Below are 136,661 nucleotides of genomic sequence, written 5' to 3'. Positions count from 1 at the left end.
CCACCCATCCCTGTGAGATCAGCATTTATTGAGTACAATTGAGCAGTCCACATTCGTAACACAAGTCTTAGAATTTCTGCTGTCTTTACGAAGTGACTTTGAGATGTAGAAATAATCTAATGAGCCTGAATTATGACTCAGACCTCTAACGAAGCCTGGAATGATAAAATCTTCAATGCAGTGTGGCTGTCGGGCTCATTATTGGGTGGCAGAGGAGGAGGCACCAGCACCTTGCAAGTCCCTGGACCTTGTGTTTTACTGCTCTTTGTGACCCCGTTTGTGAGGTGGCTGCAAGCCCTGAGCTACTCCATCTCTCCCGAGCAGAGATGTGATTAAAACGCCTTCTCCAAAAGGCTCTCAGTGTAAATACTGAGCTGCAGTGTCCTGCAGAGGTGCGGGATGCCCGGGGATGCTCCGCGGCAGGCTCCGCTCGCCCTTCCCCTCGCTCATTTCCATCCCTCGCCGCCGGCCATAAAAGCGGCGCTCCCCGCAGGGCCGGGGCCGGGGCCAGGCCAAGGGCAAGCGAGATAATTGCTCCTGAAATACACGTGCCGACCGCGCAGGGCGACCCGCTGGACAAATAGGATTTTTGCTAAATTAGGACAATTGCCGAGCACGCTCCATCCCCTCGGCAGGGCTCTATAGATAGATGAAAGGCACACCCAGTTGTGCAATCTGTTGCAATGGCACACCTGGCGCTGTCTGCAAGTCTATTCACAACCGTCAGCAGGTGCGACGTGGCCTTTGTGGCCATAAAAGTCTGTCTGGGCCGCCCCTGCTGAGCTCCCCGCGCTCGGGCAGGGGAGGCTGTCACACATTAATGCGGTTGTTTGAAGCCTGCAGAGGTTGCAGGGGGATCAGAGCGAGGCCTGGGCACACAGGGTGGATTTGCAGCTTCTGTCTTGGTGGCTGTGCCGGGGTGGAGGTAACAGGCAGGGCAGGGCTGCTGCCTGAGCAGGGGCAGGGGTGAGGGCAGCCCGGTCGGATGGGAGGTGGGTTGGAATCAGATGATCTTTAAGGTCTCTTCCAACACAGTGATGCTATTCCTGTTTCTGCAGCTCCAGGGATGCTGCCTGGTGGCTCTGGCATCAGGTACCAATGATTTGCAATGAGCCCTGTTTGGGCTCAGCCTCTCCAAAAAAAGTTTTGCTTGCTTTGCTTTGGGATGCCACATCTCACACAGCACAGCATTAAGGTGGAGCTCTGAGACCTCAGCCCCAACCCAGACTCGTCTTTCATTTAAGGAAGGATGCCATGGATTTTGAAGTAGGTTTGCAGCAGGAGTTTTCATTCCCATTGGGTCATGCAGGATTTTGCTTGATACAAATGAAAAAAAGGGATGCTCAAATCCCACCCTGCTGCAAAAGGTACTTCTCAATTTGTCTAATCCTTCAGAGCCACTCTCACATTTTAATTGGCAATGCATTTTTGCAAGGACTTAAATGCTCTCGAGATGAATCATGAGGGAAGAGAGGAAGAATTCATAGAGGCTAAATGGCCCAGATTTGTGGTGCTTGGAGCTCTCTGGCCTGCCTCAGGACTGGCTTCAGTGCATTTCTCGTAATTGGAAATACAATCAGATACATATTAAACCCTGCCAGCCACGCTCTGTATTGCTCTGCTGCTGAATTGCTCAATATCCTGTACTGGCTTCAGTCCCTAATAAAACATTCAAGAGCAGTGACGCTCAGTGAAACCCCTTTTGGACCCTTGGCTATGAGGAAAATGGGCTGGGAATGGGAAATGTGGGAATGTCTGTCAACCATCATCATTAACAGAGGCCCTCATGCCCCAGCCTCGTTAACAGAAAAATCCCTGGGCTCCTCCTGAGCCCACCTGTGCACAGTTCTCAGGGTACGGGTGGATGGGCAGAACATTCAACAGTAAGAAAAGTGTGATTTGATCCTTTTATGACAGCGAAATGTTGCTGTGTGTGGGAAGCCCCTGGGGTTTAAGCCACACGTGTGAGAGGCTGACCCCTCCCAGTGCTGCCATCCGAGTGTGTGTCCATCACACTGTGAACACAGACTGGTTTTAACCCTGTGCCCTGGGGCCTGTGGAGAGGCGTTTGAAAAAAAAAAAAAAAATCAGTGTGTTAATTCCCTGACAATAAGGCCAGAAGGACATCTCACCTGGCCCTAGGTGCCATGGAAACCTGTGCCATGAGCCTTGCCCCTCTGCTTTGGGGTGTCTGGCCCAGCACTGGGCCCCTCCTCAGCCCTTTCCCAGCAGGTGATGGTGGCACAGATGATGCCGTGCTCTGTCTGTGGCACAGCCCAGCCACCTCCTCGGGGCTGTGGGCAGGGGCTGGGGCTGAGAATCGCTGTGCTCCAGCCTGCTGGTCCCCTCCAGAGCTGCAGCTGCCCCTGTGGGGCTGGGGCTGGGGCCAGGCTTTGGGACCAGGGTCACTCATTGCGTTTCCAAGGTGTCTGGCTGGGCTGGTGAGTAAAAGGTGCCTCCATCCCCTGACCAGCGCGTGGGTCCCTCCGGAGCCCTGCCCTGTTTTGTGAGGAAGGGGTGTTGGGGTAACACTTGCTCGTGCAGCAATCGCTAAAGTAACTGTTCAAGGCACAACCACGCTCTTGAGAGTGCTAGAAACAATTTAAGAAATGTTCCCGGGCCGAGCGGCGGGCGCTGTGCAAACAGCTCCCCGCGGTCTGTGCGAGGGGCCCCGGCCGCCCCGCAGGAATGCGCTCGCACCGATAACCCACACGCTCCTTTTGTAACCTCCTTCCTCTGGTCCTCCAGGCTCCCCCCGCTCTCACCATGGCATTCAGAGGTCCTCCTTTTGCAATAAAATTGGGAAAACAAAGCCAGAGCTATCACAAGTCCATGCCACACTTTCTCCAGCACCCCTTTTCTAGTCACTGTTAAAGCGGGGGACTTTGGGAGGACTTCAGCACTCCCCATGGGTCTCCCCAGAGGCAGAACTTGGGTTTTGCTGCTGCACAGAGTCCCAGTTTCAGCAGGCTCTCAGTGGACACTCGGTGGCCAGGCTGAGTTTGTGCTGCTGACCCAGGGCTGGTGCTGCAGCAGGGATGTGAAGGCTTGAGTTACAGCAATCCATCAGCTGCCCATCCAGCCAGCCCCTCTGCTCTCCTGCTATCAGCCTGTGCGAGCCCCAGGGCGGGTTTGCAGCCCGGCTGCTCCTACTGTGGCAGCTTAGCAGGGTGTCAGCACCACAGTCTGAATGCAGCCACCCAAGCTGGGACCTCCTATGTCCACAGCAAATCTCTTTGGTCTTTGGGACTGGCGTCAGGATCTGTCCCGTCTCTTCCTGTCATGACTGGGGTAGTTGGTGGGGCAACATCAGGGCAAAGCAGCCAAGATCATGTTCAAGGTTTGTGCTTAGTCATGGAAGTTCTTCAGAAAATCCCATTTGCTGGAGTGAGCAACCTTTTGTCTGATGTTTATGCAGTACCTGTAAAGAGCAGGGAGAGGGCTTTGCAACAGACTGCCAAGGAAAAAAGGGAACAGGGTTAGTCTGGTGGAGGATGTCTATGAAAATTGCACAGCCTCAGGCTGGCCTCCAAAGCAGCCACAATCCTTTACATCCCCAGCCATCTGATTTTGTAAGGGTGCAGACTGTCCCTTCTGCAGCAGCAGCATCATGCTGAGCAGCTTTTGGGCTGCCCAGAGCTGGAGCAGGACATGCCCAAGCCAGGTATCAGCTTTGTACCCAATGTTCTTGCCTGCTGCATCTTCACAGTCATTCTGCCCAGCTTCATTTTTCCAAATGGCTTTGTTTTACCTCTAATGTTCAGGGTAATTTTTTCACTACTATTTTTTCTTTGTTTTATTACAACCTGATCCCAGCCTCTCAGACGAGCACAGTCAAAATCACACCAATACATCACCATAATCAGATCTGATTGCAGGGGCTCTCTGGGAGCCAAGGCACTGAGCAAAGGCTAACAGGCTCATTGATCACAGCAGAGTGACAGCTCTCTCTAGCACAGGATTTAGCTCCTGGGTGGACTCTAATATGTGCATTTGTGTTTTCTCACTGGCAAAAGCAATGAGTAAATATTCTGCTGTTAATGACACTGGTCTGTTGCTGGTTAAATGGGGAAACAAAAAGATCGAAGTGAATGTCTTGCCTTCAAAAGCCTCATGACTGATCCTAATGCCCTGTCCTTTTTCTATCAATCAAGGCTGATTGGCAAAGCTTTTTAATTCAAGTCTCTAAGCAGGATGATCAGCATTTACTTAGCTAGTGTTGATTTCCACTTGACCAGGCTGCTCTGGAGAAAGGTATCACCTTATAGTGCAAACCTTCTTATAAGGGATAGAGAAACTGAGACCACCTCAGTCCTCCTCATTAACAACCCTCCGGATCAGCTCTTGCTGGGGGTCAGGGAATGGGGGTCCCACAGGAGCTGGGCAGGCTCCCAGTGAGGCCTGTGGCTCCCAGGGCAGGGCACAGGGCCCCTCCTGTGGCCCCAGCCCAGCTGTGGTGCTGGCTCGTGGCAGCCCAGCCTGGCCCTCCCTTCCCCAGCCGTGGTTCCAGGCACGGTGCTGGCCTGGGACTGACTCCCAGAGCTGCTGCAATATAAAACAAACCTGGCAGCGGGAGCCTGCAGCCCGTGGCACATCCCCACTGGCTATTTTTAGCTGCTTTTCCAGAGAAACAAGGCTTATGCAACCTGACTGCAAGTGCAGGGGCTCTGGCTAATGCTCACCATGGCACCTCCACCTCTTGGATGGGGTAGTTGCTCCAGGAGTTTAACAATGCTACTGGAGAGGGCAAGCCCGTGGAATTGCAACACAAGCATCCCACAGAGCTGGACCACGAGCTCTGCCACTTGCAAGGGTGATGAATTTCTCCCAGTGTTTCTTCTGTCACCTGTACCTGAGCACCCACCCTGGGCTGCCTGGCAAGGAGAGAGGGGAGATGGAAACATGAAATGCAACTAGGCTAACATTTAACAAAATGACTGATTTTTGTGGAGTGAAGTTGTTTGCTTACAAAACAACTGGTTTTGTTCTGCAAGGTTCTGTTTCTGGACAAGATGGGAGAGGGCTGGAGCTGAGAGTGGTGGTTTGGCACTGCAGGGCTGGTGCTCCCAGGGCTAGTTTTGCCTCACTGGCTTCACAAAGCACATCCAGGACATGCACTGAGCACTGCAGAACTTACACAGAACATTTACACTTGATACAAAAAACAGGAACCTTTTTTTCCTGAGCTACTATATTTAGATTTTTTATGTGGAATAAGAGTTTGTGTTATCTCTTCAAGAAAAGTAGAGACTGCTGAGTCCCTGGGAGCAGGGGAGTCTGGAGCTAGGCAGGACCACTCTAAATGTTTCAGGAGACTCTGGACTCATCTCCGGCCAAAACTTCCATGGCAGGAGGAAGCCTTCATTGCTTGGGAAAAGCCTACAAGGCTGTTGGGGCAGTAGTCTGATGACTTTTGATGTACCCTACTGCTACAGCCATGCTCCAGCTGCAAATATCCATACTATTTGTAGTTCAAAACAAAAGCAAAGCTCTTGTCTGCAGGACAGCAATCAAAGGCAGCCTGGGTGATTCCAGAGCCCCTCTTGTTTTGGCAGCATACAGCACACACTGCATGAAAACTCCAGACTGAGCCTTAGGGGTGACACAGGGGAGTTAATGGGAACCATCTGTGCAGGTCAGGAACTGTTTCCTTCTCTTTAACCAGTTTTGGGCCAGCTGGGTCATTCTGAGGTACAAGAGTGCCTGCCTCTTTGTGCCACTGGAGATGTCAGATCCCATGCAGCAGCATCCAATACAGAGCAGCTCAACACTATTCCAGGTCATTATGCAGTGCTCAGCCCTCCCACCAGACACTTGTATGCAGATCATGGGTGCTCTAGACCAAATCAATTCTTCTAACATTTTGGAAAAGTGAATGCTGAACAGTGAAAATATTAGACAACTATTCTAAGCCTGTGTGTACACTGATATTCCTCATAGGATACAAAACACATTATTAAGCACAGAGAGAGTCTTGCACTAATGCTATAAAAGCTATAAAACCAGCCTGAGTTTGAGTACTCAGAAAGCTGCTTATCTGCTCCTTTGGACTAAGAAGACTCAATGCCTTTCAGTTATTAAAAGGGCTGAATTATGTCTCAGTCTAAACTTGGAAGTCAGAGAAGCCACAGACCTCTCCAAGACCTTTGAAGGAAGTAAAGCTCTTTAAACAGCAGCTCAGCTTTTCAGAAGGAGCATTCGCCTCCAGGAGGGATTCCTTGTTTGTTTGCTTGTTTGCTTGTTTGTCTCCAACCAAGCTTATTCTCAAGCAATCTGCATTGACACCCTTTATGGGCTTGGGCTTCTCCAGAGCTTCAAGGAAGAGCCCATTCCAAAGGATTGTGCCATCCCAGGTGAGAACAGATGGATGTGCAGGGAGGAACTCAGCACCATCCACATGCTTGTATCCATTGACTCCCTCCCATCATCAAACCACCAAACAGCCTTTTTAAAAGGACAGAAAATTTGTAGGCTGGGAGGCTGACTCTCCAACCTAGTGACCAACCTAATGCAGCCCTGTAATCTTAGAGGTCCCTGCATCAAAGGCAATCCTTCCACTGGCAAGCTGCAAAGGCTTTGTAAATCAAGTGTGTGTTTGTGGAACACCAGCCCTGGGTAACAGCCAAGGTCCTGAAGGTTAAGGGATGATATGGAAACGCAGCAGATCTCAAGGATACTGGATATATTTTGTATTTGCAGATTTATGTGCCTGTCCTGGCATGTGTTTTTTGTCATGCATACAGCATGAGCCCTGTATTTGACACTTTAAATCGAGGAACAAAGGACTGTAACTGTAGAGGGGGCTAAACTGAATTGAATTAATTTGTTTATCCTGTAAATCAACATCTGCTCAGACCTATTTCTTTCAACTCTGAAGTTGTCATAACGGAATATTTTGCCTTCTGCTCAGTCTAATTATAGATGCACGAGCCAAAAGCTTTTAATTTTGCTCACAGCCATCAGTGGGAGTTTTTCTGCCACATAGCTAAACGAAGGCTTTTTCTCAGGAAGGTTTTCCCCAGTGAGTTGTGGGTTGGTATCCATCTAAGGGGATGTTTTTGCACTGAATTCATTGAAAAGCTTCTTGCTGAAAACCATTACAGAAGAAGACACAGCATCCCAATGGGTCAGGTCTGCTCAAGCAGGGATGGGAGGAAAGTGCTCAGAGGCAGACAGCTCTGTCACTGTCACTCTGCAGTGCCCAGGAGATGGACTTGTGCCACAGCACAGAGCATTCCCCACCCCTGAGGGCCCCAGAAAGGATCATACCTCCATAAGTATCCAGCACAAAAACCTTTCCTCCATCCTCTTATCATCACAGAATCCTAGCATGGTTTGTGTTGGAAGGGCCCTTCATGATCAACCAGTGCCAACCTCCCTGCCATGGACAGGGACACCTTCCACTGGATCAGATTGCTCCCAGCCCTGTCCAACCTGGCCTCCAACACTTACAGGGATGTGGCATCCACAGATTTCTTGGCAGCCTGTGCCAATGCCTCACCACTCCCACAGTGAAGAATATTCCAGGGTGGCTCCTGCAGCATGGAGGTGCCCAGGCTGGGCAACCATGGGGCTGGTGAATCCCCCCAGCCCAGCACATGCACGGCCACAGGCTCAGTGGCATCAGCCTGAGGAGCCTCAGTCAGGTGCAGACTTGTCTCCACACCTTTGATGCAGAAAGTGAAACCTTACCAACCACAGTCACATTTCTGATCACCTCAAACTATATATAACCTTCTTCTACCACCTCCTAAAGAAGTTCAGGTATCCCACACTGTAATGATAGAGAACTGTGGTTTAATCTTTCAGGTTTCACCAATTTTCTGAGAAAAATGAGGCATCCCCACTTCAAAAGGTCTCTGAAAGCAGAGGGGAATTTTCAGCTGCTTGCTGATGGAAATTACATGTTTTTATTTGCCAAATCAAGGCCAAACCAGGTTGGATGCAAATAAATACAGCCCTGTTGTTTCCAGAGAAGGGTCTCTGTTGACTTACCCTACACAGAAAGAATGACTTTTCTTTGCCTTGATTGTTTTGGCAGAGCTCTGGGTGCAACAGCTTACTGAGAACTGTCAACACCAAAATCCAGATCTGCTATTGAGAAAATGAGCACTTGCTGCACTTTCAAGCCTTCTGACCACAGGCCCTACCAGAAAAAGAGCATATAGACAGAAATGAGAAGAGAAACGACTCTTCCCTCCCTCCAGAGCCATACCTGCCTCTGACCTCCCTACAGGACTTTTTTTTTGGTCAGGAAAAGGCCTACAGCATCTGTCAGTGGCTGCTCCCAGTGCAGTCCTGCCCTCAGGCTCCTCAAGATGTTGTCTGCCTGCCTACTGCTGCTGCTGCTTATCAGCAGCTCTGGCTTGAGGCTACCCCAGCAGTGCATGGCCATTATTTCCTCTGTAGAGCTGCAGAGTTGGGTGAAACAAGAAGCTTTGTCCAGTGTTTGATATTCACAGCTCGGGATTGCAAAGTAATTAGCTCCCCTATCTGAAGTCATCTTCAGCACACCAACACGGGCTTCTTTAGTCAGGCTCATTTTAAAAGAGCATCATTACCAACACTGGGCCTCACACCCTTTAGAGTTTTTTCAGAGAGGCTTGAGGAGGTGAAGAGTTTTTGCCCTTAGTCACAGATTTGAGTGCTTTTCTCTCCTTTAGAAAAATGGCCTGGAAAACACAGCTGCCAAAAGCAGTCCCAATGCAGGGTCTGTACTGGCTTACACAGAGGAGGGGGCAGGATGGATGTTTAACTTCTCTCCATGTGCCTACAGCACCTTCCTTGTCTGCTGTCTCTGGATCCTCTGTCAGAGTGGTTGCCTCAGAGGTTTCATCCTTGGATATGAGACATTGGAGCAGAACTTATGGCAAAAGTTTGATACCTTCATTTAAATATAAAGATAATATTTAAAAAAAAAATCTCCTGAAAACCACTCCACCCATTCATACCAGGTAGCTCAACTGCAGGTTCATCCTCCAGAACCCTTGGAAAGGCACAAGACTCTGAGTGAGAGCAAATGCAGGAGTGGTCTAGATCCTGTAAAATGTGGAATAAGCAGCCGGAGGGCAGTTAGTGCTGCAGTTAACAATACAACAGATTCTTCCTGGTAAATGGGCACAAGAGACACAGGACAAAGGGACATGGCAAACCTCTTTGTCCCTCCAGACACTGGAGAATGCATTTCTCTGACCAGTGCCTGGGTGGTCTGTTAGTTGGATTTTAAGTTCTAATGAACAAGGATAAAAGGTATGAAGTTGAGCAGGAACGTGTCTGGTGAAACCCTGGCCTGTGCCAGAAAATCCACAAGTTTTTGTAGGGCCAGGATTTGACACTCTGCCAGCTGGCCTGTGTCTGTACTCCTGTGTTAGGAGAGTGGCAGTGCCTGGACATAACTGCTGTGCCCCAAATATCTGCAGGACCTTCTCTGCAAGTGGCACAGGCTTTCTCCAAGATGAAAGGCTGAGGAAACAAAGGTAGCACTGAATCAGTATCCTCTCCCAGAGACTGAGCAGGAATTTGGAGCACTTGAATAGTCCATCCCCAAAGAATCTTTTCCAGGTCTGACTGTGATCCTGGTGCATGCTGAGACAGGACTCTCTGAATTCGTAATCAGTGCTGTAGACATGATTTAAGGCCCTATAATATGTATCTCATTAGCACATCACAATGCTTTGAATTCAGAAGCTCCAAGTATTGTGTTTTCATGCATATAGCTGCATCTCAGATAACTCACACCACTGTAAAAGAACTGTCCTTTTAAACAAGTCCTTAGCTAATCTGCATCCTCAGATAACCCAGGGGTCATCCCAGAGTATCAGTTATGTGTGTGGAACCATGGGGACAGGGTGGAAAGTATCCAGTCCCTTCCTTCCCCAAAGCCTCCACCATCCCTTCTTGCTCCCACCTCCTTCCCACAAAATGCCAAGTTTTCTGCAGCCCCCATCTCCCTTCCCATGTGCAGCAGATGTGAGATGGGACAGCAGAGCCAAGAGCATCTCAAGCTGCTCACAGCTATCTTCTGGTCCAGTTTTGTTTCTACATGTAACTGGTGCTGAGCATGAACCATTCCAGGGGCTCCAAGGGACAGTCTGTGTGGTGGCAGCCTGCAGCTGCCAGCAGCTCATATAAGGAGGGTGGAAAGATGGGGAAAATAACAAGCTGGGGCCTAAATTTGTGGTGGAAAACAAAATAACTAAATCTTTCTCTATTGCTTGTGTTGCCCTCTCAGAGATAACTCTGTCCAGATGATCTTCCTGAGTATTGTTTTATTTCAGAGTGCAGACAGTGAAGCCTTCTTGATACAAATTTCCACTCCAGTCTACAGAAGCTTGGCAGAGAATCTGAGCATTTACAGGGATGCTTGCTGCAGCCAGGAGCCTAAAATTAGACTTTTAATGCCATGCCAGCACCTGAGAGGCGACCTGGTTTTTAGAAGTGGGGGGAAATGTCAAAGCCTGGTCCATGTATGGCTCAATGCTCCATGACAGCAGCTGAGTCTGCAGCTGCTCCAGATCAGCTGCTGAAAGCCTGGTCTGTGGCAGTCACACAGGTCTGCAGCACAGAAAACCCAACGGCCCTCTCCTTAGGGGACCCACCTGCAGACCTGTGTCATCTGTGACAAATTTACTCACCCACTCTGCCTCCTCCAATCCCTTCTCATTCACAAAAATGTCTCGTCATCCCTTTTAAGTTCTGCTGTTGAACAATATGGCGCATAGGTTTATTCTGCTGACTAGAGAATGGCATCATGTATTTGCAAACATCAGCCCATGGGCATTTCCCAGGCTATGGGGTCTGTTTAAAACCATAAAATGTATTTCAGGACTTCCAAATGAGCCAAAGGAATAGCTCCCTGCCCAGCAGCAGTGATGCTGCTGGGTGCACACAAGGCCAGCCAGCTTTGGCAAGACAGTGACACATAAAACCTCTTTTATAACAAAACCTGTGAGTCTATCAACCCCCTTGCACATGCTGCACCTTGGGGCCTGTGTTTGTTTTTGACCAAGGTCATCACATGAATTATATCCTCATTGCAGGGTTTGTTAGAAAGGTCTTTGAAAGCAGATGGGATTGTGAAACACTCCTTTACTACACCTAATGCATTGCAAATAGCAGTGAAAAAACTGACAGCAGGCTGGAATGCTGAGAAAATTGCTTTGCTAAACTAAAGTGTTTAAAATAAACTTTAATGTTATTGATTTTAACCCATGACGGGAAGCTGAAGCAAGAAACATTCTTTCTAGTGTAAATGAGTTCAGCTTCAAGTCTCTGTAAAATTGAAAAAAGCCACAACACAGGGAGTAAGAATTAATCTGTGAAAAACTGGAGATGTGTGAGCACGTCAGGATAAAATAAACACAGGCAGGGCATCCCTTACCACTTGCTCTGGTTTTATTATTTTCTTTCACCAAGAAATATGAGCATCCTGGCTAATGCTATGTGCTCCAGCTGGATGAGGGATGCAGGCAGCCAAAGCCCCCTGTCCACTGTCCTTTGGGCAGGGAGAGCTCATGTAAAGCTTGTGCCAGGCAGAACTAAAGGGCTGTTGCCTGTCCTGGAACTGAGCCAGGAGCCTTCCAGAAAACGTTTTAGGAGACATCTCCTTTGGTTTCCATTACAAAGCCACCTCCACATCTTTGGAAGCTTCTGTGAGTGCCACAGGGAGGTGACGTCCCATGGTTCCGTCACTGAATCTGAGCTGGCACAAGCACATTCATCACTGGGGAAGAGGGGATGCTGAGATCACATTAAACTTTCTATTCACACTGTGGAATGAGAAATCAGTACTTTCTGGGGCAATGCCTGCAGACAGCTGCTGAGCCTCTGGCCTTCATCTCCTCCCATCTCATCCCCATCTTGTTGGGCATATGGGACTTGTTTTTGCACCACTGCAGAGAGGGAGGATCAACAGTGACAATCTCAGGCAGTGGCTGAGGCAAGTGTGGGGTTGAGGGTAACACCAGGCTGTACCTGCAGTTCTCCATCCCTAGGACAGCCCTGGCAGGTCCAGCAGAGAACCAGGAGAGGAGGGGCAGCACCAGGAGCACCCGAGGGGAGCAGCAAACGGACAGATGGGCAAAAATGGACAAAAAATGGGCAAACGGCTAACGGGTAAATGGGCAAGAAATGGGCTAATGGGCAAACGGGCAAGAAATGCATTAATTGGCAAAGAGGCAAGAAATGCACCAATGGCCAGCAGGTGTGGTGTGTGGCCCAGCAGCTCACCCTGCCGTTGGCCCAGCAGTTTGTAGGACAGTTTGCAGGGCAGATTGCAGGACAATTTGTAGGGCACTTTGCAGGACAGTTCACCTGGCAGTTTGAGAAGGGCTCCTCTCTGACCCTCCCAGAGCAGCCTAGAGATGCAGCTAACAGACTCCTGGTCTGGAAGGATGAGCATGAAGAGCTCCTTTCAGCCCATCCCTAACATTCCCAGTGTAAGCTAGCACAGGGTGGCTGTCCCACGGATGCATGGCTGATGGCTGTGCCACAGTGGCATGAGAAATGTGTCTGGTGGGTCAGGCCCACTGAACACCAGTCCTTCTAAGCAGAGTGGAAGGGCAGCCAGACCCATCCCTGGGCACGGGGATGCTCCCTGTGCTAGCTCTCTGTGTCCTCTGGATCATCCCTCCTGCCCCAGAGATGGAAACTGCCAGGGTTTATCCAGTCGTGGCTGTTTCTTACATAAGCAGCTAGGGGTGAGAATGGAACATACTACACTCTTCCAGGAGCTTTTCTGCTTTCCAGCCTCCTCTAATCCCATACCCTGTTTCTGGCTGGGCAAGTTCCATTTCTGCTCAGGGCTTATGTTGTGTCCATCCACCTCCATCCGATGGTGACCCAAGCTAAACACATAATGTTTAAAGAGCCAAAGAAGCTCCATCAAAATGAGAGCTGGGAAATGCAGCCTCCTGCCCTGGCCATGTCACAGAGCTGGGCTGGGAATGAGGTCTTTGAACTGACCTCTCATTTGAGGTTTTAATGCCCCATCTGGCCTCATGTCCCAGTCTCCTTGCAGGGGCCCTGAACTGAGAGAGGGTCAGATTTGAAAAGACTGCTTGCTTGCTTCTTTTTCCTGGAAATTTCCCAGCCAGCTGCTGCTGCGGCCTTGTCTTGTTTGGCTCACAAGGTCTGATAGGATCAGAGCCTGAGATAGTACCCAGATAGGCCAAAATGACTGGTGTCACCTGCTCCTTGCTTGTAGGAACAAGCTCCCTAAGATCTGATGGTGACAGGTCTGTAAGGTCCCTCTTTGGGGCCCTTCTGGCTGCAACACCCTTCTCTGCAGAGGATGTTTTCAACACATCTTCTAGGTCCCTCCTTTCAAAAGAACAGAGAATAACCCTGCATTTATCTCTGGGTTTTAATAGACACTGTAATGCAAAGCAGCTGCTCAGCCCCTGAGGGATCTGTGCTCTCCTTTTGGCTCAGTCTAGGGATGTGAAAGCAAGATAAAACCAAAATCTCCTGATGAAACAGCCCTGCTGGACTGAGGAACTGGGGACCCATGATGGGAGTGCAGGACACCCAGCCCCAGCCCCAGTCCCATCCTGGGTTGGACAGCACAGTGGTGTCATCCCCTGTTGTGACTTGATCTCTGCCATAAGTCCACTTCACTTTCCTGCAGCAGCTGAAGCTTTGGTGCCTTGATTTTTGCACATACCAATACAATGGGTATACATGGTATACAATGATATACCACACTGGCTCTTAGATTCTACCTCAGGTCTGAGTTTTTAAAAATACATAACAGTGTGCATCATTTCTGAGAGCCTGTTTGTATCAGCAAAGCCCCTGGTGTTGGATTACAGGGATATTTGAGGGGGAAATAATAATAATAATAATAATAATAATAATAATAAACAACTTGTTCAGGATAATGACTAGTCTGTGGTTGGTCACTGCAGTCAGAGCCCCACATGACAACATCCCCCCATCCTGTCCCATCCTAGAGTGCACTTGTGGCTGTAGGACTACCTCCATTTGGAATCAAAGTGCCAATTGTAGGCCAAAAATGGCAGAGCACAGCATAAAAAAGGGGGTGAGATTTGGCCCTGGAGATCTATTTTTAGGCTTTCTATTTTGGACTACTCATCTCTAGCTAACATCTGTTGGATCATTTTATAGCTGTGATTGTTTACTGGTGACCGGCTGCCACTGACACCGCAGGGATTTGATAATAGTAGTTTTTCTGTGTATCTGTGGGTACATGTTACTGGAAGGCAGTGGAGACAGGTGAATGAGCTGTATGTAAACACCACAGCAAAGGGAGTAAATTTTTAAATCAATCATTTTCTTGCTACTTGTAAGATTGTCTTGTCTGCAAAAGGAAAAAGAAGTAATCTCTACGCTTATGTTTTCTGTTCAGAGATTACCTTGAATTTGACCCTTCTGCTCAGTTTAATTTGTTGAAGCTGCTGAAATTGTCATCTCCTAATGCCACAGAGTCAATTAATCCCAACTTCTCAGCTGCAACTCTGGCCAGGGACTCCATGGTTTCTGCACTATCAGTTCCTGTGAAAGCCTTATCTGCAGGGCATATCAGAGAAAGGAGAGTGAGAAGGTTTTAAATTATAAAATTGTGGTTTATTACAACAAAACAGGAGAGATAGAGAGGGAGAAAGGAAGAGAGGATGGGCAGTTTCCATGAGAGGAGAATCAATCCGGGCAGAATTTCCAGCAAGGCACATTTAGAGGCAGTGTGTAATTGAGATTACATTGATTTTCCTCCATTTACTGTAAGGTAACTGCGAATCAAACTGTAACAGGAAACTTAGAAATGCTCTTCACAGAAGCTATATTTAGGCAGACACACTGACATGATACCACTGAGTAAAATAAACATGCAGGAGACAACCAGTCCTGAGAGACTTTCAGCTCCATCCGCCTGACATGAGCAAGGGGAATGCATTATTCCCAAGCCATTTATGTGACCTTTACAGTAGGAACCTATAGAAGCCAGCAGGCTGCTGGGCACCTCGGGTAAACTGGGAGGCATCTCCTTTAAACACAAGGGTTTTGCCCTTCCCTGCTAAAACAAAATGCCTGGTAGCTGTTTGAGCACATCTCCTCTGGCTGCTGTTCCCTTTTACAACAGGGTAATTTATGGCTTGTTGTCAACAGAAAGAGCAACAATTTGTTTGCTGTGCAGGCTGAGAGAGATGAGTTTTCTCAGAAGTCTGTGTGATTTTTGGAATTAGGGGGCAGCTGCTTCTTTAAAGTCTCTGGCATGGTCTCCTGTGTGAAATTAAGCCGTGCATGAGGTCCAGCCGTCCAGTCTCACTGATGCTATCACAGTGCACACAAGGGCCTGAGTTTTTGATGGGGCACCCAAAGCTTTATCCAACTGCCTATGCCAAATCCCCTTTTGCTCCTTTACCCCTGGCAAGGGACACTATTTCCCAAAAGCACAGCTCTCAAAGTCCCAGGGAAAGAGAGCAACCCTGTGCCCCAAGAGCTCTGATGGAAATCAGGTCCTGTTAGGGTCCAGATCAAGCACAGAAAAGTCACTTAACTCCCCTTTAAGTGGCAGGGATGATACTTTCCCTCCTCCCCGACTACACGTGACACAAACTATGTAAATATTTAGTATTTGAGCGTACTAACGCTTGCCGGAGCAACACAAGTGAGTATCAGATCTGCAAACACTAAATCCAGGAATGCAGCTGAGAACATTGTTTATTTTTATCAGCTAAGTGCACACCTTCTCCCCTTGGCTGCAAAGACTGCTCTGTGATGGGAAGCGAAAACACAAAATATCGGAAAAAAATTCAAGTTATTTCTCCTTGCACAGTGTCCACACTGAAGTTACCTTCCATAGGCTTCTCAGCTAAATCAACTCTGAATCAATAGTCTGCTTCTGCATCTGGAAAAAATGTGCAGCAGCAAATCCCACTGCTGATACAGCAGCCCAGTCTCTGTATCCAGCATGCCCACTTAGGTGGCACCAAGACCCTGGCAAGGCCATAGGGTGACTGATGCAATAAAGGTAGAGAAATTCAGCAGAAATTAAACCCTCGTGAGTTGCAGCTCATCATGTGAGATAAGATGGGCAGGGTGCAATCAGGCTGAATTTCTGATTCGAACCAATTCAGCACAATAGGGCTGGTGGACTACAATAAGAACTTGCACAACCCAGATTCTTGAATACTATGTTTTATTGAGAAAACAGGAGGACAGGGATAAATAAACTAACTGTCCCTACTGAGCATATCTCCACCAGCTAGATAGCAACTTCTTATCAATTGGTGGGGGATAAGTGCACTATCTGCACTTTGCACAATATGCACTATCTGCATATTACCTACTTAAATATGAACTATTCCTAATATATATACAAAGTCCCTCATCAGGTGTGAGCCCCCACAAGCTCAGCTCTCTGTGCTGGGACTCATCTCCAGGACTTTCTTTGCCACAGCATTGTTTCCTTTATCATTTGCAGTCTCATCCATTTCTGCTGGAGTACTTCTCCTGGCCACTGCTCTTGGCTCAAGGCTCCTTTTCTGGAGGAGTAGACACAGAACCAAGAGCAGGACCAGGACTGCAGCAGTGGCCATTCTGGCACCCAGAGCATCATTCAGGCAGCCTGGAGTGTGACTCCTCAGGAGCTGCCACTCCACTCTCGGGTCACCTGCTCCAGCTCCCGCAGCAGCCGAATCCTTTGCCATTTCTGGCACTTGGCACACAGTTCCAGGCACAGACAAAAGATATGTCTCCTTCTCCAACCCATCCCTGAGCGCCTGCACGTGCTGGCTAAAGCTGTGCACAAGCCAGACCAGGAAGGTGATGGCTGCCATGGCCTACAGGACAAGGGACACAAGGGATAAGAGAGGCTCTGAAGGATATAGGAGGAGGGAAAGTGGGGATAGGGGACTCAGGGTAGTGGGGGCTCAAAGGAGAGGGAGCCAGGCAGCTGGCAGGCACCAAAGCCCAGCCGCTGCCACAGCAGCAGCAGCAGCAGCAGCAGCCATCCTGTGCTGTGCCCAAGAAGCTCCTGCGAGGGACTGGGCAGTGGGTGCAGGAGAGGAGTGTCTCTCTTGGATGTCCAAGTTTGTGCTCCAGCTCTTGTCCAGCACAGCCTCCAGCCTGTGTGTGCACTCAACATTTGCCCAGGCTGGTCTGGGGCAGCATTACCCCTTCTATTATTAGCTGCCTCTCATTTTGATGTCCCTTGTGATGGCAGAGGTACAAGGGACATCACAGGCAGGCCAGCCTTTGTCCCACCCCAGCTCAGCCCCTCACATTGGCCTGGAGCAACCACAGCTCTGATACCCACAAAATGCAGACCTGCCACTCCAGATTGGACACCCAAGGCTTTCCTTTCAAAACAGGATGAAGCCCCCATGAAACCCTGTCAAATATAAAGCTGTATAATGTGACTCAGGGGTGCTTTGCTCCTTGACAGCCCCTGCAATGAGATGGGATTGTTTTCCTTGGTGCTGACACCGGTGTTTGTGAGGGAGCTCTTGGGCCTTTGATACAAGGCCTGAAGTTTGATGCTAGGCCTGAAGTTTGAGACAAGGGCACCAAGTTTTACAGAAGGCTCCAAGTTTTGTAAAAGGCCCCAGGTTTGACACAAGGGCCCCAAATTTGACACAAGGGCCCCAAGTTTGACACAAAGCCCCAGATTTCATACAAGCCTCAGGAGGCCACTGGCAAAAGCAGAGACATCTTTGCCCCCTCTTTGGGAGAGCAGTGCTGTCTGCACAGCACCAGTGGTTTGCTGCAAGCAGAACCCCCCGATTGGGAGCTCACAGGCACTGGTGGCACCTGGATATCTTTAAACAGGAGAAAGGGTGTGCTCCAGCGGTAGCACTACCAGGACATGATGTGATGGGGCACGATGCTGCGGGAGGGAATTGGAGCCTGCAGAAGGGTGAGACGGGTGGAAGGAGTTGTGGACACCACACAAGCCGTCGAGTGCCATCTGCTGCTGTCTGGAGATGATGTGAGCTCTGCGAGGGGCACAACACTTAGGGGTCTACCTAATATGGAAGAAAAAGCAGGAATGAGCTCAGTGGTGCTGCATCTGCTCTCCCAGGCTAAGGACGAGGAAGGAAGGGGTCTGGCAATTGTATAGATCCACCAGCTGGCTCAGCACAGTCTCGGCGCAGACATCAGCTCTGCCCCAGCGCTGCATAGGAAGAACTTTCCCAGTGATATTTTTCTTGCCACCAGAGCTTAATAATGCTTTGTGAGGTTTTTGGACACAGGTGTCTGTTGCCCTTTCTCTGCTCACTGCAGAGCTGTGTGGTGACATTTCTTGCTGCTGCCTGGCTGGCTGGTTGTCTTGGTCCTCCCTGACACCCTGCAGGGCCTTTAGCAGTGCAGAGAGCAGAGCATGGCTGGCAAACAGCTTGCAGGAGCAAAGGGGGATCTGTAGTTCCCAAAATAAGAGGATTATGACATTTTGGTCCCTGTGGACCAAACCCAGATCCACAGAGTGATTCTGAAGCTGCTTCAGCAGCATTCACTGCTTGCACAATCCTTTTTTGCCTCCTCTATGTGGATGGAGCTGCTGCACCTGGATGTGACCTATGGGCCACCAAGGGAATCTCAATGGAAAAAGGGTGTTCAACACACAGGTGCCTTCTCTCCTCCAGAAGCCCACAGCTCCTCAAACCATGCCTTGAATCATGGCATGGCTTTGCCAGAAGACAGAGGAGACCTTCAGTATCAGCCAAGCAGTGAAAATCCTCTCACCCATGCCTGACTCAAGGAAATGCAACTCCTTACTTTGGCTTCCTTCCTGCTTGACCTTCCCATAAGTGCAAAGTGAGGTCCAGCTCTGGTGTCCATGCCTTGACTAGAGGCATGGTGAGCTCTAGCAACAGGGCTGAGGCTGCTGGATTACTTTACTCTCAGGCAATGCTTGAGCTGCAATTTTTGAACAAGTGCTCTGGTGATTTTTTCATTACAGCATTGTGTGAGTTGGCCCCTCCTGTCATTCCCTTAAGAAAGACTGACTCAGGAGGAGAGCAGGTTCGTTTGTCAGTGGTGTAACAGCTGCAGTTAAACACAGTTCTCATTCCCACTGTGCAGCTGACCAGCTTGTTCACAGGCCTGCCCTGATCATCCAGCCACGATGCCATCACTCGGTCTGTGCAGTACTTAGCACTGAAAACAGTGATTTCTGAAAAGTGGATTCATCACAGAAATGATGAGACAGTTTCTGGACAGAAAACGTTTTGATTTCTTACGTCAAAACCCACCTTGTGCACTGCAAACCCTTTTCTTCCTCATTAAGAGGGAAAGCAAAGAGGAAAATTGCTTTTTCCCCCCCACCTAGATGGGTCGTTGTGAACTACATCACAGTGTAATTTCCCTGAGCCCACCTGCAGCAGGACAGGTCTGGGCAGAATCCATCCCCAGTGCTGGGGATGGGGGATCCCAGAGGAGCAGTGCTGGGGCTTGGTGTGGGGGCAGGGGTGGAGGGACCGGCACGTGCCAGCAGCACCTGCTCACATGTGAGTCAACTGCGGGGTGGGAGGCTCTTGAGAGAACACAAGAAGGAGAGCAGATATTTAAAAAATTAGTCACAAACATAATGGCTTAATCAAGAGCCTGTTGGAGGCATTTGGGTTCCATTTCACCAGAGGCTGCTCCAGCCATCTGGGCCAAGATGTGGGGATGAGGGGTCTTGTTCAACAGTATGGCTGGTTCTCGACATTCCTGCATCTCTCCACTCCTCATCCTGTGCCAGCACTGGGGAAAATCCCTCCTGACACATACCTGCCTGTACAGCGTGTCTCTGAGCCAGCCTAGGAAACTGATCCAGCTGGAAAATAACACCGGGAAGGAGCAAAAAACCCCACATTTTTCCCACAGCCAACTCTGATCTCTGACATCGTCCTCACCAAACCCCCAGTATCCTTCCAGAAGCATGGCCAAGAGGATGGAAAAAGTTGCTGGGTGGGAGGAGTGGGAAGGGATCTTTTGGCTGAAACTTGTGGAGGCCAGTGTACCTCCTAAACCAGAGCACCTGAGGTTCCCTTGGTGGGATGTTCCCTAATCAGGACAAGTCCCTTCATGTTAGGAGGAGAAGCGGCTTCCTCCTCCCAGAGTTCTTTGGTTGTTATTCAAATGTACGCCAGTTCTGCTCTCCCAGTTGGCCCGTTGGCCTCCCCGCCCTTTTTCCCTTATTTGTCCTTTCCCTGGAATGTTCTCCCTTCCCCGAGAGCCCATTGGCCCTGGTTCGGTGCAATCCCAGCCCAGGCTCCACCCCTGTTCCCCCATTGGTTCTCCTTGTACATTGCCCTGCCTCTGCACCACTTTGTCCATCACCCATTGGCTGCTGTTCCCAATTCTGCCCCTATATAAACCCTGCTCACTCACTCATGACTCGGCCTTCATCCCTGGACCCCTTCACATGGAAGTGGAATGAAAACCTCTCCGTGGAACTCTGTATGAAGACCCTTCCCTTTCTTACTGCCGGGGATGTATCACAGCTATGCCGTGTGAGTGCTGAGTGATTGTGTTGGTGTTCCTTCCTGTGACTCCTGGTGGCCCTCCACTTAGGGACACTTCAGAAGGTTGTGGCACCTTTCTACCTCCACCCACCACCACATCAGCTCAGCGTGGCTAGAGCAAATGATCTCAGAGAGACAGGTTGTCACACCACCCTGCACCAAGCTGACACCTGGGTCACCCTGCTCATCCATGTGGGCATCACCTTGAGGCCTCCAAAGGCTCCAAAAGAGACAACACAGGGGTGGCCTCCCCTCCCTTGCACTGCCTGATGCTCATTTAGCCGCTGCTGTTTGTCACAACGTCAGGTCATATTTGTGTTTATAATGGCAACCTGGGTACCTTGACAAACCAAGGGAGCAGAGGGATGAGATGCTGAAAGGCATTTGATGTTCATACTGTTCATGTTTGGCAACTTCAGTGCAAAATGAACATTGAAGGTAAACCAGGTGCATGTACTGAGCAGGGAAGGAAGGATTATTGCATGAACAAAGAAAATTCAGAGGGAATCGTGAACATGAGAATTCAGAAGCTGAAAGGAGTTGTATTAATAGCTGTCTACTTCATTTCAAGTTCTGTCTGGATTGTATTCTAGTAATAGGAACAGAGGCACACTGCTATTAGTCAAATTAGTCGAAACAGTTCTGCTGAGACATTTTTGCTGTAAGAAACTGCAAATTTTACTATAAAAACATGTTTCTGTATTCTATAAGAGAAACTAGGTTTTCCTGAGGAAAGCTAAAATGCTTCACTGCAGCTAAAACTTCATTTTTTTGAAAAATATCTCAGTGGGAAAAGGGCAAGAAGAGATAAGGAGAGGATTTTCTCAGTCTGCACTAGCCATTAACCACTTTGTGTTGTGATATCTTGATTTCATGAACTCTAATAAAAAGTTAAGCTACAGGACGAGTCCCTGCATGATGAAATTGCTTTTTTCTCCCTCTACAAAATGCTTCAGATGATGTTTGGCACAATGCAAGAAGTTCTGATAAGAGATACTGTCAATAAACTTACTGTCAATAACTGGGCTTGTACCCAGTTGCATTAGGATATAAACATAAAAGACAAGTATTACCAAATTAAAAAAAAAAAAAAAAAAAAAAAAAAAAAAAAAAAAAAAAAAAAAAAAAAAAAGGGAGTAACAATTTATGTTAAGAGCATTCAGAAGAAAAAAAAAGTAGTGGATGTAAACAAAGCTAGAGGTTTGAATTAGATCTCTAGTTTGGCTAGTCCAGCTACTTTGATCTGGTTCAGGAACTGAAGGCAGAATCTGGCCTTTTAAGTGTACACCTACCATTTGATTATCAGGTCTATGAAAATGTGCTATCAAACTTAAATTGTTACTTCTTATCTCTTGCTTGAATGCAAACCCTTTGCACAAAGAAGTAAGACTATGTGGCTACATTTTCCTTAGAGTAAAACAAATGGGAACAAGGAGGGGATAAAAGCCACCAGCAAAACCCACTCCTTCTGTTTAAAATTATAGATGTAAGCAAAGAGCCCAGGGAGCAGCCCATATTAGGCAAAGTGCACTCTTTTCTTGTAAAAAGTTTGAAGAATTGAAGGTCTGCTCTCCCCACTTATGGCCGTCAGTGCACTTGTGTACTGGGAATGAAAACAAGAGGAGATGTGAGGATACGGGAGCGAAAGGAGGGGCTGGCTGCAGGGACTGAGGGGAGGATGGGGTGATGAGACCTGCACAGAAGGAAATCATGGGGCCACCTGGGCTCCAGGGTGGTCCCCACGGCCGAGCTGGGGTCACTGCTGCACCTGCTCTGCAACCAAGGGGGATGTTCTGGCCAGGGCAGCTGCAGGGAGAGCCCCACGCCAGGGGCTTGTCCAGGTTGCCCACCTCTGTGCTGCTGGTGTCAGTGATGGGCCACGCTCAGCCCCATGCCTGATGATGCTTTCCTTGGCAGCACTATCAGACAGACCCAAGGCAGAGAACTCTGCCTGTGATGACAAAAATCAAAGCTTGTTTTAGCTCTGAGAGCCTCACTGTACAGCACAGAACTGGGTAACCAAGCGAGGGCACGGCGAGTAATCCAACCTGTCCAAAGCACCATGTAACGCTGCACCTGGGTCAGGATCCCAGGTATGGCATCTGCCAGCTCTGCAGCTGAAAATGTGCTTTCTGGTATCTGGTCTCTGTCAAGCTTCAGGGATCAGATGGGTTTATGAACCTGCTTATATTAAGAGCAAACAATTTATCACTGTGGATTTTCCATGGAGTTGCCTCACTGCTCCTCTGGTTTCACAGCTACCTGCCCCTTAGAGCTCAAACCTCAACCCACGGCTTCTGGGAGCTGTGCAGCATGTGGTGACTGTGGGTACTTCTCCCTCCTTCTGACCTCAAGGCACAACTCAGATCTGGCATGTTAAACCTTACTTTTTAATTTTTCTGTCATGCAAGGTGCTTTCAATCACAAACATCACGTAAAGGGTTCTGGTGTATAATATGAGTGAGAGTGGTGCACTCTCTATGCTTTACATGATTTCCTTCTTTACCTGCCATGGCTTTTGGGTTGCTTACCCCATGATCAATAAGGTGTGTTTTTTTCCAGATAGACTCCACATACCATACTGTATGTTTAAAATGGCTGCATCAACAAATCAAAGTAAACAACCTTCTCTCCTCTGTGAGATGATGAAAAACATAAATTATGTAGTCTTTAAACAAATGGTAAAGAGTTTCCTTATTAGGCTTCAGGGTCCTGTGTGTGTATATGCCCATTGTAAAATCCTTGTCATTCCTGGGTCTGTAGGTCTGTATAATGTTCCTCACAGGTTCAATTGAGTGGTCAGCATACCAGTCTTGGACTGTGGGATTTGACATTGACACACACACATCCATGTAGTTTATATATCTATACTGCAGTGAAAAAGTTAAAATCTCTGCTGTTTCTTTTGCAAAAATTTTCTTGATGGTGAAAGCTTGCATTGCTTTCAGAATTTTCTTTTTCATTTCTCTTCTGTAGCATTTTCTCTATTTCTTGGCTTGCATGGCATTATCTCTTACATTCAACGTTTTGCTTCACCAGGTAAGAAAAACACATCATCCCTGGCTGCAGACACAACATTGTCCCTCCCATCCCTATGAGATCTACTCCTCCTCCACATCCCTCAGACAATGGACCCAGCCACATCCTCACCCACTGCCCTTCCCAGGCTGCCACCTTCTCCTGGCCACAGCCACCAAAGCACCTGGAAACCAGGAAGGACTTTGGCTGAAAACTGAAAAAGTACGCTGAAAACACTGATTAAAATTGTATCAGCAGCTTTGCTCAGTCTTGCCATGGCCAGCTGGGCTGTGGCAGACATCTGGGTGAGCTTCCCAGGGACCATGGATGGGAAGAGCCCTGAGGTGCTGTGCCCACTGCCCCAGGCTGGCCATGGCTGTGACCATCACCTACCCAAGAACACCTGCAAGTGTGAGAGTTACAGCACCAGCCATTCCCTTCATAAATAATTTTGCTTAAACAAATAGCACCAAGTTCATTGTACTTGTTATGGGAATTATCTTGAATAAGGCAAATACAGAGGTTATCAGAGAGATATGTCTTATCTAAGGCAAATGGCAATTTTTAGGGGGGTCATCACTGTTGACTCATTAAACATGTTCCTGAAGGGATGTCTGGCATGTACTTGTCCACAGAAAGCCTCACTTTTTCTGGGTAGCCTTTGAGAACCAAAGCATGTCCTGGTCTCTTGCCCAACTTCTGTTTCCCATGCAATTACCTGTTATCTCAAAGCAAATGTGCAATGGAGAAGGAGAACCAACAAGAACTCTCCAAACTGAGCTGCTGGACCACAGCTGGGCCTCCAAGTATTACAGCTACACAAATAAGAAGTGTGTGTAGCCAAATGGACTTAATTTCTCATCACCCTGGCCATTCTCCATCTCCTTTCTACAGGAGCTTTCAGCCCACCATTCTGCCATGTCTCATTTGAGATGTAACTGACATTAAAGACAGAAAATCTTTCTAGTTACTTTAACTGAGTCAATGAATAGGTATCCCAGGATCAAGCCACGAAACTGCAATCTGAGAATGATCTTTTCCCTTTTACTTTTCATGGACTAGTAAGGAACAATTTATATCTTTGAAAATTATATCTTTGAAAATTTATATCTTTGAAAATAATTAGGACTGGAAAACCAAGTTCTGCACAGGTAAATCAGCAGCATTAAGGATGTCTTCAACTACATCAACACCCCAGTTTGCATGACTCATTCAGACCAATTGCTCTTTGCAACAGCTGAGCAGGTTGCCAGCATTGAGGAGCCCACCTGCATGACTCCCTGAGAGACCTGGTGACATTAGCTCTTTTGGAAAGCTGAAAAAATGAGAAACTAGGATATTAAGGTCAAAACTGCTACATTACCAATTACTAAGAGTGCTCAGCTTGAGATTTTTCTGAATGTTCCATGTTTTAAAGCACCAAGCAGACTTCGTGGTTTGAACATAAAGACTTTGCCTCTGAGCACTCAGACATCAGAACATCTGAAATATTAATTGCAGAGCCTGTGCCCTTATATCCCTGCTGCAGGATAGCCAAGTCAGTGGGTATCTCCCACCTCTCCCCTCTCTTCCCACCCGAGGTGCACCTGTACACACCTTACACAGCTGTTCAGCAGATCCATGAAGGGACCAGAGAGACACAAGAGCCAAAAGCAAATGATCATTGCTCTCCAGGGACTTCACTCTGGCTCTTCATGTGGGAGGCACTCAGGTGCTGTAAAGTGTGGTGGCAATGTATCTCAGTAAAATAAATGAGTGTCTCATACTGTGCACAGAAAAACTGAGGTATACACCAAAAAACTGCATGTGAGTAGATTGCCACGTACTTTGTGCAGCTTGCCTGAGGGAGGTGCAGGGAAGAGATGATTTCTCCAGCCTGGTGTAGGAACACCCTCCTCAGACCATCTGTTCTCCCTCATCTAACCCACCACCTGCTTTCTTCAGCAGCCACTGAAAGAGCCCCCCAGAGCCCTGTGTGCTCCCAGTGAGCCTCCAGCCCCTCCTGGAGTGCAAAGACTGAGAGCTGGTGGGAAGCAGCACGCAGCACATGAGGAGTTCCCACCTTCTCCTACACCTGGATTCACGTTGTGTCCAGGAGCACAACAGAAGGAAATCACCTCTGGCACTGCCACAGGGCAGGGTTTGCCCCTTGCACCCTGTTTGTCTGCCCATCCCCAGGCTGTGGGAGAAAGCACGGAGTGCATGGCACATGGACAGCAAGTTGTTCACACGCTGCAGGAATACTGGCCATGTGGGAGACATCCCAACTGCTGAATACAGCCTTGGCCAGATGGAACAGGGGCTTGATGAAAACAAGTCTTTGAGTTTAGTTAAGGAGATGGTTTTCAATTTTCTAAGGTGATGAGTAATTTGAAGGTGATTTTTGGCTTTGATGTCTCAGCACATACTGAAGTTGACTTCTTTAACTCCCTGCTCTTTAAGCATATCAAGGTAAGACTATCTACAGTTTCTTCCCTGATTTTGGCACTATCAGTCTTTCCTGGTGCCTGGTTATTTTTATCTGATTACTGCTAATCAGATGTCCCTTCTCATGGTGGGGGGATGGAATAGGATGAACTTTTAGGTCCCTTCCAACCCAAACAGTTCCATTATTTGAAGATTCTAATTTTACCCGTCCCCCTGGAGTATCAGCCCTCACATCCTCACCCTTGGCTTTGAAGCAGAAAGGTAAATTATCTGGAAAAGTGAGAAAAACTTATTTGCTGTTCAAAAACAAACAAGGAAACAAAGCAGCTTATGCAAGGAAAGTTAGAGATAAGCATTTAAAAATCCTAAATACCTGACATTTTACCTGCATTGAAGTTTTTCTGCCTCAGCTAATTCAATGCAGTTTAACATAACATTAGGGACCTGACTCCTGTTCCATTTATCTCACTGAAATAAGAAAAAGAATAAATCCATTCTATTCTGAGAAATGAAACCATTTTTAAAAGGGCTGGAGGTCACCAGTAGGCGTATCAAATCTAGGCAAATTTACATGGTGTAGGAGTCCCCAGCTTTTGAGCCACAGTGTAGCTATTAAGTGAAGGATCAGGGGTTCATTATATTAATCTGGCACTCGGTACAAGGTAGCAGGTGACTGGGGAACACGTTTCAAGCAATCACTGTGAGTCAGATTTAACTCACGCTTTCTTCGAGGGCTGCTCACCATCATCTCCCACAGAGACCCTTTCAGGCTTCAGGGTTGGGGGAACATTCACCAAAACACTTCCCTCCCCATGGATGGAGGGATGGAGAGCGAGATGGAGCAGCAGGTCGATGCTGCACACCCACATCCAGCAGGACCCGGCTGTGCTCTGCAGGAAGCAGCCTCTCCACACAGCAGCAGAGCTTCAAAGCCCCATTTCAGCATTTCACCCCAGGGTGAGCACTGCTGCCCATCCCTGTCCTCCCAGGACTGCTGATGCTGGAACAAGACCAAGAAATAGATGCTGTTTACATCTCCACTTCCTCACTCTAAATCTCAGGAGGGTTAAGGGGTATATTTTGTTTTCATGTGCTGTGTTCCTGAGGTGCATCCTACATTTCCTGCTCTTGCTTTTGCCTGTGCATGCACTGGCTGTGTGGATGCTGCCTTAGCTTTATCCCAGCTGAGCTTTTTTATCTGGACTCTACTGTTTATTGCTTAATACATTCCCGAACAGTCATTTGGATGCTGAACACAAGCCTTGTGGAAGGAAGAAAAGAAGTGGAAGGGCACTTAAAGTAGAGTTAAAGACTTATTACAGTAACCAGCAGTTTGTGCCAGATACTATATAGCCAAAGCACTGAAAAGGATTTAAAAACCTACCATAGTCCAGATAGTTCAGGCAGTTTTTTTCTGTTCTTTCTCTAGTCACCATTATTAGCTCAAAATAGTGCTTTTGAGTGTATAGGCCTGTACCAGTGCTACTTTGCACATGGGTTAAAAGAAAGATCCCAAGATAAGTGCACAGGTCTCCAGTGGAGATGTGAATTTGCAGGTCTGTGCTTCCAAGCAGGTCCCTGGCAGTGCTGGTGACTGGAGGAAATGCTCAGGGAGGAGGAGCAGCACCCATGACCCAGCAGTCTGCCACAGAGAAGAGCTGCTAATGGCATTTCTTATCTCTTGGCAAAAGCTGCTGCTGTATTTTAATTTCCATTACCATCCGTTCCCACCTCCATTTTGTCCTCCTGTAACAAAGCAGAATAACATATTTGTGATACTGAAACACAGTCACCTTAGTGGCCAGCAGAGCAAGCCCTTCAGTGCAACTTAGAAAGTTATTGCCGTGATTTCGAGATATTCTAGTATTTTCTTTGCTTCTTCCTCACTCATCCTTCTCCATCCCTCTGTTTTTTACCACCAGGACTGCTGCCATAATCTCTGGTTTCCACCACAGGCAGAGGCACCTGCAGTGACCAGCTCTATCTTGTGTGTGGCTCAGCCTGAGCTGACATCTGCACAGCTTTAGGAGAAGGAACCTGCTCCATCAGGTCACAGTGCTTCCTCCACAGTCATGGGAGGACTTGGAAATGGTGTAACTATTGCTGTGTCCAGTATTCAGATCTGAGAACAGGGCTTACAGTCCCAAATCAGGCACAGTACCTCTCCAAAGTGCTTTCTGACCCCTCCCAGCTTGCAGACCCTTCCTTCCCAGGAGGTCCCCAGAGGGAAGCCAAGGGTTTGCATTGCTTGTGCTACAGATCCATGTCCATGTGGTTTGGTGGTTAAGCCAGGTGTGCCAGTTCAGTGGATGAATGGAATGATGAGAGCGTTAGGAAGAAGCCTTTGGGGTAATGATGACTCCTTCTGGTCACACTACTGTCACTTCTCCAGCCTGGGTGAGCCCCCGCTGTGAATCTTGCCATGTACCATGTTTTCTTTATCTCCCACAAGGTGTGTGCAAAATACAGCTCTCCTGGTGCAGCAGCCCTGCTCCTTGCTGTCTTTTCCTGGGACAAAAGGCTGGCAGATGGGGGTTGGCTGCAGAGCCAGGCTTGGAGCCCCTCAGAGGGCACTGGAGTTTAGATGTTCCTTCAGCCTGCAGTGAAGGCAGAGCCTGTTTGCAAATCTGGATTTCAGCAGGGCTCAAAAAGTCAAAAGTAAAGGCATCCTGTGGTTTAAATAAGGCATGTCTGATTTAAATGTTCTCTCAGAAAAGATTTAGCTTTTAGGCAAGGATCAGTCCCCTCCATTTCCCTTCTATCTTACAGCCCCCTCTGAAAGATCATCAGACCCTCAGGCATGTTTAGATACACTGGTGATGGGCACATCTTGAACTCCTCACAAAAATTAATCTGCTATGACTGTTATAAGTTAGTTGAGGTTTTATTTTCTGTACAGCCCAAAGCTCCACCTCTTTGGGATCTGTGTTGGTTTGACCATGACTGGGAGGCCCAATGTCAAACCTGGGTTTTGAATAGGATCCCACAAAGCATTTGCTTCGTTCAGACCCTCAATATGATGGCGAGTGCCCAACAAGTGAGTCAGTGAGATTCTGTGAATCTGTTTATCAGACAGCAACAATCATTTGTGGAAATGTCTTTGGTAGCAACAGAAGAGTCTATTTGATGGTAGCACTGACTAATGTAAATGAGGATTAATTAATGTTTTCCTGCAGTGATGTTGGCACTGATAGTGCCTTATTCATGTAATTTAATTTCTATTGACAGGCTGCTAATGGAAATGGGTAGCAATGGTTGTCTCTTCCATCAGGCACAAAATACTGCCATGCTCTGCCACAAAAATAATTCTCCAAACTGGCAGTTGGACTCATTCATTGCTGCAAATGTGATGCAGTAAAAGAGGATGAGTCAGGAATGGGAAACAAAGCAACTTATTGTCTACTTCACAGCAGTTGTCTCCCAGGTATTTGAACCAGATAGATTTGAGGCTTCAGGTCTGGTTTGGTCTTAGCTGGCCCTGAAGCCCAGCTTCAGTTTAGTCCCAAAACATGAACATGCAGCTTCACAGCAGGAAGAAACATATTCCAAGTGGGCAGGTGGATGTGCCCACAGTCCCACAGCTCAGGGCACAGGAGGGGAGAGGCTCAGCTCCTGATGTCTGGCAGCCCAGCACAGGGACCAAGGAGAAAGGGTCTAGCAGGTTTCACGTGGACCAAGTCACATCATTCCCTCCCCCTGGAGACATCCAAAGCTGTCCCTGCTGTGAACAGGGCCCCAGGAAAGCCACTGGTGTTATTCTAAAGCAGTAACCAGAAACAACTGCTGGTGTCCGAGGATGGTTTGAGTTCAGCAAAAGAATCAGGTTGGGACACCCCTATGGATTGAGAAAAAGAGTCTTCTAGTTTCTTTCCAGTGTTCAATTCCACAATGTCCTCAATTGCTCCCCTCAATGATTGGAAGTGCAGTTGAAAAATTGCTGCTCATAAGAAATCATAGAAGTTGGAAAGCAGAAAGAAATTCTCAGGTGGAAAAATATCTTCCCTCTTAGCTAAGTAAGTAATGTACAAAATCTAATTGTCCTGGGTTAAACCATGACACTTTTTTTTTTTCAGTTTTATGTCGTTAATTTTGCATATTGCTTATTTGTTGAGGAAAGATATAATTTCCAAGTCTCCTTTTGCCCATGGGGTGAATTTCTAAGGGACTGCAATTTTCCTCTCTATTGAGGAAGCTCCACACAAGGATGACTGAAAGGTCTCCTGGGAAACTGGGAAATTACCATTCCATCAGAGCCTGACACATGCCATCGCCCCTCTCCTGCAGAATGGCAGGGAACCATCTTTCAACACCTCTGTATCTTCAAGCTCCACCAAATGTCTGACACTGAAGAAATTTTAGCCATTGAAGGTCTTCCTATGATCACCCTGAAATATTCATGACCACATTTTGTCATACTCTTGTTTCTATCACAGTCAGTCAAAAAAATACTTTGAAATGTGAACTGTACCTGTTCATAGTAAGTGCTAGGGCTGGAACAAGAGCAACACATCAACCTGCCAGGAGCAGCCTGGAAACAAGGCAGCAGCAGCCCCAGGAAGAGCCCCGTGGCCAGCAGCTGCCCCACAGTTCTGCCTGTCCCCACATGCAAAGGCCTCCACCTCTCCCTCTAATCTGATCACCCATTTACCTGCTCACCATTAGCATTTGCTTAATCCTCATGCCTTCACTGCACTCCATCCTTGTCCTTTCAAAGCAGAGCCATAACCTCTCCCCTCCGGGCATGCTGCTGCTGCTATCCCCATTCTCTGTCCAAACTGCAGGCTTCAGTTTGATGCTTCTGCTGTGGTCTCATTGCAGCAGGAGCGAGGAGGGTCTGGCACCTCAGAAAATGAGATCTATGCCAGCTAAAATCGAGCATCCAGCAGCAGGGAATGCTGAAGCTGTGAGGGGCTGTGATGAACGAGTGAATCGCAGTGACACCCCCCACATCAGAGTCTGGGTCTGGGTGAGATCAGCAGGGCTCAGAGCTGTGCCCTGGGAGGTGACAGCAAAGCTGTGGTGGCCCAACCTGCACAAGCCTTCCCAATGTCCTGGTGGCTGAACCCATTGCTGCAGTGTCATTTATTCCCCACTGCCTTCTGGGCTCTCTCCTTGCTGCTTTGGACAGGGAGGAGGCAGCTGTGGGGATCAGAGTCCCTGGGTGCCACGGTGGCACACTCAGATGAGGAGCCAAACTCAGTGACTGTCCCCAGGAGGCCATCCACACCAGGCTGGGGTGCAGTGGTGTTCCCCATCCCTTCTCCCACTGATGCTGAAACAAAGATAACTCAGCCAAGAAGTGGAGAGAGGAAAGAACTCCACAGCCCCATGCTCTAGGCACCCCTAAGGAAATCCCTCTGCATTTAAAATTGAACAGATGTGGAAATATTTGGGGGAACAGAGACAAGAGCACAGGGCTTTCTTCTCCCTGCCAGTAAGCAAGGCCAGGGTTTTATGGAAGGGACTCTCATCAGACAAATTCACATGGTTAGAGAAAACAGGCAAGTTTAGAGCTCTAAAATCCCTTCTTTGGGTTTGGAAAAGAAGGAGCAGTTCCAGTCTAGGAATATCTGAGCACAACTTACAGACTTTAGTTTTGTTAATTACTCAAGGTAAGTGAAAAGAAGGGTTAGCACCTGCATGGAAGGCAGGACTGTTAACAAGGTGATAAGATTAGGGGGAAAAAAGGCAAAAATTAATGCCTAAGGAAGGGAGAAAGGTTAGTTCAAGGTAAGACCTGAGGAAAGGTGTTAATTACAGCGTGCAGAATCCTCAGCCTTTTGCAGTCAGCTGAGCTATGGGGCCTGGCTCCCAGGCTCACCTTTGTCTCAGAGGTATTTCTCCCCTTTGCCCTCCCCTCCTACAAGCCCCTGCCTGCACAAAGTCCTGAGCGTGCCAGCTGTGACCGGACACCTATTGTGCTCCTTAAGGGGCAGAGGGGATGGTGTTTGGACCTGTCCCTCTTCTGAAATGCTCTAATTAGGTGACTACAGAAAGTGACTTCAGTCCACCTCCTGCCCTCCCTGCCTGAGGCAGGGACCCGAGCAGCTGTCCTGGCCCCTTTTAAAGGGAATGCCAAATGAGGAGTGTGCACTAGGACTTCTCTTTCCTCTTTCACCATCTTACAGCCACGCCCTGCAGCTGCTGCCTGGACTGGGGTCCTCACTGCCAACAACATCCTAAACCTCAGTGGTGCTCTGGCAGCAGGCAGGGGCAAGCAGGAATTCTGTCCAGATTGGAGGCATGTAGGGGGTGTGTAGAAGAGTGATCAATGCATTCATGTGCTGGACAGAAACTCCAGCTGTGTGCCATGGGATGCTGGATGCTCAGTGCTCAATGCTTCAAGTCCATGCTCTGGCCATGTCTGCATGTGCTCCTTCTGAGTGGATTTGGCTGTCCTAAACTCATTAGTTGATTTTACAGGGCTTTCTGAAGTGGTTTCCACAGAACATCACAGCTTGGAGATCTTGTGCTGAGGCTGAGGCTGGTGGGTGCCCAGCAGCAGCCCTGTGAAGGTGTTGAAAGCCATCACCCCAACAGAGACACTGCTATGGAGGCTGGGCAGCTCTGTGGTGGGCAGAAAAGGTTCAGCTGCGGTGCTTCCTCCTATTTTTGCCACCAGTATCCCTTGCTGAAGAGCTGACAGCAGCTCTGCAGCAGGTGATGTCCCACTGGAAACTCAGGGCTGCCCAGAGGCTGGTAGATGGCACAGTCCTGGAAATGAAATGGTTGCACAGACGATGGGGTATGTTTTCTGAAAGTCACTTTTGCACCATTAGGTGGTTCTACATTTTAGGCATTGACAAACATCTTAAAGCCATTCCCACACTTTTGATCCCTGGGAGGCTGAGCACTGAGCCTCTATCTGCAAGCTTCAGCATTTTCTGTGGGGGTACCATTAATTTATTCCCCCATCCTGTGCATTTGCTGCTTGATAAGTCCATGCACTGACCTCTGTGAACACGGTCATTTAGATCATCTGTCGAGGGGATGTGACTCGGGACTCACTTTTTGCTGGACCCCCAGAGCACGTAGCAGTGTCTGACAAGCATGCTTGCTGATCTTCTGATAATAATACCATGTCACCCTGCATCTTCAACACTCCCACCCCACACAGGCTCTCCGTATCTGTTTCACTTACAGAACACAGTAATTACGTGTTCCACACGTGAAGTTACGATGGCAGCCCAGCATTGTTCAGCTGGCAGTGTTTCAGCTCTGGTTGTAGTCTACTCTCGCTGCCCGAGAAGTAAACAAACAGCCTATTTAACGAGTACCAAATTCTGTCAATGCTGGTAGTTGCTATGGTGAGAATTCCCAGCGTGACGCTGCAGCCCTTGGTCACTCCAGGCAGAGAAACGCGGGCGTTTCGCATCACAACACTCTTGTTTACCAAGGTAGGTCTGAAATGCATCAGAGGGCAGGGGTGGAGGCTGCTGGAACGGGGAGCCTGCTAAGGAAACTGCCAGAAACAAACACTCATGGATGGGAAGATTTAGGAATAATCAGAAAACCAGCTCAGGTCAGCAGCGCCGGATTCAGCTCTGGCTCAGGGCTGCTCAGTTGCTGTTGCATTGGTATTTTTCAGGGCAACCTGGAGCATGCAGGGATCCAGAGCACAAAATCCCTGGGCACAGCAGTCAGCAAAGGCACCAACTAGCAGCTGCAGATGGAGAAATATCTGCGCTTTCAGGCCTCGGGGAAGGCTGTGCAGAAGAGATGAGAGGGCTGATAGCACTTGGCTTGATCTGCCTGCTGCATCCTCGCTGCTCCAGGAAGATTGCAGGCTCCGGGGCTGTCAAGCCGTCAACTTTCACTTGGTTTGACAACAAACTCACTTCACATACATGGTTACACTTAAAGAAAATAAGAGGAAGAAAAAAAGAAAGCTGTTGGAGCAAGCAGTGCCCACAGATGCTTCCTAGAAGTAGAACGTTATTTTGCGATCTGGCACCAACATTTTAGCAGCCTATAAAAGGTAAAGTTGGTACTACAGCCAGCCATTTGTACTGTACAAATAAGAGCTGTGAATATATTCTGGAAGTAATGTCAAAGAGGACCAGATGGGAAATGAGCAGCATTCATTCTAATTTAACAAAGACAGCTAACCCAGAATCTGCATTAACATGTAGCATTTTTCATCTGCCTCCATTCAGAACAGATTCTCAGTATCATTTCCAAGGAAAGGAAATTGAAGGAACACTTACTCCTTGGTGAATTACTGTTCTCTCATAATTGGAGAAGTTTGGCATCCGAAGCTAGGTGTAATATGTTTTCCCTGGAAATGTATGCAAGGACACAATACACCCACAACCCCCTGCATTCGGGCGTGCAGCCAGCTCTGTGTTTTGGTCCATGCTGGATGGATCCAGGGTTTCAGAGGCCTTGGGCACATTGCTGGCCTGCAGAGGGAGGTTTCACGAGGCAGGGCAGTGAGGGGAGGCTGTGCCAGGTGTACAGAGGGTCTGATGCCACAGCTGGAGGGTCTCTCTCCAGCCCCAGGTCAGTTTGCCCATTTCAGTGACAGCAGGTCTGATTCCTCGTTTCTTTGCATAAGAGCAACATGGCTTGTGTGTGACATATGCTTTAGACACATGCTTTAAGGGCTGAACCCAAATTCGAAGGCTAAAAAATCCTAGATATAGATTTAAAAAAATGCAAGCTCATTTTTGACTCTTCCAGGATGCACTGAGTTCCCTGTTGGAGGGGAGGGATCCCAGGGTAAAATATGTTGAAGCATTTCTTCATGTGTTTAGTAGAACCTCTGATCCTGTTTTTAAACAAAGCACTATTTCCACTCCCTCTTTTTTTTCTTCCTTAAATATTTAGAAGGTATTAACCACAGAATACAAGCCACATCCTGAGCTTCTTTTTTTCCAGCATAAATTCAATCTTTTTATTCAAAATTGTTCATTACTGGAACCTCTCTCAACTTCCAAGTTCCTTTGTGTGACATTTCTCTTTTTGAAGTGCAGAATTGCTGCAGTTCCCCCAAGCCCACCATCCTGACACACCACAAAGCCAAAGTTTTATGTCATTCCACTCAGTGGAGCTCTGCATTTAAAACATGCATTAATTCACAATGAAAAAACAGGTATCAGCTCTGTTCCACAGCACTCTTCCCTTGTCTGGGGGAAATGCATAGACATAACCCATGCTGGATCCTGGAGCTTTCTGCTGCTCAGCAGTGTTTTCTCCATATTTTTGGCATCCCCTGGGCCACGAGCAGCCTGTCCGGATCAAATCCTGGGAAGCCATGCTGCAGAGCCTCTCTTTTAGTAACAGCAAACAGAATGAAAGCCTGAAAACCAGCTGAGGTCATACTAGATCACCACCAAGTTCCTGACTGACCTTGAAAACCTGATAAAAATGCACAGCTCTGGCTGCAAGTTGACACTGTACACAAAATGCTTTTTGTATGGCTGCAGTCCTGGTTTAAAGGATCCCTTCAGTCCCTCAGCTTTCTCTATGAAGAATCCCATTTGGAGAGTCTGCATGTAACCCCTGGCCAGTGATCTGCATCTGCACAAATCCTCTCCCTAGCTCTCTCAGTAATACTTATAGTATGCCCATTTGGTATGCAAAGAGGCCACTTTCAGAAGCAGAATAGGATCTCCAGCTTCCCTGGCTAAGGTTTGGCCCTCAGTCCCAGAGACAGCTGTGCTGACTTTGCTTGGTAGTGTGCACCACAAGCAGACCAAATCCAGCAGCAGTCCCTGGCTAAGGTGTGCAGCCAGCACTACATCATCCCCACAGAACCACCCCAATCTCTGCTCCTGCAGCCCCTGGGGTCACTGCACTGCCCTGTGTGTGCTGTGCACTTTGCTGTGAGCAGCACAGCAGAGGCTGCTGGAAGTGGTGGCAGCCTGTTTCACTCCCTGCTTCATCCCTGCTTTGTGTGCTGAGCAGGTGCAAACCTGGTTATCAGTGAGGGAAGCGAGGCACAGGCTTTGAGGCTGCCTTGTTCACGGCTCTGAGAGTTTTATAAAGCAACCCTGAACAATACGAGACTGCTGCTGTGTGAGCATTCTAGGGATCATCACCACCAGGAGCAAAAACTCCTGAAAACAAAATCTGAACCTATAATTAAGTGCAGTACAGTGCACCGAATCCTCTATAGCCCACAACCTTTTTTTCCTGTGCTTTCAGCCTCTGCAAAGCTAAAGTGCACCTTGTCCCTGTTCATTAGGGCTGGAGTAATGACTTACAATGGTTCCTGAAATCCCTGGCTAGGGCAAGGGAAGCAGCATGAATTTTATAGGCAAGAAAGACTAATAATCTTTCTCCCTTCCTCTAAAATCCTCCCTCTCCCCACTTCTCCCGGAACAAACACACTTTTTAAAAGGCTTTTAAATAATCTCGTGTTCCTTAACAAAATTACAGCAGCAGTTTCCTCCTTTAATAGCACTCTTCTTCTTAGTAATCTTGTTTTAGCTACAGTTTTTGATGGAGAGTGCTGGTAGATGAATCATCTCTCACCCCTCTTGGTTATTTTGCCTGGCTTTAGGAAGAAGAAATTCTGTTTTGGAGCAAAGTTTCCTGTTCAGAAGACGAAGCTCCACTTATGTATGCTTTTAACTAGGAGTGATAAAAAATTTTATTTGAATGGTTAATTGAGGCATAAATAGATGAATTGTGAATGTCAATCTGATCCAGCCCAGTGGACAGCATGGTCCTGTCTCCCAGCCACTCATCTCAAATGAATTGAGCTGTCTTCTGCAAGCTTGAGCTCTGCTCCTGCACATCACCATCTTATGGAAAGTGCTGGAAGGCCCTGACTGAAGGGAACTGACTGAGATCCCAGTGTTAAAGGAGACAGGGGCACAAGTATTTTAGTTTAAGAGCTGTGATATGGACAATCACTCCTCTGACAATCTCAGCCGTAGAGAAGCCCAAAAAGAAAACTTTTATAAAGTTTATTTTGCAAAACATAAATGGCCGGAGGTGTCAGTGAGAGAAACGGAGGATTGCATGAAGATGTAATCAGATCAAATTGCACATTGAACAGTAAATTCATTAGTAACTGGAAAAAATACCTATAAGAATGTTGTAGGTATTGTCCTTTTTTTTTTTTTTTTTCCCCTTCTTTAAATCACTGTGTGATTTAACAGATCTTTGCACTGGGAGAGCTTCTCTTGTGCCTCTCTGCTGCTGAGGCTGGACTGGCAGGATGCTCATGCTGGGACATCCCAGTGACCATCCACGACCACACCAGGTCATGTTCAGCACTGGCAGGTTCAGATCTGCACTTCCTTAGGCCTGACTGCTCTACCACAAATTGTCTTACAGCTGCCTCTACATGACAGAGGATGCTAACAAAAACTAATTCCTCCTCCTCCTCCAGTGCTGGGTAGGTTTTCCAGGTCATCAGAAATAACATTATCAGCTGCTGTGAAAGAGCCTAATATCAGTGAGGAGTGCATGAACCCTGCTCTACTGACAGTGAGTAGGATGCTCTCAAAGATGGAATCATAATTTTAAATAACTCATAATTTTTATTCCCTCATCTACCATACTCTCCATTTAAGTCTAACAAGGTGTGAGCTGGTCAAGCCCAGCCACATGGCTGATGTGGAGAAGGGAGTGTCTTTGGATGAAGAGAAAATTACCATTATACCTATGTAAGTACACCAGAATATGTTGCAGCATAGCAATTTATTGCATAGACAGATGTCTGCTTTCCTCCCTATACAACAAAAATAAATAAATGCAATAAAATAAATAAATAAATGAATAAAAATAAATGCAATAAAATGTTTGTGTCCTTTCCACAGACACAAACATTTTATTGCATTTTCCTGAATTCTGCCACCACCTCCTAGCAGGAAAACAGCACCTTCTGGTCAGCAAGAGCTTCTGCTCTGACAAGTGTTCCAGACACAGGAGAGGGATGTCAGACCTCCCTGGTCTCACAGCAGATCATCAACAATGCCAGTGGCTTAGTGTAAATCTAGATGAGGTTTCAATTAGAGAAGCTGCTAACTGCATATTTGGTAATTTCCTATGATTTTTGCATGGCAATCAGAGATCTGATGTGTTGGCAGTTGTCTAGACTCAGCATATCCAGAGTGGTTTCCTTAGCATTGGTCAGGCTAATTCATGGATTAAAAGAGGAAGGGAAAATTCCTTCCATGAATAAAGCACTAGCTATTTTGGTCACGAGTGGCATCAGCTACTTATAACTCTATTCCTGGAAATGAATGCATGGCTGTGCAGGTGGTTGTGGCTTGCTTGAACCTGGATGGATGTTCCAAGAAAAAGAGCTGGTGATCAGAGCTAGCATTCAGTGGAAGACAGGAAGAGCATCTCTGTGCCCTGACCTGCTGAATTAATGACACCAGGATCCACAAGGACTGATTTCAGAAGTGAGCAGGCAAATACAAGCATCAAGTACTTGGGCAGAGCCATTATAAATGAAGGGAAATGCCATTACTCATTAGAAAATCACTGGAGGGCTGCTGAAGAGGATAAGGGATCACCTGATGGAATCATACAAACAGCATAAGGAATAAATAAAAAGAGATTAAAATCTTGATACTTAATCAAAATGAGAACTTAGTTTGACTAAAGAGAGGGACCACTTATATCATGCAAGAGGAATTCTGCTTTGGTGAGAAAGACCATGAAACAACATAGTTCACAAGCCATAGGAAAGGAAAAAAGGAAAACAGCAAAATAAATACAATGGACTTCCAGAAACCATATTTCAAAAACCTCACAGTACTGATAAGTCTCAGAGAAAAGAGAATTCAGGAAAGTTTGCAGCACCTTAAAGAAACAATGGTAAGGGCATCAATTCAAACAATCCCAGCAGAGGACAGAAAGCAGCTTTTGTAAGAGAAAAACTATTTTCTTAAAACATAACCACTTCATTGACCTGTAATGAAAGAAATGGTTTATTCAGAAAATGGAAAAGAGATTCACTGGCATGGGAATGTAAATGTATAGGCTGAAAATGTAGGGACCAAACAAGAAAAATCAAGATGCAAAAAGAAATACAACCAACAGGTTCAAGAGCACATCAAGAAAACACAACATACATTATCAGGGACATAAAGGCCATCTACCAGAAGAACTGTCCAACAGGGATGAAGAGCACCTGCCTTCTTCACCACCGCTTTCAGTAAAAAGACCACTTGTACCCAAATGGTTTGAACATTTGGTGCCATGGGTAACAGGAAAAGATGTCAGTCTAGAAGGAAGAAAGAATAAGTAAAAAATATTTGCCTTGACTACATATGATGTGTTTAGACCTCTTGTTAAAGCAATCTCACGGCTGTTAACAGCTCTCTAAGATGACACAGAGAACCAATAAGGTGTCAAAATACTGCAGAAGTGAGACATAACTCCTTTTTGGAAAAGGGAGGAGCTTAAGAATATGGCACAGGCCAACACCATTGGAATTTCTAGAGAAAACTGGAATAAAGAAATGTTCTTTAAACATCTGGAAAATAACGAGGAATCGAGTAATGGATAACATAAATTTGTTAGATCACCTAGATATTTTTTCTAAAGCTCCAAGACTGAAAAGATGCTCAATGGATGGCAAACCAAACTGAAGTCAACAACACTATGCTGTTGCAAGAAAAAAAAAAGAGAGGAAAAAAATTATTTAAGCAAACATCATGTGGTGTGTACAGCCAGGAGTGATTTCTGCCTGGTCTGTGATGTGTTCCTCTCATCTCATCAGTGCTGCAAAGATCTCATTGGAACTCTGTGTCCAGTCTGGGGCACTGGGTTTTAAGCTGATTGGGGAACCTGGGAAGAGAGACTACAGTAGAACCACACAAATGATGAAGGGGCCTAAAAAATATGGCCAACTATAATGTAAGACCCAAAAAACTTCTTTTTTTTTTTTTTCAATTGTAGAAGAGACATCAGAGAGAGGCACAACACTAGTCTTCAAATATATAAAGGGTAGCAGAGAGGAAGGGAATTTGCTGAGCTCCATATCTATTGCAAAAAGGTCAAGATGTGGGATCAAAACATAGTGATGCAGCAGCAATGCATTTTCTGATGGTTAACAATTAGAACACATTATTACAGCTAAGAAATTTCTATCTGAGGATGTTTTTTAAAAATCTGTTATGCAAGAAGCAGGCACTGCTTTTCCTTCTTTGTGGAATGGGATAAATGAGACAATCTCTGGATATCCCTTCTGACCTTGCTCCCTGTGATTCATGCACCAGGAAAGCCATGGCAGGTGTTTCTTTGAGGATGACTGCAATGACCCTGAGGAGCAAAGGCTGGGGGTGGGTAGCAGACACAGCACACACAGCATGGTTCAGCCAGTTTTGAAAAGGTTTCTCTGATGGGCTGTTTTCTGAAAGCCCACAAAGAAGATAAACCACTAGGAGAGCAAGAACTTCACTTTTCAGAGAGTAGATTGTGTCTCAGAAGTGAGCTGAGCTGGTTTTCTAATTTTTCTTTCCCCAGTGACCAGTCCACCCTCCACCCTCACCCCAAGTGTTCCCATTTTAAGCAGAGCTCACACACAGGTGGTGATGAGTTGGGAGTAACTCTCAAGGCTGCGTTCAGTGGTTCTCCTTCACTGTATCAATGTTTCTGGCCTTTAGTACCCAGCTGCACAAACTGTGTCCAACTGTGTCTTCTTGGGCCAGACTCAGCATATGCTTCTGCTGGCAGAAGACCAGGCCCCAAAAGCAGAAAGCGTGCCAGGCTGCAAAGTTCAAACGATAGGAAACCACCTCTTTTCTGCTCTAAAGCCCTCAGAGACCAGTGCCAGATCAGAGCTGGGCAACCACTGAAATAGAAAAGGGTGCTGCCAAGATCTCAGCTCCTTTCCTGGCACAACTTCCATCAGGCATAACTTTACTTTCCTGGTAGTAGTCAGGAAGGAAGACAAGTATAAGCTCTACCTTATGCCTTCTCCACCTGGTCTTCTCCTGGGCTGTACAAGCAGCTCAATCCTAACTAAGAGAAACCCCTCCCAGGTCTTATACTGGATGATATTTTAAATCAACTTCTTTGCAGTTTAGATCTGGTTTGCTTCCATGAAGAGCAAGCACGTGCATGTACACCCTTATTAAGGACATTGTGTGAGCCATACAAAGCCAACAGGACTCTTCAGTCAAAGTCAAGGGACAAGATGTGTCTTTACCCTGCCAAGCCCAGAACAAAACTCAAAATATCTTGCTCCAGTCAAGTTACACAAGGAAGAGAGAAAGAAAACTCTTCTCTACTGGTTACCCTCTACCTCTGTTCCTGAGCAGTATTCTCCATCCATATCCTTAACCCTGGCCCACAAGGCTTCACATGGACAAAGGAGAGAAATTAATTCTTCACAGCTGGTTCTGTCCTGCAATGCCTTGTTCTCAAGGACAGGCAGCTGTAGCCTTCCTGGCCACAAAGGGAGGGTTAACTCCTACCCTGCCAATTTTCAGATCGATAGCATCCAAAGTGATCTTCTTGCCTTTAACTTTCCCAAGTGGACACATTCTGGCCTGGGTAAGTGACATGTATGTCCACGTCCATATGCATACGGATAAATGACATTCCTATACCTCTAAGGCACTTGAAAAAACCCCACCACTTCCTAGCTGCTGAGATCCTCCAGGGATATTTTATGCAAATGATTTAATAAGCATACTTCCAAAGGATTTGCATGCAGGCATAACCTTAGCACAAGTGCGCATCTAGAGCACAAAAGCTAAAATCCTGGCCCAGAGGGCTGGGAATGAGGAGGTGCGGGATGCCGGCACTCCACCCTGCCTGGGGCTGGCAGGGAGTGCATCCCTCCCCTGCCAGAGGGACCAATGTTCTCCAGTCCTGTCCCCTGTGCAGGATGAGTAACTGCTGGCTGCACGCTCAAACTCCAGTTAAAGTCAACCACGAGTTTTCTCAGCCTTATTTCCCCTCTCTGTCATGCACAGCCCCTGGTTCCCACTTGCTACCGTCATTAGGAGTTGCCAGAGAAAAGAGAAGGACCAGCAGCAGGAGGAGGCAAGGGAGCAGCAATGGGAGGATATTTATGTTTTTTAATCTGGATCTTGGCAGCCCTTGTTTTGGTGAGGAGAGAGCAAAAGAACAGCACCTCAAAGCTTGTGCTCAGCATAGGGAAATTTATATCAACCCCTCTGAGCAGTAGGCAGGTGTCTGCATGCTTGGGACTGCATGGACAGCCCTGTGACCCAACACAAAGGCACAGGGACCCTTCTCTGGGGAAGGTGAGGGGACAATGACCCTGTAGAGGGGAAGGAAAGGTCTTGGCCTCACCCACTGGAAAAAGGATGGCTGCTGGCACAGGGTGCAGCCAGATGCAGGATGGGCAAGGGAGGCAGCGGGTTGGGTGACAGCAGGCTGGGCTGCAGGTGTGGGTGTAAGAGGAGACACTTGCTTACACTTGGCAGCCTCAGAGGCCTCAGAGCAGGCCTGGGAGCGTGCAGCTGATTGGGGATGAGTTATGGAGCCAGCCGCCTCCAGCATGCTTGCTCAGAGCTGGGGAAGCCCGGTCCTGAGAGCTGTCCTGCAGCAGGGGCCCCAGAGCCCGGGGAATGCTGGAGGAAAAGGGGTAAATCCTGCCACTGCTCTCCTGGATGCAGGAGTTTGGTGGCCTGTTGGAAGTGATCAAGGCATCCAAATGCTGCACAGGGCATTTTCATCCCACCTAACTTCACCCCTCTCCAAAAACTAGAAGGAGGCAGCCCTGGTGGGAAGGGACTGCCAAAGACTGGAGTGCTCTCCTTCAGGGCTGGTCACACATGGGTCATCTAATGCACATCGTCCAAGCTGCAAGGGATGTCTCTTCTTAACCTTGCTCAGCATTCACCTCCAGATCTGGCCATTAGGCTTTTTTAAAAGCTCAAAGTTCATTTGCTAAGAAATAATCTTGCTGCATTACCTGAAAACCATCACTATCTGTGCGTAACTGTAATGAAACAGCATTCCATACCCGGAGGAGAACAGGGTGAAATTCCACAGCACTCAAAAAATAATAACCACAGCAAGAGAACTAAGGAGTTTAGGCTGAAAATGGGGCTGCAGCACTGAGAAGAATAAAATGAAAATTTCCCCAAGCAGAGAGAATGGCCGGAAATAGCTGCACCTTCCCTCTCTGCTCCTGTGAAGTCAGGTTACAGTGAGAAAAAGCATTTTAAAATGGCACCAGAGTTTCTGGGTACTGTGGAATATTTACAAAGGCAAAACCAAAGCAAAAAAAGAGCACACAGTATGCTCAAGGTAACAAAGAAATTCTGTGATACAGCAGGTAACCGAGCTTGGCTCTGTAGAGACTGAGCATATGCTGTAACTACTGGATCATCTTTCTTCTGTATTACATTTGCTTAGTTTGGTGATAGAAATATATGTCTTCCTCCACAGGCATATTGACCACATAGTGCTGAAGGTAGATTGTGAGGTTTTATGTTTGTTTATCATGATAGATGCAAACAAAATACCTGTCTTGCAAAATATTTTGGCTGCCATCCACCACAAAATAATCTTTAGGCATAAAGCTCGTCTAAGAAACTCCTTCCCTTCAGCCACCAGAAAGAGTAATTAAAAAACTAAAAAGCATTTGCCTGTCAATTTGGAAGCCAGCGAGCAGCTTAGCTGGGCAAAGAACACGGGCTCAGTGGAGTTTCTGATTAACAAAATGTAGCAACTTAATATGAGACCTCAACCCAGCATAACAACCCTCCCTCAGCCCTCCCCACTTTCCCTCTCCACCTTCTAAAGGTGGTTATCCCAGAGGTTATCTTAACCAAAAAAATGCTTGAATGCAGTTATCTTGGGAGGCACAGTTTCAAAGAGAGGACACATAAAATAATTAAAAGCATTATTCACCTCTCCACTTCAGAGAGCTCCTGTTTTAGCTCCAGATGAGAGGGAAAGCAAGGGTTGCTTCCTGGAGAGCAACTAAGGTGAGCCAGGACAGCAGAGGGGTAGGCTCAGGACAGTGGGGAAGAGAGGAAACTGGAGCAGATTGTGGCAAGTGGGAGACGTGGTGGGGAAGGAGAAGCAGGTCCGTAGGTGGGGAAGCAGGAAAGCAAGGGGAGCGGGGCGGACAAGAGGATTTTGGAGAGCGGCTAGCCAGCTGGCACATATATAGCAGCTGCTGCTGTGTCAGCCTCGGAGAGAGCTGCAGCTGCACGCTGGCCATGAATAGCAGAGGAGCAGCGTGCCGGCTGGCTGCTGGAGGGACGGGGGCAGCGGGGCGCTGAAAAGGCAGGGGGAGGCTCTCTCAAAGCTTTTCTGCGCAGGGGAACTTGACAGCCCTTTGATTTCTGAGCTGTTTGTTCTCCAATTGTCCACTCCGGTGGACGATCAGTACGAAAGAGTTAAATGGGGAAAGAGGGGGAGGGAGAGAAACAGTAGGAAAACTTGGGTCCTAAATGCAGATCTGGGCTTTGATACTGTATCCATAGCATGCAGTTGTCTGCATGTATAGCTTTCATAGTTGTCAGCGGGGATCAAAATCACAGGGTGCTTAAACTAAAGGAGAAATCTCCGCGCAGTTACCCTCGTATTTGCTTGAGCCACCACTGGAGGAGGACACGACCCACCACTTGGCCATCTGTTCTGTGTGCCGCACATGTCACTCTACGAGCCCTCCTGTGAGAGCTCCTGCGGGGCTGTGGGTTCACACACCCTTTGTGCCTCCACACGAGCATGGGTGTGCACACCCCGTGGACTCTTGCACAGCCTTATGTGGTTCTGCACAGCTGTGGGTGCTCTCTGGGGCCGTGGGTGTCCCCAGCTCCGGTGTTCCTCTGGAACCACGGGTGCATCCACCCCACACCCTCCTTCACAGCTGTGGCTACACACACCATGCATGTTCTTTTACTAGCATGGATGATCCCATGCTCTGTTCTCCTCCATGGCTGCATCTGCACATACCATGCACCTACATGACTGCGGGCACAGCCAACCAGTGCCGAGGCCCGTGACTGAGTGCCCACTGTTCCTCCACAGATGTAGGTGATCCCCTGAGAACTCCTCCACGGCTGTAGGTGATGCCCCGAACACTCATCCACAGCTGTAGGTGATGCCCCGAGCACTCCTCCACAGCTGTAGGTGCTCCCTCTGAGCATTCCTTCAGCTGCAGGTGATCTTTACTTGAGCACTCCTTTAGAGCTGTCGGTGACCCCACCCTGAGCACTCCTGCACAGCTGTAGGTGATCCCCCCCAGCACTCCTGCACAGCAGTGCCAATTCCTGCCTGATTTGGGCACTCCAAGCATTCTCTGGCTGTATGTGCCCTTCCGTGCCTGCCTGCACACTCCCTGGGCAGTTCCACACGAGCGTGGGCGCAGTCACCGCCTGCCCCCTCACAAGCAGAGCTGCACCCACCCTGCGCCCTCCTCCTCCTCCTCCTCCTGCTCCTCCACGGTCGTACGCATCCCGTGGCTATTCCCCCAGCACCGTGGGCTGGCTGTCCACCCCACACGCACCGACACGCGGGTGCGCGTCCCCCATCGCGCTCCTCCGCGGCTATCCCGCATCTCTCATCCCTCTCCTGGCGGTCCCCGCCGCGGGCAGGGCAGGGCGGAGCGAGAGCCGCCCGCCGCCCTTTAAGAGCCGCGGCGGGAGCGGCGCTGGCCCCACCCGCCGGCCGCGGGGCCGGGCCGTCCCCCTCATTAATATGAAGGCGGCGGCCGCGGCGGCGAATGGGTAATGAAGCTGTCACTCCGGCACCTACTTGTTGGGTGTCCGCGGAGCCGAGGCGCACAGAGGGCGAGCGGAGCCCGCGGGAGGGGAGCGGCGGCGGAGCGCTCCGGGCGGCCCCGCCGGCAGCCCATGCCCTGCGCCCCCCGGCGCGCTGCGGGCGGCTCCCCCGCCGCCCATGCCGCGAGCGGCCGCCGGTCCGTGGCCGGTGCGCTCGGCGGGCTCCTCTGAGGCGGCGGCGGCGCGGAGCAGCAGCGGGAGCAGGAGGCATGCGGGGCGCCGGCCGGCCGAGCCGGGCCCCCCGCGCCGCCGCGCTCGGCCTGGCGCTGCTCCTCGCCTCCTGCGTGCAGGTACGGACGGGGCGCGGGGGGCTGCGCTCCGGCCGCGGGGCGCCGCGGCTGCCTTCTCCCTGCTCCCTTTGCACCTTGCTCGTTTCTTGTTTGTATCTGTGTCTGTAATGCTGTGTACGTACTGCATGTATATGTGCGCGTATGTATGTCGCCGCGGCGGGGTTAAACCCGCAGCCGGCGAAAGTTGTCGTGGGGAGCCGGGGACCGGCAGCACCGCGCTGCCGGTGCTGCCCCCGGCCGCGGTAGTAACGAGGTTGTCTCCCCTTTGGTTTTTATTTTTAGGTGTCCCGGTCCACGGGCTATTTCGAGCTGCAGCTTAACTCGGTGCGGAATGTAAACGGCGAGTTGTTCAATGGGGAATGCTGCGATGGCATGAAAAGCCCCGAGAACCTGGACTGCTCCCGGGACGAGTGCGACACTTACGTGAAAGTCTGCCTCAAGGAATATCAGGCCAAGATCACCCCGGTCGGACCCTGCAACTACGGATTCGGATCTACCCCCGTTCTCGGTGGAAATATTTTCTATTTGAACAGCAACAAATACTCCCACCAAGGCAGAACCCCCGAGACGGGCAGGATTGTTATTCCCTTCCAGTTCGCGTGGCCGGTAGGTTTTTAATCGCGCTCTCGTTACCACCCTTTTATTTGTGTGGTGCTCCCGTCGGTGCCGCTCCCGCTCCCCCGTTATTGAGCGGGGCCAGCTGCCGGGGCGCTGCCTTGGGCGCGGCCGCCGCTGCCCGGGGCTGCGGGGCACGGCGCGGGGAGCGGGGGCGGCTGCGCGGCGGGGGCCACCGCGGGCGGTGGGTGCTTGCGGGGAAGCTCCGGGGAGCGGCTGCGGGAAAAGCCGGGGCCGGGCCGCGAGAGGCAGCGAGCAGGAAAATCACAATACCGGAGAGAGCCGCCCCCCGTCCCCACCCGCGCGGCGGAGCCCGACGGCGCGGCCGGGGCGCGGTGCGGGGCTGCCCCCGGCAGGGGGCGCTGCCGGCGGGCGCAGCGCGCGGGCCGGGGCGCGTGCCGCGGCGGGGGCGGGGCGGGGCGCGCGCCGGGGGGTCCCGACACCTGCGCGGGGCGGGGCCGCCGCACCTGGGCCGGGCCGCGGCACCGGCACCGCCCGCAGCACCGGCACCGCCCGCAGCACCTGGGCCGGGCCGCGGCACCGGCACCGCCCGCAGCACCTGGGCCGGGCCGCGGCACCGGCACCGCCCGCAGCACCTGGGCCGGGCCGCGGCACCGGCACCGCCCGCAGCACCTGGGCCGGGCCGCGGCACCGGCACCGCCCGCAGCACCTGGGCCGGGCCGCGGCACCGGCACCGCCCGCAGCACCTGGGCCGGGCCGCGGCACCGGCACCGCCCGCAGCACCTGGGCCGGGCCGCGGCACCGGCACCGCCCGCAGCACCTGGGCCGGGCCGCGGCACCGGCACCGCCCGCAGCACCGGCACCGCCCGCCGTGCGGCCGGGGCTCCTGCCCCCCGGGGCCCGGCCCCTCAGCGCCCGCCGTGCGGCCGGGGCTGCTGCCCCCCGGGGCCCGGCCTCGCACGGCCGGGCTCCTGCGTGTTCCTGTGTGCGGGATCCCGTGGCCGCCCCGCCGGGCCTGCCCTCCGCGGTGTCTCGGCCCCCGCAGCGCGCTGGTTCCTCAGCCCCCGCCGCCCACGGAACGGTGCGGGTTGGAAGGGCCTTAGAGACCGTCTCGTTCCAACCCCGCCGCCTTGCGCAGGGACATATTCCGCTAGCCCGGGTTGCTCAAAGCCCCATCCAGCCTGGCTTTGAACGCTTCCAGGGATGGAGCATCACGCCAGTGCCAGTCCTTGTCCTTAGAGACTGGGTGCATCCTTGTGCTTTTGGGGTGCTGGGTGTGGAGAGTGCCCGGCGGTGGGGAGCGGCGGCAGGCAGGCAGGGAGCGGGGCTGGGCTCCCTGCCCGGCTGCAGGCAGGTAGGATCCTGCAGGCAGCTTCACAGCTGTTGCACTCAGCCCTTCCAAGTGGGCCACGGGGTGGAAGCTGGCAAGTTGCGAGGTGCTGAGGAATGGGGATGGTGCAGTGCCCCAGCTCGGCGGGGAGATGCGTATCGGCAGCCTCGGTACCTGCAGATTGCGTTTGGCACCTGGTGACTGACTAGCAGATGAAATGGCCCTTGCTGATCTCTCAGAGCGTGGCTCGTGGGATCTTGGTTACTTGGAGAATGCCTGCTAGGAATGGTTAGGGACAAAAATGCTTCATTTGCATTTCAAGCTTGAGGAAGCCAATCTACATGAATCATTTGACTTTCTGTGCTGCCAGGGACCCTCCAACCTGATGCTCATGCCCCTCAAATTAAAGACTGAGTTTGCTGCAGTTAAATGTTTAAAAATAAAAAGTTACAACTGATAAATTTTTCCATGCAGAGGCACTTAAGTTCTGGTTGCCAGTTTGGGCTGTTTTGATGGCCTTTGTTGGTCCTGTGCCCTCTTGAACTTGGAAATGTTCCTCTTAATGAGTGTAGTCGATACCATAAACCCAGGGTATTTTGAACTGTGTTCTTAGGTTATAAGATCAAAGTGAAAATTAAGATTCTTTCTCCTCTTTATTGGCCATTTAATACAGACTTGATGAAATCGTAAACTCTTCAGCAGGAGATTTTAGTAATGTTAGCACCTCAAACTTTGTGTGTTATCTGCATGAGGAAGTAAAGGTAACTTAACTCATGCTTTTATTTTGCCTCTTTCCAGTATTGCTACTTGAAATACAAGGAGAGTTTGATAATCCTTGCACTGCAGGTCTCTAAGCCCATCCTTCTTTGAATTTTTCTCTGTTGGAATAAGCACATTCTTACCTTGCAGCTGCCGGATATTGTTGTTCTGTGCTCACCCAGTCCTAAGTAAGGCCTGTTTGACCTGCCCCTTGCAGGTGAATTAGTGCAGTGTCTCCAGCCCACACTACCCTGTCTGCTGCTGCTTCTTGTACAGTTGCTTCGAGCATTTTAAGGGAATTTATATACTCAGGGTATTTCTTTTTTCCACCCCTTTTTACTGCAGCTGTTGCAAAGTGGGCTGTAATTTATTTAAACAGTGCCACTGCAGTCTAGTGGGTGGATAGCTGATTTTTGGACGGTTTACTGAATGCACTCCCAGCCCACCCTGGGTTCTAAAAATAAGCTGTGGAGTAGTTTTACTTACAATGTTCTGTGGATGCACCTATGGAAAGAAGTCCCTCCTGTATGTTGTAGGGTTTTGAACTCTGTGTGTTCAGTTTATTGATGGGGAAAATGGCATCTTTGTCAGAGCTGTGTATAAACTGTGTAGGTTTTGCAAGGACAGGCTTAATTGTAGTGCTAGTTTATCAGAAGGGGTTTTTGGAGTAGATTGAGTTCCTGGGTTATGTTTCAGCTCCCTGGAGTAATTTCAAAATTATTCTTAAATAGTATTCTTTCTGTATTTAAGTTTGCAAATGAGGAGCAACAATACGGACACAGTCTTTTTCTATTACTTTTATTTTTGCTGTACAACAGTAATGAAGTTACTGTTTCTTTAATATGATGGGAAGGAGCAAGAGTAAAGAGCATTGGAAATTGTGTCCTGCTTTTATGAAACAAATTTGCTTTGGTGTTGGCAGTGAGCAAAGGAGTTATTTCAGTAGTTGTAGGTTGATTTTTTTAAGCTCCACACTGATGAAAACCACCATGAGTATATGCAGACTTCTTGGTGATCCTCATCTGAATGATAATTCCCTCACTTAGGGACTAATGCAGTAATGTATAAATCGCTGGGAGGGGACTTTCTTCTGCTGTGTGATGCTACAGTGTCCTAAGCTAGCAGTAGCTGTAAAGCAAGTAATTTCTTGAAAAGTGATTTGTTTTGTTTTACTGATTTTCCTTTTTAATTTTATGAGATAAAATTTTTGAGTTTGAACAACTGTCTTCTGTAAAGCTGCAGTACCAGAGTTCAGTGACTTCCAGTGTTTGAAACGGTGTCAGTTATCCAGCTTATTCCTATTTCCTGTCCTTTTTTTTTTGATATCATTAGTCTGATCTCTGATTTGCAAGAGGGAGCTTGGGGTAGTGCCAGAAAGTTCTTAAAATTGCTACCTTGGGATACATCATCCTCAGAAATCTGGCAGTGGGAGAGGCTGAGGAACAGCTAGAACAATACAGCTGTCTTCTTCACCCACCTACCTCACATTTTTTTCTTTGCCTCCTGCTGTAAAACTTGAAGCTTAATGCTTGTTTGAGATTGTTAACAAACAAATGATGCAACTAAAATTTATGTGCAACTTTAAAACGAAGAAGGCAGAAGAATTCAAGTAGCTTTGAAATTGATTCTGATCGGTTACAGTTCAGGCTTGTTCGTCTTGAGCTTTTTTTTTTTCCCAGCACAAAGCTGTTTGTTCAGACACTGAAGCTTCACAAATACCTGGCACATTAATATTTATCAATAGCCATTGGCAGAATTTTAGATTTGGGGTTAATTGAAGGTTGCCTCTGAAGATGGTGTTTTGAAGTTAGTCATTCTACAGGATGGGTTATGTGGAACCATTTCTTTTACTCCTCTACAAGATGGCATGAAATGGAGTTGTGTGTGTGGTTTTTTTCCTCCTCTCACCCTGTTCTTTCCCTCAGGGAATTCAGAGTTTTTCCTGTACTGTAAATATTGGCATGGCATCCATTCCTTCAGTTAATTAGTCATATAGAGGAATTGTTCTGACTAGTTGTGGATGTTGAAATCATGTATTACAGTATACATCATTAGCTCCTCTCAGTCCCTCTGTTTTTGAGGTTGTGCTGTGACTGACAGTGCACCCATTGGTAGTGTATACTCTGAACTCCCCAAGTGAACTTCGGTGTTCAGGGTCTTGGGGATAAGTAGCAGAAACAAGCATCCTCACCTCTCCTTTTCCTTGGTGCTTAGCTAGGACTCTGTAACCAGTCTGAAGGAGGAGTGGTAGAGGTTCAGGTAGCCCTTGCAAAATTGCTTGGATAAAGGGTGCCTTCCCCACTTGGATAGACAACTAATTGTGGGGGTTTTGGGTACTATCTTAGTGGTTTTTCCTATTTAGAGTGTGATTGTAACACCTCTCTAAGCTGAAATAATGTTAACTCAGGTAGATTAAAAATGTCTATAATTTTAACATCCAGGCTGTGTGTTAGTTTCATCTGTAAGCAGTCCATGTGTGGGTCTCATCCAAATGCTTGGAGGAGTTCAGTCTTCATCTAAAACATACACAGGAAAGAGAACCATCAAATATGTAAAGTTGTTGAGAGGATAGCTTGGCTGCAGCAGTAAATGTTAGATTTCTTAGAAAGCAACCTGTCCCCTCCCCTGTCAAAACCTGAGCAGGAATACTTGACCTTGCAGCTTTTATTGCTTAATGGGTACAGCATTCTGCCTGGTACTTTCACACGTTGCCTGGTTAACTGTAACATTCTGCATCAAGCTCTCCCTGTGCCTTTAATTTGAGAGATGAAGTTGGTTAGGGCCCTGGAAGACATCTCTAGCCTTCAAGCTCATTATCTGGGATCCCTGGTGCCTCTAGGGAACTAGATAGCCTGGCTGTAGGAAATGCTCTTGTCTATTTTTGTTTGGCTGGTAGATCCACAGTTGGTCACCTCCTGTCTCAACACAGCCATCACTGCTCTCTGATCAGGATCTTGAGGCTTTGTAATGAAAATATCCTGGATTAGATTACTCTCTGCTCCCTGATAGAGTAAACATGCATCCTGTCATCTTGGATGACAACCCATTGGGACAGAGATGCTTAAATTAGGCAGGTTAAAGTTAGGCCATTTAGCACTGGAGAAGGAACTTGTGCATGGCTGTACTAGAGGAACAGTAGGTATGTTTTTTCTTATTAGAAAGATTACAATTTGACAAATGAAACATCAGGGGAGACACACAACAAGCTTTACCTGTAATTAGTTGCTCTTTGTTCCTTTGAAACTCCTTAAGGGAAGTGCTTGCAAAAGCAAAGTTCCAAGCAAGACCTGAGGGCAGGGAATAAGAAGTGAGAGCAAGACCTTATGCCAAAATGTAATATTCACCTGGTAGTGATGGACTATAATGTACACATCACACCCCGTTAGCACAGGAAATCAGCATGGAAAATAAAACCTGGCTGATAGGTGTATATTGACGATCTACATAAATGTTTAATGTCTTACTTACCAGTAGCCTTTTTTCCCCAGGTGGATGTCTTTGCTGACTCTACTTGACTTTCCCTTCCTGAACCTGGTGCATGCTTACTGCCTCTGCCTGGTGGGCTTGTCAGCAGACTGTGGAACTGCCACACCAAAATATTTCTTATTTTGCCAAAACACCTGCAGTCCTCGTGCTCATAAAGCCTTCCTCTGCTTGTTGCAAATCATGAGTGAATGAGCTGTGAATCAGAAAACACAGATTTGTGTTTCCTCACTTTTGGGGAGGTAGATCATGGAATTTATGTGCTTTCACCTGCTCAGTACTCTGTTTGCCTCAAAGCCTTTTTGATTAGAAATGCAAGGTTGAGGGAATGGTTTATTATAAAAATGATATCCCCTTGGTCTCAAGTGACACAAATGCAAAGGGTCGTTTTCAGGATTTGTTTTGCTCTTTCTTAAAAGAAGATAATGGGATGATGTTTTAGAGAGTGACTTCAGCAATGCTGGGAAGTGACAACTCCAGTTGATTTCAATAGCAGCTGCAGGTGTCACCTCTAAAAAAGAACCAAGGCCTTAATGGTGACCACTTCAGAACCACTCTTTGAAAAAGGGATTTATTATTGGCATGCTGTGTGTGCCAGCAACTATTTGCAGCTTGCCCAGAATAGAAAGTCCAAAGACTTAAGTTTCATGTAACTATAGGAAATCTGTCTTCTAATTTTAAGCAGAAGTGATCTTTGCACTCTTAATCTTTCATGCATTCATGTCACTAAATCTAGAATTTCTTATGTCTTTGAAACAAATATGCCTCAAAGGACAGTATTCTGCTAACTATTTAAACTTTATACTTTGAGGTTCTGGGGGATTTTTGAATGTCACAGAGATGGTCAGATAGTAAAGAACACTTCTATTTATACTCCTTGAAAGTTTCCTTAAATAAACATGTACTTATTTATTGGAAACACTGAGGCTGAAGTCAAAACTTGCAGACGAATTCCCTCACCTCCCAGCCACTGACAATGTGCTTGTACACCTCTTGTCAGCTTTCTAATCTTTATTCCAGAAGGTGCTCCAGCCAGCCTATCTGTGAAATGCTACACTCCTAGCCACACAGCTGGTGTGGGCATTAAATCTTTGACTGAAAATGGAATAGGTATTAAAGCAGTCAGGATTACTCTTACATGAGAGGATGTGAGGTAGAGGCAGAGCATGTTTGATGCACTGCAGTGCAGTAGAGGCTTTATAGCACTGTCTCTGGGCTGTTTAAAGATGCTCCAAACGCTGTTTTCTCAATTTAAAAAAGTCTGTGTAGGTAGGGTTTGCTGGAGACATGACCACTTGTAGCTTTAATCTTTAAACATCAGGTTTATCTTGAACATAGTGGGAGTGAAATTGTAATTGGTTTGTTTTATATCAGACTTGTGATATTTGACCTAATTAGGCTGTGTTCCCACTGTATTCCAGGTGTCTTGAGTGGTCCTGTGAGGTTTGAGTGTTAGTGTAGATTTTGAGGAGCTTTGTGTGGCAGAAGCTGCTTTATGTATTTAAGGCTACTGCTTGTATTTCTTGTGCAAATGCAGCAGGCTTTGAGAACTATTGGGAGTTCACTGTTTTTCAGCATAAAAACTGGAAAAAAAAAAAAGTTTTGTCAAACAAAGAATAATGTGGAACAACTACATTTTCTGGATTAAAAAATGCCAAAAATGGTGTAGTGAATTTTTAGTTTGTTTGTTAATATGTATTTTTGCCACAAAGCTTTTCTTGTATGAGGAGGAGATTTGAGACAGATGTGTAAGGTAAATCATGACTTTGTTTTTTAACTTTAAAAACTGCTTTTGTCTAGTCCCCTGTGGGCCAGTAGCTGTCTGGCCCCTCTGTTGAGCAATGCCTTCAAGTCACTTCGTGTATGTGAGATGAGTGGAATTCATCTTTTTTTATGTAGTCTGACTCCTCTGCTTGTTTTTCCTCTAGGTGTTCCTTTGCGTTGGCTCTGAAATACATGCTATGAACATACTTTAAAAACTACCCTAAATTCATAAAGCAGTTACAATCAAATTGTATACTTAGTCATCTGCAGGAGCTTTAGGTTATTGTGTGCCAGCAAGCTTCCCTCCCTGCGCTTCTGAAAACAAGCCCAATGTTTTGTCAACTCTGTGTGGGTCCTGCTTGCGTTGCCTGTTCTGTTTCAGAGCTGCTCAACCTGCTGAAGAGACTGGAAAGTGACCCTGCCTATTCTGCCAGCACTCCCATTTGCTTTCCCTTGTTCCTCTCCAGTTATAGCTGCAGTAATCCTCTGATCTGGAAGGAGCTTGAGAGCATCAGTTTGGAAGGAGAGAGGTTGCTTGAAGGAATAAGGGTATACAGGCAGTGTTTCTGACTCCTTGATGCTTCTCCATTTGCCTGCCTGAAGGAGAGTTTTTGCTGTTCCTTGGTGGTAATTCCACCATTCCCTCCCTCTCTGCGCTGTTAAACCTTTGATGGGCTTTTTGCTAGAAATCTGCTCTGGCTTTGGATGGTGGGTGTGTAAAACGGGTCAGTCTGCGGTCAGAGGTGACTGCTGGCAGTCGTCCTTTGTCCATCCAGTGCTGCTGAGCTGCTCAGCTCTCACAGGAGCAGGAGGTGAGGTGTGCTCTGCCCACCCCACCCTGCCCCTGCTCCCAGGGCTGGGGATTGAACCAGGGTAGCTGAGAGCATCCCTGCCTGACGTGTCAGACACCACTGACCCTCTTCCTGTGGGGTGGTGGGGCTCCCTTGGAGCTGCTCCTTCCCTCTGTGCACCCAGGGAGACCTGTTGGGAGGGACAGAGCTGGGGAGAGCAGAGTGGTGGCTCTGGTGTGGCTCACCTCGAGTCAGGGAGGGTTGGCCATCCCTGACATAACCATAAGTACCTTTCCTTACTGTACAGGAAAAATACTCTGTAGGAATGATTGAGTGCTGTCTTCAGCAGAGTCTGTCATGTGCTATTGATGCTACAGACAAGCAACAATGCTCGACTAGGACTGAACAGATGAGTTTATTTTTTGATTACTCCAGTGCTTTTTGCCTTTTTTTTTTTCTTTTCTGGTCTGATGGCCAGACTGTGCTCAAAGATAGTTAATTTTAGAAGTCCAGTGTGTGCAACATAGTAGACAATTTCAGCATCACCAAAGATTTCAATACCATTGAGCTCTGAGAGAAATGCTTGTTGTTTACCTGGAATGTCTCTACCACTGCTTTTGATATTAACCAATTTTTCTTGTAATTATATTTGGGGAATGATTTACAGTTATAAAATGTTGTTTAAGAGTTGAGCTGTACCTTATGCTCATTTGTTAAACCATTCCTAAGGGTGTTCTTCATGGTTGTAGCTAGCCTTTAATTTGTATATAAAGGAGAAGAATTAAATATTTATTTTTACTGTTTCAGATGCTAAACAAAGTGGAAAAAGCATATTTAGCATGAAGATCTTCTGATAACAAGAACACTGGGCTGAATCACGTAGTGAGCCTGGATTTTATCTGTGGTTGCAATGACTGTTTGCTCCTCAATAGAAAGCTTCATTAGATGGAAGGGGCAAGGCATTTCAAGGCTAAATGACATCTTAGTCTTACTTGATTAGAGCTTGCAGAGGTTGCTAAGAAACAGCCTAATAGTCCTTGAGTAACCAATTATATGCCCCTAGGACAGATGCACAGGTGCTCATTCTCTGAAGTTGTTTTTTTTTATTTTTTATCTGGTTGGGTTTATTTTTTTACATCTGAGATAAGCCTGGAGTATTAGTACACAAACTGCAATCTGTTTACCTCCTGCTTTGGGCTTGAATGTCCTGATTCTGTATATCTTGCTCCCAGCAGGATGTGTTCTGGTGGGCTTTGTGTAGTATGTTATGGTTTGATTATTATAACATTTAAATTATTGTTGCAGTCCCTATTCTAGTGCCACATAGTCCACTGTGTCTCTTGTCTCTCCAGTGCTTTCTAGTACTGTGAACATGCTATCTTAAGTAACTTTAGGCATATAACGTTCAAATAAATTTTGGATAAATTTTACATTTTCAGACTTTTAGTGCATCTCAATAGTGATGCAGTATCCTACGGTAGGCAGAAAAATGTCCTTACCCCTTAATGCAAATTGGAGAGAATTATTGTATGAACTAACAGTTAACTAAAGCATCAAATACGGTTCTTTCCTTTCTTCTTCCTTTTTTTTTTCTCCCTGAATATGTATGATTCTGTTTATAGCATTGCAAAGTTCAACAGTCTACTTTAAGACAGAAGCTACACTTTTAATGTAATAGGTCCTGGATTCCAGCTGGAGAACTTAAGATCTAATTAGGGAACTTGTTCATACTTGGAAGACTTGATTGACACATGCTTTAAGCAGTAAGTTGAGAAATATTTAAATAGCTTAATTATTGATCTTCAATTAATCTACTGAAGTAGAAGTGTTTTAGGGTGTGGAATTTTTGGTACTATTTAGTGTTCTTCCTACTGACTGAGGACAGTTTTAACAGCACTGGTCTGGTAACCTGTGCTACTGCTTAACAGCTTTAGTTACTGTTCCTTTCTCTCTTTTTTTTTGGTTTTTTTTTTTTTCAATAGTGGTGATTTTGATAGTTCTGACTCTTTTATGGTACAATGACATGATTTGCCTTGTATCAAAACATGGAATTTCTACTGTAACTGGCTACATGTAATCAGCAAAGTCTAAAAGTCAGACCATGCTTACTTGGACTGTTAAGGGCAGGTATATCCATGTGCTGCCCCTCAGTAATGACTAGTTTTTGCACACCACAATGCCCTGATAGCCCCTGTGTTGGTTATAAACTGTTGTTTAAATCAGATGTTTATGTAGAGGCCTAGAGTATTTTAGTGTTGTCTTTGGCTGTTGGATACCTTTGTAGAACAGAGTATTTTTCCATGATTCATCCACACGTATTGGTGCTTTCTCCTATCAGAAAATGAGGAAGGGAAGGAAGTCGGGGAAAATGAAGTGTTTGGACTTGCACAGACATGTGAGGTGTTGGCTGTTAAGTATTTTGTGCTTCTGCAGTGCCTTCTGATGTTTTGCTGTTGAGCTGTGATAACTTCAGAGTTGTGGAGAGACTACCAAGCCTTAAACCACACAACTCTTGTTCTGGAAGAGGTGAAGGTAAAGTGGTTGCCCAAACCCAGCTGGTGGCAGTTCTTCAGAGGTTAATTTCCAGAATTCAGATTCCCTTTGCCTAACACTGTGTGTCCTGGACTTGGACTGAGGGCTGTCAGAACGTTAATTGTCACAGGGCTTAGGCAGAAATACAAACCTGCATATCACCAGAGCTTCTCAGGCTGCTCCTATCTACTCCCAGATCACTGCAAGTGTAAGGTAAACAAAATGAGCTTTGGCTGACAGCAAAGATAGTCCTGGCTTGTGGCAGCTTGCTATCAGTGATAATTTGTTTGTCCCTAAGCCATTAGGATGGATTGTAAAGATTTGGTACTCTGTGAACCTTCAGCTTGCCAAGGAATCTGGAGAAAGTTGGAACAGCAGGGAGTCTGTGGCAAATGAAGTGCTGAAACTGTAAAGTAGTCACTGGGACGTATTTTTGAGTTATGGCTCCAGCTTTGGACTAACAAAATTACTTGGGCTTTTTTTAGTGTTGGCCCACTTTCCATGGCTTTTTGTGTTCTCTATTGATACTCATCCTTATGAGGAAAGCTACAACATTGTTACCCACCAGAGGAGTAACTAGGGGTCAGCAGTGAAATAAATTTGAAGACTTGCTGACATAATCTCCCTTTTGTAGCTTCCAGATCCATGTCAGTGGGAAGAGAAGAGGAAAAAATAGAGAAGCATTCTGCATTGACATTCTTAGGGTAAATTTACAGGGCATGTGCTTACTTTCAAAGGCTGCTTCATGTACTTTGCTACCCTTGTTACAAAGTTTTCCTTCCAAAGGTGTGACCATTTGTGGGTTTTGTCTGATTTGTAATAATGTAAAGCTATATCAGATGCCCTCCAGTTTACATGAATCTGAAAGAGATGATTGGATATTGAAGTTGTGATGCTGCTTTGTTACAGTGGGGTTGATCATGTCTTGGTTGTTGTATATTCTAACAGCTTGGAATTGTGGCTACATATGCTGTTTTATGCTGTTTCTTTGCTGCTGTAAGCAATTAATTTTTAATAGTAATTAAGTCCAATCTAATGGTTGATGCTGCAGATGTGATAAAGATTTACTGTAGCCACAAAGTGCTGTTCAGAAGATTCAGTCCCACTGCTGGAATATGATCGAAGCTTTTGTTTCAAGAATGTGTTTATAAACTTAGTTTTTTCCCAGCTAAACTCTGGCTCTACCATGTATATTTAACTGTGTGCATAATCCCTGTTAAATCCTTCATTCAAGTTCCTTGTGTGTGTTGATCTACATGAAAGAACTTGTACTCCCTCTTAGAGTGGTGACTTATTTTTCTGCTCAGCTCATTCCTCTAAATTTACAGAGAACCAAGGTTTTTTATTTCTGTTTGCTTCCCTGCCAGCCTCTTTAGCATGTGCAGAATTGGAAACTGAGCTGGTGTTTTGCTGGGGGCTGAAATAAAGGACAGCTTAGGTGTGTTGTCCATTTCTTTTGGATTAATGACACTTCTGTTACTAGCCATGAGAGCAGGTCTACACATTATTTGATAAGTCTCTTGTGGAAATGTGAAGTTCTTATTGTTGAAAAGGCCTGTGGTGATACCTGTGCTCAGAACCAAAGCCATGGGAGGAGAAGAATGGATTTTGTTTGGAGTTCCATGAGGGTTTGATCCACCAGCTGCTGCCATCACTGTGGCTAGTGGAGTCTTTGTTTCATGTCCCCTTTCAGCTGTGGCTGCTGCTGCCCAAGGAGCTTTAGAGGTGACTCAGTTTGGTAGGACTGATAAGGGATTTGAAAAGAACTTAGAAAAACAGTGCCACAGTCTCTGCTCCCTTTGGAACAGTGGTTGAGTGTGGGCCTCTCCCCTTCCTAAGGCAAGACATCTAGAGCTCATTAGCTAGAATTAGTTTTGTGGGCATTTGTTTTTTCAAAGACAAAGGGAAAGCTTGCAATGCTCTCAACAGCTAACATTATTTAAAAGGATTAAGATTAAAACACTACTCTGTATTCCTGGGGCCTTTGCATACATAGAACTTGAGGGCATATCTGGTTTTTTATATATTTGCTTACCTTCTTAGTATGCATATTTCCAATACAAAAGAGAGGGCATGCAGGTGTTCTGTGTTTAGAACAATAATTAAAGTATGTTATTACATAGTTAGTTTAATTCCCTCTTGACTTCAAGTTGAAATTATAATGATGCATGGCTTTGAGTGCCCAGAGGACACTAATATCCATGCCACATGGAGAGCAGAGGGGAGGGGAAGAGCAGTATTAATTACTAGTTCATCTTTGAATTCTAAATATTAGCATAAAACAAGTCTTGCACTAACCGTTAATGGGTCTTCATGGTTGTTACATATACTTCAAAAGCGACAATCTAGCTATACTTTCATTAATGCAACAAGAAAGTGTGTGTATAATGGGCTTAATTTATCTTGGACTTCTTCCAAAACTTTAGGAAAAGAGTAGGATGTGGATACTTGGTTAATATCAAGTTTGTCTGAAACAGTTCAAAGGTGGTAGCAAGGCTGAAAGCTTCTGCTTAAATCTAATAGAGCCATGTTCAGATGGTGCCCCACTGCCTGGTACTGTACTTGTACATGTCCCTTTCTCTAAAAGTCTTTTTTCTCTGTTCCCTAATTTCATCAATACTTTCTTCTGTTCTTTGCTATTGGATTAGCTGGGTGGATTTCTGGAAACTCCTAGTGCCAGTTGCAGCTGTGGTGGAGAGGACTGGAGCTTATTTGCTATGAAGTCATGAAAGTATCCTAAGATGTAGCTGGTTTATTTCCTGTAACACAATGATTGGGAGAAATGTATGTTGACACTTAATCCTATGATCCTCTATCTAAACCAGTGGATTCTGATTTTTTTTTGGTCCACTAAAACTGGATACTAGCAAAGAAACGTCTGCTGGAGTTGCTGCTCTGATCTGGTATATAATTTCTGGTTGAATTTCAATTTCTAATCTCAAAAATCACCACCTTGTGTTCTCCCTGAATAGGATGGAAGGCTGTTATTTAAGGTTCAAGCATGTTTTCAGGATTAATGCACATGGGGTTAATTTCATCTTCCTTTCTGCTGCTTTTGCTCTAGAACTCACAAAAAAAGGAAAATGTAACTAGGCTCTCCTGTTTGAGAAGCAGAATACAAACTGATACTTGTTTGACAGTTAGCAGGTGGGCTACTGGCATGTTGTCTGGTTTTTTTGTATGGTTGTAGTGTTCCATACCAACTTCTATTGCTCTGGTTGGTAGCTGTTATACTTAAAATAGTGTTGGTAATTGGCTGGCTTCTCTACTACTTAATTTATTCTATGGTGTAGAAGCAAGATATTCTTACTAATGCTATTTTATATTCCAGTATACTTTCAAGAAACCTCACTGGGACAGGCACAGTAACACCCATATCAAAGGATACCCAAATATTGGTTAACTTTTAGTCAGACTACATAAAGGTTTAATGTGTATAGATATCTTGGGTAAATTAGCAGAGGGGAGTTGTGCCAGTAGAAAGGATGACTAATGGCTCTTCTATAACTGTTTTGTATTCTGTGCTCATCATTAGCTCTTACCAACTACTTGAAACAAAGCAAAATGATGAGGAGGATGGTTTAAGACTGTTTTGAGGTGGATTTTACCTTGTGTACAGGTCATTCTTTGTGGTGTTGATTTTTCTTTTCACAGTGGTCATGTATAAACAGGGCATTGCTGTGCTCAGGCTGCTGGGACAAGCTGCCCTTTCGTTAGACCTCTTTTCCACATGCCTAAAACTTTTTATGGGATGCTAGGCCTCTGCCCAGCAAATCTGAGGATCAGCTCCAGGATGCTTTTGCCATGTTTTTTGTTGCAGATTGGAATAGAATTGGTGAGCTGGGCTTCCCTTACCTGGAAGAAAAGGAGTTTCACAGAGTTGTCAAAGGGTATTGAGTTTCTGCAAGTCTTTTTCCAGGACTTGTTGGAGACCTGCAGGAGAAGGTCTTATTTGCTTACTGACAAAAACTTTAAACTCATTTTTTTCCTTACTAGAGAGTGTGAAAAAGTTGAAATGAAAAACATTACTGGCAGTCAGTTTAACTCTGTATAGGTATGGCTCCAGAAGGCTGGTGATGTCTTAATTCCTGCTTCTCTACCTTTGTTTATTTTGGTCTAAAATGTGTTTCCTGAGGTCCCTAAGGATTCTGATTTCTGTTCAAATTCTGAATCTGGGTTGTCTGGGGCCTGGGCTGAGCTTGTAGCAACTGTCAGGCACACCCAAATGGCTAAAAGGATGTATCTACTGTTTCCATTTATCAGGAGTACTCCAGGGGTCTGTGCAGAGTGTCTAGAAGCATCTTTTGGAAATCTAGCTAATTAACCTGGTTTGCTCTGAAGAGACTGGTTCTTCCAGTAGTTTGTGTCTGGGATCTTCTGTAATGACAAGGATTCCTTGTGTGATTTCAAGCTGCATTTTATGGAGAGTAGTGTTGCATTTGGAGTGGTTCAATCAGCTAGGGGAAGTCCTGTAGCAAGTCTGTGACTGTTTGTTTTTTTTTTACTTTTTATTCCCTTTCAGCTTTTAAGTCCTAACATTTTTTTAGCTGTTATTTCCAGACTGTCACAGATGCTCTTGCCTTCACAGCTTTCTGTGCCAGTCATGCTAAACTAATCTTTGCCTTTCCTATTCTATTCTTCCCCTAATTCTCCCTGGAGAATAAAGATGATGTTTTGAAAGCTGTTTTGTTCCTTAGACTGGTTCCTGAGTGGCTGAGAGGCTCAACTTTTAATGGGGGAAGTATTTCTTGCTTACTCTTCAGCTGGTATGGAATAACATGTGTGGCTGGTGTGACACTTGGCTCAGTGACACACGTAGATGGTGCAGAATCACTTTCTCAGCAGAGGAGAGTTAATTAGGAATAGTACTAGCCTTCATCTGTGCCTTCATCATGGAAGCCAGTAGGGCTTCCATGTGGTTTTCTTACAGTTAAATCAGGATTTTTTGTCACAAATGCACTGATGATTTTTTTGTGTGAAAAATTGCTATGAAATCATTAAGCTTTGTATTTCACTTGACACTTGTCAATCTTCTTCTAGTGAAATAAGTGCTTGCTGTATTTGAGCATTTCTGTTGTCTTGCCTTGAATGACAGTATGTTCTGCTTTGTGTCACCTGACTTAATCACTATTAAAAGGCTGTCTGGATTACCTTGTCCTCAGGGGAAGTTTCAGAAGCCTACAGTCCCCTAAACCTTTATTTTAAATAATATCTCCCATTTAGTAGCTTTAGCTCAGCTTGTCTTTTTTATCTGAGTAGCATTTGTTGCATTTGCTGCAACAGGTATCTGACTGAACAGCACACATGGACTGGTGATTTCTGCATTTGTTCTATTTCATGTGACATTTCAGTGTTGTAGAAAGGAGAATCCTGATTAGATTTTTCAATTATGTTGTTTTCTGCCATGGTTTTCAAAGAGGAGTTCTGAGATGTAATTATAAATCTGATTTGGAATTGTGCTTTGTTTCTCCTGGCTTCCTTTTCTTTCTCAAACACTCCCTGGTCACAATTTTGATTATACTGGGATTGATGGTAATGGCTCAGGCAGGTGTACAAGATTCCACAGTGTAATTAATTTATTAATTTTAGCACTATCCTGTTTTAATGTCAGCCATGAAAAAATTGTGGTTTCAGAACCACACCTGTACTGGAACTGGAGTTCAGGAAATGTAAACAAATGTTCATTGGAGTTAAAGGGTAAGAATATAGAAAACTGCTTGTCATTGTCCCCAGCTTTGTTTTCAACCCGAGAGCCTCCAGAAACAATTGTGGTTGGTCTCTCCAAAGTGTTTGTGCCAGTTTGCCCTTGGACCCACAAAACTCTTAAAACCACTTTTCTCTTGGGCCACCTGTGTAGCTTTTTGCAAAGTTCCACCTAAAATGCCATCTTCTGACTTAATTTCTTCAGGCCATGACCCCTGTTAGCCTATTTTCTTACCTTTTAGTTCTTGCCAAGCATTTAGGCTTCTGTCACATACTCCTCTTGTGCGAGTTTCCAGGCTGAGGAGTTTAATTACTCTCATGGAAATAACTTGATTCTTTATTCCTTCTTCTTGAATTTCTCTGGACTTTTGATTTCTAGTCCCCCTCCTGGAAGATTTTTGTTTTTCTCTAACTTCTTTTCCTATCCAGGGGGCTCTTTTCAACAGACTTCTGAATATTAAGTAGTCAAGACATGGGTAAGAGTGGGAGGCAGATCTCTTACTGTGATCAAAGAACTTGTGTTGAGTTTGTGAAGGGAACTTGTTTAGCTGGGAGAAGCTACTTGGCTTTGGTGGATTGAAGGAGTAGCTGGTTATGTTTATCAAAAGATGTATTTAGTGAAACCTTATTTATCAATACAGAATTGCACAGAAGAACAAGGTCACCGGTGTCATTAATCCAGGGTAGTGATGGGATCTGTGAAAATTAGTTTACATTCAACAAGTTAAAATGAGATTTGCAACACTCTACTCCTACTACAACAGTTGGTACAAAGAATTCTGAAATATACCATGGAAAAAGAAAAGAATTTGTTTAAAGACCACCTAGCATGTAATTATTCTAATAATAAAGTTACAGGTCATTAATCTAAGATGAAATCGATTATTTTTTCATAAGCATTGAACTTGCTTATTCAGTTGGGAAAAATAATCTCTCCTCCTTGATGTATTGATTATTTTTATAAGGCAGTACTTTTCTTGACACTTAATGTCGCAGAGGAGGTGCCTAGAAATGGCATAGACAGAAGGCATTTGCAGTAAAATAGAAGTGTTTCAAGAAAAAAGACAGGTTATAACATGGATTGGTATTAAACATTGATATTCTTTTTTCTTGCTGGAAAATCTCAAGAAAGTCAATTATCATAGGAGTCCTGAATAGCTGAATTTTCACTGATTTTTTTTTTTCTTTTGTTCTGAAAGTGTATGGAAAACAGATGATTTCTAAGCCAATCCTGTGGTATTTTCTGAAATTTAAGTGGCCACAGTTGGCAGCTCGGACTTTGCAGTTGGAACTTAATCTCCCTGAACACAGCAGAGATGTGTAGATGCTGGAATCAGTGGAAGGGGGATGGATAGGGTGGGGATGAATAGCAGACAGCTATAAAAAGCAGAGGCAAGCATTACTTCTATTCCCTTGGACTAGCATTACTGCTATGTGTGTAATGGTGAAAGGCACCCCTTCAAAATAGGGAGGGAATCTTCTAGGAGCTGAGAGCAGTCAGCAGATGAGCTCTTTTTCAGATGAAATCCTCCATGACTGCTGCCTGGTCACATCTTCTGCAAGTTTTTTTAAATGAGAAGCTAATGACTTGCTCCCTGTGCTGTAAAAACTGTTTCTGGGGTGCCTGTTTCCTTTTTCCTCAGGGATGCTGCTGCCCTGGCTGCAGCAGCTGTCTGACAGGTGCTATGAGAGGTCAGGGCCAGTGCTGAACCAAATGTGCCATCTCTGACTTGCCATTTGTCACAAGGTTGACTTGGCTGAGATGTGCTTTGAGTTTCTGTCTAGGGTGCTAAGTTACAAGAAAGTTGTGGAGTCTTTATTCCCATGGTTTAGCTTCTCATGTGTAGATGGATCTCCAGAGGGCTTTCGCTTTGCTTTTATGTGGTCTGAGGTTGACTGTATTCATGTGCTGCCTTGAGGAGCTCTAGTCTGTCGTGGCATTTTGGGCTTTTGTGAAAACGGGTCACTGTTTCCTACAGGCATTAGCTAAAGCTAGTATGTGACTTGAGATGATTTTAAGAGCTCCACAGCTGAAATGTTTGCTGTCCCATGATATGTAAAGACCCCTTCACACTGAGAAGCTCCTGCTGCATTCTGCCACTGCAGGAGGATCAGAGTATCTTCAGACTTTCACCTGAAGATCTTATTACAAGCATGTTCTCTGGGTAAGGTATGTCAGGATCCTGGTAGTTTGATCACCCTGGACAGAAGCACGCTGCTCCTGTTTCATAAAACACTAGACACTGCCAAATAGGTGTTGTAATACCCCTTTGAGTTCCTCCCTCAAGCTGTTTTATCTTTCAGATGCGTGCAGCTGGTTATTGGTAGAATTCTTCCACCTAGTTGCTGGGTAATTTTCTTTACCTGAAATGAGTGGCTGCCTGGGTGTTAAATTTGATATATTAACTCCAGGACTGACTCTTATTCACCTGTTGTTTTTATTTGTGCTCTTTTTGCAATGAAGTGATCTTAATAGTCTGAATTTCCCTCTGCCACCCCCATATGCACACACACTTACACACCCCTCCAGTTTAGGGTTTGCTTAGTTTGGTGGAGGAGTGGAGTGAGTGTTCAGACTCGTGTAGGTGGAGATATCAGCCTGCTGTCTGTTAACCATGGCAAAAAAAAAAGCCCCTCTCACCCCACCCTGGTTTTGCAGACTTCCTAAAGATGTTCAGGTGGGGCTAATTCCCAAAGAGTTCCCCTCACACAACAGTAGGACTCCAGAGTTTGTAAACATCATCTTGCTTTTGTAACTGGGCCAAGAGGAGTATAACTGCAGTAATTGCTCTCAAATAGAAGACTTGGACTTGCCCTACTGCTTTCTGCTATCTGCTGCTGATGTTTGCAGGACTCTAACCCATCCTTCCACTCCTAACAAAATGGAGTTGTTTGACCCTGGTTCCCAAAGGGAAGGCTTTTGTGTAGGACTCACTATGCTCGCTCCTTAAATGAAAAATGAAGATGTATAGGATGGTCGTCTTTATGCTTTTGGATGGTGGATGGTCTCTCAATTCAGCAGACAAGCTTGCATGCAAATGGCTGAAATATCCTTCAAGTTTCAGAAAAAGCCCCCTTCCCTGTCCCCATGTTCCCCCCCAAATGTGGATGATTTACTCCTTCAGTAAAGGTCCCTATTATGACTTTATAATGTCTGTTTCTAAAAGATAAACCTGCAGACTGTCTGTCTGCCCTTAAACTTGTATTGACTATGAGTCCTAATTCTTCTCAGAATCTTTCTTAGTTTCTTCCTTATTCACTTTCCACCTCTGGGTTATTCATGAGGCGGTTGTATGAACTTGCTGCAGATTCCTGGGGAAGGAAATGGAATATGCTTGCCTTGAAGTCAGCTTTTTCCATGGCAAGCAGGCTGCCTCAGGGAGGGGGAGAGGTGCTGAACAAAAAGATGGGGCAAGCTCCCAGACCTGTGCTTGCCTCACTTGACTCAAAGCTTCTTATGAAAGCAAGTATGAGAATTGACTGGGCTGATCAAGACTTTGGACTTTGCTACAAGAAATATTTGTGGTGGCTTGTTCCAGAAGTTAGAAAAATCAGCCTGCAGTAAGACTAGTGATATGCTATGCACTGTTTGGACAGTTGAAATGTTTGAGTACAAATGTTTCCTGTGCTTGATTGAGGTTTGAAAAGAAACAGTATTTACTGGAGATGTGACCCTGCATTTACTGTGTGACTGTAGAATGGGAAGATAAGTTGGGCTTGGGATTTGTGTAGGAGCCACACTTTTTTCTACTTCATAGCTGATTCTGAAAACATTTTTTCATGTAGAAAATCCACTAAGTCCTTTTATTAATGTGAAACTAATAAATTTTTTTGTCTGTTAGTGTAAGAGTCACAATAGAATGTTATTAATCCAGAAAATTTCAAGTATTGATTTCAGCTCAAACTTCACCTTTGGCATTTTTCAGACTGTGAGTTGGAGAATCTAAGTTCTATATCTGGCTGAAAATGCTGTCATCAGATTGATCATCTCTCTTGGGATGAAAATTCTGACATGACTGGTTTGTCAAAAAAACCCTACCTTTTGAATGTTGATTTGCAGATATCAAGGTGACAGGAATAGTTTGTGAAAAGATGGCGCCAAACCAATATTACAGGTCTTGTTTCCCCCTCCCCAGAAGGAGGTCGCTGGGATAGTGTGGGGAGTGTTTTGTTTAGTGTAAACAGTGGAATAATGCTTTGAAGTTGCTTGTGTCAACACCAATACTGAGGAAAAAAACACAACTGAGGCAGCATCACCAGGATAAACAGACTTAATTTGTATCTTTCCAAGCTACTTGGCATATCTGTTTAGTTAACTCCTACGAAGTGGCTCTTGCATAAGCTGTGCTCCTCTGCAGAAGTGCACTGATGCTCTTCTGACTTGTAGCCTTTAACATCTTCTGAGTTTTGATGAGCACAAATGATGATGTTGTGTGTTTAATTCTTTCCAAAAAATGAATCTAATCACCAGAGTCAGTAGAATCAAGTCTGTTTCCTGTTCCATACCCCCATCCCTTCCTGCTCAAATCTGTGCCTCAGTCACTTTAATGATTTTCTAGATATTTTGCTAGTACTAGTTCTAATTTGCTTGTACTGTTTGAAATGAACAACTGATACTACTTCACAAAGCTTTTTGTATATATCAGAGCAGATTGGAATATGCATGTCCTGCTGTTCTATTAGCCTCCAGCAAGAGTTATGTGCAAGTTAAAGAAGCAGGTGTAGTGATGGTGTGTGTCTGTTATGTGTAAGGCTCATGATTTTGGGGCATTCTTAGGATACTTGTGTAGTGTTTTTTGTTAGATTTATGCATGAACTTGAGCACACTTAAATCAACAGTCTCTGTGGAGAACGTGTTCTTAAATAACTTTCAAGTGAGTCTGTTCATATTAAAGATACATCAAAAAGCCAAGACTGCTGTAAAACGTGAGGAGGTTAAAGATTTGCTGTATGGGTAGGGCCAGAGCTAAATGAATGCAAGTTCTGTTGTTGTTTTCTGTACGCACAATTTAAGAAAGATGTCTGGTGTCAATGTCTCTGCTATAGATGAGTTACTTGAAGCTGATGTCAGTAGATGTTTTGGTTAGTCTGTGTTAATACTTTCTGTAGAAGAGTGCAGGTGTGACTAATGTCACCTGATGGTAGAGTTTTCATAAAATGAGTATGATCAGTATGAAGCTGAAAATATCCTTTAAAATTTATATCCATTAGTGTTATTAAACTTCAGTGCTTACTCTGGTTGTTAGGTAAGGTTATGCTGAGGGTGAGTGTATGGATGTTAAAATTTCTGGTTATAAATCATTTTGGTAGTAAAACATGTTTCTGGTAATTGAGCCATAACTGGGATGCTCTCAGTGCTACATATTATGAACATATTTAGTAACACAGATGCTTTTTTGTAAGTTTTCAGCTGTCGTTTTAAAGTGAAGTACAAAATTCAAAGACGTAAGCAGATCTAGTGCAAGACTTGATACATGTGGTAGTGGGCAAGACTGTTTTTTTGAACGAGTGGGTTTAAGGACCAGTTCTCTCTTTTGAGGTGTAGTAGTTGTAATGTGATGACCCATTGCACTACCACAGGGAGGAATTCCTCTTTCAGGTTACTGGCCAGCTGGAGATGAGGAAGGGTGACAGGTTGGGTTGGTAGCCTTAACTTTCTTCTCTAGAGGTAAAATAGCCATAAAAATCAGTTTTACAGTAGCATTTTTGCTGTGTTTGTTTGGAGTTTTTAAAGAGTGACTCTGTAACTCAGCAGAGAGCAGAAGTTGCACAACTGGGAACTGTCCCAGCTGAGACTGACAGTCCAGTGAATACACATTTGTCTATCAATACTGAGTAGTGCCCTTTGATTAGCATCTCTAATCTCCTGCAAGTGTGGCTGCAAGCCCTCCTGAAAGGTTACACTCCAAATGCTTGTTCATGTGTGAACTGCCAAGTGCCAGCCTGCTCAGCCATAAAAGTAGATACAGGGAAGTGAAAGGATTTAAAAGTCTTTGTCTTGTCTTTGTTGTGTAGGTTCTATAAAGTTACTACAGATGGGTGTGGTTCTTGATGGTGACCAGTGGGAGGATGGTCAAAGCAAATGCTGGAGACCAGGCCTGTAGGACCCGGGGTTTGCAAAGCCAAGAGGAGGCAACACGGGCTGTGTGGGCTCCTCCACATTTTGGGGGAGCAGCTCTGCACCAGAATCATAGTTAGTTGCTCATAACGTACTATTACGTTTTTATAAGACTGTAAAGCAGTATTTTCTGTTCTAGAGACTACACCAACTTAGACCATGAGGTTTGCCACCAGAGCTGTGGGATTTCTTGTTTTAAGCATCTTGAAATGGGTAGAATGCCTCTTTATCCCCATTCACACTGTCCAACATGATCACACTGGAACAGTGCATTGTGTGAAACTCTTTACCCACAAAAATTCCTTAGCATCCTGAGCACGGGTACAAATTTGCTTTCAAATGGTATGATGAGAAAGCATAAATAACTGCTCTGTTTCCTAAGACAGCAAGTCCATCTTAAATTTTTTGCTGCCTTTTGTGGGCAGTCAGATGCAACAGCCAATTTGCAGAAGGAAAGACCAGCCCTTACATAAGTAAATGGTTATCTGGAAGCACTTGAGTACTGGTCTATACTTCTAATACAAATCAATAGAACACAAGAAAACTAAGGGATATATTAGAAGGTAAGTAGTTAAAAGTGTAAGAGGTGGATAACTTTGGACCTTGCACTGCTTGGCAGAATTCTGCCTCGATTAGTTCATAATTTTGATGCAATGTAAGGAGACAGAAGTTGCCAGAAGATGATGTTAGGGGCAGTATTACATAGAACTTATTTTTTCAACTCTTCAGTGTATGGGTGTTTTTTTCAGGTAGCAGTTATGAAGAGGGGTTGTAAGTAGTGTTTTCAGAATACACAGAAACCATATCTGCTTCCCTAACTGCTGAGACTGGGAAGTGGAGAGTGAAGATGCTGAAGTGCTCAGCTAATGTTTGTCTTTAAAATTGGGTGGAGTTGAGCTGTACTGTCATACCTCAGATGTAGAGCCCTTTGCTTTCTCAGCTGATCTCTCTCAATTGCCCATTTCCAAGGGCAGTACAAACCCAAGTATGTCTCTGTCCAGTATGGTCACTGCTGAGATCCCTTTCCCTTTTCTTTGGTCTAATCTAAGTAGTCTGTTTCTGTTTCAGTGGTGTAAAATCATCTTCCCTGGTATATGTCTGAAGCTGAAAACACAGTAGAAAGGCTTAGTTTCAAAGGCTGAGTTGTGGTTTGTATGTTAATGTAATTGAGCAGTAGGAAAACAAGCACTCAAGTGCATTTCAGAGTAGAATGATCTCTGCTGTAGTCATGGAAGACCTCAGACAGAGAGCCCTTCTCCTTGGGGTGCTGCTGTTCTAAAATGGGGAGGTCTCAATGTTACAATCAGCCCTCCTTCTTGTGGAGTTGAAGGATGTGTAAAGCATATAAAGAGCTCTCTCAAAATAAAAACACACGTCTCTTGATGCAACAGTAAAATAGTCCTAATGCCCTTGTGAAAGATGGCTGAATTCTTACATAATCCTCTTCCAGAGGGTCCTTGCAATTTCTTGGCTGAATGCCCCCATACCCATGTGAATTTATAGATCATTAAGCTGTGAACTGTGCACACATTAGGGCTTGAATCTGCATGAAGGTGTGTATAGGAGCACTTCAGGATAGTGCAATGACTCTTTTCTGTTTGGTGGTTTTTCCTTGCTTTTGAATGTACGTGAGGATCTCAATGTTACTTTGCAGCACTTGGAAACTATGAAAGCTGAATGGCTTGACAGCTCTTCTTGTTCAACTCAAAGCAGTTAAAAATTACCTGTATGCTTAACTTTTTTCTGAATAAGTTTAGTATTTGAATATCAACATCTGTCCCACATATTTGATCATAAACCAAGGAAAATGCCTGAAGCCTTGGTTTAGTGAAGTAAAGCTTTCATGTTTTTTCTAAATAATTTAGGAACTGTCTGAAATCATGAGTTTTTTCTTTCCTCAGGGGAAAGTACAGTACCAGGTGTGCTTACAGTAATAATTGTTTCTGCTATGTCTTTTGTAGATCTGTTTCTTATGCTACCCTTTCATGAGAAGATCTAAATTTTTGATAGATGCAGGATGAATTGTGTGTTTCTTCTTTAGATATGTTTTTCTGTAAAACTGATCTGGTATCGACTTATTTTTCATGTGCTTTCTAAACGATGGCTCTCATTCGTCTTTAGGGGAGGTAGTTCAGTTTTCTAAGTCTTAAATATCTGAGATGTTTCCCAAGGTTCTGAACCTCAGTTCATTTTAGGGCTGCTTCTGAAAAGGATTTCTGTGGCTAAGCAAAGCTGAGAATTAGATTCAGTGGGAAGAGAGTAATAATAATTCAGTCCTCAATGTGTGTGCATGGAATGTTTTTGTTTTGTTGTTAGCATGGCTTGTCCCACAACTTTTAATGCTGTTATATTTCATGCTTTTGAGAAGATGCCTTCAAGGGCTTTCACATGACAACAGAGAAGTGAAATTTTAAACTGCTTTTAGTTGGCTTTCTTGTAGCAGTAATATCTGCTTATTTCAAGTCAGTTTTTCTGGTTATAACAGTTTTTTATTACTGTCTAATTGGTGTCTTGTTTTTTTTCAGAGGTCGTTCACACTAATATTAGAAGCATGGGATTGGGATAATGATACAAAAGCTGGTGAGTATCTGTGTAAAGCTTAGAGTTTGTACTTACTCTGTGCTGTATGTGTGCAAATTGGGGAGGGGGAAAATTGTATCCTGCTGCAGCTATCCCTCCAAATCAGCTCTAGGCAAACCTGATGTCTGAGTAAAGGGCATATACAAATTCAAACAGTGAGTATTAGGTTAGGAACTGTGAAAAAATTATTGCTGTATAGGAAACAGAATGGACAGTCATAAATAAAGGGTGTAATTAACTCGTGATGCCTGATAATTAACTCTAAAAAAAGTTTATAAATCATGCTACACCCTTTAAAAAAAAAAAAAAAAAGGAAGATAATCTGTAGAGTTGCACTTCAAATTCTCCTCAGTCTGCCTGTGTTCATGTCAAGTAATGGTTTCCATTATCATGTGAGCAAATAAACATTCTTGCTCTCCATAAGGAAAGTGTACTTCATGCTTTGGTGAAATTGTTCTAAATCATGGTATGATCCCTTCTCTGTTTCTCCTCAAGTACTGGCACTTACTTTGCATTTTCAGTCTGCAAATGCTCATACTCATTGTCAAGACAGGGTTATTGATCTGAAGTGAAAGCAAGATTTATTTTATAAATACTTCAAAATCATATCAAGGTGTTGATTGCTATAATGCTGCTAAAGCAGGACTCCAGCTTGAACCTGTTCTTTGTACATGGTGTACAAATATGCCTTAAAATAACCAATGCTGCAAGAAAATAATGACCCTCAGACTTGCATTTTGGTTATTGAGGGACTATTTCATTTCAGTTGGGGTCAGTGTAGAGGAAGGTAAGTGTTTGAACATTAAGATAGTGAAGAGGTTATATATGTTATATATATATGTTATATATATAACATATATATAACATATATATATGTTATTCATATGTTATATATATATACATATATATGTTATATATATATTATATAGGTTATATAATCATCATCAGATTCTGTATCAGTAATGATGAGTTTTGTTTGTTCCTGAACCCTTCTTCTGTTAGAATTAAGCTTATTTTGTCTTGTTTAACAGCTCCTTTAGCCTTTTTCTCTTGGCTGTGTTTTCTTTACATCTCTGATATTAATGTTGCTGCAACTCTTCAGTTGAGGTTGTCCTTCTTGAGGGGCACTTCCTAAAGCTGGGCATGGTATTCAAAATGAGGTCTTGTGTTCTGAGCAGAGTAAGCCTGAATCTTGAATAAATTTAGATACCCTACATAGTAACAGATTGGAGGAATCCTCTTGAATGTTTTAAAATACACTGTGTGATGTTAATTAATTTAAATGATTTCCAGCTTGGGAATAATTTATCAGCTAGTACAGCAAATATTAGAATATTTATGCCCTAGTTACAGAGGGCAAATCAACTCATGAGGTGATGTAGAAAGGACTGAACATGAAGAGACGACCTATTCTGCAAATCATCTGTATGCATTCAAGTGCTGGGTTTAATTTTTTAATTGGCTTCTTAATAAATAATAGCATTGTAACTTTCTGTTTATTTGTCACAATTTGCAGAGTCCTCTTGCAAATCTGTAGCTTTAAACCCCAGATTTCTTTTAAATACACTTGACAAGAGGACAGTCACCTCAGGCTTGTGTTGGGTCTTTGTTATGCTTTTTAGTTCAACAAGCTCTAACAAATCTCATTACTTGCATTTTTTTCCCCCTGAACTTCAGGCAAGCAGGATATAGAGTGTCTTCTGGAGGCCCAGTGTGCCATCTCCTTAAATTAACAGTTTCTATGAACTGTGGAAGAGTATATAAGTGTCAGATTACAGTTTAGTTCTATGAGAAACTGCTGATGGAAAGTGAACTTCCCTTTAATTTTAGGCTGCCAGAGAAGTACTGAAAATCTGTTTTGCAGCTGAAACCTTGAAGGCTTGTCAGGTGAATTTAGGAAGGCTTTCTTGGCCTGTAATTTGGCAGAAGACTAGTTAAGTGCTTGTCTTGGTTAAATGTTTCTCTAGTCTGTTTTCTGATTCTGTGATAGAGATGTGTTGCTTTGCCATGCTTCAATGTAGATTTGCATATAGGATTCATAGGAAGAATTCCTTAATGCTGAAGGTTTTCTTTCTTTCTTTCTTTCTTTTTTTGAGTGATCTTGGCAGTGAGTTCTCCAGTAGGTTTTGCCTTGTGTATCTGTCAAGATGCAAAGATTTGTATTTTTGCAAGCACCACTGAACTGTCAGACAGGCACAGACCAGTAAAAATTCACTTGTTAGAGAAGAGGACAGGGAATTCAGCAGCTCCTCCAGAGAAAAGACAATATCTGGTCCTGGAGGGATGAAGTGAATGTCTGTGGAAAGCGTGACTCCCTGTCAATCCTGAGTGCTGTGCTGATCTGGGGATCAGGTTACACGTATCTTCTGTTGCTACTGTAAGATAGATTAATCAAAGTAATTGCCAGAGTCTGTTTATAAGCTGATTAATTAGTTCTAGAGTCAGGTTTTGTTTTCCTTTAATGGGGATGAGTAAGGGTGAAAGTTAAATATAAGGTCTGTGTTTCAGCTTGGACTCTGAAGTGGTTATTAAAACCCCAAACAACTCAAAACCCCCCATCCAAAACAAAACAGCCTCCCCCAAAAAAATCAAAACAAAACAATAGCAACAATAAAAATAAACAACAAAACCCAAACGAAAAAACAAGCAAACAAAAATGCTCTCCTAAAACCTAGAAAGAAAGGCTTCCAGTGAACAACTTGAAGGTTCTAGAACATTTGTTGTTGTTCCCTCTCTCTTTGTCCAAGCATCCTGTATTCTTCTTACACTCAGTGAAGGCAGGGGGACTTGGAGCTGACGTGTGAATCACCATCTCAAGAGTAAGCCTGCCACAGCAAATGTTTCCCTGTACAAATTCCTAGAGGATCCTTCAGCCCCGATTCCTGAACTGCTCCTGTGTTTTTCCCCTCCTGCGGGCAGCAGGGTTGGCTCGGCAGTAAGCTTGTGGCAGTGTAGTGTTACCACTTGTTTGCTTTGGGAGGGTGGAAGAGGGGGAGAGGAAACTGGCTTAGATACAAAGTCACTGCAGAGGGCCTGCTGGCTGTCATCTGTCACAGCACTTCCACTTTCCAGGTAAGTCACTTGACTGGGCAGACCTCAGCAGAGCTCTTGGCAATGCCCAACCCAGCCCTGCCTTGACAAAGCAAGCTGGCATCTACACGTGTGAAGTAATTTTCCATTTGACTCTGTGTCTGCTGCAGGGGTGCAGTGGTTCTTTTCCTCCTTCCCATTATTCTGTAGGAGACTAATCTGTCCAGAGTGCTCAAAAAGATGCTGAAGAGAATGTGCTTCCTGAGATGGACACCTCCTGCTCCTTTGGATGTGAAGTTCATGGGATGTCACTATGTTCCCTCACAAACAGCTACCAGCATCACCTTTTGTACAGCCCTGTTGGCTTGTTGGGAATGTCTGATCTCTCCCAACAGGGTCAGGGGCTGATGGGCAGTGTTCTTATATTGCACAGTTAAATACTCTTCAGATAAAGCTTTCTCTTCAAAAATCAGATGTTCTGGGAACATTCATTAAATGTTGATGCTGACTAGCCATCATCTCCTTTTGTGCAAGCATCTGTAGCACTATCTGCTTCTCTAGAGCTGCTTGTAGAAAACCTGTTAATCAGGGAGATTGCTTGGAGGCTGTTTGTGTGTATCTAAGTTCGAGTAATGAACGATGCTTTTTCGATCAATAACCAGACAAATTCAGTTATGCTTTTACTGAGGGCTAAAAATAATAAGTGTGAATCCCTAAGGTGAACTTCTGTGGCAAAGTCAGATGCAGGGAGCAAACTTGTCTCATCAAAACAGGTGAGAGATCTGAATATCTTCAGAAACACTTTGGTATTGTGGGGGAGGAAGGAGAAACCTTGACAAACACGTTCCTCCCTGTGTTTACAGATCTCTCTGGGAGATGCACCTTCTATCTAGGATCAGTGTTAAATTTGAAGTTAAACAGAACTCTCATACTTGCTCTGGTACTTGAGAATTTAGTATTAGAAATGAAATGGCTTGGAGCTGCTTCCCTCATGCCTTTTGTGGCTCAGGGTAAATTATTTGGCTTGCTTATTGTAGGCTGTTAAGCCCTACTTATACTGATACAAGCCTGAGGAAAACCCCTTAAGACTGAATGGATTCCTTTTCAGAAGAGCTTGTGAAGATAAAGTTTGAGTGTTCAAAAAGATAAAAAGACCACTCTTGGGTTATTTCTCCTGTTCTTGACCCCTGGTATCAAGAGGTCTGTTTGGTATAGACATATCTGTAGTACCTCTAATGCTTGTTCCAGTTAGCTGGGTCTGATGAATCTCCATTAGCCTAAAGATGCCTGATAAGAATTTTATTATATAAGCCAGTCCTTTAATCTCAGGACCTGTTCTTCAGTCCCTCTGGATGCACTTTGAGGAAACACTTTCACAGCAGTGGCTGCTGCAGCTGTTCATAAGGAGCCTGTTGCTCATACCAGGAAAGCAGCCCTGTAATGTGTATTTGCTATTTATTCAATTTTCCTTGGCCATCCAGTGATTCAGCATGTTTTCCTTTAAAGTTTTTCAGATCAATAGTCATTGGAGGCAAATAAGATTATTAAAGGATGCTGAGATCTGTCCAGGGAAGTGGTGGTGTCACCATCCCTGGAGGTATTCGAAAGACATGTAGATGTGGCACTTGGGGACATGGTTTAGTGGTGGCCTTGGCAGTGCTGGGTTAATAGTTGGACTTTGATGACCTTAAAGGTCTTTTCCAAACTAAAAAATTCTGTGATTCTGTCTAATCATTAAACTTTCAGTGGTGAATGCTGTGATATGGTGTTGGTCAAAAATAAAATGTAGGCAGCCTTTTCTATCTTGCACATGCTGCTGGATGATGGAGGAGCTCATGCACAGGAATGAGAGTTAAAGAAGAGGGATAGAGTTCAGTGTGTCCTGGCCAGCCATGAAATGTTTTATGCAGTCCAGTCTAAGCAAGCATGACTTACAGCTTATACATGGCAATACCACTTTTAATAATAAAGCACAGAGATACTGTGAGCTCTTAATAACTGGAGTACCTTTCAGTTAAAAGGGATTCTTTTTAAGTTCAGTATTTTTTAATTTCAAGAGGAAAGATTTTTATAGAAGCAAGCTTGGTAAAGGTGCCAAGAGAGAAAGATGCTTTGGAGAACCTGATACATCTGTAACTATTCTTTTCTCTTAATATTGGAGGGGCTGAAAATTATCACTTTAGTCCTTTTACAGGCTGAGGGGAAAATGCCACTTTGCTAAGAGATGCACATGATTCCTCTAAATTGTCAGTAATGTTCTGGTTGATAAATAGTCATTCCTTGAGTTTTGTTTTCTAAACATTTGAGGTTAGTGAGTTCTAGAAGGCAGCTGGTACGTAAAATGCATTTGCTAAAGGTGATAGCTTAGTATTGCTTGCTACCAGCTTGGCAGTTTTCTATATTATTAATAATTTGAACTTCAGGCTTTATCTCACTATCATCTCAGCCTCTTGCTGTGTGCGAGTTTTTGGTTATTCATTTCTTTTAACATGTACTTTAAATAATCTTTATTTAAAGAAAATAGGTGCTGTAGCTCTGAGCTGACAATAATATTATAGCTATTTCATAAATGTGTATGAAATAATTATGTTCAAGTGAAACTTCTGTACCTTTTTCTCATCCTTAAAGAGTGTTTGCAGTTCCAGATGCAACTTGCAGTCACCTAGGAAAGCTGTACAGCAGGGTGGTACCAGATTTGAATAGTGAACCCATTAGAAAACTTCTGTCACTGGGGTTGCTCACTGTCTGCCCTCACCCCCCCTTAATGAGCTTTGCTAATTCTCAATATTTGCTGAAGCAATTGTATCATTTCATTGTACTGGCTATAATTGTCTCACCTCCTGGTTTTGAAGCTTCTCTACAAAGAATTACATGGATAAAGATACAAAATGGATATTCATGTAAATTAAAATACTTTGTGTTGGCAGTTTCTATAATGTTACAGCCTAGAATCCTCTTGTCCCCTGGGATATATAATTCTTTGTGCAGGTTTGGCCTCAGTGAGTGGAGCCTGGCAGTAGCAGAGCTGCTGCTTTCCATGGGGACAAGGCAGGATGCTCACAGACTGTGCTGCAACAGGGATCACAGTTATCAGGAGTTCCACTGGGGGTGAGGATAAGGAGGATACAGAGCTGAGAATGGCCCTTGACAATCCTGGGTTCACTTTTTTATTTCTTCTCAAAATGTCAAACACTAGCTGTGCAGTGTTCTATGGAATGGCTGTTAAAGATGTTTAGCCTTTATTTTAGAGAGAATGATAAAATGGAATCAAGCTATTTTATGTATATAATGCAAGCCTACTGGAGCATTCACTATTGTTCAGTAATTTTGCAGCAAATTGAATCTGTTGTGTTTTGCTTTATTTTTAAAATTAAACTTGCAGCAGAGAACTTTATCTCAGCTATGAGATTATGCAGATCTTGCAATTTTATAAGAACAAAAAGGAGGCAAGAAGAGCCTCAGATCAAGATAAAGCTGCTAGTTGTCAGCATGTGGGTGTGGTATGTTTGGCTGCCTTGAAAAATAAGCTATTTCCTATGGATTATGTTCCAGGGTTTTTTAATATTTCCTTTGGGACACTTTTTTAAATTGGCCTTCCTGTAATGAACTTTGCAAGGCAAAGGAAAATTCAGTTATACAGTAGATCCTTATCATCTTAACATTTTCTTTACTTGGTTTTCCCTTAACCAGTTGGGTACTTCTGATTGGATTCCGTATGTCCTTGTGTGCTATCAAACTTAACCCCCTGTTGAATTTATCTTTCTTTCCAAAAAGGTGAAAACTTGTTAATAGAGCGAGTGGCACATGCTGGCATGATCAACCCAGAAGATCGATGGAAGACCCTGCAAATCAATGGTCCTGTTGCCCACTTTGAAGTGCAAATAAGGGTGAAATGTGATGAAAATTACTACAGTGCTCTGTGCAACAAGTTCTGCGGCCCTCGAGATGACTTTGTTGGTCACTACACGTGTGATCAAAATGGAAACAAAGCCTGCATGGAAGGTTGGATGGGAGAAGAGTGCAAACAAGGTAGTATGTTTCCTTTGTCTTGGATTAGCCCTGGTGTATGTAGAATAGGTGTAAGCTGCAGTAGGTATTTCTGTGGTGTCAGTGCTGTAGCGTATTAATTTTAGCATTTACAGGCTTTGTCCTTTCAATACAAATCTTTAAATAAAACATCCTCTCTGAAAAGTGGAGCACAGGATACAGATTTGCTTCTGGTGTGCTGTGAATATACCTAAACAAATTTAGTGTTCAGGGAAACATCCTTTTTCTAATCGACTTTATTCAATGGTGGTGTTCCTTCAAAGCAAAATGATGCATTTCATCTGTTAATATAAGATTTTATTTAAGTGATATCATCACTTACACAGTAGGCTTTAATCCTGTAAAAATGCACCCATAACACTGTTTCTGCAAATGAAACAGTTTTAAGTGTAAAGTGTGCAAAGCTGAAAGCTTTTTGATAGCTCTAATGGGAACAGAAATTCAAGTGTAGTCATCTCTTTTAATGTACCACTCAGGCAAATTACAAAAATGCACCACTCTCTGCATTTTGCCTTCGGTAAGTAATTAGTGCAATAATTATTAGACATAGTCTTCTTTCTGCTGAGGGCTTTTTGATTTTGTTTTCTGTTCTTTTTGGTAAAAAGCTTGCTAGTGATGGGGAGGACCATTTTTAGGGTGTACTCAAAGTCATGCATCACTTAAAGTTTGGGATTTCCAGCATAATACCAGTGTTATACTAGGTTTTAAAAACAACTGTATTTTATAAAAGTTTCAGTGCTGACACTCTTGCTGCAGAGGTTTTTGGCTGTAATGGTGCTGTGTTCTGTGAAATAACTGTCTGGAAGTTATTGGAAAATGGCAGAATGCAATCTGCTTTGCACACACAGCAGACAGGCTAAATGTCTCCTACCTGAGGAGCTCCAGATTGCTGCTGTACTGGTGGATAGCCCAGACTGATGCCCAAATCTTTTTGTGTCTACAGCTGTGTGTAAACAAGGATGTAATTTGCTCCATGGGGGCTGCAGTGTACCTGGGGAGTGCAAGTAAGTCTGCATTGAATATTGTCTTTTCTTTTTTTGGGGGGAAGGGGGTAAAAATGATCACTGATCTTTCAAGTGTCTTCCATCTGTATTGCTACTTCTAAAAAGTCTACTTTAAAATGGAGAAATTCTGTACAAGAACATGGATGGAAATGGATTTGAAGTAGATGTGTGTAAGAACTGCATATACTCTAAACTGTTTTGTGTTGCTATTCTATTTTTTGCCTATATAGGACTGAACAGATTTGCTTCATGTAGTTCAAGACTGTGCCTTTATCAATTGAGAAAAGTCTATATTTCATTATTATTTTCAAAATTTTTAGGCATTTTAATCTCTATATATTTGTTTCTCTCAAATGAAAAGAGCAGCTTGCTCTCTAGACTGTTAGATAAAGAAGTACTCACAGTCCCAGAGCACTCAATATAGGTTTTGATCACCAAAATAAGGTAAATTTTGCTGTTCAAAAAAAATCCTGGTTTTGGTAATAATAGAGATACAGTAGCAACCCCTACCTAAACTTTCTACCCCAGGTTAATTTTCTTGGTCCCCTAAATATGAGAGAACAGAGTGAAATGTTCCCTTAACTTTGGGATGCAGCCTAAATAGACTGTGATAGCGAGGGCAGTTGATTGTTTTCCTGTAAAGGTTCAGGCATTCAATGTAGTAGGTCAAGGGGAAATGGGTGTTATTTTTACACTGACTGTTAAAGAAATGGGACAGGTCTACTTGCAAGTTTGGGATCCCGTGTAAGTTGTTGAGTTTATTTGTGGTCAGAGTGGCATGCACCATTGTAAGGATGGATTCACACAGTGGTTCCTTATGAGCTGTCTTGAACCTGCTTGATTGGAATGATGTGAAACTGAGCTGTGGCTGCCAGAACCCCTGAGAGCTGACAAATACCACTTTGTGGCAAGCTGTGACAGTTTAAGGCGATTTGGCTTCATCCTTCTGACTACTGCAGCCTCACAGAAGTGGCAGAAATGGGATGCAGGTAGTTCAGCTTGGCTGGGCTTAGAGTTGAGCTGGGGTTGAGGTGGCAGTTCCTGAGCTGTGCTAGGTGACAAGCAGCCAAGTCCCACCCTTCTGCAGAGCCTCATGTTTTTAACACTGCGGGATGGCAGAGATAGCAAAGCAAACCCTAAATCATTGCAGCACAGAGTGGTTTCTTACTGCCCTGAAACTTTCAAGAGATGCTGCTGACTTCTTGGGAGGTTTGTTGCATAGTAGCCCTCTGGTCTGACTGAAAACTGTAAATTTGAAGTAAAAATGAAACAGTGCTTCAGTTTGTGTGTGGTTTCACTTCTCAAGCTATAAAAGTTCCTTTAAAAGATTTTTTTCAAGGAAGATGTTTAAATGATGGCTTCCTTTTTGTGTAAGAAAGTATATTTTTATGTAAAGTTATTTGTGATTTTTCCATATTACTAAATATCTTCTTTGTGATTTCAAGTGTTGGGCGTTCCTACTGCTGTTGGGCATTTTTTGTTGCAAGTAGAGATTGTGGTTGAGAGCTGGGCCATGATCACTTCTGCCTGAAGAAGAAACACTCTTTCTCTTGAGCCTTCAAGAATGCATTTGTTCCCCTTGAGAGCCTATTTTAATGAATTTTGATTCATATAGGGATTTCTGGTGTCCTGTAGGTGTCAAAGTTAGCATCCTAGGAGCCTATGAATGTTTGCTTTTTGAATGCAGGAAGTCTTTGACTAAGTGTATAAAAGAAACAGGTTTAAGCAAATACAGAGCAGTACCTTTGGTTGGGTTTGTTCTTTTTGGATTGAGGTGGGTGGGTGAAAGGGTTTAGTGCAGTTTCCTTTTCAACTTCCATTTCTCTGTGATGCCAGCTGTATCTGAGAAAGCAGAAGCTGGAGATGGAGGTTTCAAGAAGGGAATAAAAAACCTGTCAAGCTGAGAGGCTGGGTGCTGGTACCTTTTTCAAGGTGGCTGGCCATGGGTGATCTCCCATGACAAAGCCTTTCTTTGCAGCCTGGAGCTGATGTGAGGAAGCATCTGGGGTTGTAAATCCAGGTGTTCCCTTGCAACCTGCCCAGCTAAACTGAGCCCACAAAAATAACCCTGAGTCTACTGGAGGACTCTGTCCAGGTGTCTCACTATTGTGATGGGTGGATTCTCTCACCCTAAAGAAAGTACTAAGGGAAGGAATTGTGGATTGTGTGCAGTTTACCTTGTTTCTTGGTGCCTGTCTGCTCAAGTCAGATCTGTGATCAGCAAGCTGAAGGACAACAATGGCTTTTCTCTGTGTGCCCACTCTCTGTAGTATTGCAGAAAGTTCTTACCTATCTCTTTAATGGTGATTTGATCGCTTGAGTATGTTCACACACAAGCTTTAAATTGTGTCTTTAAAATGCATCTGTCATAGTTATTAGACTACATTGGAAATGTTGAACCATATATTTAACTTTTAACCAAAATGGATAATACTTTCTGTAGAAAAATGATGCTGGCCTAAAAATAAATGAGGCTTACAGACATGACCTTTATCTTCAACAGTACAAAGGAAGCTGTTATTTAAAAGAAACTGCTAAGTTTGGTGCTATTGAATTTTAATCTAGATTCCTTCATCCTGGTTTCTGGACAGCTGCCACTGTAATTTAACAGGTGAAAACAATGTCCTTTTTTAATTCAGAAAGAAAATGAAAATGTGAGAAAAAATATGAGGGTGATGTAGTTGGGAACCAGCTGGTGCCAAAAGCTACTCAATTGCCAAAACTTGCAGTGCTGTTAGTAAATAGAAAAGCTGGAAAATGGTTTCCATCTTCAGCTTGCATGAACATGGAAGTGACTTAGGCAGAGGCTCCAAGGCTTCAACCAAGGTCTCAAGAAAAGGTCTCTATCCTCTATTTTTTATGCTCCAATTTAATTTAGTGCAGTTCTTGGATTAAAAGTTACACTAAAATCAGAAGCAGCTAAATTACCTCAGACTGTTAATAAAGACTGTGTCACTGGTTCTGGATGTGCATCATCTGTTAGTCAAGTTCATGCACCCATTTGCTTTGAGAAAGTTACAGTACTGAGATGTTTTTCCATTTCTTCCACTGAGCTTCTATCAAAATGGTAAATAAATAGGGATGACCTGATGTAGGAAATGATTTTGTGGTGTGGCTGGGTCTAGTTGATGTGTTTTTGTCATTGTGGAGGCAGTTCAGCAAAAATAAAAATTTCCTGAATAAAGATGAAAAATACATCCTTGAGGAAAGCCAAAGCAGCTTAGCTGAGTCTTGCAAGGATGGAAACATGCCACCATCCTAAAGAGAAAACAAAACCAGTCTTCAAATACAGTGCATAAAGAAAGACAATAAACTTTGATCTGTAGTGGCAGGCTAAATGGTCTTTTTTTATTGACTTCACCAGGCCAAAGTAGTAGGAGGGATTATCAAAGGCACAGCATTGCAAAGCCTTGATGCTGATACTTTCTGTGTGTTTTTACATCACCTAAAGTACTTTGTTAAATTCCATTAAGCTGTCTAGAGGAGAATGAAGTTTGCTCTAATGGCTCGTATCTGGCTTGGGTTCAATGACCTCATGGAATTAGCAAAGTTGAATATAGAGAAACCACCAAAGTCTCTTTCCTTGATTAAAACTGCTGACCTGGGTATGTTTGGTACTACTCATAAACTGTCACTGGGCTTAACAGCTCAATCTTTCACTTCCTTGTTATCCAGAGTGGTATGGCTTTGGTTGAGGTCCAGATATGCCTCATATCTGGCTTGCATTGTCATAGCCCTGCCAGGATGATGGTATTTTCAGAAGTCTTTCTACTTTTCCCATTGAAAATGGGAATGTCTCTGAATGTTTCTTTCTCATCTAAAGCAAAACAAAAGGAGTCAAATCCCTAACTGCTCAGCTTGCATTCTGGAGCCATGGTAGGAGCTAGGTTTTGTCCTGAGAAATGCCAATCTTATTTTCCACAACTGATACAAAAATTTCTTTAGAATATGCAGACGAACTGAAATGAATTAGAAATGGGATCATTAATAGTACACTAATGTGAATTCTGTGCCAGATGGACAAAGCAAGCATACTTTTAAAAGAACTTTTAAAGTAAGTTAAGATTTGTGTGCTTTGAGGTGACTTGTTCTAGAACTATACATGGCAGTTTTAGTTTTACAGTTTTGGTGATTTTGTGTTTGTTTGGTTTTTTTAAAACATGTATCTCATCTTTGCCCGTTGGAAAAGTTTTCTCAAGCTTTCTGTCCAGTGCCATGCCTTTTGTACTCATTGTGTTCCCCTTCAGCAGTCGTGCAGTGCCTGCAAGACCTATGGGCATCTCCCAAGCGGTTTTGTTCCCTTCATCTGTCACTTCATGGGCCAGACCCTGCTCAGCTGTTATCCAGTACTTTTCTTAGAGATGCAGAAAAGCTGGAGTTGCAAAATGAGCTACAACCACCTGGAGTATTGGTGGCATAAAAAGTGTTCCAGAGAGTCTTTGTTAAATCCTGGACTTCTCAGAGGCCATCTAATGTCACTGATGTCTCACTTGTGGTTTTGTGATGGTTGGGTGATTAACATGTTTAACATCAGCAGTGGGGAACTCTGTCTAAGCGTTTTAAAAATCCAGCAGCTGGATTCTTGTGAAGTCATTCTTGGATATAAGGTGATCTGGTGAGACTTTTCAAAACAGGTTGTTATTGAAAGACTGTAGAGGAGTAGCAAAGGTCATAGAGAACTGAAAAAAAAGAAAATAAAATTCCTGCTTCTAAAACTGGGAGAAGGTGAGAGGTGGGGATCTTCCACAGGTGTTCTGGAATGGAATGATGAGAAATCTCATAGGCTGCTCTGAGCAGTAAACTAAAAAAAAGCACTTGTTTGAGCAGTGTGCTTAACTGCTTGGTATCTGACCAGTTAAATTCCAGCAACACTGGGCTGCCCATGGTCCCTAAAAAGTGGGAGGCTGCTGTTTGGCCCTGCAGGAATGCACTTGGTACCATGACTGGGACATCTCCTGTCTCCTCTTTGGTGTAAGAGATCCTATTACAGCTTCAGGTCTCAAAGATCTTGTGAAATTCTTACCATTGCTGTGTCTTTCATCATGTTGAATTCTCTTGCCTGTTGTTATAGCCAGTGTGCTTTTTTTTTTTTTTTTTTTTTTTTAATTTTTTTTTATGTCCTAGTGTGGGCCCTTAGGGAATGTTGGCAAGCATTTCACAAGTAGACACTTTAAGTTAGACAAAGAATCGCACCTTTTGTGTCTTTACTGGTCAAGGAACTGAGGCACGCTCTGCATGAGTGGGCTGGAGGGTATAGAACATATCCTAAAGGTGGAACTGCATCCAGGAGATGTGAGTGGGTGTGCAGGAAGTAAAAACATGTAGTGCTTGAACTTGTGTCTACAGCAGTGTGGGGAGTGCAGCTGAACTAGAACAGTAGATCAAAGCAGCACAGAGAACTCAATATCATACTCCAAACACTTCAGGACTTTAAATTTTAGACTCTCTAGTCTGTTCTTGTGGCCTGAACAGCTGTTTGCAGCTGGAACACACTGGGTGTGCTCCTGGCATACACTGTCTGGTGTTACCTTAGTTTAACCTAAGAGGAATCCAATTCCTTTGTTCCAAACAGATCTGTGATGTGAACTAACACACCATCAACAGGAATGATCAGGCAGTTCACGTAAAAAGCGTGTTCCTGGTGTGAACTAATGCAAATACAGGCACACCCTTAGAGCCACTTATGTAAGTTAAGCGAGCAATGTTTTGGCTAAAAACTTTTGAACCATCCCCTCTTTTAACTTGTTCTCAAAACTCTACGTAGTACTGGAATGAGACTGTTAGCTTTCAATAACTTCTTTTATTAGAGGAGAAAAAAGTTTGTAGGGAGAGGTTTGTAATTTTTTGTGTGATAAAAATGCTGGGGGTGAGAGGAAAAGATAACAAGCTTTCAGGTAATTAAATTATTTGAGCTCATTAATAAGTATATTTTCCTTTGGAATTCACAGAATTATCTTGCCTATTTTGAAGGTAGGAAAGTAGGCAAAGTGTTTCTGTGACAAGTATTAGTGAATGAGTACTGTACTGCTTATTAACATTGAATCCAGATACTCAGAAGTGTAGGATCTGACAGCTGGACAGTATTGCTGCCTGCTGTGCAACAAGTAATCTCCTAAAAGTTTAAACAGACTTTCTTACGGTTATTTTAAGTAAATAACTAATATAAAGCTATTGTTCTGGCCTATGCAACACCATCCTGTTCACGTCACCAGAAAATTTAGTGGTTTTCTATTTAAGAGGGTTATTTCTCCCCCACCCCTGAATGATGCATTTTGCTTCTGCTCTTAATGTCACTGTTTTGCTTTGTTTTCCTGCATTGAGTGTTTTGGCCCCAGCTTCCACTTGAAACATGATTGGGAGAGGCTCCTTCCAAAAAGTCTGCTTATAAAAAAGTATATGAATACCTCACAATGATGTTCTCTTCACTCTTTGTATGATGTGAAATATATCAGTAAGGTGGAACCTGTGATATTTAAAGGTTCATACCACATTGCCTACATCCTCCCTAAGATTTTAAGTTTTATTTTTAGGCCCCATATTCTTGCACTGACTTCAGGAATAGACTTCAGTTTGGTGGTTTAGGTGTATTTATGCATGACGTGCTGACAAAGCTCTGTAAGTAGGTGTAGAACAGAATTTATTTAGGTATCCTCTAATCCTCATGAATTACAGAGCTTTTTTTAAGGTTAACCAGCATAGATTAGTGATTAGATGAGATGTGCAATATGAAGTTTCTCAGCTGAACATTGTGCACAGAAAGATCAGCACCCTCAAATAACCAGAAGTGATTGAACCAGGAGAATAAACCGTGTATGAAGATGGTACAAAAGAGCTGAGTTTAAGCTGACCAGCGAGGGCACCCTGACTTTCTCCTGTGTTGGGAGAGGCATCCTCCTTTTGGATAAGGAGGAGGTAATCATTCAAGGTGCTGAGGGGCCATGCTTCACAGACCATCAGGATCTGAGTCCGTATTTTCACCTTTCCATATCACTTCTATAGTTGCCACTGTAGGATTTGACATAAATTTATGGAGTCTGGACAACATTTCCAGGGTCATCTTCTCAGCTCTTTGCCCAAGGGGCAAAGATAGTTAGACCCATCTAGTTAGTTCCATCTGGTTTGGATATACTCAGTTTCATCCTAGCTCTTACTAAATTATAACAAACTTCCTCAGAGGAAAGCAAAGGTCACTGTCAGCTTTTTCCTTACTTATATCTCTTTCAAAAGAACATAAGGAAAGCATATTTCTGTAGAAGAATCTTTCATTAGGCTTGGTAAGTTTAGTTTTTGAATGACTCCAGAAAAAACAAAAACCCCAAATGTTCTGTTTAATGGTTTTTTTTCCCCACTTTACTCTGCTGCTGAGCACACATGTATCTTTGACCTGTATGTAGTGATGAGTGCTTTTGTAGGATTCCCTGATGTTAAGTTTACTACTTCAAACGCACTGAGATTTACTGTAGAAAGTCCTTTATCCTGAAATTGAGCTGATTGAAGCCCCACTGAGCTGAGTTATTGTGGCTTTTTCTGCTTGTCAATGACAGCAGTGTTTTTTCTGCACAGTTGCAGTTTTTCTACGATTGAAGGGTTGTCTAGAATTTTTGCTAGTGTTAACTCCTGCCACCCCCACCTCTAGCCTTTTGTTTGAATTCTCATTTTTCTGCTGCCACCAGACTCTCATCTAAGGAAAATGGAAGCTGTGAAGTGTGCTTTGTAGAATTACCAGATCTGTTCTCAACTTCTTGGTTTCGAGATAACCAACCGACTGTTCTTCTGTCCCTATTACACTCTCTGTTGATTGTGACCCAAAGGGATGCTGTAGTCTGGGAACAGATGCCTGTGCTTCAGCCTTCCATCAGGAAGTTACTAAACTGTAACAATCTATTTATGGTTCTTTGTACTGCTAATAACCCAGAAAGGGCTAAGATTAAGCCAGGTCTGATTTTGTTTTGCATGTGCTGGATTGTGAAGACAAGTTTGAGCTGATGAAGTCAGCAGAGGGGAAGGACAAAGGAAGTAGAATCTTGATTCCAATAAGATTTTTCTTTGTCTGTTGAACAATGAGAATCCTTATGGATTCTCTATATTTGGCTTTCTTATTTTGTCAGATGTGTAAAATTTAGAATTGCAATTTAGTTGATTCTTGACTGGGATGGGAGGGCAGGGAAGAAGTAACTTTAGCCCACTATTAGCTGCACTGGCAGTTTCCTTTTGGCTTTTGCACAAGTGGTTGGTGCTTGACAAGGAATTCAGGGTTTTTTGGGTTTTTTTCCTAAATGATGTTGAATTTGTGTTTCTGCCATTTGGGGTTTCTCATAGTGAATCATCAATCATTTTCATCTTTGTTATATGTCTTGATGACAACATACCCATACATGACATACAACATACTCATTTCTAGTTGGTTTACCCTAATTGATCCCATCTTGTTCTCAGGGTGGGCTGAGATCCATGTAAGTATTATCTTTTTAGAAGGAAGTGGAATTAACACTGCTCTAGCACCTGTTAATGTAGGATGCGACCAGACTTCCTGTTGAAGAGGAAATCCTAATTTACTCTTCCTTGTAAACTGAAGGCTGATCAGCTTACCACATAGTAACCTTTTGACTTGTAAACATTGTGTTCCTTTGGACTGCTTTTAGCCTCTAGAAATTATTTCCCTCAGGCTTGGTGGTGACTTTAAAAGTAAACTTTGACTGTGTTGAATATCTTGAAAAAGCAACAACCTTTTTTCTGCTGAAGTAATTTTAATGTCATCAAGCATACCTACAAACTCAAGGAGGTGCTTAAGATGCCTTCAAGTTCTAGAAGGTGGCTGTGTTTTTCTTTGCACTCTTAAGCATCATTGCAGTGTTAAACAAAGGAACTTGTTATCCATTGGCTGTGGAGAATAAATTGAGTTACTGTGATTATTTGCTTTGTGATGCAGACTTTCAGCTCTTGAAAATGCTTGTTGTGTGTGGGTGGGGAGTTGGCTCTGACTGGGATAGTCATGGTGAATCACTGGCAGTAGTGCCAGGTTTGGCATGGATGAGGATTTGGACTGGGGCCAGTAAAGTGAGTTGCAGTGCTTTTTTTATTGTTTATTACCATCCTCTGAAAAGATTTTTCTGTCCTTGAGGAGGAAGGAAGAGATCAAATATAGCAGGAGCAGTATTTGTTTCCTCTTGCTGCTGCTGCAGCCAAAGAAAGAGGTTTCTAAAATACGAGTGTTCTCCAGGCTTGTGCCAGCCCTGCTCAGAGGAGTGGTGGAGGCTCCTGGACTGGGTACTCAGCTGAGGCTCTCCTTGGAGATCTGCAACTGGGACCTTTTCAGGGCAGGAGCAGGTAGTGGGACAGGAGCTCAAAGCAGTTCTAGAACTCCCTATGAAAAGAATGGTCTTGCAGAGATCTGCATCTAGATTCCTTTCTGCCAATGTAAATAGTAAGGATTTAAATACGGTGCTGCCAGCACAGCTTGTTCTGTTCCTCTGGGGATTGATCCAGCTTACTGAAACAGTAGAAGGGGATGGATTCACAAGGAACCAAGATTCCTCATTTATACTTCTCTTCCTTGTCTTCTCTCACTGCCCCCTCAAAGATTTAATTTATTTTCTGCTCTTTTATACTATTCAAATCATGTGGATAATAGAATGGTAGCGTCAAATCTAAAAAATGTAGTTTGATTTCTAATATGTTTTTTCCTCTAGGCAATAGGGTTGCACTGTTATGCGTGTGCCCAACTCTGATTCAGTGTGATTTTATGCATCTCTTTGTTGCTAGTATGTTTCTTGAATTTTGTATAGGAAATACACTCTTAACAGACAGAACATCTCTTTTGTTGGCCCAAAAGAGCAAGCGTAGTATTTCTTGGTACTTAAAATATGTGTAAAATATAGATATATGTTAAAAAAATCATTAGCCTATGCCCTTCTCCCCCCATAAGTTCAGATTTTAATACTTTCCTGTAGCATAAACAGTTGCTTCTTTTAGCACAGTTCTGCTACAGATTAACATAAGATACTGGTCTCAGAAGAAATCCTGGGGAAAAAATTCAACTCCAAATCAAATGAATTATTAATGGCTTTTGTTTCTGTTCTTGCTCCTCCTTTTTCCAAAGGGTACTTCTTCTATAGTGCCAATAGAGAATGCTGAGGAGATAATGGAATAAATCTTTGAAAAAAGGATTTCTTGAGAAAATTGTCAAGACTGCTGCCTTTCTGGCTGCCCTGGTCTTTTAAAGATGTAGCACTCTAGAGAAAATTGACTGTTATCTTGAAATCTCTCTTCACAGAAAAACACTATGGTGCTCAATGCAGTAAGCCAGCAGTCTCCTTCTGAAAATCAATTTCAGCTTTCTTGTGTCAATCACAAGTTTTGTCCTAGTGTGAGATGATTATGTGAAGATGGGACTTCTTGTGAAAGAACAACTAATTCATGTCCAGTTCTCATAATGTGTAGTGCTTGGTGGTGTTTGTTGCCATGGTGTGTAACATGTTGGAGCAGGATGAGTTCTTGTAAGGATGTTCAACAGGATTAGTTGTGTCCCTTCTAAACAGGATAAAGTTTTGTTATCTGTTGCACATTGAACAGTTGACCTTGTTCTTGAGAATGGTAAGTGTAGTGTTGTAAATACATGTAATGCTGATGATGAAGCATCATGTTGCTAACTTTTAACATGTGAACTTACATCTTAGGTGTCATTATGGTTGGCAAGGACAGTTCTGTGATGAGTGTGTCCGCTACCCAGGCTGTGCTCATGGGAGCTGTAATGAACCATGGCAGTGTAATTGTGAAACCAACTGGGGTGGCCTGCTCTGTAACAAAGGTACTTAACATTAATGTACAGGAAAAATAAGTTAAGTTGCATGATTAACTGATAACTCATTAACCCTTTTTTTTTTCTGCTAGTGTGCAACTTACCTGAGTGTTTCTGTGCCTTAATTCTTGTGTGGCAGATGGTGCCTAGGCTTCAGAAGTATAGGACGTTCAAGATAAAAGGCTTGGAATTGTCCTGACTCTTTTAACTCCTTCAGTTGTCTTTTGTCCATTCTTCCCTGTTCTGTGGATAGTTACCCGATCACAGGCTAGCCACTGGAGTATGGGGATGATGTGGGTGAAGGATGGTGGAGCCAGAAAGGCATCTGTGTGTCTGACAAGGGAACGGCACGGTGGGCTCTGTGTTCCCTGCTGACTGAGCCTTTCCTCTGTGCAGATCTGAACTACTGTGGGAATCACCACCCATGCCTGAACGGCGGCACCTGCATGAACACGGAGCCGGACGAGTACCGCTGTGCCTGCCCCGACGGCTACTCGGGAAAGAACTGCGAAATCGGTACCGTGGGGGCTGCCCTCCCCCTGGGGACCTTCTGCATCTCACTGGGGACATGCTCCTTCTCTCCCTTCTAGAGCCTGAGCCTGGCTATTCAAAAAATCACCCAATACAACAGAAATACTGCACTAGTTTCCCTTTAGATAAGACCTGAGACTGTTTCTTCCCTTTGACTTCTCTTCTATATTCCAAATATGCAGTTAGGCTGTAGGCTCATGAAATATGTTACACATGTGGCTTTCCCTGTTTACTTTACTCCCTCCTGCCCATTTTCTTGTCTTTCAGCTTGCTGGCAAGCATGCATCTTTTCCAAGTTGGGGACTAAGAAAGAAGGTGGAAGTGATGAACTCTTCAGTTTCTACTCTGATTGTGGGGCTTCGGCCCAATTTTTAGTTGGCTGAATGTGTTAACTATCCTTTTTAATCAAATAAAACTTAATCTTTTGATGTGGGATTTCTAATATAATTGGATTCATAATAAAATGTTAACTACTGTGGGAATGTGCTCAAACCCTCTTACAGAGACACCTTGAGCAGTCTGAAAAGTGTCTTCCTTGTGCCTTTTGGCAAAATGGAGGAGAGTGTTTAAACCACATCTATGATGAAGTAGGGCTTTGATTTGAGTTTTCAACAGATCTGTGTCTTGAAAAACTGCTTCTTATCTCAACCACAGTACAAAGACAGCATGTTGCTTTTTTCTGTCTGTGTATGTGTTACACAAAGACCAAAATGTTCATGTTCTGGGGACAATTTGGGTCTCTGGAGACTTTTCTTGATTATTCTCACTTTGGAGGTAAATGGGCAGTGTGCAGTTTCTAGTTCTTTCATATTTTGCTTCATGTAGTGGTTAGTTGGGTGTTCTGTTTTTTTGTCATGATGTGCTGTTAAATCCTTTTTTGAAATGTGATATTCACAGCTTCTCATTATGAGTTTTGCTGTTCCTTGATAGTTAAAATTCTAGGTGGAAAGAATCCTTTTTTTTTCCCCACTTCCCTGCTTAGCCTTAAGTTCACTGAACTATTATCAGCAGAAGGTTTTCAGAATTAATCAGGATGTAGATCTTTGAACTTCATAAAGCTCTATGTGGTATTAAAGATACCATCAAAACTTGAATTTTGCTTCAGCTGGTAGAATGTGATGTAAAGTTTAGGCTAAAATGGATGAAATCTTGCTATAGCTTGCCCTGAAAGCTGTGAGGGGGGAGTAGCCTGTCTTTTCAGATGAGGAGGCAGTGAAAAAGGGAGCCATATACTTGCTGAAATCCTAGGGGATTTTTGACAGTAGGTTGGTGTGTGACCTGCTTTAGGTACTGGTGCTAAAAAACTTCTTTGGCTTCTGAGAGGGGAAGTTATCAAAAATTACCGAAAAGAAGTTACAGAAAGCTTGTCCCTCCTCCTCCTGATAGTTTGTGCAGCCTCTGCCACTGTTACAGCCCTACATGGAGTGACAAGGAGCATCACTGCCTGGGAGCACCTCTGTTCCCTGCTGTTTCCAAGGAACAGTGCTAGAATGAAGCTAAACAGACCTTTGATACTTCAACTACTACAACTGTTCAGACCTCTGCATACAGCCTATCTGTTTAGTCTCACTGAATTTAAAATAAGTACAGGAGCACTCTGGAGGTGGAAGTGCATGGCTGGAAGCATAGTGTTAATGGGGAACTTTGCTGGGATACTGAAATAGAGTGAGCTGTCTGTGCTTAGGCTTTCTAGTCATTAGAAGGGAAGGATGATATATCTTCAGTGAAATCCTGATTCATTTGCCTTCTGGAAATCTTAACTCTCTGCAGGTGGGAGAGGAAGGCTCCAAACTTCTGTGCTGGTATCTCTCCACTGCTATTTCTCTTGGTTACTTTCAGCCAATCCAACTTTTAACCACAAATTCTCCTTAATTGGTACTCGAAGAGTATTTAGCAAAAATTTCTTTCCTTCTTTCTCCCCAGCCGAGCATGCTTGTGTATCCAATCCCTGTGCTAATGGTGGAATTTGTCACGAAATTTCATCAGGCTTCAAGTGTCACTGCCCGTCGGGGTGGAGTGGACCAACATGTGCTATTGGTGGGTATGGTTTTGCTGGTGACCTCTTGGGCTGGAAGGGTTGATGTAGCTTACTTGGTGATATCTGGGGTTTGGAATTTGGTGGTAGTCTTTTACTTTTTCTGTCTTCTAACAGCTGAGAATCGACAGAGTGAAAAGAGGAGAGTTCTGTACAGCCCACAGTATTGACTCAATGCAGTTGACGCTGTTATCAAAAAGTTATCAAAAACATAGCTGGACCATATCCAAAGAAATGCCCTTTTCTTGTCAAGCAAAGCTTGTTTGACAATTCCTGACTCCTTAACCACTCCGAAGCAAAATACAGAATTGTTTTATTTCGAGAAATATAAATGTGAAGGTCAAAGGTTCTCCCCTTCTTTCATAGTAGAAAAGTAGATTTGCACACTTAAATGTTTAAGTGTCTGGTTCAGAGAAAGAAGTGGTCTGTTTTCCAATAGCACTGTCCTCAAAAAAGAACCCCAAAAACCAAACCAAAAAACCCTGAAAATTGCCAACCACATAACCAAACCTGGCTGAATTTATGTCATGATCTAGGGATATGACTTTCAATGAAATCATAGATAGGTTTGTGATTCTTCTTTGCTGTTTGCTGATCTTCTCTACTCTGTCTCAAGGACCTGAGAAAAGCCTAAGTAAAAATTAGGTTAGAAATGTTAGTCTGTGCCTGAGCTTTTGTACCTTGTTTGTACATTCTCCCCCTTCATCTCAAACTGACTTTGAAGCAGAACCTGTTAAGCCAAGCTTTAGGCTGTGTAATGAAGGCCCCTTTGCCTTTGCAGATATTGATGAGTGTGCATCGAACCCCTGTGCTCAAGGAGGGACCTGCATTGATGGGGTCAATTCATTCGAGTGTATTTGTCCTCAGCAGTGGATTGGAGCAACTTGCCAGCTTGGTAAGTAATTCTAAAGCTTTGGAGACCACTGGAGATTGTTCCTAAACAGTGAATAGACACACACAGAAACTGTGTTTCTGGTGTGGTGTTTATTGAAGAAAATGTGGAATATGTGTGATACTGGTATTTTAGCTCCTCTTAAGCAGATCTCAAAGCCAGAAGTTTCAAGTGGACCTGTAACTATTTAAGGCCTAACTTAAACTTACTTATAATAGTTCTTTTAGAATGCCCCATAACTTTTCTGTTGCAAAATGCAGCATTGGTGATGGTAACTCCTTCTCCATGGTGGCAGAACAGTGACTGAGCTTGTGGAGGCCAGGGAGGGATTGGCCCTGACTAACAAATTGCCTTTTTGAGTTTTGGTCAAGGGAAGAGTAAGATAACATGCATGTGCTACTATAGGCAAGTGTGCATTAAAATCCTGTGGTATGTAAATGGCTTCAGTGCCCTACCAATGTTTAATATGAGCTTCTGATGCTTGGATTGCATGGACACTTTGCTTGGGGCTGTGGTAATCTGTTTCTGGGTTTGTTCTTTATTCTATTCTTTATTTTCTCTTCTTTCACAGATGCTAATGAGTGTGAGGGGAAACCCTGTGTTAATGCTTACTCTTGCAAAAATCTCATTGGTGGATATTACTGTGACTGCATTCCAGGATGGACAGGAGTAAATTGTCACATCAGTTAGTATTTCTTTAGTCTGTATGTTGACAGTAGGATGCTTTGTTCTTTAAAAAAAATTATGATGAGTGATAGTATACATAATTTTACAAGAAAAAATACCTCTTGTCATGATTTTTCTAACTTCAAGCAATGTAAATTGAAAATACTGTTTGAAAATTTATTTTGAAAGGTAGTTGGTATTAAAGTGATCTTAGATTATACACTTAAATAACTAATAAATCTCTTGACTCTTACATGTTTCTGAATGATATGTACTGATTCAATTTAAAATACTTTTAAGTTAAAATGTTAGATATGTAATTAGCTGATATCTCATTTATAATTAACTGAAATATCTCATTTTAGTACACTGTAATAGAAATATAGAATGTATTTTTTTATTGGATATTTTTTAAAAATAGAGATCTTTTAAGATATCGAGAATCCTTTCTTTCATTGAAACATATAGGAAAAAAACTTTTCAAAACCTTTTTGAAAATCACTTGTTCTCCATTTTTATGCTAAACCTTTTTGAAAACTACTTGTTCTCCATTTTTATGCTAAGCCTGTACTTTACATAGTATAGGCTTAGTCTTCCAGTCTAAATTCTAATGCTTTGCATATTTTATCCATAGATATAAATGACTGTCATGGACAGTGCCAGCATGGAGGGACTTGTAAGGTAACTCTTGTTTGTTACATTCCATGTTGAAAATTAATCTTTCTCTGACTGGTTATGAGTTTTATAGTTTGCAATTACAGTTTCGTTAAATGAGTTCAAATGTTAAAAATGTACCACTGTACTTGCAGACTCTTGCATTCATTTCACAAAATATTCTGTGGTGCTACTGCTGTCCTCAAATCCAGAATACAGAAGTAACTTGAATTTTTGTGTATGAGTTTTGTCAATAAACAAATCCTTCTACTCTTCCTTCTTTTTCCTGCTCTGCGAAGGATGAAGTGAATGGTTATCACTGCTTGTGCCCTCGTGGCTTCACAGGTAAAAACTGTGAGATAGAAACCAACGAGTGTGAGAGCAATCCCTGCCAGAACGGGGGCCGCTGCAAGGACCTGGTGAATGGCTTCACTTGCCTGTGTTCCCAGGGATTCTCGGGAGTCTTCTGCGAGGTGAGGGCAGCACAGGCATTGCTGCAATGCTTGGCATGGACTGAATTCTTGAAAGGAATATATCTCGGGGTTTAAATGGGAGTAACCCAGGGCTGGAGCGTCACTGCCTATCGTAGCTGTTACCTGATACTCTGAATAAGCAAATTTGTTGTGCAGCGCTGTCATAGTAGCTGTAACGCTTGAATTTGCAGCCTGATGAACTGCAAGTTGTTGTATTTGGGTGTTGGCCTTCCTAAGGATTTTAAGGCTTCGAGTATTCCTTAATCTTTAAATGTTTTCCTTTGCAATATTCAGGACCTATATCCTTTTGTTACACTGGAGTGCTTTAGGTTCTCATCCTAATAACTCCGAGGCACATAATTGAATTACAGTTCAAGTAATCCTACTGCTGTTGGTAGGAGTAGAATAATTATATATCAATTATTTATATATAATGGTGATGATTAACACAATTACTAAAGGCAGGCAGATAGGCAAGTGTTGGTTCTCAGAACTTTGTCTGAGATCATTCTAGGAACATGGAGTTGCAGTGCTTAAGGATTCAGATCTGAAATACTGAAATTGTAGTGGTAATTCCTAAAGTATTTTATGGTAAAGAAGATATTCCTCTTTTCTACAGAGGACATTAGGCTTTCCACTATAAAATTATTTTGCATTAAGTATTTGCTTTCTGGCTTTTGCTGATAGTCAAATTCATCTGGGTGTTATGCTTAGTATCAACTGGAGGCATTAGGCTAGAATTTTGTTGGATTTGCTCCAGATTTTTTTTTTGTGGAGGATATTGGAGTGATCTCTTTTAAACACTGAAGTAATTTTTTTCTATGTTATTTGCATCCATAAAGAAGCAGTGCCCTCATTTTATTCAAAATTTAAAAGGACTGCAGATACCAACCAGTTTAATAAAACTGGTGCAGCACCTAAAAACTCATGAACTGTTTCTGCATAAGTATCATAACTTCAGTGCTCTACTCTGGGCTGATTCATACAATACTGTGTAATTAAAGTTTTAGCAAATGTGCTTGAATAATAGGGGGGAGTTGGCTGCTTGCCTTGTGTGCTGCAGGAAATATCTACCATTGATTCCAGATGCAAAGTACCAGCTACTGAACTTGCATTGGGAAGGGGAAATTTACACTAATGGAAGGAAACAAATGGAGACATCTGATAGAGGAGATCTGAGAATCTTTCTCAGACCATAGCTATTTTTTTATAGCTTGCTTTGAATGTTCTGTGTGAGAGCACGAAATGGTTTGCTGAAAAATTTTCTGTTGTGGCTGGAATTGTATGTGCTCCTCTGAATTAAACACTTAACACCATTTGTGTTCCTTCTTCTTTGGCTACTTTTGCATTTTTTTCCTATTTAGCTACTGAAGTGCTAAAAATAGGGATCAAAACCACTATTGAACTTAATTTAATGTCTGTAAAGTTGAAAGCTATCTTTCTCCCAAGAGAGATGTGAAGAAGGAAAAACTGACTTGAGGGGAGAAAAGCAATCCTTAAGAAAAACAATTTGGAGGAAAGATACTGTGATGTAAAAATATCCCTTTTGAGGCTGCTTTGTGGATTTTGAGACCAATTTAGGGCATCATGAATCAATTGTCTTGTGTGTCAGTCTAAAGCAGAAAGCAGCAGAATTCTTCTGCCACAGCAATGTCTGTGTTAAAGTTTGTATTATGAAGATGAGGTTTAAATTTTGCTCTCTGGATCAGATGGTCAGAGTTCAAAATGCATCTCGTGTAACTGTGTGTAAATTCATGTGGTGGTGGTGTTTGTTAAAATAAGGCCCCGAGCAGCTGGGTCTAAGTAGACCTACTTTGAGCAGGAGGTGGGGAGTAGCTGACCTCTAGAGGTGCCTTCCAAGCTGTGTGGTTTTATGATAAATTCTATGTGTTAATTGAGATGGGAAGAGAATTTGCTCTAGGGGATGGGATTTTGTTCAGGTTCTGTGTATTTTAAGTCTCTTGCAGACACAAAGCTGACAAGTGCACTGGTATTTAACTTGCCTTGTGGCACTTGCTATGTGGGTGTGAAGGACAGAGAAGTGACTTACAATGATCCAGAGAAGTTGCAGTAAGATGTCTCCTAATGGCTTAAGTAATTATTTACTGAGTTACTGCAAATGTGCTTATTCAGCCTCCTCCAAAGGAGTATTTTTTTAGCAGTGTCAGAAATGCTTTGTGTTAGGATAGACTAAAGTAAGCTGAAGTCTCTCTGTCTTGCAAGATGGAATGCAATATTTATGATTCATAAACCTTCTTAAAACTCGAGGTTCCTTGTACATTAGCTTCATCTGTGTCTCTGGCAAAGCAGATAATGCTGCTTACTCCTGGGAAATGAAGCAGCTGCTGCTAACTGTGGTCTCTCTTACAGATGGATATTGATTTCTGTGAACCTAACCCTTGCCAGAATGGGGCTAAATGTTATGATCTGGGAGGAGATTATTACTGTGCATGCCCTGATGACTATGATGGAAAAAATTGCTCTCATCTCAAGGACCACTGCAAGAACAACTCTTGTAAAGGTAACTGCTGTTGTCCATAAATCTGTCTTGATGGTGGTACATTCAAAAAAAAAAGGAATTTTGGGGAATAGTCTAATGCAGAAATGTTTTTATTCTTCTCACTTGGACTTCATAAAACAGTGAGGCAATGAGAGGAAATGCTCCTCATTAATGAAGAAGTAGATGGTAACTTATAGCCAACACAAAATTATGATTAGTTTTAATCTTTGTAAAACTTTTTAGAACTAAGATTTGATTGGGGATACAGATCATTAGTTTAAAGACTACACTTCTTTTTCAGTAATAGACAGCTGTACAATAGAAGTCTTCACTAATGCTACACAAGAAGGAATCCGTTTCATTTCATCCAATGTTTGTGGGCCTCATGGACGGTGTATTAGTCAGCCAGGAGGGAATTTCACTTGTGCCTGTGACAGAGGTTTTACTGGCACATACTGTCATGAAAGTAAGTAGGAGCTTGTAAAAGATTATTCGTTCTGCTTTAAATTTATTTTACAGTTAATGTTATGAAGCTTTACAACATAAAATAAAACATTTAGATTTCAGTAAAGTTGCATAAGGTGCTATTTTAGATGTACTGCTTGAAGTTTTTTCTTCTGGTAGCAGTCTTTGTAGTGGTTTCCACTTCCCTGTGATAAAAAAATGGTTTTAGTCCAACTTCAGTGTGTGTCTGTACCCACTCTCTTTATGTACAATCTTATGAGCCACAGATTTCTCCAACATGAGATGAAGGGACTAGAACTTGTGTTGCTGGTCTGGGTGTTTTTAAACCCCTGGTTACCCCTGCCAGGTAAACATAATGCTCTGGTTTGACCTGCTACATGAGAGACAATACAGCCAGAAAGAGGCTTGAAAACAGATGTTTGAGCTTTTCTTCTGTGTGTACAAATGCAGTAATAGCTTTGTGCTGCTTTTCCTAGAGACAGAAATGTAGATCATTCCTTCAAGTGGGTGAAAACAGCCAAATAATTGTTGACTTTTTGTTGTAGATATCAATGACTGTCTCGGGAAACCTTGCAAGAATGGTGGGACATGTATTGATGAAGTTGATTCATTTAGATGTTTCTGTTCCAGTGGCTGGGAAGGAGAGCTGTGTGACACAAGTGAGTACTGCTCAGTGTTTCAGGGCCAAATGATGCAGCTTTGTAGTACCAGAGATGGTGGGTATGAGCTTAATAATGAGATGGTCTCTCTGTTCTATAATTAAGTCTTGTTTGCAGAAGTATTTTTCAGGAATAACTTCAGGTAGCTGCTGTAAAAGCCTGAGCTCCTTTAATTGGAGCAGAATCTGATTTTTTGGTATAGTTTAGCATTTATCTTAGGAGGAGAAAACTTTTTCACCTGGGGATAGGCAAAAGTGTTGGCCAGGGAGTGAACTAGGCCAGTGCATGGTTAAGACACAACTGCAGCTTCCTCTGAGGTTTCTTTTTCTTCTCTGAATGAAGCCCCTTCTAAAACATGATGCCAAGGACTTGCTGAGACTTATTACAGGACATGCATCAATTAAGATGTGAAATACAGACTGAGCAGCTTTTGGCAGCTATTGCTATCAAAAGAACCTTTTGTGTGGTCTAGATGAAGTTTGTTCTGGAATACTTACATTCCACCTATTAAAATGTTGGTCTCAAGTGAAAGCAGATTTCTCTAAAATCCATGATTGTGTAAGTATGTTTAAAGTGTGCACATATGTATGTATGTGGTTAAGCCACCTCTAATGGCTGTAAAATGGCTGTTTTAAAACAGAGCAGGGAAAGGGAGCCTTAATTGTCTCTCTCATCTCCTAGGATGTCCTGGGCTGGGCCTCCTTTTCAGGAGATTGTGGTCCTTACTAGAAAGCTCTTTCTGAAGTTCAGAATACAGTTCTTTGTAAAAACAAAGCTACTTTGGTGCTTTACTGAGAAGCCATACTGAATGGTCCTTCTTAAGCTGTCAGCAAGTCAGCTGTATTAAATCAGTATATTTTCCTTGCTTGTGTAAATATAACCTCATAATAATTAGGATTGCTGTCTTCCTAAGTAGTACAAAATTTGTTTTCTTTATAAAGAGATTTTTTTGTTTTCTCATGGCCTTGGCTGAGCTAGATCATCTAATTTGAATAACTTTTTTTTTAGATTTCAATGACTGTTCTCCTAACCCATGTCACAACGGTGGCCGATGCATTGATTTGGTAAATGACTTCTATTGTGAGTGTAAGAATGACTGGAAAGGCAAAACTTGTCACTCACGTAAGTGTTCCTTGCTTTGATCTTTAGATTACCCAAAGATTTATTTTCTTCTCATGGGACTGGAGTTCCTGAAATTTAAAGTAAAACAATCGCATTGAAAAAAATAGGTGCACTTTCATTACCCCTTCCAGCTTCCCAGTCACAAAATGGAATTTTTGAAAAATGTGTTCCTTCATGTAGTGAAGCAGTTTCGTGAGAGATGTCCTTAGATTCCATTCTTTGGGTTGTTTATTGTAATACAGCAAGCGGAAAAATGTGTTTCTGATACTGGTGCATTTAAGTACGAAGTCTCTTTAATTTTGTGATTAGAAAGTACCTTGTTTCTAACATTCAGCAAGGCCAGTGGAAATTCATACTGCTTTGTTGTTGTGTGTAGGTGAATACCAGTGTGATGCAAACACTTGCAGTAATGGTGGGACGTGCTATGATGATGGAGACACATTCCGCTGCTCTTGTCCTCCAGAGTGGATAGGAAGTACCTGCAACACTGGTAAGCTTTTAAAATTGTCTACAGAAGAAGCAGAGAAGTGTTTAAATAATCAGCTGCTTAGCAAACAGACACACTGTTCTGGCTGGTCAGTTCAAAGCTGTTCCAGTTGGGTGGTGGCTGAAATTTAAGTAATTTCTTCTGCTCACCTGACATGATACCGATTTTAAGGAAACTGTTGTCCTCTGGCTGCTTATATGGTCTTTTCCATAGCTTCCCTCCTAAGCTCCTCCCCAAAGAGTTTTAGGAAACTTGGACTTGTGTCTTGGCTTTTCTGTTGGTCTTTAGAGGCCCTGTGTAAGTGTTTTCCTGGGAACTTGGTCCCCTGCTTGGCTTGCAGAGTCACAACATCTGTGATCATGAGGTGTATGAACAAGCATACCCAGGAAAAATGAAATCAAGAGGTTCTTCCTGGGGCATTTGCGGAGTTAATGCCTGCTGTAGAGAGCTACTTGATTTTTCTTTTTTCCTTTGGAGACTGAATGTAGTATCTGTGGTGCATCTTTCTGAAAATGAAACTTCCATATGATCAGAAAGTTGAATGAAGATAATTTAGTACAGTTTTTCTAGTTTTTAGATACAATTGCAGTTTTTAATCAAAATCTGAGCTAAAAATAGTAGTATTTTTATTGCAAAGAGCACCTCACAGCCTGGGTAACTCACTGCCAAAGTAATAATTTAGCGGTACTTGAAGAAGGCTTATACAAATGGGGCAGAAAGGAGGTAATTCTTTTTTAATAAAATTTCATGCTTCAGTTAAACAATTGAATTGGGACTGTGGTGAAGGTGGGTGAAAGACTGCCATGTGATTGAATATTTTTGGAGGGTTTTTTTTACCTTTTTCCAAGTTTTTAACTGTTGACCTAAATACTGTTTAGGATTGTGATACTGACCTATCCAGATGATAGGTACTCTTTGTTTTCTGGGCTAATAGACACTTTTTCTGTTTCCAAAGCTAAGAACAGCAGCTGCATTCTAAACCCTTGCATGAATGGTGGAACATGTGTTGGCAGCGGAGACTCCTTCTCGTGCATCTGCAAGGAAGGATGGGAAGGACGCACATGCACACAGAGTAAGCTTCTCTCCTTTCTTCCCCTCATCCCCCTGGGACATGGGGAGTGTCTGGCAGAGAGCTGTTAACTGAAACAAAGCAAGTTTATGGGGTTCATGTGCCAAAACATCTGAATCAACATCTGAATCACTCAGAGTGGGAGGTACGTAAAGAAGACGATGCTCGAGTAATGAATGAGTTTGTCACGCTGCTTTTTGCATCCAGCCTCTGCCAAAATAAGACTCTCGGCCTTCTATAAAAATATGGTTTTTGGAAACGTGTGCAGAGCAGGGAAAAATACTCACAGAAATAATAATTTTAATAATGAAGAGTATCTGGAAAGGCAGGCAGAAGTGTGTAAGCCATTTTCTCTGAGGACAGCAGTTAACTACTTTGACATACCAAGACAATGAATTGGTTAGGTGGAGTAAAGCCTGCAACTTTGATTCTTATTTTTTTCCCCCAAGGTGTAACATTGGGAGTGGGAGGGCAACTCTAAATTTGAGTTCTGTTTTCACTCTGCCTACTGTTGATATAGATGATAATTAAACCTTCTTTTTTTGCAAGTGTGGAAGAAAACATTCAGTTTTGTATATTTTTCTTTACTTATCAAATCTAGTGGCTTCTGAACTATAGTGTTATATTTCAGAAAATAAATTGTACCACTATTTACGCTAGCCAATATTCTTTTTTTCTAGACACCAATGATTGCAACCCTCATCCATGGTAAGTACATGAACTCCAGTCCTGTACCTATTGTGAAAATAAAAGTGAGCACAGTAAGATAGATTTACACTACAGATTAGAACTAATTTTACTCTAAAATAATTAAAGACAGCCTCTGTAAAATATCTTGTAATTTTTTTTTTTTTTTTTGCTATGCCATATCTATTCCTTGACAGCACCAAAGACCATGAAACAATCTTGAATTGATTCATGTATGAACAAAGGAAAGTATTTTAGTGTAGTCTCCATGGTGGAACTGACCAGTAAATTACAGTGATATGAAGTGAATCACATATGATAACATTTGAAGCATTTGTAATTGGAGAGAGTAAAAAATGAGAAATCAAAACCTGTTAGTTTACAGTAAATAATATAAAAATTTTCCTTTTGGACCAATTACTACGTATAAACATGTTTAAAACCAAAACTGAATTTTTGGGATATGAAATAGGAGTATTTTAAATACAGGGCTGATGTTTATGGTTGAAAGGGGAAAAAAACTGATGTGTGCATGAAACAATCTACCTTATCTTTCTCAGCTGTCCACTCTGATGCCATAATCCATGCTTCATGTATTAAAAAAACCCCAAATTTGGAAAACCTTGGACTTTTTTTGTATTCATTTGAAAGTTCTGTCCCACCTCTTTGAGTTCTGTGGATGTGCTTCCTCATGCATCTGTAGGATGTTGCTGTTCAACTGCTGACTTGCTAAGCAACATTGTTTGTCTAGCGTTATGCTTTTGCTCTTGATAAAAATAAATTGTCACCTAAAGAGCAGCAGCAGCTTTAATTAACAAAGCTTTAATTGACCAATGAAACAATGTGGATGGCTTGTTAACCACACTTTTCAATTTCCAGTTACAACGGAGGGATCTGTGTGGATGGAGTGAACTGGTTCCGATGTGAATGCGCCCCCGGCTTTGCTGGTCCTGACTGCAGAATTAGTAAGTACCTGCATGGGTAAAGACCTGCACGGTTGTACCACTCTGCACAAATTGCAAAGAACATCTGGTGGCCCTTTTTACATTAGCTCAGCTGAATTCCAAATAATGAAGCAGAAGCCACCTGTTAGCCAGGTACTGATACCTCATAAATAATATCAGGCTGTGGTCTGTTACTCATTTCATTAAATGGCACAGAAATGAGTTGGCTTAAATCATGCTTAAAGACTTGGTTGCTGGATTTTCTTGGCTAATTCTGATGTTTCTGGGGTGCTGGCTTGATAGAAGCTTAAATTTTAAATATTTCTCAGCTGATAACCATCTTGTTGGTAAAGATGACATACATCTGAATGTGTTCCACTTAACGTGAAAAACCATTCTCCAAATCAAAAAAAGAAACTGGAGTTGGAGTGCTGGCACATGAATAACAGAAGTATGATAAAGGTCTCTCAGAGCTAGAAAACAAACCCGTTACATTGCAGTTATTCTGAAGGGTAGTGGCCAAGAAGAAGGGAGGAAAACAGACCCTAAAAGCATGTTGAAGTGTTGTGGAACAAGCTGATGGGGGCTTTTTTTTGTTTGGTTGGTTTTTTGGGTTGTTTTGGTTTTGTCTTTTAAAAGGAATTTTACCATTTTGACTTGAATGGATATATACCTTATTTTTACTTTCTGCTTTGGAAGATGAGACTTTCAATCTTCTGTAGCCTCAAGGCTTCTGGGCTTGGTCCTTCCATTCCATCAGTATGATGATGTGCTTTCAAGCTGAGACTTCATTCACATTCTGGCATAGAGAAAATAAACCAGCACTTCTGGTTGGAGGGCAGCTGCAGCACTTGTGGAAGCATCAGCTTAGTGGTGTCTTTATGCAGAACCAGGCATGGCAGATCATTGTGTGTGTAGATGCAGATTCCCAGAAAGGGATATTGAATTCTCCTTGCCTGCTCCTCTTCCCCCCGAGGCTAGGATGTCACAAATACAAATAGTGTGCATTTGTAATGGAGCTGCAGACAATTTTTTACTTGTTTAGACTGGTATAGATGGAAGGAGTAGCTCTGAAAAAAATGCCTTTTATGACTGATACAGAAACAAGAGTTAAGTCACCTTTTTCAGTGTGCAGAGGCTGGAGAATCATAAACCTATATAGCGTGAAGACAGGAGGAAAGAGTAGTTAAACCCTGTTGAAGTTTAGATCTCAGTGCACTTTTGAAGGAAGCTAAAATAGAACCAAAAGCCCTTCCATATCCATTGGATTGTTTTGCATTGCCTACAAGTGTAATAATCTCACTACTGCCTTTTTTCACGTTCACTTTCAAAGTCCTGTACTTTAAAATGAACTGATACTGTGTATTGAATAAGAACTGGTGTTTAAACAGCTTTCTCTGGGGTTGGAAAGGGCATTCATACTCAATGGAAGGAGACCTTTCAAAAAGACACTTTGGAAGAGAGTGGTTCTGGTTGAAAATGAAGCAGTTGGTGCCTGTAGCCCACAACTGGCCAAGCTGGTTTCTGTTGTGTAAATCAGTATTGGTTTCTTCCCCAGGATAACAGATGACACGTTGCTGTCCATCTGAATGGACTATGCTTCCCTGCCTTTTTCCATTGGTTGCTGTGGCTAAGCCTCTGAATCTTTGAAGGTTTTTTTAAAGAGGCTTTAATGCTAAGTGTCTATGTATTAAATTAATCTACTATTCCAAGGTTATTAATGTTCATCAAATGTGTGTTACAAACTAAGCTGTTGCTGTTCTGCCTTATGGACACTTGTATTGCAGCAAGTCACTTCTTTGAGCATTGTTGAGCAAGATCATTGTTCAGCTGGTGCAGTCTGATAACTCCATGAAAGCATGAAAGCACATGCTTTTGTGTGAAGCCTAAATGACTGAGATTAGTGCCAGAACAGGATGTGGGACTTGTTCTGGAGCTGAATGTGGACAAGGCATTAACACCTCCAACTGTCCAACACCTCTGCTCTCTGAGATGAGTCAGCATATGACTGCTGTTTTGATTACCAGAACTTCAATTAGGATGCAATTATGAGAAATCTGTTACAGGTTATTGCTGAAATGGCAGAACTGTTTAATTACAAGATCATTTCTGTAGCCACACTGTCTTTTGCTTTAAAGAAAGGTGGTACTGTTAGATTACACCTCAGTAAATTATTAATTGCAATGTCCTGTGTCCTTGTCACTGAATTTTACCTATTTTCTGTCCAGATATTGATGAATGCCAGTCTTCTCCTTGTGGATATGGTGCCACCTGTATAGATGAAATAAATGGATACCGATGCACTTGTCCCCCTGGAAGAATTGGTCCTAGATGCCAAGAAGGTATTTCTACATCTCCTATCAACCTTTACCCAAAATAATAGGGCACAGTGTAGCCAGTATAAAGTTTATATACAGCAGTCTGATATGTAAGGAACAGTAGCTAATATTTTTAGTTTAAATTTGTACAGTATTTATGACTTGAAGAGGTGAAGTGTCTGAATGTGCTTTTTAAGGGTTTTTTCTTTTTTCCTTTAGTGATTGGAATTGGAAAGCCTTGCTGGCTTAAAGGAATGACCTTTCCCCATGGCAGCCGGTGGGAACAGGAGTGCAACAGCTGCCACTGTTTGGATGGACGTATTGACTGCACCAAGGTAGGCATTTTGGCCTATTTTCTTAAATTCCTGTGGCTGAAACAAACTCATTGTTCTTCATGCACAAGTTGGTCTTTGTCTCCTTTAAATTTCCTTTGTTAAAAAAAAAAAATGGTTTCCTGTAAAAGCAGTTATGGATTCTCTTTATTATCATAAGTTACTGTCCTGCTGTCTACCTGCTAGAACAGTCTCTCTAGACTACTTGTTGCAGAAAATGAAATATGAGCTGGAATAAAGGATAAATAAATCACACTGCTGAAGCTTTGCAATCACAGTTTTAGAACTCCTAATTTTCTGAAAGTGAGTTCCAAGGTGGAGCACATGTAGGAAGAAATTTTTCACTGGGTATTGACTGCCTTTTTGTAAGCTATTGTATACAGCAGCTTTTTGAATTGACAACTTTCAACCTTTGTGTATTTATTGTGGACCAAATCCTGGTAGTTTTGTGACTGAGGAAAAGTAAGACCTAAATGCAGGTTGAACATGTGCCTTAAATTCAACTTGTCCATGTGTGGGGTTAGGTTTCTTCCATGTGTGATGAAACACTTGCACTTTCTTGACAATTGTGCTTTAAGAAATCCCTAATAGCTGTACAGTGCTATGTTGTATCTTAAAGGCTGTGTGGAATTGTAGAATATCCTGAGTTGGAAGGGACCCACAAGGATCACCCAAGTCCTGTTCCTGGAACGGAGCTGTGTTTGGAAATTTGCTGCACCCCAGTAATTTGTGGGTACCAGCAAACTGTTACCTTTTGGGAGCATGGTTGGAGTGGTTGTGCTTATCACCAATATGCATCAGCTCTTAACATACTCAGCTCTCTCTGGCAGGGGTCTCAGTATGAATATTGAAGAAATTAATCTTTGTGGTGATATTTCTCTTTCTATATTGTAGAAGCCTGGAGGACTAGATTAAAATAAACCCTTAAATTTCTGTATAACTCAGTTAAGTGGGACAAATCCATAAACTTCTAAGGAGATATGCCCAGTCAGTGGTTTCTCAGATTATCTTTGCACAGATTTTTATTCTTGTGTATGTACTAAATGTCTTTATTTTGTGGAAGAGCAGATCCATCTGCCACTAGAACTACAGCCGTATCAAAAGACAGATATTTTTCTATGTGAATTGCTTATTTGGATTTGATGCATGAAAGCAAGTACCTTTAACAGTGCTTTGTTTTTTTTAATTTCTAGGTGTGGTGTGGAAAAAAGCCTTGTCTGTTACACAAGTACTGGGATAATTCTAATAACCAGTGTCCCATGGGTCAAGAATGCCAGGAGAAGTATATGAAATGCTTTCAGCCACCATGCACAGACTGGGGAGAATGCAGTGCCTCTGAACCTCTGCCTATCAATATCAAGTGTCTGCCTAATTCTGGGTACTTGGACAATGATTGTGCTAGAATTACTTTAATTTTTAATGGAGACAAAGTCCCCCAGGTGAGAATGGAATTCTTAATGAAGTGTGGCAATATATGTAGGGATCTATTCTATATCCACAGCATGCAAGATTAAGGTTTCTTGTATGACTCCTTGCTATTACAAGCTTGCAGATTTTATTACTAGTCTCCTCTGTCGCTTTTAATTGTGCTTTGTCTAAAGGGTGAGGCAAAATTTGGGTTTGTACTGAATATTTCATCTTCTTGAATATTGAAGTACTATTTACATTTCAAGATGGGCTCAGACAGTACTGACATAGTCATGCAAGCTCAGGTTTTTGCCCTTCATTCCAAAACCCTGTTCTTCACGTTTCTGCCCTTTCTTGCTCCTCTCTTTGCTGCCTTCATCAGTTCATAGCAGCTGCAAGAACTCTGAAGATCTTTATTTTTACATGCTATTTTTTACTTGAACTAAAATAACACAATCTCCCTTGTTTCTAATAGGGCACTACAACAGAAAATATCTGTTCTGAAATCCGTTATTTACCAGCTACTAGGACTGTTTCTAGGGAGAGAACTCTGATAATATTGTGTGATCTATCTTACTCCACAGTGAACGCAGTGGAAGTTGCTATTGTAAGTATGAGACGTGTGTCTGTGTATATATATACACAAATGTGCTTTCTTATTAGTTTTTCTGGGGGAGAAGTTGTTCAAGCTTGTTTCACTTGAATTCAGGTGGAGCAATCTGTGGCTTAGTCTTGTCTGCAAAGCAATTTTGTGATCTCACGATTTCCTACACTGCCAGAGAGCTGAAGCTGCAGGTTTTGTTAATGACAGATGGCTACTACAAACTCATGATAAATTACTTTAAAGACTAGTTCAGCCCAAATTAGTGAACAGGTGCCTACTTGTTCTGTCAGAAATCTTGGGCTCTTGACCTTCTCAGTAAGGAGATATGGTTACAGGTGGCTGGATTGTTCTTGTGGAGAGGTTTCTGCTGTGCATTTAGTGCCTGGCTGCTTCAGGCATGTTCTTTAAACACAAGGTACTAAATGAGAAGTGGAAGAAGGTGCAAGTTGATTAGATGAAAGTAACTGCTGCCCTAATGAACTAAAGACTTGCTTTAGATGCATTTACAGCTCAATCTCTCCATGTCTGTATATTGCTGAGTTTTCAGGAGTTAATTTTCATGGTAGATGTTTATCCAGGCAGAAGCTGGGCTGTCTGTCTCTGCTAGTACTGTAAAGAGCATGCTGAGCCACCATGCAGAGAGCAAAGTGGATGGTATTAATATAGCAGACTGTTACTAGTCTAAGCTTCTATCTAGATAATCCACATGTCTTGAACTGCTCCAAACTATGACTAAGTTCAGCTCATCAGTTTAAGTAACATGGAAGTCACTGCCTTTCTTTTGAGGTATGTTAAATTAACAAGTAGGTGTGCTACCCACCAAGTCTGACACTGCATCTGCAGTTTGGGTAGAGCCAGCCTTGCTGTTGCTGTGGAAAGCTTTTAGAGAACTGTTTGTAGCTACTGTCAGGCAAATTCAACCGAGTGAGGTCAATTAAGAGGCTGCTGGATTTAAAAAGAACGTTTCCATGATTAGGTAACTGCAATAACTTCTTGCTTTCCCCCTTCACTCCCTTTAGTCCTTTGTCCCACACCGAGATGAACAAGATAACAGCCTCATTCAGAATGCTGCTAATACAATAGTAAATGCCATCACCAAGCGACAGAACAGCACGGTTATGTTGGCAGTAACTGAAGTCAAAGTCGAGACCATCGTTGTCGGGAATTCGTCATCAGGTAAGGCTCCAGTGCAAACCTCCTCTGTGGTGTGTTTTCTGTCCCCCTGCTATTAGACTATCTTTCTTTACACATTGGAGAAAATGATCCTCCAGGTTGTGTCTTTAGTTGCTGTTACTAACTGAAGAGAAAGCAGCTTTGAGATCAAGATTTTGTGCTTGTGTGCTGACTTAAACTTAACCTCATCCCTAACGTGATATGCTCAGATACTCTTGCCATAATTTTGGCTCTGACTTCCAGCCCACCTCTCCAGCCCAAGCACACCTTTCATAAGATCAGGAGTTATTCTTGTGTGCAGTTCCAATCCTGTCCAATTCTTCTACATTAACCTTAAACCAGCCTCAGCCCTTGATGCTACTGCACTGAGGCTGTGAGGAAATGAAAATACGGGGAGAGGGAAGGTGTGGTGTGATACCAATCTCTTTTGAAGTGCTCGTGTGTTGTTTATTTACCTTAACAAGAGTTAAAGATGTCTAGTTTCTTCCAATACTTGCCCATGATATAAAACTTCGCTCTTTTTCAACGTGTTTCTCTCTAGTGCACAGCTGGCTTAAAATGTAGGATTCGTTCCTCTTTAAGAGGATATAATGTGATTGGAGACCTTTATCTCTGAATGCTGGCTCTCCAAGAACTGTGCCAAAATAAGCAATTGGAGGTTTTGCATGCCTGTGTTCCTGCCTGGGGGAGGCAGGAGTCGGGCTTGTGGAACACCGCTGGTAGGCTCAAGTTCAGCTAAGCCCCAGAGTGAAAATCTTACAATGGTAGGAGGGCTCTCCCAACTCTTTCCTAGACCTCCCCAGCATAATCATCTGGAAGATCTTCCATCCACAGTCCAAACAATTAGGAGATTGCCTGGTTCTACTTCCCTTGCATTTTCCTTCTAGGAAATGCCTTTCATCTGTTAAAGTCTTGGCAAATGCACTGTTTCCTCAGCTCTCCTGAAGGAGTGTGCCTGCTTTGTGCTTGCCTTAAACAGCAGTTGTGTACAAGATAAGGAATCTAGCTGGGATTTTGACATACCTCAGCCTCTGGCTTTTCTGATTGCATATTAAATTCTAGAGCTAAAGGGCTGCAGATTACTTTGCCTCCCACCTCAATGAGATTTAAAGATTCTCCCAAAATAGTAGATTAATTTGGGTTCTCCTGTCAGATGGTTTCCAGACTCCTCATTTTAATATGCATGCTCAGTATTGACCACTGGCCCTTAGCTCTTTAAGTGGAGCTGTTATGAAGCAAGCTAACCTTTAGCATTTTCTGATATTTTTTTTTATTTACTGCCCCTTAATTGGTTAAAGTGGGTGAAAACCTATCAGAAAATGTGGTGTAAAGCCCTATGTGTTGAGAATCTCATTTCTGTGGAATGCTCAAGTGTCTAGGTGGAGATGATCATTCAGATGCTTCATTGGCTTCCTCTAGCTTTAAGGAGAAAGTAGTCTGAATTTGGAATCTGTATGCCGAAAATTCTGTATAAAAACCCTGTTACTAAGTAAACTTGGATCCATGGTCATTGATGAAGTAATAGATGTGATAGCAGTGAGAATACAAGCTTTGTATTCTAATCTTGGAGAAGCTGTTATGTAGAACTCCTTTTTCTTTGAAGTATTTCTCCCATTCATGATTTAAAGTTAGGTTGCTTATGAAAAATCAGGAGATAATAGCAGTTACTCATGTGAGTACAATCCTTCCCGTAACTGTTAAAATACAATTTTGAGATCCCTTGAGGCCAACCATGTTGGCAGTTTACTCAGCCTCCTGTACCAAAAGGAAATGTTTGAGAATGTGTCACATTCCACATAAGAATGTGCTCAGGAGGCACTTGAACAACCATGGTGTTGAAACATCAGTTGTTTTTGTCTAGTCATTTCCAGGTTATTTTGTCAGCAGATGTTGTAAAACTGCTGAGGGAGTTTGTTTGGATCAGGCATTAGAGTGGTGGGTTGACAGCACAGTTATCTTCAGAGCTGTTGAACAATCACATTGCTCTCTATATAAAACACCTCATCTCTTGTTGCCCCTTACCATGTATGAGTTTTTGCTTATCAAGAAGAATAAAAAAAGTTATTCTCTCCTAGTTGTACAGCTCTTGAGGAAGGGGGGTAGAAGAAATCCAAATATACATACATTTTTCAGAAATATTTTCCTAGACAAATAATCTGTGTCGATGTGGCTGGGAAAACATTATAGGGAGGTTTGAATTGGGAGAGTGGAAAAAAGCAATTGCCTCAACAACTTTTGTTTGTTCATTGAGCAGTGGCTGCTCCTCTCTCTGGGGCCAAATTCTGGTATTTCATCCTGAGGTAGAACAAGAACTTGCTGAAGAATGCATGACCAATTTGGCTACATAGCCCTAACCTGAATGTTTTTAGAGGTCATTGATAAATAAGTGTCTGTAGATACTGATGGTAAAGGACTATTCTTTCTGATGATAAATGCAGGATAAATTTGTGGTGCAAGTGCCAGTACTTCTAGAGCAATTTGGATGCACAGTGTTCCATTGCCTGCCTCCTCTGCTAAGAAAAACCTTATCCTAGCAGCATTATCAACTTTTCTGGGCCAACTTTGCATAGATGCTTGAGAAAGATGCTGCTTTACAAAACCAGTTTGTCTGTTGGAGGGGACAGAAGATCTCAAATGAAGCTTTCCTCTCTCACCATTAATTGTGTGAAACTAAACTAGTAAAGAGCACTTTCAGATGGTCCTGGTACATTCAGGCAGTTGTTATTGTGCTGTAAAGACATCTTACTTCCTTTCTCCTAAAAATGGTGCAGGGGATCACCTGTAGCTAAGTATGGATGCTTCTCTTGCAAATGTCCAGTGCTATGTATCTTGTTCTGTTAACACAAGACTTTATTTCTTTCCATCTGCCCTCTAGATTATTTGGTTCCAATTCTTTGTGTGGTCTTTAGCATTGTGTGGCTGACTTGCATCATCATCTGCGTGTGGTGGACCCGGAAGAGAAGAAAAGAGAGAGAGAGAAGCCGTCCTCCCAGAGAAGAGGGTGCCAATAACCAGTGGGCACCTTTAAATCCCATAAGAAATCCTATAGACAGATCTTACAGTAACAAAGACATTCGTTATGAATGCAAAAACTTCATATCTCCTCAAAAGAGAACTTGTGATGCAGTCGAGGAGTATGTAGAGTATGAGGAAGAGGAGGATGACGAGGAGGAAAGAGATGAGGAAATGGACAAATTCCTGTCTCACAAACTCGCAAAGCCTTTGCCGACAAAGGTGTCTGACACGTCAGAGAGCAGTCCAGTAAAGAAATCCCACCAAATAGGCAAAATGGACAACAGATCTGTAAAAAATGTGAATGCATCAAACTTTGAAGGCAGTAGAGACTAACCTGTATTTGGGATGTAGGCAGACTGCGCCTGCGCTTGCTGGGGAGGGGAAAAATTGACATCTCCACTTTGCATCAAGGACTAAAAATATCTGGAGTCAAATGTTCATAGTTTCTTTATTTTGCGTAAAAAAAATAAATAAAAATAATAAATAAAATTTATTTTGTTTCTTTAGCCTTGTATAAATTATTCAATGACTGTCAGATGAAAAAAAATGAGTAATCTTTGATAGTTGCTATTTTTGTAAAGTTTACTTATAATACACTCGCTATGTGGCAGAGGAGAGGTTGTATTTTCAATATGTGTAAAGTTTATTACAAAAGACTGTACACTGTTTACAGAATGTATTTCTTTTTATTACTTGCTCTAATTTAATGGTGGCTTTAAAACCTCCTGGTTGAGGAAATTGTGTGAACTTTAAACTGCTTTCTTGACTTTGAATCTCTATTAATGGCAGCTCACTGCACTTGTTACGTTAGTAGCTTCTGTAAGATTTTTTCCAAATTTGCCTTACACACTTTGTAATAGGAACAAAAAAAATATAGAGATCTTTCAACTGTGGTTTAAAAGTGGCCTTTTTATTTCTGTTTAATTACTTTAGAATTGCAGTATTGAAGCATGTGACAAGTGCCTTGAGATTAAACTTTTTCTATAGCAACTGTCAAAGACTGCCATATCAATATAGTAAAATTGTGAGAACTCTAGGTTCCCCAACTGACACAGTTTATTTTCTAATAGTGAAAGTGCTTTTTTGTAAATATGTACATATTAAATGAATCACTCTGTATATTTGATTTAATAAGTTAAATATTTTGGTCTTTTTTTTTTTTTTTTACATGTCATTCCTTTTAATTTATGTTGCAGAAAAGGAGGTTCTATGGCAGTTTATAAGACCTTTTTTTTTGGTATTATGTCCAGATTAGAAAATGTTAATACAATCAATGTTAGGAATCTGTTGGTCATTTGTATTTACATAGGAACATAACCACTTATGTGTAAATAGATCCAGAAATGTTTGTTTATCCCCATGTTCAGCCCATCTCAAGAACACTAACGGGTGCATCTACTGTACAGTACCAACATAGAGAGGCATTGTTTTTTCTTTTGTGAATATGTTAATTACATGTGGTATTACTTTTTTTGCGTTTAAATACAGGCCTAATGAAGGGAACAATATTTTCCTCAGTCTTGTTTCTGTTGTGCTTTATTCATCTTTCGCTCTAAAGGAAAAAAGGCTGGCAAGCTCAGAGGATGGGAGTACCTCAGTAGAAATGGTTAAATATTGCAGAAGGCTTATGTTTTTTTTTTTTTTTTTTTTTAAGGCTTTTATTATTGCTGTTAACTGGGCAAGACTATAAGTTTATTTTAATTACTGAAGAAGCATAACACTACATAAACCTAGTTACCCTACCACTGAGAGGAACGGATGTCTGAGAGTGTAAACTCTGGCCCACGAACAATGTAAACATGAATGTTTTGAAACCAGTTATTTTATACAAGAATGCAGGATTTGCTTTGCAGGATCATCTGTTTTAGTACATTTTTTTGACACGTTCTTAAAAAAAGGAAACCTTTCAGAAAAGAAACTATTTATTAAAGCATTTTATAATGATGTTTGTTGTAACTTTTTTACTTGTGCTGAATATTCAGAACTTATTTTGATAACCTGGTTAGGAGTTAGTTTAGAAAAGGGTACTATCCTTCTCATGTTCCCCAGTATAATCCTGAGTATTTAAACCAAAACCACTTTTTTTCTGCTACTCTTGTAACTTTTTGTACTGTAATGCTGCTGTCTTCCATAATCTAATAAAATGATTCCCTCATTGTGTGTAAGATACTCCAGGTGGTTGTTTGCTTTCTAAGCGCCTGGAGCTGGGATGTGGCTGGGCTGCCCGGAGGAGGAGTGAGAACCCAGGTTTGATTCCTGTGACCCACCCGGCGCCTCCTGAGCTGCCTCATCCCCTGGACAGCCTGTGTGCCTTGGAGACAGCTCCAGCTCCCAAACTGGAGCTCTCCCTGCAAACCCCCAGGGCTGTGCTCAGCTGCCAGGATTTGCACTGGGTGATCCCTGTGGGTCCTGTCCAGCTCGGGATGTTCCATGTGTTCCGTGTGCCTGTTTTGCAGTGGTTCTCCTGGCTGCCCAGTGGAGCCTTGTGTGAGCTGGGTTTGGCTTCCTGGGGTGACAAGAAAGGCTGGCTGAGCATGCAGGGGCCTGAGGTGTGTCCTTTCCCAACTGAGCTGGATTTTGAAGTAACATCTTTCTCTCCTCTGCAGCTTTTACATGTCATGCTCCCATCTCAGTTGAGGTCTATTCTTGTTTCTGCAACAGTTCCTTTGTACATGAAATTTTACATAGTAAAAGATGCATTCCTGTAAAGTTTGAATTTTCCTAGTAGCTATCAGCATCTGAAGCAGAATTCTAGATACTAGCAGACCTTTTATTCCAGTCATCATACAGCTACTTTTTATTGCTTTTCTTTTATTCCAGTCATCATACAGCTACTTTTTATTGCTTTTCTTGGAATATTTGCTTGTCTTCATTGTGAAAGAAACAACTCTCACCTGCATCAGTTCTCAAAATCTGTTTCTGTTATCTTTTTCAAAAGGAGAAATAGTAGGTTTATATATGTTTGGAATAAGGTTACTGCTGTTCAGTTGTATAGTTGGGAGCTGGCTCACTAATTTTAATTAGTGCTAATTCTGCTTCTTCCCAGTACTGAAGTTGCATATAAAGGAGGCACTCCAGTGGTCATCACCCATTTTTCTAAACAAAGGCGCTGATCCTGTGTCCAGCAGTTGTTCCCATGTGCATTCACAGATTCACCACAGGCAAATGTTCAGTTTTGTAGTGCTCTTTTCCTGCCAAAACCAAGGATTATTTGATGTCTCCTTCATGTGATGAGGGAGTTATGTACTCTGAGATACATGAAACAAGATTAATAAGGTTAGGAGAATAAACAAAAGGTAAACTTTCTGACTTGCACAAATTAACCTTGATTAATTTTATGCAGATCTTATTTCTATGGTGCTGTGAAATTACTTGTATGTCTCCACATGCCTCATCTCACCTTATTCAGTAGTTTTGTTTCCTCTTGATTTATTTTTACGGGAGATGTTGAACTCTTGCATCTTGACTTCTTGCTGATGCACATGTGCTAAGCATTATGGTGCTGCCAGAATCCTCTCTGTTACAAGAACTACATAATGAGGCAAACTAATAAATGGACTCTTGTGGTTTTTCTAAGCAATGAGTAGTTCTGGGTTAATTTTTCTTCCCTGATGCTCTTTCCAAGACCTGATGTTAACCTGAAACACCTGCTGAGCTCAATTGTTTTTTGGCCATTTGCTGTTGCCTGGTTTGTTCTCCAGCAGGCCACGTAATTATTCCTCTTCAGATCAAACTGTGCTTGGATGGAAAGTTAATGTATCCAGCAAAATAACTCACTCTGCCCATACCTTTTCAAGAACAAGCTGAGAGTTGAAAGGCATTTCAGTCACGGCCGTGAAAGCTGCAGAGGACACCACTTGCCATCCTAATCATGAGGAAACTTGGACAACAGGGGTGGGGTTAGCATGTAACAAATTTGCAGAGAAATTTGTGTTAGAGATGTGATATGTGTGACTGAATTGAACTCCCTCATTGTTATTGAGTGCTGGTGGGCCATCCTAGTGCTTTGGATGCACTGGAGAAAGGATGAGCCTGAAGAACAGTTCAAGTAGCTTGTGAGCTGTCCTGGGCATTTGGCATCCCTTTGGCAGTCTAGTAATGACCTTGAGGAGGTTTCTTGTGGGTGAGGGGAGCAGAGGTTGTTTTTGCTCTTCCTCCATTCCCAGCACTAAGGCTGGTGCATGTATCAAGCTTAGAATATTGCTCTTGCTGTTAAAAATTTGTGTGACTTGCTCTGTTCAGTGCTGCAAAGCAGTCCCTGATTAACTCTGTGTTCTTATTTCATCACAGGTGGTGGGATAGAGAATGTGCTTGTAAAACAGTAAAGGAACAACAGATCCCCTTGAGAATGAGAGATGACTAAATCCTTCCCAAGTCCATCCTTGCTTCTGTATGAATATGTGGAACTTTTTGCTTTTGCTCTGTATACATTATGCTCTGTATACATTTTTTTGGTGTGACAGGGACTAAGTCTAAGTGCAAAAATATCTGTTCTTCAACCATTGATGGTAAACATGTGCTTGCAATCAGAAGTTTATAAATGAATGTCATAGGTGATATTCCTAAGTAGGAAGTTTTGGGGTTTTTATGAGAATCATTAAGTTTCATGGTTCATTGGGTCACCTTTTCCCTTGGAAAAGCTAGATTGCATCTGTCTAGGAAGTCTGGATGCTTTATACAAACCTCCTTTATATATTGTATTTACTATTTCTAGAGCAAGAAGAAACAGATGATGTACAGGGCAGTGTACATTACAAATGAGCTGAACAGAGACCCACCTGTCCTGCTTCAAAGTTAATAACCTCAGGTTTTCTGTGAACAATCAGCAGGATTTTGTAGAAATCCTTCTCAAAGGATACTTTGCACTGTCTTTATGAAAGGAGGACATAAATCAACTACCTTGAGGGACCAATGAGCCAGTCTTTAGAAACTCAGAAGAAAAGCTCCATTTAATTATTTTCCATGGCAACAAAACTGCTTCAGTTTTTTTCTAGATGGGAAAAAAAATCATGGAAAATTTATGCAATATTGAGGAGCTGTCATGTTTTCACTCATATTAATGTACTCCATCCATATTACTCTTTATAACCATTGAGACACAAGGAATGAATGTGCTTTGCTGAAGTCAAACTAAGAATTCTTGTTTTCCAGTGGTGGGTAAGGCAGAAGGATCACTTTGCAGGTGTAAATGTAGCATTCTGTAAGGATGCAAGACCATGGTTAGCCATGATGTTTTCTAACCTTTGTGTTCCCAAGAGAGGCTGTTGCTTTCAAAATTTCTGGCAAAAGAAAAGAACCACACAGCCAACCAAACACAAATCCTTCAGCCCTGTTGGGTAGGGAGAGACTTGTTAACTTGTGAGTCTTTCTCAGCTGCTATCCTGTCTTTCTCCCACCCATTTGAAGGAGGCTTGGGTTGGAGGGGACCTCTCCCTGTGGCGGATTTGCTGTGCTGATGGGCTGTGAGAGGAGGCTGGGCAGGGGCTGTGGAGCAGGTTTGGGAACTGCTGTGGCAGCGGCCTACAGAAGGCCCTTTGAAGCCTTGGCCATCTGCCTGCAGGCCTGACTGTGGGCATGACCCCACCTAGTCATTAATGAAGCCCCACCTGTGGGTGGAAGTTGCTCAGCCAACAGCTGCACTGGTGCAGATCAAAGTCCATCTGCTGCAGCATCCTCTGTCCTGCAGTGGCCGGTGGAAAATGCTTACAGGAAGTGCCAGACAGCAGCAAATTGCAGCGTGAGTCCTTCTCACACCCATCCAGCTCTTTCAGTCAGCAGTTTAGGGTCATGTTTGATAAGCACTTCTCTGTAGCATCATATCATCCTTTTTATGCTTTAGGCCTCCACAACATCGTGTGGCAATGAGTTCCACAACTGCACCATGGATTGGGTGGGAAAGCATTTCATTCTGTTTGTGGTGAACCTGCTCCTCAATAAGGTGATGTAAAAACAGCAAGCAGTTGTTCCCTCTCCATCTCCACAACATTTGGGATTTGCAGTGCAGACACTGCTTTCTCCCTAAGTCTTGGAGTTCAAAGTCACAGTCTCTTCTCTTTCTGCTTGCAGACCTGTTCCAGGTCTCCAGCTGGTTTTCCTGTATGACCTTTGTGTCCTTCCAAATTATTCTCTGTTCCTTTGGAGTCAGGTTGACCACACTGAACAGCATCTGATGTGTGGGCACCCTAGCAGTGTTCTATACTCTGTTCAGATCCTTTCTTGACCATCCCTGGTGCACTGGTTTCTTTTTGACCCGTGTTGGCTTCAAGACTGATGAGAAAGAAGAGGTGGCTGTTTCATGCCTTGGCTCTGCCTGCTCCTGGTTCATGTTAGAGCAAAGCTGTCTGAATCCCACTGTTCTGAGTGCTGAGGTCCCTCAAGAAGCTCACTCCACCATGAGTGTCTGCAAGGAGCAGCACTGGGGTGTTGGGGTCCACAGTGGGCCTGAGCACTGTGATCCTGATATTTAGGGCAGGGTTGGAGTGCATGGATGTGCCAATGACAAGGATTTGTGCACAGCAGGCAGTAGAGGAATGAGCCCTGCAGCCTTCCCAGCAGTGAGGAGGCTGAAAAGGATGTGGGCATCAGTGAGTGTGTTTTGGGGAATGCTACACCAGTAAGATCTAGAGGTGAGGGTTATGTAGGCACCACATTGCACTGGTTCATCCCTCTTCTATTTCTCTGCTGCTGAAGAGCTGTGCCACCAGTCAGAGCTGGCACAGTCTGTCTCAAAACTGGCGTATCCACAGCTCTGCACTCCTCAAGGTGAGGCCAAAAGAGCCACGTTGATGCTGCACCATCACCACTTGTGGCCTGCTGCTGGAGAGGCAGAGGGGAAAAGGAGGAAGGGATGGGTGGCTGGTGGCCATTGCCCTGTGCCCAGCCCTGGGCAGATATGTGGCTGCTCAAACTGTGAGGAGAGCAGCCCAGGAGGCTTCTCCCCACCACTGTCTGTCAGAGAGCATCAGCTCTGGTTCATCACTGGGCTGCCTCTTATGAGGAGCTTCCCCATGTCTGACAACTGCTTCAGACAGCTTATTATTTTAGGTGCAGAAGAAATCCTCTGGTAGGGCTTTTCTAGGTCCTCATACCTGCAAGTGCTGGAAAAGCAGCTCAAAATTAGTTTTGTGTATCTAGGAGTTATAGTGTTAAATAAACATGTAGGTGTAGCATCATTTCAGAATAGTGTATGATAGCTGTTGGGGACAAGGGGGTTGTCCTTCCTTTTGTTCCCTTTTTAGCTGTGGACCCAGGGCCTGACCTCTCTAGGGGTTAGAAATTATAGAAATTATGGGACAGTTTGTGTCTGTTTCTCCTTTTGCCATGTGGCTTATCTAAGTGCTTCCCTCTTTGGTGGTCCCCTCACTGATGAGTGTCTGCATGACTGGGCTCCACTCCAGAATCCTCCATGTGTTACTTGCAAGGAGGTGCAAAGGGGTGACAGAAAGGGCTGTTCAGTGCTGAATCCTCCCGTGCAGGGCATGTGCCAGCCAGCCCTTTTTCTGGCTGAGGTGATATCCCTGACCTGCTCTGCCTTCTGTAGGGTTAGACACCCCCAGACAGGGCTGTTCCCTCCACAGGCACCGCGGGCTCAATGCTGCAGCATTTTCTCATCCCCACTTCCCAAAAGAAAATGGAAATGGTGAGTGCAGCAGCTTCTCAATGCGAAGTAAAACTGCTGGAGTGGAACACTTGGGCGAGTTAAAATGTGAGGGTGGATCAGCAGGTTCCCCTCCCTATTTCTCTTCAACCTTTTTAATTTTTTAATTAGATGACAATAAAAAAAAAAGAAAAAAGAGAAAATTCAACAGTGAAGAGCTCTGCTCTCTCAAGATGTCCTTGAAGCATGCACTGGGAAGTGTAAGGATGCTCCCTGGGCGACTGGGATGTGCCTGGATGCCACCCTCAGCCTGGTGAGGCTCCCTGGCTTGATGGCACAGACACAGCTCGTGGAGGGTACCAAGGCCCCAGGGACACAGCAGGTCCCCAGGGAGGTGTCCTGACAGTCTGCTGACATGCTTTCAGTGCAGATAAACCAGCGGGGTTATCTCGAGTGCAGCAATATCCTCTGAAAAGGTGAGGGGGGAAACCCTCTTTGCACCGTGTCACCCTGGATAAAAAGCTGCTAATGGGCAGTGGGAGCAGGGACCCAGCACCTTCTAGGGGCATCATGTGGCAGCAGCCAGGCTGTGTGGGACCCACGGGGCAGTGGAGGGAGCACATGGCCGGCATTTTCCAGCCTGGCTGTTTGAATCTTGCTCTATATTTAGTGCCCTAAACGGGTGCTTTGATTCGCAGTGTTTCCAAGCACCTGCTGCTTCCATTGACTCTGGTGGTCTATAATGGGTCCCAGCAATCCTCGGGGTTAAGCTGCTCTATCTTCATGCCTAAATTTGGGAACTGGAGGTTGGGAGCTGCGGGTGCTATATTCTGCTGGGGTTTGTGTTTCTCCTGCTGTGGGGCATGGTGCTAACCCGGGGTTTGTGGGCAACCTGTTTTCAAAACAAGGCTGGCTTTGATTTGCCAGTTTCTGGTTTGACTCATCTGAGAGCTTAATCGTTTATCGGAGCAGAGAGAGATTAAAACTCCTAGAAATAAAATCTGAATGCAGCTAGCTGCTTCTTCCCAGCAGCAGATGCCTGACACACACAGTGTGGCTGGTGCAGGGCATCCCTCTTGCAGTGGGAGTATTTTCCAGGGCCTGTTCCCTGCACACCCAGTGGGAAGGCTGAGCTCCAATGCTGAGTGTGACCACCCCACTGCCAAAACCTCCAGCTGACAGTGACAGCTCAGTGGGGCACTGCTGCAACTGGAGCCAGGGCTGGCCTTTTAAGGAGCCCTGGTCTGGGATTGGGCATAAACACTTTTCCATTTCATGCTCATTTCCAGGGCAGGTAATTTATGTATCTTGGTAAGAATTGGCAACCACGTCCATGCTTCTGTCCTTTTGTAATATCCTGTTGTTGCTTTCCAGAGAAAAATACCAGCAGACATTCAAGGTTACTTCCTTGGCATGCTCTGTGTGTTTTCAGCCTGATTGTATCTGCGCTGCGTGGATGTTTCCTGACATGCTGTATCTCCCCCACTCTTGCCTCACAGGCTGAGCATGAACTGTGCATGCTTTACTGCAGCAGACCTTTCCTTTCTGACCACAGCCCCAGCTGTGTTTCATGGGTTTGCTCCCCAGCCACGTTCCCTTCTTTGTCTGACTCCCAGATTGTTCCTCAGACTCCTCATGGTGCTTGACACACCTTGGAGCAGGTCTTACTCCAGAGCAGGAGATGATGAGTGACTGTGGCACAGATCAGATTCCCACACAGGTGCTGGAAAGGGCCCTCACCTCTCTTATTTCAAGAGAAATGAGGTCTCTCAAAGGTGGCTTTAAAAAGTGACCCTCATGGCAGGCTGGCTGCTCCCAAAAGTTGTTCTGAGTCTCTGCAGCACCTGGACGAGGAGCAGCCCCAGGATCCTGGTGCATGCCCGGTCCACTGACCTGCACTGCTCCTTTTGCCCATCCAGACCTTGAGAAATGTGAGTCCAGGTTTGCTTTTCCTCATTGCTCCAGGATGCCTTGACATTCCTAAAGGAGATCAGAGCTCATTCCCATTGGCACTGCCAGCCCTGGGCTGTGGCAGCACAGCCCAGCCCCAGCACAGGGCCCGTATCTCCAGTGATGCTGCAGATGAAAGCTGTTGTTTGTTTACAAGCTTGCCTCAATTAGAACTCATTTGCTGCTCACACACTATATTTAAAAGCTCATGTTTAAATCAGCACTGGTGATTTAGGAGTGCCTGTTTTGTTTTCTTTCCTAGATACATAAGATAATTCCTCCACCTGTTAAAATCTGTTACTAGTATTTGTAGTATTTGCTGTCAGGTTTCTTTTTTTTTTTTTTTTTTTCCTTTTTTTGTCCCCTGCCAGGATAGCCAGAGACCTGCAAGTGTTTATTTAACTCTGGCTGTTTACTTCTCAGAAATTTCCCTGCCTGAAAATCCATTTGGGATCAGGCAGGAAAAAGCTTTGCAATCATGCTGGATTAGATTAAAATAGACAGAAAGTTTCAGTTTGGGCATTTTGGCAGCTCTGGATCTCATCAGAGCTGCTCTCAGTGAGGCTTTCCAACACACAGCCCCAGTGGTATGGAGGGGATAAGCTCTTGTCCTGGTGCCACTTTGTACCCCAGTGTCCTGGCCAGTGCAACTGTCCCAGGAGGTGGGGCAGGGCAGGAGCTCTGCCCGTGGGATGCTTCCATGAGCACCCTCCATCCTCAGGGAACTGCTCCAAGCAGAGCCATTGCATCATCCCACTGTGGTGTATGTGACTTTTTAGCCTTAATTTCTGCAGGTCAGCTAAGTAGGGAAAAATAGGATTTTTTTTTCCTCAAGGTTATTGTTTTTAAAGCTCTCCTGGTTGTTTGTTTGTTTGTTTTTATTCTGTTCATTCTTCATTAATTTTGTTAATTCATCGTAAACTTATCATATAACTGATGTCCGTTTATAGCTTTGTTCAGAATATCAAATCAATCCAGACTCACCCATGGGAGGGTGACTTTAGTCTTTCAAGAAAAGGTTTTCAAGATTGCAAAATCCTTGCTATAAAAAATTATGTTGGGTTTGTGTGCACTTGTTTTACTGCACCTTTCCATGAATGAGTGTGTGAGAGCTCCTGAGCCAAATTCCAGTGTAAATGTAGGAAACTCGGGGTAACCCCAGGACGAGGAGACAAACTTCCTCACCATGCAGATGAGCTGATCCAGCAAACTTCCAAGGAGCAGCAGCACACCCAAGATCTGAAACCCAGAGCTTTGGGTTTCATCAGTCCTTTCTTTCAACAAAATCCTGTCCTGTCACAGTATTATTTGTAGAATTATCTGTTCCTATAAACTTTTCTCTACCTACTGAATATTTACGAAATGGAATGGAATGTTTGCAGAGACCAAGATGCATTTTCCAAAGGGCTATGGACTGGGATGCTGACACAAATATTCCCATGTATGTGTCTGATTGGGACACACATTTGTTTCCTCCAGGACCCTGGGCCTTCCCTATATTTCATGCTTTAGCCAAGGGCCAAATGCCAACTCCCATTTCTACTTCTACGCTTTGGAAATAAGCAGAATCATTCTGGATTCTCTGCAATGTGCATGAAAAAAATTCTTTTGTTCCTTTTATAATTTTTAGAACAACTCGAATGTCTTCAGGGATTCAGTCAGGAAACATAATCTTGAACAAGATAGAAACAAGAAAGTCAAGTCCTTGTTGTATCATCCATGCTATTTCCATCTCCAATGTATTTCCTCTCTCAAATTGCTTCTCTCCAGAGTCACACTCTGCCAGAGATAACTAGGTGGCAGTGAGTGAAGAAAGGAACAGCATTGTCTACAGCTTTGAACCATGAATAGCCCTTGGAAAAACAGCAGCAGAGAGAGAGATACAAGTTCAGGTTGATAAAGCAGGTTGCCAAGTGACTGAGGACTTGATCCTGTTTCACTGAAGCTGGCGGTGAACTCCCACGGACGTGGCTTTTACCGCTGCTCCCAGCCCACCTTGGGTGCCATCCACCAGCAGCCTGAGCAGAGCCTGGCTGTGAGCAGTCCTGTGGGGATGGGGATGGGTTTGCTGCTGGAGCCTCCTGCTGCTGGGGCCAGGGTGTCAGGCACCCACGTGAAGCCACGTGGGCCAGCTGAGGTTCAGCATCGTGCTGGTTCTGTGCAGTGCCCTTTGTGCTGTTGGCAGAGTGAGCACACACGTATTTACATCATGTTTGTGTATATCAGGGTCTCAAAGCTGTAAGGAAAAGTCCCAGCACCAGCTGCCATCTACCAGTCCCCAGAGATGGAGGCCCTGAGCTCTCTGTTGATACTGCTACTCATTCTCAGTTCTGGCTCCATCAGCCAAAGCCACCTGGCTGTGTTGGTCCAAACCCTGGTACACTCCTCAGACAGCAAAACAGGCTGATCCCATGTGAAGGGCTCACCTCCTCAGCCCCACACCAGACCCACACCTGTGCCTTCACCAGGTGATGGGAGAAAATTAAGCAATTTAAGGACATTTTAATAGCTTCCCTATTCCCTACTACCCTCTTCTGCCTGCGTGGTGCACATGACATGAAGCATTGGGCAGCCCAGCAGCACAGCCACACTCTGCTGTCACTGAGACCCGTCCTCAAAACCCTGCACCATGCCAGCCAGCAAAGAGAAACCACTTTATTTCAGAGCCTCTGAGGGGACTAGATGAATAGCTGAACTGCAGCAGCCTAATGGATTTTGGAGGGGGGTGGGAAGCAGGACGGGACATGCAACAATTTGCAGGGAGGCGTGTGGGGAAATGTTGTTGCAGCGATGAGGAGTGGGAGATGGAGTAACAATGGCTCCAGTTTACATTGTGCTGCCCCAGCGCTGTGATCTGCTGCCAAGATCAACCCTGGAGAGAGGAACTTGAAAATAACACGAATAGTGTGGCAAGAGAGATACCCTACAGCATATCCTGCTCCCTCGGACTTTGCCTTTGAGTCAGGAGTGAAATATTGGAGCTATTGTGGTGAAGTGAGACTTAAAAATAGAAGGAAAAATTGCCTCTTTTTCCTTTTTGGGTGGGTTTTTTTTTTTTTTTCCCTTCAAGGGGACATTAATTGTTTTTAAGCTGTGGTACTTCTAGGTTGAGTCAAGGAGGAAAACACTTCAAGGCATTGAAAGGGCTAGAAACCATGTCACTCATCAGCTGTGGTGTGAACTGCCCCTTATCTCCATGGCCATAGTGATGCTGCTGCTCTGGTTACTCTCCCCCATGGGTTTCACACTGCTCCTGCCTTACCCTCCACGCTAGAGATCCTTTGAGAGGAGGCCTGGTTAATACCATGAGTCTCACAAAAAAACAGTGCTGAAACTCAGGTGGGCTAGCAGCATTTCTGGCTGCACATGAGTGTTACCTGCAGGGAGCAGAGAGGGGGCTGGTGCCCGGGATTCCTGCACAGGAGGTGAGGCTGAATTCCAGACAAAAGCTGGAAATCCTCTTCTGTCTTGCAAGAGCAACAGTCTGGAACCAAAGTGGGTTTAGGGAGTTACAAAGTTTATATTTCTTGCAGGGTTTTACATCATTTGGGTTTTTTTTGTTATTTCGGGGATCAGTGGGCTGGTTAACCTTAGGTCTCTCTGGGTTTTCTAAGAACTGCATTTCTATGAATGTGAGATGAAGCAGAGCAACATCAGATCTGGTCACAGCCATGTGAATGCTGTTTATCTACTGTCTTCAGAAACAGCACTGCCCTCTGTGTTAGGCTCTTAGCCAGGTGCTTCAGGATGCTGCCAACACTGGACCTCTTGCAAGCGGCTTTCTGGGAGCACAGAATCCTCCCCCTCTGCCTCTGAGCTTCCTTGGGAGTGGAGAGGCCAGTCTGGGTGCCAGCACCACCACTACAACCAGACAGCTGTGGACAGCTTCCAGCCACTCTCCCAGGGACTGTCCCCCCATCCCAGACCTGCTGCTAGCCTTTGATGAGTGACTGCTGCCACATGGGGACAGGGCTGCTCCCCTACAAGGAGAGAGCTGCACTGCTTTGTGTAAATATAGCATGTGACATTCATGTCTGAGTTTACCAAATTCGGCCCTTTCCCACTGTAAACTGTGAGAACCAGCAGGGTCGTGGTGTTTATGGCCAGAAGGAATTGCTAAATCTGGATTTACACAGATCACTGGGCTCAGTCACTCAAACCCAGTAGCCTGCTTCACTGGAAGCTCATGTTGCTCTGAAGACACTGGGAGATGGGGCACCTCTTTCTCTTTGTCCCAGAAACTGGTCACCATCATTGTTCACTCATGTGCTTTCCTTCTGGTTCAAAAATCCCTTCTTTCTATGCTTTGGTAATGTTGCAGATCCCAGAAGAGCTGAATATGCAGATGTATCAGGCTGTCTCTCAATCCTCTTTGCTAAAATTAAGGAGTTCTAAGCCTCTGAGATCTGCCTTTCTCCCCTGCCTCTTACATCCATGATGGATAGCACATATCCCTGCCCATCATCATGAGAATCCTGGTCTCCCACAAATGATTTCCAAAACTCAGGATGTTTCATCCTTTCCCCAGGCTCTGGAAAGGGCCTGTGACCAAACTTTGGGATAAGACCCTCCTGTGGCTGAGATCCTATGGGCAGCAGGTGCTGGGCAAGCATCTCCAGGGGAGGTGGCCACCCTGGACAAGGAGCTGATGGTTTCTGTGGGATGGTGCCCAAGTGCAGGGTTCCTCCAGGAGCTCAGAGGAGCCACTATGCAACGCCTCATTTCTGCAGCAGATTCAATCAGCAAAAGGAAATGAGTAAAGAACAAACAACAGGTTTCAGATGATGGAAAGAAAAGATATTTTTTTTTTATCTATGTGGAACCTGACAAAATACCCATGTGCTGTTCAGAGATGGCATGGGTTGATAAATGTGATGAAAACACTACATGGAGGCAGAGAAACAACTCAGGGCCCAGTACCGCACTGGATGTGGGTGTTGGCATCTCAGAGGTTATCCCTGACCAGCCAGGACAGGTTTAATGACAGGTTTGATGCTGTGGGGAGCAGTCTGTGGTGTTTTGAGTCCATGCTGGAAGGAGAGGTATTGACTCGACACTGAAGGCTCTAAACATTAGTGTAGGGGCTTTTCTAATGCCATTAAAAAAGAAAAGGATAAAAAAACCAACAGCACCTGAATGCTGGAGGAACAATGTCTCACCATCTAGAATCTGATTATTTGTGCATAGTTATATCAGTGCTCTTAGGGCTAAATCTCTGAGAGAAGACTGGAGTGAGAAAGTTCAAGGTGTAGGACTTGACAGCCAGTGCTGCTGACTGGTTTCCATGTGCTTCTTATCCCAACACCAAAAGGAAGCCCCCCATGCAGCCTTGATTCTGTGTTCACTTTGGTGTGCAGAGTGGGCAGTCACCTTCCAGCTCCCCTCCAGCCCAAGCAAAACCCAAGTGCTATGCTCACCTCACTGTGCCTTTGTCTTTGCCTGGGGTGGAGAAGAACAAGGAACATTGATGGTTTGCACCAGGGACAGGGAGAAACCCCCTTGCTCCCTGGCCAGCTAGTGCCTGGCCTGGTTTCTACTAGGACAGAAAATTAGCAGCTCAGTTCATCTCTCATTTCTATTCCCTGAACACAATTATTGATCCTCACTGAATTGTCCTTCCTGCTACAGAAAGTCCTGTCTCAATGCAGGTCCTTTGTGAAATTTTATTCACTTCAAACTTAGGCCACATTCTGCATTTCTCATCAGAATGCACTTGAAATTCTGGCAATAACGCCCCCCCCCCAAAAAAAAAAAAAAAAATAAAAGCACCCCAACAGAACTCTCCACCCACAACTTGCCAAGAAAAACCCAAGGCTGTAGTTGATAACTCCAATGAATTTTTGGGGACCTTGCTCACATTCACCAAACAAATTCCTTCCTGGGAATTATTAGCTTGGTTGGAAGTGTTCTGTTGCCCTCTGTGCAGTGTTGGGTCTCAGGTGACAATTTAAGAATCCTCTGCCCACAGCTGGCTGACTCCAGTGAGAAACATTTCACCATTTCATCCATCCATCCACAAAATAATGTCACTGAAAGGGGGCATTGCCTGGGGTCTGTTGGGTTATCAAATCATTCTTCCTTTAAAATATAAAATCTTTGCACAGGAATACTCACATTTACCTTGCTGTAAATCCTTTGGTCTTCATAAGAAGAAACATTTAACCTTTGTTGCTTTCAATCTGGACAGCAAACCAAGAAGCCTTCTCCTGCAAATCTTGTTTGGATGCCACAGAGCAGCCCATGGCTTATAAACATGACAAATAATAAATAATAAGAAAAATAGCCATCTTAGATAAAGGAGAGAGGTGATTCAGCAAACACTTCAGCAATGGCCTGGGTGGCATTAATCAGCTCTCATGTTAGAGATGGTGTGTGTAGTCATCTCACAAACCAAGCTCATGGCAGCAGCTCCTCTGAGTCAGACACATTTTGAAATCTCTGGGTGCCAAGTTTCCCAAGTGACCTCAGAGTGGTTTCCCAAATGAGGAGTCAAGTGCCGAGGATTTGGAGCCCACACATCTGCAGTGGGACTGGGACACCATCCAGCTGCTGAGTAAGGGCTAAAGGGCCCTTTGTGCAGGACAGAGAGGCACAGGACAGGAACATGTGTTCAAAACTTACTGCATAAGACCAGCTTTTAGTGCAGATCCTTTCTTCTGCCTCCCCCATTTTATCCAGAAGCTGAGCTCTTGATGGAGTGTTAGTGAGACCTTCTGAGAGCACCTGCTTGGCTTCTGCCCATACACAGAAACGTTCCCAGGCTTGCTCCTAGGCCTGGGCTGGTGTTTGGGTCTGGAACAGCTGTCAGGGAGGGATGGCCAGCCTGCCTGTGGCCTCAGGGCATGCCCAGCACCCAGCTCTGCTGATGGGGACCAGCCCTGGGCACGGGCGTCCCTTTCCACAAACACTGTGGTGTGCAGACGCTGTATTCGTGGAAAGACCTCGAATTTTGGAGGTGCAAATGAGAGAACCTGTCTGGCAAGTGTTCCATGGTCCAGGAACTGAGATCCCCTCTAACCTGGTCTCCCCTGTGTGCCTGTATTGATCCTTCAGCTGTTATCCTCTCTGCAGAGTCTCCTTCCTTCCAATTCGTGACTGTGTTGGGCAGCCTGCACTGAGGCTTCCCAGTGCCAGTCTGACATTTCTGGGAGTGGAGGCACTCCAGGAGCAGCTGAAGAAAAGTACCTCTGAATATTCTGCTTTTCAGCAGTTCTCTCTCTCTACTGTGTTGTGCCATGAAAATTGATATCCCCTGGGTCCCTCTCCAGCCATCTTCTGCTTCCATTTCTGCCTGCACCTCCCCAGGGACTGCAGCCAGGTTGTCTCCTGTCAAAGGTCACCAAGCAGCAGGGTTAATACAGCCACAGATCTGTAGCACAGCCCTCATGAGCCAGAGCCCAGATCACAAACAGCCTGGGACACCTTTTGGAGAGAACTTGGAGAGGTTCAGCACCCCCCTCACCAAGGGATGCTCACAAGGTCTCTGCACCCTGCTGCCTCTCACTCTTCTCACACATGTTCCTCAAGGATTTCTCTCTGCAATCATATTGATGATAAGTCAGATGGATATTGATATATTTGCAGCAGGGGCAAGAGCCCTGTGTCCTCAGTTTGGATACCTGTGGCTTTTTAGTTTAAGAACGTCCATGGCTGGGCGTGGTTGATGTTTGTTTTTTTCTCACAGGCTTTCCCATTCCTCACCACCCATAAGTGGCTTTCTGCCAGCTCTGCCACTCCTTGTCCCTCTGCCTGGCAGCAGTGCTGGTGATGACAAGTCTGTGGAGGGAAATGAGTAAAATTACACAGGGTTCTGGGAGAAATTAGTGAAATTACACAGGATGAGAATTTCCTTTGTTGAAGGTGTAGAGGGACACAAATTTACTTGATTCTGAAACATATCTGAGTTTGAAATGTTGTTTCCAAACCAAAACATAATTAAAAAAAAGAAAGTTTGAAATCTCCTTGGAAAGGTACAAGTGTGACTTCAGATGTCAGAAAAACATTTTCCATCAATACGATCAATGCTCCTTATTCCAGGCTTAGTGTTTTCTGAAGCACACTGCTGTTTGTAATAGAATATACATTAAAAATTAATGAAAAGTTGTTTCAAAAAAAAAAGAAGAAAAAAAAAAGAAGAAGGTTCTTAGAAAAGGCTGAGAGAATATTTTGACCTTGGCAAGAAAGTGCCAGTGCAACTTCCTGCAAAGTCACTTTTGGTTGAAAGCTACATGTTCCCACAGAAAGTTTGGATTTATTTAAGGAATGGCATTTTCTTTTCTTTTCTTTTCTTTTCCTTTCCTTTTTTTTTTCTTTTTTTTTCTTTTTTTTTTTTTTTTTTTTTTTTAATGTTACTGACAGAATAGGACTCAACCTGATTATTTGCAGGCAGCTGTCTAAATAAGCTATGACAAAAATGTCTTCTTGTGACACTGAAGAATGAGCAAAAGTATTTTTAGTCACCGAAGTGGATGTACTTAGTATTACACATTTTCCCTGTACACTTTTTCCAGTGTATTTCCCGAAGCTGCTGGGCAGCACATGCCTCTGCTCAGGAATTTCATCACAGGGATTTTTTCTCTCCGCCTTGGGCCCACCTGAGCATCCTGCTGCCATATTCTGTCCTGTTCTCATTCTCTCTTTTCTGCCCCAATGTGAGTTGATTGCTTCTTCCCCCTCTTTTGTCAGCCTGATAACCTTTTCAGGATCCCAGCCATTTGTTCACAAAGTGTGTATTGGTGCCCACAGGCAAGTTTTAAGTCCCTAAATCCCCTCTTAGATGCCTCAGTGGTGCATTGAACGTGGTTCAATAGCCTCTTAAGAAACAGACCCTCCATAAAGAGCCAGGGGACAGTCACATCCCTTTCTTTCCGCTGCAGTTTGCCCTCCAGGATGAATAGGAGCATCCCAACTAGCAGCTGATTATTTTTTTAACACTTGGAGACATCTGCCTGGGAAAATAACTGCCTCGCTGGGATCTGCACGTGTTTGTGCATCAGATGTAAGTCAGTGGAGGGCAATTCTCCAGAAAAGATCCTGGGCATGTGTGTGAGAGAAAGAAATTGCAGGGAGGCCCTGATGGAGCGAGGAGAGAGGCCCATGAATGACCCTTTCCAGAGAAGGAGGAGGGGGAGGGCAGTGAAGAAGAGCAGTGGAAGCCAGTTCAACCACAGTGCCCTTTCTCCTTCTGCAGAAAGGCAAGGCAAACAGAGATGTGAGTGTGGGGAATTCATTCCCAAGGGTAGGGCAGATCCAGTGCCTGAGCCACCCAAGCCCTGCAATTTTCTCCCCATCCTTGTGCCAACAGCTTGTCCCTTGCTCACCGTGTCCCCCTGTGGCTCAGCCACGATGGCAGGGCCTGGCAGTGGCTCTCCCTGCCCACAGGGCTTGTGCTCCCACACAGTGCCACAAAGGAACCTTGTAAAAGCTGGAGCAGGGATGGTGTTTGGCCCTCCAACCCCTGACCCTCCAACAGTTTAGTTAATGATTGTGGTTATCAGATACACTGGTTCAGCAGTGCATCCATCACTGGGCTGACAGGGATTCAATCCTACGAGGCAAGGGAATGTGCAAACACATTCAATCTTGGCCCAGCCAGCCCCCAGCGTTCCTCTGCCCCTAAATCCAAGAGCAAACAGAGAGTTTCCATCAGGGGAAGAACTGCTGAGATTTCTTGTGAAATAGATGGACCTGTGGATGCTGGCAATGCCTCACCTGCAGGACCAGCCCATGAGATGCAGTTCAGCTGTTGGTGCTCCTTGCAGGACACTGAGAGGAAGGCAAACAAGCAGTGGTGCTTTCCTCTCCATGGCAGTCTTTGCTTGTTGCTCTGCAATATTTTCCTTGCTTTACTGGGTCCAATCCTGCAGCCCAAACCTGAAGCCAGCAGCTTGCTGAACCTACGGCTTATTCCTTGCATCTGCACTGTTTCAATGCCCCAGCTCTGCACTAAAGCCTCCTGCCCCATTTGTTTTCAGTCCCTGTCCAGGACACTGTGACCCCCTCTCTCCATCCTGACAGTTTTTCCACCCATTTTCAATAGATTATTCAATAAATCACAGCAGTCCTCACATGATGGAAAACTCTGTTTGTTCTTGGGTTTGGGGGAGGCCCATGAAGATGCTGTCAGCCACAGCAGCCCCAGGGGTACCAAAGGGAGGAAGATACAATTGGTGCTGACAGCAACAGTCCCACCTCAGTTTGCCCATACTCGGACCCAGCACAAAGCTTGCAACTGCTGGCTTGTGCCTGTATTTTTGAATATCACAGTATTTTCACAGTGAGAAAAGTCCGAGGCAAAACACTGAAATACATTTGCTGAGCTCAACAGCTTTTTTTCTAAGAGGCTTGGAAAAATCTGGAAACATTTCCTCTGAAGAGGCAGTGCAGAAACAAGCCTGACTCCAGAGTTTCTAAAGACCAACCTCTCCTTCTGCTCAAATGCCATCAGAAATTCCTACTCCTGTTTCATTTTCTTGCCTCAGCATGTCACACGTGCATGGAGCTGACAGCAGGGAAGCTCTGGGCATATCTCAGAGTGGGAGTTCTCACCTTCACCACCCCTCCATATGGAAAAGGAGAGGTCCAGATGAAGCATCACCAAACCCTGGCTGCCCAGGGGCACCAGGAGACAACTGACCGCAGAGCAGGGCATGCATTCACCAGCCTGGTGTGCCTGTGCTGTGCATAGCAATTATTTCAAATATGGCCAGGGTTAAGTAGCTGCTCCTGGTTGCCACTGCCTGGAACAGGCCACCCTCTGTGCCAAGGGCTGCAGTACAGAGCACACCTGGCACTTGCCCTCACTCCTGATCAGAAACTGGGCAGGCAGCACTAGGCAGGATTTGGAGGGGTAGGAAACACTATGGTGAAGTTTGTGTCTTGTCTTGGATCCCTCAAGCAGTCCAAAACTTTGGCTCAGCTTTTTTCAAGCTTACTCCTAAGCAGATGATGAGCACAGGAAGGCTGCCTGTAGGATAAGGCAACAGATCCTGGCTGATGGATGCTCTCCAAAGTGTCCCAAGGCAATTTGATGCTCCCTGGGCAGGCTCATGGGTAGCCAAAAACCCCTTCTCTGGGGTTTACAACATGACCAGGTCCAGTTTTTGTATGCAGTGCTGTTTGAAGGGACCAGCTGGCCTCAGATCTGGAGCTGCAACGAATGCATGGTTTTTCCCCTGCACTTCTCCCTTCCCTCCATGCTCTTATGGGCTCCTCAGGGAAGCAGAACAGGGCTGTCAGCACAGGGAGGACAGCCTGATCCATTTCTGGGTAGCGATGCTGAGCAGCAGCCCCTGGTCCAGCACTGGCAGGGTCCCGGAGGATCCACTGTGCTGGGGAAGCTGCACTGCAGCACGGCGTGATAGGAGCAGATAAGAGAGTTCCTGCTCTGATTACAGCATGACCAAACAAGTTTCCTGATCCCATACCTACAGCAGCCACTCCTTGAGACAATACTGTTATCCCAGGCGGGAATGTGCAGGCAAGCAGCAGCAAACCAGAGCCACAAGCCCCGATGCCCTGTGGCAAATAAACGTCACTGAGTACCCTCATCCCAGGCAGGGGCATTTCCAGTGGAAAGATCCTGGCAGGGCATCAGCCTTGGGAGAGACAGGGAGAGGAGAGCTAAAAGAGAACAGGATGTGAACCAGTGTGGAAAGTATGACAAAAAGCAACTAAGATCACACAGCAACACTTTCTCTTTGCCTGTGGCAGTTTGCAGTTGGGTGCCGCAGGGGAGCTGAGGCTCACAGCAGTGCAAATGTTCTTCACTCCATCAGCTCTCCCCAGCTCCGCTGGGGATGCCATGAGTGCACACCCTGAGCAGCTCCAAACCACTATGGCCTGAGCACATAGTCCAGAAAACTCTCTGCAGCTTTGCATGTGTGCTGGGGGCTTTGTTGGCTTAGCTGCCAGGGAAAAAAATTCCTGTCAGGTAAACTGGATCAAGCTCTGTCACTGCAGTCCCTGCTGTCTCAGGACAAGCAAAGTTGGAGTGCTCTCACGGATGTTTTCTCATGGGACTGTCCATTTGCATGGGCACTGAGCTGGGAAAATGCTGTTGTTCAATATTAGATACACCATTATTATTATGCTATTGGTATTTTAAGGTAGACCATATGCTGACCTGTGGGGAAAGACTTTGATGAAATAAGACCTCATTCACAGGGTTTCACCTGCCTGGATTTCCCTTGAGTCTGTGAGGGAAATCATCACTCTCCTTTTAAGTGATGACAGGGGTTTCTGGTACTTCATACGTGCTTAGCTCCTGTCCCAGCAGCAGACTGAAGCAGAGAGCTCCAGACCTGCTCAGGACTGTGCCTCTCTGGTCTTTTCCATACAGTTACTCAAAGGAAACAGATCTGATTTTAGGGGCAAACCTGTTGTTCCACTGTGATGCCTTGAGTTTTAGCTTTCATGTTTTCAAGATACTGTGCTACCTAGGGAAGTAGCTCTGAGCCTCATATCAAATGCTAGTAAGCTCTCTTCACAGAGTAGGTAGACAAAACAAATCCTTTCCTGCTGAAGACCAAGGACAACTTTCCAGCCCAAAAGCACAAACAAGGGTGGGCTGAAGGGAGGAACAAGAAGGATGGGACCTCACAACCTGAATCTGTAATTGGACAATTCAATCCCAATATGCGAATGGACCAAAACTTATAAAAATGTAAGATCTTGTGGCCAGTCAACCATTTTGTGACCATTTTAAATCCATCTTGGGTGCAGCCCTGGTCAGGCCCTGTCCTGCCCAAGGTGGATTTAAAATTGTCACAAAATTTTTTTATGAAATACCTACTTTTACGAAATACCTACTTTATTCTCTAGCTCTGTGCAGTCTCTATTTCAGGTCAGCCTTCCCAAGGCATCACTGTTGTATATTCAAGCTCTAATGTAAGCACACAGACACTTCCATGGGATCCTCACCGTGTTTATATGGCAGTGAAGCCATCGGGCCTCAGCCAGTGGGAACTTGGAGCACCAACCTGATGGGGAGCAGCTGAGGAATCTGGGGTTGTTCAACCTGAAGAAAAGGCAGCTAAAGGGGGACCTCATTGCTGTCTACAACTACCTGAAAGGCTGTAGATGGGGGGAAGAGTCTCCTCTCCCATTTAACAAGTGATGAGAGGACACAGCCTCAAGTTGCACAGGGGAGGTTTAGATTGGATATCGGGGAAAATTTCTTCACTTAAAGGGCAGTCAAGCACTGGAACAGACTGCCCAGGGAAGCAGTGGAGTCACCATCCCTGAAGAAATTTAAAGGACATGCAGATGTGGCAGCTGGAGACATTTTAGTGGTGGCTTTGGCAGTTCTGGATTAATGATTGGACTCGATGATCTTAAAGGATCTTCCCCAACTTTAATGATTTTACAACGTTATGAAACCAAGGCAAATGCAGCCCCAGCAAGACCCACGCTCGTGTGACTCTGTGTACAGCCAAAAGGGGTTTATGAACCTCCTGTTTTCACAGGCTCAGTGAGCCTGTGCTGATTTAATTTGGGTGCCCAGCCTGCAGCCTGGATGAAGAGCACCATGTCATGCCAGGGTGTGAATCCAGCACTTGCAGCCAGGACAGAGGAGCACACAAGGGCTCTCTAGACCATGGTGTTCAGCAAAGCCCACAAGAAAGAGCTTTCCAGCTATCTCAGAGGGCTCATTTACATCAGGAGAGCCCACTTGCTGCTCTGAACTGTTCCTGGCCTGCCTGAACACTGCCACACCAACAGATCCTCAGGAATGTTTTCTGGGTAAACTTTGCAAGTCAGAGAGATGACCAGAAAAAACACTCTGAAGTTATTTTTCCCTCATTAAGAGCTAATTTGCATAAATACAGAGGGATTACTAGGGGTTTCTGCTGTTCTTCAAACTGAACTCTGCAAGGGACTCATGAGGCAGAGACAATCTCTACCCCTCAGAAGCAGTGGAATTTCTCTGGTAAATACCTCTGCAGCTGTCCTGAGGTGAAATGGTTGAACACAGACTTTTTCATCAATCTTCATGGGTTGCTTAGACCTGTGAACACCTGCTGGGTGAGCTGCCTCCTTTCATCCTGAGAGCTGGGTCAGCAATTGTGGTAGACCTTCTCCTGATGTTTTGTCTCTTGGGAATTGCACCTTGGCAAGGGGCTGGGAGGTCAGAAGAGAAGAAAACTCTGTGTGTCTTTTGGCCAGCTCAGACCCAGAAGATGAGGAGGTGTGTGGAAATAAAACACATTAAGGACAGACTCAGATGGTGGCAATGATTTTTACTTTACTGAGGAACCACCTACTGAGTCTCCTGATCCCTACCACTGCTGAGCAGATAGGCAGCTCTAGTGTCAGAAGCTTAGCAATGGCAATTTATCATGTTTGAAGGTGCAATAGGTCTCTCTAGATGTAATTAAGTGCTCTCTCAAAGGAAGGGACTATTGCTAAGCCTTGCAGGCATGTTTACTTGACCACAGAGGGCCCTCATCAGAACATCCAGTACTAATATATTATCACTAATGATGACAACCAACAATTTCTTCTCCACATGAATTACAATTACACATTCTTACTTGGCTGGAGAGTCCAATTATCTACAAGGAAAATTTTCCTCTCATACATTCCTAATATTAGCAATACTTACAGGTTGTTCTTTCCTACCTTCTTTTTTTATTATTATTATTTGACTCTTTGTTTTCCACCTCTAATATGTTTCA

At 44.1% G+C, this 136,661-nt stretch overlaps 1 protein-coding gene across 2 annotated transcripts; it reads left to right on the top strand.

Moving 5' to 3' along the window:
- The first annotated feature begins 45,525 nt into the window (after positions 1-45,525).
- Positions 45,526-114,601, top strand: JAG2 (jagged canonical Notch ligand 2). Of its 2 annotated transcripts, XM_063399511.1 has the most exons (26): positions 45,526-45,888; positions 46,171-46,494; positions 71,470-71,524; positions 78,329-78,583; positions 79,545-79,605; positions 90,282-90,412; positions 90,800-90,919; positions 92,858-92,971; positions 93,751-93,864; positions 94,433-94,546; positions 95,162-95,208; positions 95,481-95,654; positions 98,025-98,175; positions 98,456-98,620; positions 99,165-99,278; positions 100,287-100,400; positions 100,777-100,890; positions 101,843-101,959; positions 102,637-102,664; positions 103,523-103,608; positions 105,816-105,929; positions 106,125-106,240; positions 107,431-107,676; positions 108,120-108,251; positions 109,268-109,424; positions 112,297-114,601. In XM_063399511.1, exons 1-26 carry the CDS (start codon positions 45,541-45,543, stop codon positions 112,767-112,769), a joined length of 3,984 nt encoding a protein of 1,327 aa, XP_063255581.1. In that variant the 5' UTR covers positions 45,526-45,540; the 3' UTR covers positions 112,770-114,601. The 2 variants fall into 2 exon arrangements, with proteins under 2 accessions (XP_063255581.1, XP_063255582.1); XM_063399512.1 differs by lacking the exon at positions 94,433-94,546.
- The last annotated feature ends 22,060 nt before the right edge of the window (positions 114,602-136,661 follow it).

Source organism: Prinia subflava, chromosome 5 (genome assembly GCF_021018805.1).
Source record: "Prinia subflava isolate CZ2003 ecotype Zambia chromosome 5, Cam_Psub_1.2, whole genome shotgun sequence".
Lineage (NCBI taxonomy): Eukaryota > Metazoa > Chordata > Aves > Passeriformes > Cisticolidae > Prinia > Prinia subflava.
This window is presented reverse-complemented; position numbering and strand designations above follow the sequence as displayed.

Coding starts and splice junctions, on each gene's coding strand:
- JAG2 (XM_063399511.1), top strand. CDS start 45,541: ATGGGTAATGAAGCTGTCACTCCGGCACCTACTTGTTGGGTGTCCGCG. Junction 107,677..108,119: donor ATGGAGACAAAGTCCCCCAG/GTGAGAATGGAA, acceptor TGTTTCTAATAG/GGCACTACAACAGAAAATAT. Junction 109,425..112,296: donor TGTCGGGAATTCGTCATCAG/GTAAGGCTCCAG, acceptor TCTGCCCTCTAG/ATTATTTGGTTCCAATTCTT.